The sequence below is a fragment of the Nansenia antarctica genome (assembly GCF_963989245.1).
Source record: "Nansenia antarctica genome assembly, chromosome: 5".
Classification (NCBI taxonomy): domain Eukaryota; kingdom Metazoa; phylum Chordata; class Actinopteri; order Argentiniformes; family Microstomatidae; genus Nansenia; species Nansenia antarctica.
Window position 1 is genome coordinate 23,451,167 of NC_137690.1, and position 106,726 is coordinate 23,557,892.

The 106,726-nt window shown below is 42.9% G+C and overlaps 5 protein-coding genes across 5 annotated transcripts; 2 read left to right on the forward strand and 3 right to left on the reverse strand.

Annotated features, from left to right (window-relative positions):
- Positions 1-30,210: 30,210 nt before the first annotated feature.
- ficd (FIC domain protein adenylyltransferase) lies at positions 30,211-32,683 on the forward strand. The gene is made up of 3 exons (XM_080532713.1): positions 30,211-30,357; positions 30,584-30,915; positions 31,132-32,683. The coding sequence occupies exons 2-3, from the start codon at positions 30,654-30,656 to the stop codon at positions 32,208-32,210; spliced, it is 1,341 nt and encodes a 446-aa protein (XP_080388839.1). The 5' UTR covers positions 30,211-30,357; positions 30,584-30,653; the 3' UTR covers positions 32,211-32,683.
- A 415-nt stretch (positions 32,684-33,098) lies between these two features.
- Positions 33,099-44,099, reverse strand: sart3 (spliceosome associated factor 3, U4/U6 recycling protein; the record flags this gene model as incomplete). The annotated part of the gene is made up of 19 exons (XM_080532705.1): positions 33,099-34,681; positions 34,801-34,988; positions 35,209-35,361; positions 35,505-35,962; positions 36,108-36,276; positions 36,368-36,444; positions 37,564-37,676; positions 37,778-37,887; positions 38,047-38,105; positions 38,186-38,263; positions 38,398-38,505; positions 38,710-38,848; positions 40,209-40,364; positions 40,660-40,784; positions 42,103-42,208; positions 42,459-42,643; positions 42,755-42,859; positions 43,157-43,283; positions 43,896-44,099. The coding sequence occupies 19 exons, from the start codon at positions 44,097-44,099 to the stop codon at positions 34,471-34,473; spliced, it is 2,871 nt and encodes a 956-aa protein (XP_080388831.1). The 3' UTR covers positions 33,099-34,470.
- A 642-nt stretch (positions 44,100-44,741) lies between these two features.
- On the forward strand, positions 44,742-47,647 carry iscua (iron-sulfur cluster assembly enzyme a). The gene is made up of 5 exons (XM_080532722.1): positions 44,742-44,853; positions 45,913-46,026; positions 46,158-46,268; positions 46,394-46,472; positions 47,221-47,647. Exons 1-5 carry the CDS (start codon positions 44,752-44,754, stop codon positions 47,310-47,312), a joined length of 498 nt encoding a protein of 165 aa, XP_080388848.1. The 5' UTR covers positions 44,742-44,751; the 3' UTR covers positions 47,313-47,647.
- A 5,361-nt stretch (positions 47,648-53,008) lies between these two features.
- On the reverse strand, positions 53,009-53,746 carry tmem119a (transmembrane protein 119a; the record flags this gene model as incomplete). The annotated part of the gene is made up of 1 exon (XM_080531488.1): positions 53,009-53,746. The coding sequence occupies one exon, from the start codon at positions 53,744-53,746 to the stop codon at positions 53,009-53,011; it is 738 nt and encodes a 245-aa protein (XP_080387614.1).
- Positions 53,747-59,317: 5,571 nt separating this feature from the next.
- On the reverse strand, positions 59,318-93,206 carry coro1ca (coronin, actin binding protein, 1Ca). The gene is made up of 11 exons (XM_080532723.1): positions 93,136-93,206; positions 80,475-80,674; positions 68,871-68,993; positions 66,885-67,014; positions 66,581-66,762; positions 66,315-66,434; positions 66,105-66,209; positions 65,748-65,893; positions 63,776-63,833; positions 63,352-63,594; positions 59,318-62,584 (listed from the first exon to the last, which is right to left on the reverse strand). The coding sequence occupies exons 2-11, from the start codon at positions 80,670-80,672 to the stop codon at positions 62,465-62,467; spliced, it is 1,425 nt and encodes a 474-aa protein (XP_080388849.1). The 5' UTR covers positions 80,673-80,674; positions 93,136-93,206; the 3' UTR covers positions 59,318-62,464.
- Between the last annotated feature and the right edge of the window lie 13,520 nt (positions 93,207-106,726).

Here is a 106,726-nt window from a genome sequence, read left to right on the forward strand (position 1 = left end):
AATTAACTCTCACCCACCCCTGTGGGTGAATGCGTACTTCAGAATGGTCAAGAGATTCCTTTGAAAGAAGTCGATTGTCCACACATAAGATAAAGTTCGAATTAATGTCTTTAGTTAGATATTAAAGCAAATAAGCCAAGCATTAAGTAGTATTACATAATTCTGGATCAGATTGTATCTTGCCCTAGCAACCAACAAGAAGAGGTCAGTCCACAGTCTGACAACCTAACTTTGCCTGACCCAGTATATTTATTCACAACTAGACACAGGATTTCTACATCTTCACTGATTGGTACTGCAGTTGTTGAGTCGTGATATTCTTCTTGCACACATACATCTTGCACACATACATCACATTCAGTTGGCAACGTTAGCAGTTAATGCAGGAAGTGGTCTGGGATATATATATATATATGATATATATATATATATATATATATATATATATATCTATTTGCAAAAGCATTTGCATATATATATATATATATATATATATATATATATATATATATATATGAGAGAAGCATCTGCTTCTTCTCTCAGCAGAACATGCTCTAGTTTCTACCCATCCTGTGACCTCCTGTGACATCCTGTTCATTGAACACACCATGTTCTTTTAAGCACATTGTATTCATCTGCACAATTGAATATAGTTGATTAACAAAAGCATTTGCATGGTTATGCTGATTATTACTTGTCATTAAAAGCATACACGAAGAATATATTATTATATATAAATATATATATTTTCCAACACCTTTCAGATGCAGATGATAGGAAAGATACTGCTATTTAAGATAGACAGGGCAATGACCAAGGGCAGACCGTGTGTAAAGAAGCTGCTATGTTTTCTCACTATGACTTGCAAAACAGAGAGACAGAGGACAGGAGCCCAACACAAGAAATTGACGATGGTCACAGGTCAAATGACCAGTGATATCACCATGTTGTTTCTCCTACTCTGTATGCAGCCGCTGACACCTATCACACCCAGAGGAAGCAGCAGTCCAAAGATGAAACGGGAGAGGACCACCGCCAGCATTCTCTTATTATCCGCCTCCTGATAGTTGTCACGACAGACGTTTCCATCGGCAGTGTACTGAACCTTCCTGGACAGTAAGGAGGGGACACTCAAGATGGCCACAGCAATCCACGACAGCAGAACTGACACAAGGGACACACCAGCGGACATTCCATGGGGTGATCATCATAGGGTGATGGAGAAAACATGTTCATAAACATTATGTAGGACCCCAGCTTGCAGAGAAATGTCCCATAGTCCAAGGAGGAGTAGTTCCAGGCACTGATGGGGTGAGGAGGCAGAAGTTTATGTGGGTGAGAGCCAAGCCAAGGATCTGTATCCATTGACTCAGTTTCTTCTTGAGAGCATGAGTATGACAAAATTAAGTGGTTGACCCAGGAGAAGGGTTGTAGAGTACACACATACACCCACACACAAACACAAACACACATACAGTACATTCATTCAATCCAAGTCCGATCTGATGCATCCCATCAATGTCTGGAGACTGTGATGGTAGGTCTATCTTGTTATACTCATAGTCAGTTGTGTTGAATAAGGAAACCATTGTTTACCCTGAAGAATAAAGATAAGCAATGATTAGTATTATTATTCTAAAAATGGATACAGCTTGATTGCTTCTAATGACTTTGATAAACACAGTACATTTACAGTAGAACATTGTGAGATACCACCCAGTCTGCAGAGAAATGGCGGCCCAGATCTCACCCATGTCGGTTTTCTACCAGTATCCAGATTTGGCCCAGGAAGTGGGCTAGCTCTGGTCACCAATCCTCAGCCTTATATTTGCCATTAAAAGGCCAAACCATGGCCAGCATGGTGGATGTGGCCCAGGTCCCAACTACACTCAGATCAAAGATGGCCCAGTAGCTATCAGGGCCACATTCCTCATACCAGAACTGGCCCACGTTAAATTATCAACTCTCAGCCAAGGCTGGCCCCCTACATTTGGACCAGGTCTGGCCCATATAACACGTGCTGTTGCCACGACTCAGCCATACGTGCCATCACAAGACCAGATCTGGCCCACAATTGTCTGCTGACTGGTACATTACTGTATATATGATATATATATATATATACATACAAAAGTCAATAGCCTACTGTACCTTATAAGCCAGTCACCGTTGTTGATATGACACTGTCCAGTAATGTTTGTTAACACAGCTTTGTCTGTCACTTACTTGTGATATACCAACATCACACTGCTCTCCAATTTCACACCAGCACCCCAGCACCCACTGATTGTGCAGTTTCCCCAACATGTCCATCCCTTTGACTACTTTCACTACTGTATTTGACCTGATTGCTGGACTCTCCCTGACGTCTCCCCAGCGCTTTTCACACTGCATGCAGGTTAATAGAGCTTTTAGCCTAGGGCTAAGCAGCTGTTCACTCTTGCTCATTCCAGGGCTCTCAAGTCTCACGCATTGGGCGTGAGACCAGTGGCGATTCTAGAGATGTATACATGGGGTGGCAAGCAGATATTTTAGTGTGGCCATAATTTGTGGCAATCTTAATATGTGATTAATATATGTAGATTTATCATCCCTTATTGCCTGTTCTACATATAGAACTAGTGTGTATGTGTACAGGTTTCTCTCTTATCCAGTAAATTATTACAAAGACATAGGTTTGTGGGAGAAAAAAAACATGTTATTATCTCTTTCATTCAGAGACAATAAACAAGGAACATGAACAATGCGCGACGGAGTGTGGGCGCGCTGAACTTGATCGTCAGAACAAACATAATAAGAATTAGTTTAGCCGTAGGGATATTTTTGTGCAAATTTGTGCAAAAGCACCAAATTTGGCCCAGATGTAGCTCAGAGTATGCTCTAATGATTTAGCCAGGGCGCCCGAGCCAACGACCACCGGGGTCGCAACGGCGGCCAAATCAATATGGCCGCCCTCCGAAAAAGGTTTCGGCTTTCAACTACCCGAAAGTGAGTTTTATCATAACTTTGATCTTTTTTTCAGTCTAAGTGAAATGCTATCAATATTGACCAAAGGTGTTTAGAATTGCAACAATATAATTATATCAGAATCAGAATTAGACACATTAATTTCCAGGAAATATTTATATTGTCAAATAAACTATAGGATCCTTATAGGATCGCTCTCTACATGACTTTTGCAGCTGCAGTGGAGGAGAATGGTGCAGGCTTTACTGGCATCTGCAAGATGAGTCCAGTAAGGTTCCCAAGTCTTGGTCGTGGAGTCCCAGTACCAGCCCCAGTACCAGTACCAGTACCAGTACCAGTACCAGTACCAGCCCCATGTACTGAACAGCTGGACAGAGGTTGCCTGGTTCCAGTAGAAGCTGGCCTGCAGCAGTGCCCTTTTGACATGCTCAACCAGTGCAGCTTAGGTGGGAGGCAGGTTCTCAAGGGACTTGGTACTGTTTGAGAAAAGCCGATGTCTGGCTTCATCTACTCGGCTGGAGCCAAAGCTCTTGCTGTACATGATGATGACCATACGCTGTACACTGTGTATCCAGGTAAATTCTGGATATATTATAATAATTGGCCAGATCATTTGGACCATTACTGCGCCATCGAGCACAACTACAGTGCTTGCTGCTGATATGTTTTTTTTCTCCACATTCATGCATTTAAGAATGTCTGCCTTTGTGCCACTGCGTAAAAGTCCTTGGTTGGAAATGCTGGGTGGCTCCCTCTGATTTTCAATCCTGAAGAATTCTGCCATGTCTGCATCAGGCTGTGATTAAAGGGAAAGGAATAGTTAGGTGAGTCATGTTGTGCTTGTGAATGGCATTTTTTTGGGGGGGGCTTTTGGGTCAGATCGATTGGCAAATGTCAATGTCCATGCTGTGACGTATTGCATCGGTCTTGCAGGTGTGATGGGTGCCGCCAAATGCATTGTACTTCTGACATTGACATTCTCGGTTGCAGGTTGGCATCTTCTGTATTAGCTGCACAGGGTTTGAGGAACTCTGGACCATGGAGGACGATATCATTGAACACTCGTAAGGGTTCAGCAACAGAGGAGCCGTCAAATGTGTGGGCTCGTTGTAAGCAGTACTTGTGTAAAACCAAGGCGGCCCTCATCAACAGAATTGCCTCATCCTGAGCCAATTGTTCCTCTTAGCCACTTGTTCCTTGTTTGCGATGTAGGTTTCCCTCCCCTTCTGGTGTTCACTCTATTCAGGCGGATAGCTGAGGAGATGTTGCTTGAATGTTGTTGTGTGGGGTTCATAATCAGACACACACCACACAATAACCCTAACCCTAACCCTAACCTGCGTTCTTTCATAAGGTTCCTGTAGAGTTGCCGTAACAGGAGATTGTGAAGGAGGATCTGAATCCTCAACCAGAGCAACAATTTGTGCAATAGTTAGATGGTCAAAGGTTGTCCCCCACTCACTGGTAGATGCTTCCCCTTCTGACACGCTGGCCTGGCAGTGTCATGAGATGCTTGCCGTTTTGCTGCATATCGCAACATGAGATAACATTTGGCATGTAGTACACACCTGCTGCATGCACATCGGAAGCTTGTGTAACTAATCTATCAAGAAGATTTTTCCACCTCAAGTATCAGCCGTTTCTGCAACAAGCTTCAAGCACCTGTGGTGATTCACAATTCGCAATAGCTGCGACCAGGCACGAGGTATAGAGTAGTTGGCTGGACCCCAGTGGTCGTTGGCTCGGGCGCCCTGGCTAAATCATTAGAGCATACTCTGAGCTACATCTGGGCCAAATTTGGTGCTTTTGCACAAATTTGCACGAACATAGCCTTGCCCTAAGGCCCCCAACTAATTAGAATGCACGCATACGTACGGCACAGTATTGTCAGTGCTTTCGTCAATAGATAACTGTGCTTCTTCAGCCAGCTGTGTCGTCAGATTTCCCACTAGCTCCCCTCCCTCGGTCTGCGATAGTGTTTCTTGACAAGCTGACATTGTTAAAAGCCTGTTTCTGGTCAGGGCACACCTGTTCACATATCTTCAGCTGGCTTTCACTGCTGCATCATTTGTTGCTGTAACTTTTGCAAACATATTCTGTGCCTTTTAATTCTTGGACTTTTTGTTGCTTTTCTTGGTGGCTAAGGTTAGCATACTTGGCTCTGTGTTTGGTGTCGAAGTGCCGCCGTAAATTGTATTCCTTGGGCACTGCCTCGTAGCAAAGACATACCAGCTTGTCTCCAATAAGCACATGTATTCATTTTCCCATCTCTCTTTAAATTGCCTTCCCTCTGCATCAACTTTTCTTTTCTTGGACATTTTAGTACTATTCATATTTTCGGATTCAGATGTTTTCGTTGATGCGGGTAGCAGAGTTTTTTATTGACGGCTGGTAGCTTGAGCTAAATCGACGTCCATTCCCTGGCTGGGAAATGTAGTTTATGGACACCGTACTTCTGAATTGTATTATAAGCTAATTATATCCTTTGCAAGCTGGCGCAGGCCACATAAAATTAGCTGCCGGGCCGCCTTGAGTTTGACACATGTGCCTTGGATAATGAAGCATTGTTCTATTTTATTTGAAGACTTGTTTGATAGAGTGAAACTTAAGTTTTGAATGAATCATGAGCGTACATGGTTTACCATGATACTACTTATGACGTATCAGGGTCTTGAAGGGTTATTCAATTTCATAGGGGAAGATTTTCAACCACTACCCCTTGTAACTCTGTTTTGAGGGGCAAGCCGAAAAGCGAGTGGCACTCCAAAATGAGGGGTAGGGTTGTAAACATTTTAATTGGGATTGGGCCAATAATTCACAAAAACACAGTTTTTGCTCTATACTATTTGTTAACAGTAATTTCATGGCGCCCTCTCTCCTGAGCTTGGCGTGTAACTGTGTAAATATTTAAGTGAGGCAGCAGTGCCCCCCATGTGGCAGGCCTATCTGACCCACTTCGACACTGTTCACCAAAGTCACTTTCTCCTCTGAGTACACATGCTCAGGTGCTCTGCAGATTAGATTTCCTAATGAAGGACGTGCTATAAATAATACAACACTGCACACACACAACAATAGCTTGTCTCCGCATGGAGAGAGGTTTCTAGTTTCTCCCTGGGAAATATTTGATGGGGGATTTTGAAAAGTCTGTCATTTTTCCTGGGTTGGCTTAGACACATTTTGTTCTTTAGGACACTGGGAAACATCAGACAGGAAGAGGACTTAATTTAAAACCCTTGTTTCTTTATTCACTGTACGGTCTTTTACCTCACACTTGCTACTTTCCTTAGGGCACACTGTGGTGTACTGTACTATCTACATCCCCTTCTCAAGTGAAGGAATAGCTGTGATCTATACCATCACAGAGATGCCTGTGTCACAAACAATAATACAAAGCACCTACAAATATATTAACCCCAGTGATTTATTATTTCAAGGCATATACTGGATACATTTTCCTAATTCATAAAACTAATATTTTCTTGAGAGTTGAAAGCAGTTGAGTAAGCAGTGATTTATCAACAAATTAAACCTTAGTAAATTGAGGCGCCAGTGATGGTTTTGTTTTGTCCAAAAGCAATTCTCATTCATGGTTGCTCTGCACAGTTACGGCTCACTGCAAATAATGTCAACATGTTAGGTAATATCTGATGAAAGTCAAGTGAAGGAGTGAAGGCAGATTGCCTCCAAAAATAAACTCCTACATGTTGCTACATGCTACATTATCCTACTGTACATGCATGATCCTGGATAGGGGCAGGAGACGGGACATTGTTTTTTCATAGTCAAATATAGAGAACAGGACAGTTAGAGAATTCACTTAATTTCACTTCACAAAAGTTTATTTCAAGTTCACTGAAATTCACTTAGATGTTCACTTAATAACACTGACTGTCATGAAATACCAACAGCACTAAAAATAGCATACCATACTAGAAGCAGGAAGCAAGACTACAATAGGGTGCACAGGAAACACCCTAAGACAATGAGAGGTGGAACAGGGACACATAAGCAATTTGTTAGCAATCAACAGAGACCGACACAACTGCTCTCCATGTCAAAGCAAATCGTTGTTAATTTGTTCTACATGGTAGAACCCATAAAACTGGGTGATGAATAACGGGTATGACTATGGAATGTGTGAGGTGAGAACCTCCTCTGGATGCAAGAGCAAACAGCAAACCTTCCTTGAACAGCTCCTCTTTCCAGTAAGAATTATAGAAACACTCACAATGGCCTGATTATGAGCTTTGCTGGGCTCTTTCGATGTTGAGGCTCCCATTGCTATCATAGCTTATTATGAAGGCTATCCTCATGCAGAGCACATATTGGTCTTACAATATACAATACAGCTGGATGTAAATCTCTTAACAACTTTCCAACTTATGAATGAATGAATGAATGAATGAATGGTCTTTATTGTCATTGATATAGTACAGGTACCAAACAACGAAATTTGGGAGGGGGGGCTCCCCTGGTGCTAGGAAAGAAAAAAAATGAAAACAAACAAGAAGGGAAAGGAGCTGGTTTACATAAATAAAGGCTATGTACACTATCCACTATACTATACTATACAAATAAAACACTGTGCTGTACTCTATGCTATGCTATACCTATTCTAACATTTCCTATTCTCTGAACCTTATGTACCCTAGGGTTGTCATATTGCACATAGTGTTATTGCACATTCATTTAAAGTGTCGCAGTTTGCAGGCTTGAAATGTACACATTTGTGCCTCAGCACTACACCTGATTTCAATCCAGCAGCTGCCATCAATCCGTCCAGGCTGTCCAGGGCCCAGAACCTAGGTCTTTGCTGTGTTCAGGGCCTGAATGGGCCTGAATGGATATGGTTATGAAACTATATTTTACAATATGAATGGCCTGGGAAGTATGGATCTGCATATTGACACTATTGTTATGTTGACTACTCTCTCAACCAACAGACTTGCCATCCAGAGCTGGCTATGAGAATTATGATCTAAGGCAGTGGACTGTTCGTCAGATGTTGCTGAGTGGTCACTGGTCAGTCAGTTATTTGGCACCTCCAATGAAAGTGGTGGATCCTTAAATGTAATAATCTGTTTCACTGAGCAGAGCCCCCTGAGGAGCTGTCTCATCTGTTTTGACTTGCCCCTGCCAAGTCCTCTTTTCAGCTGTCTCTCTTAGTTTAGATTTGACACAGGAGCCTGAACCTTTCTCATACGAGACGTGGAGCATTCTGAATTACCAAAGATCTCAGAGCGATTCAAGCTAATTATGGAGCACTTCCCCCTCAAGTAATGTCCTTCTTGATATAAGACAGAAAGAAAGCTACGGAAGGGACTGTCAGTACTGTCTAGATTGGTCACAAGTTTTTTTTTTGCAGCCAGCCAGCCACACATACATGCACACATGCACACATGCACACACGCACATGCACACACACACACACACACACACACACACACACACACACACACACACACACACACACACACACACACACAGGCAGAGAGAGGCATCTTTTTCACTGGAGTGCTGCATCCAATCAATGAAAATCAATATGATAAAAAAGCTTTCTCTCAAGTAGAGCCAGTAATAGTCCCATTATCCTCAATGACACAAAGCACAAGTAATGAATCACTGATATAGGTGGAGGCTGAGGTAGAGCCACACAAATCACAGCCTTATACTGATGTGCCTCAATGTGTGGTCTACGTCTTCCTTCTTATTGTAAGATTGGCCAAACCAAGATCTCAGAATTGACTGATTCTTCTGTTGAAACTGTACTGTTCAAGCAGGGCTTCGTGCACAATAGCTGCATGTCTCTCTCACCATGTGTCAATGTACAGTAACACATAACCAAGGCTCTTGACTTATCAACCATACTGTACCATTATACCATTATGTAAATCTCAACTTTCACATTGTATAGAGGAACAAGGGGACACACTTGCTGACTGTTGAGTCTGACATTAAAGAATATACCTGGTCTCTAAATATATACAGTGTATATATCCAATACATTAAACCTATGGTTTTAAATTATATTTTGAGTTGTCAATAGCTGAACGACTGAAAATACAATTTAGCACCATACACTACCACAAAAGCTGTCATATGCACTGGGTAAGGCATTGTGTAATTGACTGTACATGTGAACATCTATACTTTGCAAAACTAATGTAATGTTGCCATTAGAGTGTATAATCTATATCAACCAAATGTAAACCTATATAGGCTATTCCTTTGAAAGCAGTTATAAGGTCTATTACCTCTCTGGAGTTGAAGTATTAGGCTGTTTGGGAGAAGGTGTGAATCCGAAATAACATGCCCAGTGCTGAGTGTAACCTATAACCTATAGGTAAACCACAGGGAACAACAGACAACACATCTCTTCTGGTGAGTGTGAAGCCTCAGGTTGCAGTTGCAACTAGGTATTACACTACATTGCTAGCTTGTGTCCTGAGTGGTAACCATATTGTTATTGTTTGTGTGTTTGTGTGTGTGAGAAAGAGAGAGAGAGAGAGAGAGAGAGAGAGAGAGTGTTTAATTTATCACTTGGCTGCAAGCCAAGTCAGATTAAATGGGCAGCTTCCACACGATATTAATAACTAACAGTAGCAACAACAGCAGCTGACAAACAGTGATAACCTAGCTATAGCACCGTGGGAAGACTGCCACAGACTCACAGTTATATTTGTATCTCTTTCATGTAGGCCTATTGAGAGAGGAAACCACTGCTAGCATCCACCTCCAACTATAGTTCATGCAGCTCACAGGCGGCAGTTGTCATAGAAACATACAGTATTAGTTAGCCAACAGCAGGTACTGTCGTAGATAGATTAGACAATTTATTTGGTCCCATTTATTACCATTGAAAATGTTCCCATTGACATAACATGTTACGGTGAAATTGCAAAAGATGGATTTTTATGAAAATTGCCACATATTTAGGGCTGTTTTCACAGACAAGGCTTGAGACTAGTCCTGGACTAAATCACACTTTCAATGTAAAATCCCCAATTGAAGATGTTTTTTAGTCTAGGATTAGGCTCAAGCCTAGACTGTGAAACCGGCCCTTAATCTTCTAGACATAATATGGCTGCTTCATGTTAGTACCACCTTTTTTTCTAGTGGGTTCTCGCTGTAACCAGAGTTGTATTCTGGGGGGTATTTACTAGCAGAAAATGTTTACATTTTCACACAATCTGTTTGGATGAAAACAGCCTATATTTGGCCTATATAAAGTCTGTCATTACTCAAGTAGAATTTTTGTAACGGTGGAGAAATTATGATTGGCAAAACAGCGTCTTTAAATGCAATGTCCAAGCAGCTCAACATATACAGTAGAGGCATGTCTCAATGTATTAATGTATGATTAATAATAGTAATAATAATAGGCCTAAAAAATACTTCCACTTCCAGATCTGTTATATTCAGGCAACATTATCAATCTATCTGAGGACTAAACAACACAATGCAACAATCTTATACAGAACTGTATAATTTATTTGACACCTAACTTGATTTGCCTATTGACCGATGTACTCTGCATGACAAACTTCCCTCAGTATCGCTACTCTGCAGGATAAGAGATATTTTAAATGTAAATGTGTTTTTCAATGACAGGAAGTGTGAAAACAATGAGCTGATGGGTAGCCAGCCATCTAATCTAATGTGTAGCCAGGGACGTAACAGAGCTAACCCAGTGTGGAGACCAGGTTTGAAGAACTCTCTGTATTGCTGTATTCACCCAGGTGTGACCTAATTTCCCCTAGCATTAACTCCTCAGCTGCCTCCTTACCCATCATCAGCCACTCTGCCTGCATGCTGTACTTCTTATGCTCTCAAGCCTCGCATTACACAGCCAGACAAGATTCATGAATATAATCGCAGAGCACAATCAGGGCTCGTTTCTCTCCCCTGGCTTGGTTGAGTGTGCTCTGCCCTCGTCTTCTTTTCCTCTCTGCCCTGAAATCCGCATCAGGTTCCGGTCCTGTCAATTAGAATGCCATTTCGATTGCATTTTATAGTAACTTGAGTATTCTCTTTGCATCGAAGCATTCTTGAAAATGCATTAGCTCAGACCCATTATATAGATTAGAAGGAGCATAAATGCATTAGACTATTATGCTCCCCAACAGAAATCTCCTTACCTGATATCCAGCTCAACAATGCAGATTAAATGAAAGGATATTTGAAATATGGGATCATGAGTGGGTGATAATCATGTGTAGTGGTAACCTTGTGCAGCAATGGCATTAATCTTAAAAGGCAATGATGTATCTCTGTAGTTTCACTCTATTGTCTTTGCTACTTCATTCATTCATTCATTCATTCATTCATTCATTCATTCATTCATACTGTTATTGTTAGACCCTTAGCCAGTGGACAATGTTGTTTCAGGACTAGTCTGATGAGGGGCATCTCTCTAGCCTTACTGTATATTGGCCTAAGCTTGTTAAACTTCCAGCACCAATTAAACATCTATTGAAGAAATCGATCGATGATGAAATCGATCAGTTCCATATCTAATGACTTATCCACTGCCTTATTTGTCAACTGTGCCAGAAGCACAAACTGGCATTATATGCAGATGACGTGGTTGTTTATTTAACATCACCAGCCCAATCCTTACCAAGCCTAATGGAAGCAATTACAGAATATAGTAAACACTCTGGTTATAAACTAAATGAAAGTAAGTGTGAAGTATTAACAATTGGAGAACAGATAGATTCGGAAATTAAGGAAAAATACAAGTTGAAATGGGATGCAAAGAAAATCTAATATTTAGGAATCTACCTCACTGGAGATATAACAACATTATACACCGACAATTATCAAGCCCTTGAAAATAAAATACGAGAAGATCTTAATAGATGGAAGATAACACCTGAATCCTAAATGAGTAGAGTAGAAAGTGTCAAAATGATGATCCTCCCACAGTTTCTGTTTTTATTTCAAACATTACCAGTTCCCATTCCACAGCGTAGCTTCAAAAAATGGAATACAATGCTCTCAAATTTCATTTGGAACTACAAAAGTAAACGGAAAAAACTTAGTATACTAACTCAAACCAGAGAAAAAGGAGGGTTTAATTTCCCTGATCTAAAGTCCTATTTCCATGCAACTCAAATAGATACAATAATGAAATGGATGAATAACTCGGTTCAAACCAAATGGAAAGACATAGAAAAACAAGCAATATCAATATCAATAGGAACACTACCTTTTCTGAGTCTAAAGGATATTCAAAAACATAGTGGAAATAACAGATGCATAGAAAATACCCTCAAAAATTGGAAAACTATTCGTAAAATGTATAAATGTGATGACAAATGTATTTATTTGAGAGAGATAGCCAGTGACCCAGACTTTTTACCTAATAAAACAGACAAAATATTAGAAGAATGGGCTAGGAAGGGACTACAGGTGTACTCACAGATGTTTACAAATGACATGATAGAGTCATTTGAAACCTTAGTTAATCAATTTAATATAAGTAATAGCCATTTTTTTAAGTACTTACAAATTAGAAGCTACCTTATAACACAGCAGAGGAGACAGGAACAAAGATCACATATACTAATGGAATATCTGATCAAAAATAGAAACAGTGAAAAGACAAAAATCTCAAAAATTTACAAAATCATGCAAGAAATCAAGATACAAGAAGATAACACTAAAGAAAAATGGGAAAACGAATTAGCAATAACAATTACGGATGACGAGTGGAAAGAAGCATGCAAAAGAATATTTAAGACAACACAATCAAAATTCTGGAAAGAATTTGCTTGGAAAATAAATATGAAGATCTTCCTAACACCGAAAATGTTGTCAAAATATAGGCCAACAGGCAATGCAGAATGCTGGAGGAAATGTACGGAACGAGAAGCCAATCACACACACATTTTCTATACATGCCCTAAATTGAAAAGGTTTTGGGAGGCAGTTCAAGTAAAAATAAAAAATACATTTACTTTACAAAATCCTATACATCCAGTCAATATTATACTCGGTCTTATTCCATTAGATATATACAGAGAGGGAGATAAATATTTGTACACCATACTACGTATCGCGGCTTTAAAGCAAATCACACGTAAATGGTTGGACTTAAACCCACCATCCGTTAATAATTGGAAAAAAACTGTTGAAGACATAAAAGAAATGGAAAGAATTACTTGCAAAGTGGGAGGCCGTGAAGAGCAATTCACTATGAACTGGAGTAAATGGACCGAATGAATGAGTAGGAAGGAAGCCCCCCCCCCCCCCCCCCAACCCTCCCCGATCCCACCCCTCCCACCCCCCTCCCTTTGTCTCTTACTTTTCTATTTCTATCCCTATAATTTCTCTCTTCTTTTTTAAAATATTTTCTCTCTAGTCTCTATTCTTTATTTTCTTTATTTCTTGTTCTCTCTATAAAAAATAAAAAAAACAAACAAAAATGATGCAGGATGAACTTAAACAAGTGAAGAACTTGTAAAGTGTGTGAAATGAACATGTGAAATGTAATGTAAAGTCCTGCAATAAAGTATAAAAAAAAAAAAAAAAAAACTGTGCCAGAAATATTTGCAAAGCATCACAGATTTTAGGCCCACTACTTTTAGGCCCACTACTGTTTTTTGCAAATATTGGCTTGACCTCCTTTGCACAACAAGCATAATTTAAAAAAATGTAAATGCAAAAATGTAAAATGTAAACTACAGATAAAACTATTTGCACCATCTCTCTGTATTGACTGACAGCGTCATTCATTAGAGAAGATAATTAGCCTGTTATCCAAATAGCTGCAAGTTGTTTACAGGGCCTCCATCTAGCACAATGTGCATGCTATTTGCTGTTCCCAGAACTATTGTTCTTGTTCTTTAAACAGTGACACTCACTATGACTCTGTGACCCTCTAGTGGAAAAAAACACTGTTGATTTACATGTACAACATCAACTCTCCTCATGTGGTGTTAGTCTCGTTCTTGCCCCCAGAGTGTTGAAGCCATGTGGTGTGCCCCAAATGCGTGCAGCCTCCAAAGCCCTGGCAATGCTGGCAAGCTTTCACTGGACTAAAGGGATGGAGTCTTTGCCAAAGGGTTTTTCCAGTGAGTGAGGGGAATGAATAGTGACACGGTTTGGCCTGGCTGTAAATGTGTGTGTGTCTAAGGCTTGGAAAACTACTGAGGCAGGCTATGAGTAACAGGTGTGGACTGTTAAAAATTAACCAGAACAGAGGATTTTTGATAACATTATTCAAAACAGATCCAACTGCAAAAAGGTGTTTATCACAGGATTTCTGCAAAAATATAACTGTAGAGGGCGAAACACATGGTGATAAAAGAAGAAAACATAATCACAAGGGTGTTTAAAATCTTGATTCCTTTGATCTATCTTATTATGGACATTTAGAGTACTTAAGCCATCAGTTTTTTTATTATGATTATTCTCATTGTTACTTTGGCTTAAGTATAACACTTTTCCTTGCCAAAGTTTTTGTAACTTTATGGCTTTTGTAATGAATCCCTCTGCTAAGCAAATATTTATTTAGCACAGAAATGTCTGAATAATCAGTGACAAATGTTTGCATGATTTGACCTTAGTTTTACCTGTGAATAATTGTCACACACACACACACACACACACACATACACACGCACGCGCACACACGCGCGCGCACACACACACACACGCACACACACGCGCGCACGCACGCACGCGCACACACACACACACACACACACACACACACACACACACACACACACAGATACACGCTATTTCCCTGTTAACAACCTGGAGGACTAGTACTGGCAGTGTGCCAGCAGTCATCAGCACAGATGGGCCAACATGGCTCTGTGTTAAATCTTTACATTAACAAGCTTTATGAACCCAGGCGGGAGGGAAGGGAAAACCCTCACAATACTCTTGGATTTCTTGCATTATAATGCCTGTCTTGCTATGCTGTCATTTTATTCAAGTAAAAACAAAGAAATGTGCTGTTTCCTAGCTACATCTGTGAGAAATATTTAGCTGTCTTATATCCACGCACAGAACACTTTATTAGGAACACCTGTACAGTCCAAGCTGGTGGAGTGTGGTATAATGGTGTGGGCAATGTTTTCTTGGCACACTTTGGGCCTGTTACTGTAATACCAATCAATCATCACTTGAATGCCACAACCTGTTTGAGTATTGTTGCTGACCATGTGCATCCCTTCATCGCCACAACGTACCCATCTTCTAATGCTACTTCCAGCATGGTAATGCACCATGTCACAAAGAAAAGTCGTTTCAAACTGGTTTCATGAACATGACAATGAGTTCAGTGTTCTTCAGTGGCCTTCCCGGTCACCAGATCTGATCCAGAATCTCAAAGGAATGTTTCCAACATGTTGTGTAATCAATGCCACGAAGAATTTAGGCTGATTTGAGAGTAAAGGGAGGCCCTACCCAGTATTATTATAGTGTTACTTATAAAATGTTCAGTGAGCGTATGTCAGATTGTCAGTGTCAGATGGGAAACTGCCAAAACATACAATATTACAGAGCTACAATGCTGTCACTGTCACGGGGCAGACAAGCAGAGGCCTAACTACCTGCATTAATGCAGCAATCCTAGTAGTTCTTTTGGAAAACGTGTTTATTTTAGAATATTTATCATACAAATAAATATAAATAATACTCATTACATTGACTTTTTTTTTTAAATAAAATAATGGTTGTGGTAATGTATTATTAGCGACCCCCACAGATGTATGATTTTACTGCTTTCATGGGAGCTCAGACCTTCCATATGGGAGCTCAGTTCCCATTGGCTCCCACATACAATGTATCAGGGGCGGCGCTAGGGGGTGGCTACTGGGGCTCAAGCCCCGGATGTTTTCTGAAAAGCCCCGAATGTTTTACTTAAAAATAAAAAAAAATAACAAAAAAAATCTCGTGAGTAACGTGCAGTACCGTACCGGAGTCCAACAGAGAGGCAGCAGCTGCGCGACATTAGCCTGCATACTGCGTAGCCTACCCTGCCCTGAAGAAGAAGTGATCTCAATCAGTGCCTGACTTGCAAAAGTGTAAGGATGGATATCCCAAAGTTGTTTTCAACAAAACAAGCGCCAAGAACTGTTGCAGCAGCCGTATCAGCAGCTGACAACAATGACATCACCAGCAGTGATGACATAGATGATGTTTCAGGTTTGTGAATCTTATTAGAAAGGTGACTGACTCACTGACACTACTTTTCCGGTTTGCTAATGCTAGCTGGCTATCATAACATAACGTTATGTTATAATGAAAATGAAACATAGCAAGGTACTGTTACGGTACATGGTAAGAAATCAAACAAAGGATAATACTTATGGAATGGAATGGAATGGAATGGAATGGAATGGACTTTATTTGAAAAACAGATGGAATGAAGTGGTTATTCACTTTATACAAATAAAGTGAATAACAGGCTGATAGTCTTTGATATCTGCACTCTGGTTGACTGAGTAACAAGTGAAAAAGAATGATGTAACGTTAATGTTACAGCTAGTAAACATGGAGTAACCACATTAAGTATGCCCTTATGGTAGTATGTATGTATACAGAACATGACTCAAATCTATCCTAAGATGTAACGCTAACTAACTAAGTTTGTTTAATGTCCCAGGGGGGATTTGATTTCACAGTACTATACACAGGCCAACAATACATGTAATATATCATCATATAACACAGGATAAGACTCTAAATACAATATAAGTGGTGAGCACAGAGTCTGCCCTGATATACATACTGTAACATAACTAGCCTCAGCCCATCAATTATGTAATTCTATACAAATATAAATGATGGTGACTGGCAGGGGGAGCTACGTGTGCTGACCTCCCTCTGTGCCCAGAACCACCACAATTAGTTTGCTTCATTAAAGGGTGTGAATGTATATGTGTTCTCCAGTGCCTTTTGTCCGCTTTAAGGTGGTGGTAAGTTGAAGGTTGAAGGCAAAATTTTCCCGCACATTATATTCTCCCTCTGGGCTAAGCCCCGGATCTCCTACGATCCTAAATCCGCCCCTGCAATGTATCAACTGAAAACTAGAGATTGTTCTCTTGTAAAAAGCTTGAGTTCTAACAATTCACACAATGTTATGTAACAGTGATTTGAGGCTGCTTCCCCTTAATATGTAATAAATAAACTATTAGAAATGAAAATGTTCCCATATGCTCTAATATGACCAGATTCATGAGATGGCTGTAAACCAGATTATGGGTGTTTGAGTGGAAATTCACAGTTCATTTTACAGGAGCAGAACATTTAGCGAAACATTTGAAATTCCCCTTTCCCTGCAGCCTTTCCCTGCAGTCTGGGGAATTCAAAGCTGAGGAAATAAAAACGATTTTGCGCATCTTGGCACATCCTTTGCCCACCAATGGAATACAAATAGCAAAACAGCAGATACAACGGTCTTTGCCATAATAAGTCTCACTTATCTTGTTTACCACACTTGCAGGCTGTCTGCCGCAGCAACCCAGCAACAGAGTTTAATCAAGTGATCCAAGTGCCGATTTAGGACGCTGCTACCTGCATTCCCAATGACAAGGTACATCAGAGCTTGAAGTCAGATGCTGCCTGGCAGACACACCTTGGTTGCTCTCATTATCATACAGTAGATTCAGACAGAATGTCTGTTAAATGCACTCTCACGTATAAAAAAGCTAATTGGACAGTCTGCCTTGAAACTTGGAACGCAAAGCAGGTTGGCATTTGGAGTAAAATAAAACAATAATAAATAAATAAAACAATAAACCATGACACAGACTTAAATTCTATAAATCATGCAGCTACAGTAGGCCTATGACAATCCAATATGGCTCTGCTGGCCCTGTGATCTTATGTGATCATCTTGATGGCTTTTCCCATCTTAATCCTGTTATTGCAATCAAACATACTGTATCTGCTGACACAGAAGTTAATTAGTGACACAGTTCCTGAGAGAGATCTGGGCTCATGGGGGATTTTTGCATGTAATCAGAGAGTGTATGGTTGTATGATGTTCAGATATAAAATATTTCTGAGTATGCGTCGTGAGGATACTATTCACACTCAACTTCCCCAAAATGCATTCAGTCTCGTCAAACTGCGTCATACAAACTCATCATACAGCTGTTGTTTACATGGTCCGATAGATTTGAGTGTGCAGATGCTACTTTTTTGCACTCTATTTGATTTCTTAGATTTGCATTCTTAGATTTGCATTCTTAGACATGTCTATGTCATCATGATTACAAAGATACCACTTGAAATGCATAAAATCCAAATGTATTTGTGTCCTATGCACACACACACACACACACACACACACACACACACACACACACACACACACACACATTCACCTAGTATTTGATTTCCTGTAGCCCAGTCACGAATGGTCCCAGTATTGTAGCTTCAGACGAACAAGTTGGTTTCAATTGTGCTTGCTGCAGGGGCAGAATTTTTCAGCACAACTGATGTCAAAACACGCCACTTGTACTGCTATTCCACCCATCTCAGTGCAGGCAGTGGTAATTTCACCTGTTACCACCGACACAAATGATCAATACACCTGCGTTTCAACTTGCATCCATTTTGCGCTAGTATCCCATTGGTTGGTTATACCTTTTTTGTAGTTTTTGTGTGAGAAGGGAGAAAACAGCTCAAGAAATAAAGGCGATATGCTGCATAGTTGCAAACTTCCCTCTTAACAGTGTTTTCCACACCTCCCACAATCTGACAACATTCTCCATAACAGACTCAGAAGAGACATGAAATGTGGAATTCAGGAAAGCAGCGTATCACCTTTTTTACATATTCACTTTTAATCTTGGGCTTAGTTCTTCAGTGACATGTAATGATGTGTTTTTGCTCTATAAAGTTATTGTTGACCTACTAAAGTTCATAATTGGATTCATTCATTCAGTTATTCTAGTCTCCCTTTCATCTGTAAATAATACATATAATCCTTTTAGTAACTTAATGTTGTCCTTGATTGACTTCCAGCACTCTGAGATTCGATTCCCAGTGGTCCAGATCAATACCCACACTCCTCCTCTCCTCCGGCTCTTCTGTGGTGGTGCTGATCTGACATCAATTATCTACTATCCCATGCATAGAAAACGGGATATGAATTATAATTGTGAATATGCTTCGAATAATAAGCAAGAGGCCGCAAACTTCTCAAAGAGGAAAGGAAACTCCTCTGGTCATATTTCAAGTCACGCAAGGCAGCTGGGTCGAGGCCAATGTCCTCTGAAGCATAGAGAACTTCAGAGTGGATGTGCTGGAGCTCTGGCACACTGGCTCTAGGGATTAGACATGCTAGATATTCACAGGCCTTGCAGATGTGCCGCTTGAGGGACTGTAGTGTGCCACTGGCTATTTGTTGTTTTGGTTCTCACTGGCGATGTTACGAGGAGCCACTTGCCAGATGGGAGCTACACGCTTAAGCGCCATATGGGCCTGCAATGATTAGTCAGATCTCAATGTCATTGGATGCCCCCAGCCCCCTACTCCCCACCTGCTGTCAGTTTATTCAGATCATTTGACATCCACTAATGTTTTCATTTAAGGAAAACTCAAAATCTGATGCACACATGTAATAACACAGCCTGATACACCTGCCTGATCCGTCATAGATAGAACATAGTGAAATTGAACTTTTAAGGACTAAAGATACCGAACAGGACAGAAGTGTGCAGGTGCCTTCAAGGTGCATATAATGAAATATAAGTTGAACAGACTCAAGACAAGGAGTATTTTTCTGTTACAATATTTCAACCCTAACAGCCACAATAGGATAAATTGTCTCGGATGTTTTTCTATTTAAATCTATATTACCTCATGCTCTTTCTAACCCTAACTGTCAGGATTCGACATGTACACATAATTTATTTATGTTTTACCATCAGAGACTAGTGTCCAAATGGACTAATGGAATCGATGCCAGGCCAGCAATAAGTATTCAGGAAACTGGAAACCATCCAGTAGCAGGATGTTTGAACTCTTACTGTTAATGTTCATGTAGCTAGTATAGAATATTTTTCTGAAAAGAAAGAACTGTCTTTCAAATATGATGTCAAAACCAATCGAGTCAACCCACCAGTCAGCACATTCCATAACCCCTGTCTGTATGACAAGATAATGATTTCCTGCCGCCCACAGTAGCTGAGTCATCGCTGTATGCTGTGAGATGTCCCTGTTGGTGTTTGACTTGGTTCGTGTGACTGATACCAGTGTTTTGTCCACCCACTTCCCCTGTACTGCACAAGGGGAATGTGGATGTTCAGTGATAAGTGAAACTTGAGGCCCAGGAGGTCGTCGGTAATGGCTGCCCACCTGAGGCTTCAGGGCTAATTCTATCTCCGGTCTCTCTGCTAGCCCACACACCAGATTATTTGTTCACCTGACGGCACTGCTGAAACCCAATAGCACCTAATTAGCTTGGAGGAAAATCTACAGACCAAAGGAGACTATTGATTAAGACTATGGGTGATGTGATATTATGATGTCATGTCATATTTTAAATAGGTCTGTTAATGTTAACGCGTTAACGCACGTGATTAATCTGGAAACCGTAACGCGTAATTCATTTTTAAAATGTTATCATATTACCAAGTTCTACTGACATGCATGGCAAAAGCAGATAACACTGTAGAGGGGTTTCAAGACAGACTGATTTGTATACTGGGTTGTAATAATGATGACAGTCGTTGGTTATATTACATGACGACTATGATATTTATATATGCAAATCACTCTATGCTTGGGAGTCAAAGGAATTGCCTGACCCATCTGATACCACTTTACAAGTCTTCTGGGTCCTTTGTGTCACAGATGAATGAGCGCTGGTTGGTGGAGGAGTCAGAGAGACTGCTGCCCAGGTGCCATAAAAGGGGATGAGTATCAGGACGACTACGTCCTGTTCGCCCGCCATGCCCGATTGCCGGTGGACCTGATACACAATGTCTCGCCCCCGCAGAGGAGGACCACTCTGGAAGGGTGGGTCCAGTGCCATCACCGGTCACTGACAGCGGCCTACGAGCAAGTATGGGCGAACACTGCCTGGCATCAGGCTTGGGGCCATGCTCGCTACAACCAGGGGGCTCGGGCCCTACCACTGTTGCCAGGAGAGCAGGTCCTGGTGAATAATTTATGGGTTCGGGCGCATGGGAAGTTTGCTCCACGGAGGGTGCCGCAACCTCACATGGTGGTTGGGCAGCCAAGCCCCGATCAACCGGTGTACCTCATCCGCCCCGAAGGACAGGAAGGTCCTGGTACTCCACTGTAACAATCTCCGCCCCTGCCCGGTAGGAGTGCTGCCCCCTCAAGATGATCCGATGGAGTTGCCCCCAGTGAACGACCCCCGATAGGACCCCATGCCCCAAGCTTCCCCTTCTTCCCCTTGCCTGCCCCGGAGCCGGCTGTGCTCAATGAATACGCCCCTTCGTCTATCAAACTCTTTCGCTGTCGCTCTAGAGCGGGTCAGGGTTCTCGGCCCTGACTTGGGCCAAGTGGAACCAGGAAACGTAACCCCAAGCCCAGAGAGGTTGGACAGGATTTTCCTTTACATTCACTTTTTAGCAGACCCTACTTTGTAACTGTTCTATATCTGGTTGTGGACATTGTGGGCAAAGTCAAGCACAACAATACTTTTTTACTCTGCAAATTAAGAGATCTTATTCACAAATCATCAAAACTAAGCTGAGATGTTATAATAACGTTTTTTTGTTGTTGTTGTTGTTTTTTTACTCTGATTCCTCTAACCAGTTTGTCATGCATTTCTTTATTCCAACACCACACATGTTTTTGTTTTATCTCCCCCCAAAATACAAGTAAATATAGTGTAATAGTATAATATATATATATATATATATATATATATATATATATATATATATATATATATATATATATATATATATATATATATATAGTATAATAGTATCATAATATATAATCATTTTAAACCTTATACTAATCATGATTAATCACAGCCTATTATTGTGATTAACTTAATAAAACATGTTAATCAATTGAAGGCACTAATTTTAACACAATGCAGAGATATATAAATGGTGGAAAAGTACTGGCGAGGTTGTTATTGTACATTTTGGTCTGTTTCATGGGGAAGTGGCTACCAGCAGATAAAGCAGAAGCTGCACCCCAGGGTCAACTGACAGTCAGATAACAAAGCTGAGACCTGTGTGTACATCCACGTCTTTAACGTACGGACATCTGTCATTGCCTTAGAAGGAAATAAAGACATTAGCCTATGACATGATGTCTGGTTCTGATTTAGATTCTGATGAGTTGGATGTTACCCGTGGTTGTTTACATTCTTGTGATATAAGGAACAGTGGTCAAAACAGGCTTAGAAAAGCCGAGCTGCAGAGCTAGTGAGGATATACATGTCGACAGTACTTGTTGATTCTGATATAAGCTGTTAAGACCCCAAAGGAGGAGTCCATTCCTGAGGAATGTGGCTATCAATGCAGGAGATATGATATGATAAGGGGGGTGTCTAATCACCAATTATTTAAAAAACATTACCAAGTTTAATTGAATGCTTTGCTCACGATCACACAGACACACAGACACCCACATACACACACACACGCACATACACACACACACACACACACACACACACACACACACAGAATTATGACTACACAGAAAGAGAGAGAGAGAATATCCTCTGTGTTCAGTCATTCATAAAGGAGGCCTCAATGTGAAATACCTCCCCTCGGGGGGCAGTGTCAATGAGGTAAAGAGGAAGGACAGATAAGAGCATGAAGGGAATTAATCATGTCCACTCTGTCCACACCATAGGCAGGAAGTCATGTAGAAAAAGCCCCCCTCCCTCAGGCCTAATTGTATTCCTCTGGAATTTTAGAAGGGCATCGTATTAAGAGTGATTCTCCTCTCAAACCATACCAGGCTATTGGTGTATGGCATAACCTTTGAGGAGAATGAAATACCCATGATGCTGATGTCTGAAATAGTCCTTACTAAACTTCCCTGTGCCTAACATCAGCAGGTTAGGGTCACTAGGTTCAAGGACATACTGAGAGAGGGTTCAGAGTAAGGTTAGAGGTCAGAAATTATTTGAAGAGGTCATAAAATGTGTATACAAAAGCATTCTGCAACCAGACAATTTGTTGTATGTTCCACTGAGGTTGTAGTGCAATATATATACTTTAACCTGCTTGACCTGAAAATAATTTATTGTACCAATGGAAACCATATTGACCTTGACATGGCCACTACTTAACATTTTAAGCGAGAGAAGAGGTTGAGCATTGAAAAGACCTACCTTTACTTTTCAACAAACTAAATAGGTAAAAATAAATTGTATATTTTCCCGATTTTGTAATAATCCAGACTATCTGGGAGGCCCTCTCTCTCTTCTATACCTTTCCCCTCTACTCTGTCATCCATATCCCCCCCCCCCCCCCCCCATGAGCCATCCATACTCACAGAGTGGAAAGCGAGTGGCCATCCTTCTCTCTCTGACTGTCTAACGAGATCCCTCTATCTCTGACACCCAGCTCTGTCACCCAGAACAAAGCCTCTCCTCAGACAGGCAGCATGGCTGCTTTAAAGACCAGCCAGAGAGAGAGAATCTGAGGAGAGAGACAAAAGAAAAGAGAGAGAGAGAGGGGGGGGGGGGGGGGGGGGGGCTGTGCCTTGCCAGAAAGATTTGTCTATTTTTTCTTTCCAGGTGGGCAGATGGATGTTCTACCTCTTGAAGCAAGTGACCCTGAGACAGGTCTGTTTTTTAATTGTCTGTGATGGAGCACTGTATCTGTCTCAATCTGGAGGAGGCTGTCTTGCCTTCTGAGCCTCTGTGCGTAGGTGTGTATTGGCACACATGACTCATAACGTAATCTGTTACACATGTGCAGATTACATAAACCCTTACCCCTAAATTATTATTAAAAATGTCCAAGTGAAAGTAGAAATGTACATTATGCCTATCATCACCTCTGGCTTGTTATTCATGTACAGTACCATGAATTGCTATCATCTGGCACGACTGATCTGGGTGATAAAAGAATATGAACGTGTCCCAGATTACAGGCACGTAACCTGTTTTGTAAGACTGCTCCATTTAGAATAATAATGCCAAAGTGACATGAGGCATTTAATTGCATCTGCACAAAGCACTGGGAATTAGCATTCATCACTGATTTCATCCTCTCACCCACACAGTTTTATCCATTCCTGCAGCCGAAAGGTTTCAGCTTGTATGAGCATATGCCAGATGGAGGCAGAATTAGCCCACATCATGACCTGAGGGTCATCCATCTCATAACTTTGTTTCTCCCTCAACCATGGCTCATTCTGCCTCATAGACACTTCCCTTTCAATTATGCTCTATTCTCAACTGAAGTGTTGTTGTGAATTCTCACCCAGAGGGTTAGCTACGGTATGTCGTCACTGTTGCAGATCAGACGCCTTCTGAGTTTTATGTGTATGTATGTGATGCTCTGTCTGTGTGTTTGAAGTTGAGAATAGCTGCTCATTATTTAATGTGTGGAATGGTTTTACAAAATGGTACCAAAGCAAAACATGTGCCACCTACACAATGATGCAACAAACTGTGCTTAATACTCGAAATAAGCGCAAAACACTGAAAATCAACATCATCATCATCACATAGCTGTAAGACTAATTTTATTCAAATGTAGGACATTCATAATGACGTAATATTTGTAAAACAATGATTAAAAGAAGAGGAATAAGTATGTACTGTGCAGGTCACCTCTACATGTGTCCAGGCATAAAAAAGCAAAACAAGAACTAAGCGACCCCATTCTTCATTTCACAGCCCTCCCACTTTTGTTTCCTTGGCAACCCGATTCCACTGTTGTTCTCAATGACATAAAATATTCGATTTGTAAAAAATTAAGAAACAAACCACGCAGGAGAGAGTGAATCATAATTCACCCACAGGTGGATGAGTGTAGAAAACAGCACCATATATCTATTCACCCAATTAATATAACACCCCCCGATATAATCAATGTAAAGGCATAATACCATAACGCAACAAGCTAACTCCAGGTCCCTCTATTTGTCTAGGGTTCAGTATTGCCTTTGAACAAGCTGCACTACCTCTGGTAGAGTCATTAGAAGAAGATTATTAAAATCATTAGATCATTAGATCATTAGATTAATTAATCATAAGGTCATTAAAAAGTGATTTAGACAGGTAGTATTTTTTGTCAGGAAGTCATGGCATCCTCAATACACTGCAATAACCATCTTTTAAAAACATTTTACATCATGCTAATTTAATAGGGATTGATCTCCTGTGGTTGAAAAGGTGTGGGTTGTGTAGCCTTTTTAGGCCTTTGCTATTCAGTTCCAGAACTAGAGGTATCTCCTACAGAGGAATCTCCTATATACACAACGAGGGTTGAACCCCAATCTCCCATGTGGAAGACATAAGCATCTGCCATTAGGCCAAGAGAACATCCTCAAGGTCAGAGGGCAAAGTCCTGTAATATGCCTCAATAGCAGCACTAATGGAGTAATGGACTGGGATCTTACACTGAGAATCAGTTGGTTACTCAGGGATGCTGACTGTCCCCCTACTGTAGAGCTGATTCGGACTGGTGGGTGGCAGTGCTATAACGGTGGTGCTCCAATGCTTCTCTTCTCTGCTTTTAATGAGACTTAATATTATGCTAAATCTCAGTTTATTCCTTGCAGTGGCCATGCTGCATGCAAACTAACTTTATTGGCCTTCTATTTGATGGGCTCTTTAGATAACCCTTAACGCTAAGGCGTTGCAGAGGCTTTAGTCAAGCATGCCAGTATCACTGCTAAATGTCTGGTGGGGGCACATAGGGTGAGTGGTCCTCCACTCTACGCAATCAAGTATTAATCATGCTTGTCCTCAGATGAGCTATCACAATTGGAAAACCTTAAACTGACTCATACCATTCATTTATAGTATATTACACCTGGTTCTGCTTGACTAGTATATCTTTCACTGTATTGGCAAAGAAAACAAGACTCTGACATTGCACCATAATAGTAGTAATAATAGTATGTATCTTGCGTTTTTCTACTGACAATTTTCTATGACCTGTAGGGTTAATATATTGAACTCTTTGGCACATTTCAGATTTCTCCAGAAATGTACTTGGCAACACCATAGCTGATTGAGGGTTTGGCCTCATTACAATGCCTTGAAGCAATACAAACAAGCTGGTACACATCCTGTATTAAACAGGAGAAATGTGATACTTATCAGAGTGGCAGTCAAAAGCAGAGGATCTTATTAGTGGTGCAAAAAAGAATAGCCTGCAGATCGAGATGCTGCATAGTTTCGATACATTCAAAAACGTAATTAAATTACGCAATAATAAAAATGACTTTAATAATCTCATCAGCACATAATCAATAATAGCTGGATACTAACTACCTCTCTACTATTAAGAGTTACAGGCTCCGCTTTGCCTTTGCTTCAGTGGTCATAGGAAGACATACAGCTGAACAATATGAAGCAGAATGTGCTGTAGAACAGAGTGCTAGAGGCACTGATTTATTCCCATTCTGAAGAAGCGCCGACAAACAGCCCTGGTAAAAATAGCCCTGAACATGCAGTTTGGTGCATATGGGATGGCATTGCGCACCTAGATGGCATACTAAGTAGACTGTCTGTGGGAAATGAGGCGCAGAGACACCCCTGTTCTCCCTCTGTTCTCCCTCTGACATTTCTTAAGATGAAGGAATAATAGCTTTGAATCTTCAGATAAAAGGATGAGCCTTTGAGGGTTTGGTATCTCTGTTCACCGTGGCTAGCAATAAGGCCTTGTTTCATTCATTATGGAGGGTAGTGTCCTCCAAGGCTTACAGTACCTGTAATAATATATGTGGTCTGGTGCAGTGAGAATTGCATAAGTACTGTGGCTGATTCTAGCATCAAATCCACAGTATCTGGAAGAGCATTATTTCCCCAGAGCAGTTAATCATTTGCAACATTTTGATTACGGTTATTCCTAAGGTTACTCTCTCTCTCTTCTCTCTCTCTCTCTCTCTCTCTCTCTCTCTCTCTCTCTCTCTCTCTCTCTCTCTCTCTCACATGTACACCTCCACTCCACCTAAGTCCAGGTGGGGGTGGAGGAGAGAGCTGGAGCCTTTACATTAAATACACTTGGCTGCTATAACTGCTTGAGGTTGCAGGGGAGAGCTCTCATGCAATAAATCACAGTGTCTCCTTGGTACCACAGAGGATGCAGACAGCTTTAGCAGGCCTCAGCCTGTTGGGAAGGGTGTGTATATGTGGGTTACACATGCAGATAGTTAGCTAGCACTGTATATCTGACGCTCTACAAAAGCCCTTGTTCTACACTCCCAAAGGATTTCAATATGATTATATGTATCCTGCCTGATGACATTAACAACATTCTTATTTCTCTGGACTGCTGAGCATCTGCTCTTAGAAATGTGTGTGTGTGTGTGTGTGTGTGTGTGTGTGTGTGTGTGTGTGTGTGTGTGTGCGTGTGCGTGTGCGTGTGCGTGTGCGTGTGTGTGTGTGTGTGTGTGTGTGTGTGTGTGTGTGTGTGTGGATAGACACTATGATAGGGAAGCAGGAAAGCCAGAGAATGGCTAACAAGCTTATTTGGGACATTAATTGTTAGCAGAACATGAAGCATATTTTAGACACAGATGATGTTGATCTATCAGCAGTGGCTCTGGAATTCAGCAGGGGTAGTTTCACATCTCAGCATGTTTACAGTAAACAAAGGATAGTGAATCCACCGGCACTCAGGTAGTCATACAGCAGGACTTCTCAATGTACATCTTACCTGAATTCATAAAAGGCAAATGGGGAGATGCAGAAATACTACGATGAACCAATTGAACAGTTTTGGTGTAATCACAACAACTATTCAATCAGCAATGTGGAGAAAAACAATTCATGATGATGATGATGATGATGATGATGATGAGTAGTCATGATATTAATGGTAGTAGTCACTGTTCTTATGAAATTTAGAGCGGCATAAGATGGAAATTATTTTGTGCAAAATATAAAGTATGGCAATACTGCCCTCTAATGTTTGTAAGTGGAACCTGGTGCAGAGAAATCCTCTGCTGATGAATAAAACTGATTTCTGTTATACTGTATCTATCTGGATCACTGACCAAAATGTTTTCCTTAAAAATGTAAGCATCCATATCCAACAGTACAGAGCCCCCCTGGGGTCACATGGTAGAACTTTTTATTTTATTCGTTCCCTCGGTTTAGTAATCCGTTCCCTCTGTTTAGTCATTCGTTCCCTCGGTTTGGTCATTCGTTAGGGTTATGGTTATGGTTATGGTTATGGTTAGGGTTAGGGTTAGGGTTAGGGTTAGGGTTAGGCCCCACGAGCCAGAACGATTGCAAGGATTAGGGTTAGAATCCTTGCGATCGTTCTGGCTCGTAGGGCCTAACCCTAACCCTAACCCTAACCCTAATGAATTACTAAACCGAGGGAACGAATTACTAAACCGAGGGAACTAATTACTAAACCGAGGGAACGGATTACTAAACCGAGGGAACAGATTTACTGAATCGAGGGAACGGATTCACACATCAAATATTTTTTTGCTACCATGTGACGCCAGGGGGTCCTCAGTACTACAGAAAGAAATGAGGACAGAATTATAAAAAAAAAATTGTGGGGCAGCTGGCCATTTCCTAGCACTGACCGTGATCAACCAATGTGAGGACATACAGAATTTCATAGCATACAGGTGCCTCACAACAATTTGAATATCATGGAAAAGTTCATTATTTTAATTCAAAAAGTGAAACTTTCATATTCTAGATTCATTACACATAAAGTGAAATATTTCAAGCCTTTTTTGTTTGAATGTTGATGATTATGGCTTACAGCTCATAAAAATAAAAATAAATCAGTATCTTACAGATATATTACAGAAGACCAATCAAAAAAAGGATTTATAATACAGAAATGTCGACCTTCTGAAAAGTATGTTCATTTATGCACTCAATACTGGGTTGGGAATCCTTTTGCACAAATTACTGCATCAATGCAGCGTGGCATGGAGGCAATCGGCCTGTGGCACTGCTGAGGTGTTATGGAAGCCCAGGTTGCTTTGATAGTGGCCTTCAGCTCGTCTGCATTGTTGGGTCTGGTGTCTCTCATCTTCCTCTTGACAGATTCTCTATGGGGTTCAGGTCAGGCGAGTTGGCTGGCCAATCAAGCACAGTAATGCCATGGTAATTAAACCAGTTACTATTAGTTTTGGCACTGTGGACAGGTGCCAAGTCGGAAGCATGAAGTGCTCTAAAATCTCCTGGTAGACTCTGGGCTTGATAAAACACAGTGGACCAACACCAGCAGATGACATGGCACCCCGAATCATCACTGACTGTGGAAACTTTACACTGGACTTAAAGCTACTTGAATTCTGTGCCTCTCCACTCTTCCTCCAGACTCTGGGATGTTGATTTCCAAATGATATGCAACATTTGCCACAGGCTGATTGCCTCCATGCCACACCACACATTGATGCAGTAATTCATGCAAAAGGAGCCCCAACCAAGTATTGAGTGCATAAATGAACATACTTTATGTAAGGTCAACATTTCTGTAGTATAAATCCTTTTTTTGATTGGTCTTATGTAATATTCTTGAGATACTGGATTTTTGATTTTCATGAGCTGTAAGCCGTAATCATCAACATTCAAACAAAAGAGGCTTGAAAGATTTCACTTTATGTGTAATGAATCTAGAGAATATAAAAGTTTCACTTTTTGAATTAAATTACGAAAAATATTGAACTTTTCCACGATATTTACATTTTTGGAGATGCACCTGTATATTAGAAGAGATATGCAAAACTCTCATTAATCAATCAAACCCATCAAATGAGTAGGATCAAGTGTTCCTCGAGGGGTTTGGCTTGTGGCAGTCAGTTATCTGTACACTGCCCATTCCCTGAGACTCAATAACCTAAAGCTTCACTGCAAAAGGTATCTCAGAACATGGAAGGTTGATCGCAAAGTGTTGGGCCCAAAAGGTTCTCTGCTACAGCCCACATTAAGCCTCCTGTGTCAATCAGGCATTTCGGGAAAAGGTTTTATAAAATAAAAAGAGAGCGATGACTTCGAACGCATAGCCCTCTCTCTGAGCCAATCAATAGCAACAACAAGTCCATTTTGACCAATCATATCCCAGTATCTTGGCAAGCCCTTCATTCGCGATAAAGGAAGTTGATGAGGTGCCTGTAAATCCTAAGCGTTTGCCATTAGTTCGCAAATTAGAGGATTTAAGAGGTAAAGATCACAAGAACGTGCAATTCTTCACCTTGCATTAACTAGTTGTTGTTGTTTTTTCGTTAGAATTGGGTGGCTATAATACCATGGTGAGTATGCGGAGATGTGGCTAGTGTCTATTAACGTACCTAGGTAACAGCTCCACCGCAACTGAGACTGACAGCTGCTATTTTAGCTAGTCGTTGAGCTTTATAACGCCGATATTGGGTTTGGCTAATACCTAGCTATATCGTGTATATCTACCACTGTACGATTTGTTGATCATTATATGTTAACCACATTTGGTAAAAACGTGATTGTTTCCCGGCTCCACAGCTGTTCCTCGGCTAGCCCAGATGGAATAGATGGGTGACGTGTCACATGAGAATGGAGAATACAATCGGTGATGATGGCTGTAATATCGGTGTGGCGATCCACCCGTGTGCTTGGTGGATGGGGACCGCTGCTGTGCCTGCTCTTGGGCTCTCTCGTGGCTCTGTTGATGCCCCTGGTTGGGGTGGAGGACCAGTGTTGTGCCACACTGAAGGGTATTGCCATGTTGCGCTGCCAGCTGTGGGGGACCAATCAGCGTGCAGTGGGGTCCACCAGCCTCACTGTGCCCTTCACAGCCCTTGATCTCCTGCCCTTTAGGGCCAAGCCAAGTATAGGTAAGTGTGTGAAGTTATCTTCACCCTATGGACACACAGGATAAAAACATGTTCAGCTAGTAGTGTTGTAACTGCAGTTACCAGAGGAAATCATGGGTTTGTTTCAGTGCACATTGTTTGGTTCATGACTCACATTATGAAACTTCTGAGAGATGTTCAATATATTTGTTCTTGGCAAGCACAACGATTATGTAATGTGTTATATGCTGATTGCAGAGACAGAGTTGGAGGCCAAGGCAGCACTGCAACAGGCTGTGGAGATGAAGAAGCAGGGAAAGAGAGAGAAGGCCCACAAGTTGCTAGTGCACGCACTCAACATGAACCCAGACTTTGTGGACGCCCTGACTGAGCTAGGGACCATCCTGGAAGAGAAGGACGTTGTCCAGGCAGACCACCTCTACACCAAGGCCTTGGCCATCTCGCCATGCAATGAGAGGGCCTTGGTGAGCCGTGACCGCACCCTCCCCCTGGTGGAGGAGATCGACCAACGCCACTTTGGTGTTATTGACAGCAAAGTACGTCGGCTGATGTCCATCCCTAAAGGCAACTCTGCCCTCAGAAGGGTGATGGAGGAGACCTACTACCACCATATATATCACACAGTGGCCATCGAGGGCAACACCCTCACACTCTCTGAGATCCGCCACATACTCGAGACTCGTTACGCTGTGCCTGGCAAGAGCCTGCAGGAGCAGAACGAGGCCATCGGTGTGGACGCAGCCATGAAGTACATCAACACCACGCTGCTGTCCCGCACCGGGGCAATGACTGTCAGTGACATCCTGGAGATCCACCGGCGGGTGTTGGGCTACGCAGACCCTGTGGAAGGAGGGCGCCTGCGTACTAGCCAGGTGTTTGTGGGCCACCACATCCCACCCCACCCTCAGGACCTGGAGCGCCACATGCAGGAGCTGGTGCAGTGGCTCAATTCAGAGGAGTCCCTCCAGCTGCACCCTGTGGAGTACGCAGCCCTCGCCCACTATAAGCTTGTCTACGTACACCCCTTTGTAGACGGGAACGGACGCACGTCGCGGCTTCTAATGAACCTGGTGCTCATGCAAGCACGATACCCACCCATTACCATCCGTAAAGAACAACGGGCAGAGTACTACACTGCCCTGGACACAGCCAACGAAGGGGACGTCCGCCCCTTCATCCGCTTCATAGCCAAGTGCACAGAGATCACCCTGGATACACTGCTGATTGCCACCACTGAGCACGCTGTGGGGCTGCCTGGCTCCAGCCACCACCAGGCCTGCCCCGACTGCAAACAAACCATCACCTTACACAATTGAAGCGGAGCTGGAGGGGTTTGATCAATTTGGGTTTGCCTTGTACTTTTAAATTGGTTTAGAAATTCTCATCTTTATTTAATGGGGTTAATGTTGTTGATTGAATAAGGTCAGATGTTTCTAATATGATGTGACACATAGGTCCTGTCTGAATTTGCAAACCACACTCAAATGGTTTTATAGTCTTTCTAATGCTTACTTACTGTTTTTAGAGTACGGTAGGCTCTTAAGATCAACATTCTAGTTCCATTACATCGATTATCAATAATGTTTCTGACTGTGAAGAGAATAATTCATGCTATTTATTCACTACAAGGTTTAGCAAATTATTATATGGAATGTGTACATGTCTGAGATTGATTCAGCTTCGATTTGTCTCTATTAGATAAACAAATTGGTACTTGTCTAATTAAACAGAGAAGTACTTTCATATCTATTTAACTGTTTATTTATTTTGCTACAAAATAAAATATTTTATTACCCTCTAGTGTATCAACATCTGTGATAAGTTGTTGGATGCAAGAATCACACACGTATTCATCTTATATTGCTTTAATAAACAACTTTAGGCCAGAAACAGCTAAGAAACCACAGGATGACATTTTAAACACCAAAATGACAACTGTAGGACAAGCAGGAAAAGAAAAAAAAATCACTGAACAAAAATAGACAAGTACAATCTCATCAGAGAAAGTTGCAACAGTGATAAATTCGTTAAGAAAAAGTAAGTTTTTTCTAGTTAAACTGCGTCCATATAATTAATAGCAAAATGCAAACACATTGACAACATAAAAATGATTCAAAAGTTACTACACAATGTGTATACACCATATTTTTGTATTGGACATAGAACAGAAAGCATCTTCTAGATAACACATTTGTATTCCCTTTAACTAGATTAGGCCACTGTGGTGATAGAACAATAGATATAGCTAATAATCCTCCTGTTTTGAAAACATACAAATGCATTACAAAACTGGCCAACCACTGGGGGTGTGAACACTGAATATAGTACATAACCCTCCAACCAAACAACCAGTAAGAACACCAAGATCATTGATATCTATATTTACCTTTGCCAGGCAAAAGGGATATTTTGTAATAAAGGGACATGTGGAAAAACATCTGAATATTGTTGTCTCCTTCATATTGTGGGCAGATATGTACAGTGGAGGTTCTTGTAATTCAACAGCTGCATAGACCTCCCCCACCCCAACACAGACACCAGGAATGACCTACCAGTCAAATGTGAAATTGGAACTACACTTCTCAGAGGAACTTGATACAGAGACCACAATGTTAGTGTCCTCCCATCCTCTCAAGATAGACAGCCTAAGATGGTGCACAACAAGTCTCTGAGCCTGGGGAATTGCGCCATGCACACATTAATTACCTGCTAAATAATAGCACTAGACATGGACCTGCTCTGTAAGGGATTTGAACTGATCGTACATGCCTTTTTATTTACTTTATCTCAGTAGAACAGCCTTCTAGTTCTTTTGAGAACTACAGAGCAAATGCAAGCACAGGACAGGTGAGTGAGTTTTATGGGTAGCACTTCTGCAAATAAATTATTTGTACAAATGCAGTTCATAGTTTTATGTAAAGCACGGTGCTGCCTGGAAACAATTATCATTGCATGTTACCTGCCATGTGGGGCATGCAAAAGATGACTTCTTACACTGCCTGAACAATATGAAACAAATGTATTTTCATTGTATTAATACATACAGTTTATGTACACACACTATCTAGAATAAACCTCACAATAAATGTCAAGCTCTTGCATATACCTTTTAAAACAACAAGAAACATGACTCACAAGTGTGGTTGGGGTTGTTTAAACATTTAAAAAAATACTCTCACCCCAAGAATTCCAACACCTTTCCCAATCCATAACAACAAAAAATACACCTAGCGACATGAGGTGTTCGATTTGTATATATTTACACACAAATATATAATGACGTCTTCTATAAAATATCTTTGCCAATCAAAAAAAAGCTGACTGAAATTGGTCATAAAACAGACATTCTATCATACTTGTTCAAAAGGAATATCAATCATTGTTCAAAAGGGTCCAGGTTGAACAGGGGAGGAGCCAGGATGATTAAGGCTTTCACACAGGAAGTGACTTGAGGGTTGGGGTGGATTAAAGGGGGGAAGTCACACACTTATAGGACAATTACAACCATCTTTTCGCTTTCAATACAAGATGGCTTTCCATATCAAAGCAGTTATTTTATGAACTCACACCCTAGTTTCACTTTTTGAAAAGCATTCTGGCAAAGTCTGAATTGGACAGGGGCTTGGCTTGTGCTTCAAATCCTGTGCTTCCAGTTGCATTCAGCCCCCCACTGCCTGCATCCCCCATGGATTTGGCTGCTGTCCCATTCGCTGCTTTTCTTTCAGATCCACTTTGTCGATTCAGAGAACGTGGGAGTAGTGATAGCTGGGTGCGTCCTTTTCCCCTCCTGAAAAACAAAACAAAAGGAATCAGGCTGCTTTTAAATTTGGTTGATTTACATCTGTCTTACTTATGCAAGTAATGTGGCTGAAAAGAGAAGAATTGCTTGAGCAGCAGCTAACTTACGATCCATAGACCTGGCCGGGCGGCATGGCTCCCAGGGGCCGGCTGGAGCCAGGCTTATCTGCTGTGTTTCTACGAGGTGGGTTGCTGATGGCAACAGAGAGCGTGTGATCCTCTAGCACCAAGCCATCCATCTTCAGCACTGCCTGTGAGGCCTGGGCCTCATCCGCAAACTCCACATATGCCAGACCCTGCAGTGACACGAGACAGCAGGACATTAAAGCAGCAAGCCTCCCATGGGTACCACACCATTTTATGTCACCATTTGTGATTAAAATGATCTATTTGGCAATTAACACAGATGGATATATTACAACAAATGTGACTAAATAATAGAGAAGTCTAGAGTAGTGCTCCGACTGGGTAGTGTTCTTTATACATTTAGCAAAAACCTGCAGCTTTATGTCTCACCTTGGGTTTGCCTGAGCGATTGGTGACCATGCGGATCTCTTTGACAGTGCCATGCTCCTTGGACAGGCCCTCGAGCTGTTCCTTGGTGCAGGAGTAGGGTAAGCCCGAGATGAAGATTTTGTGTCTCTCCAGAGCTGTGCTGTACTTAAACACCTAGAAGTGATGAAATACACACAAAGACAAGTAAAGAGGTCTTGTACCTTATCCTCACCAAGCCACATAGCCAGCTTGTGTTCTGGGTGAAACAATTTGTCCATACCCAACACCAACACTCTTAAACATGCGGTTTAATTTACCTTGAATTCAGGGTTCTTGTTTTTATCCACACAGGGTGATACGAACATGGGTCTGCCCTCCACCTCTTGCCGGTCGAGTTTCAGGGCTTCTGTCACGGAGGCCTGACCCTCAAACTGTACGTAACAGTAACCCCTGAATGTGCCTCCGACAGAGAAGACGGGGCGCACCTGCTGGATCCGGCCGCAGGCATCAAACAGCTCCTTGAGCTTCTCCTCTGGCTCCTTCAGAGTGAAGGCGAGGTTACTGACGAACACACTGCTGTTGTCGTTGCGCTGCTCTAGGTTGTCATCCTGGGTCGTCCGTAACACCTCTGCTGACCCCTGCTGGCCCTTTTTAGCAGCAGGGGTTTCCTGCCTGCGGCCAGGTGGGGCTCTCCGGCCACTCTCCGTCTCCATCATCTCCTCACGGCCTCTCTTGCCTGGCTCACCCTCTCCGCGGTGCCTCTTTGGAGGTTGTTCTGTCACACAGGGTGGGGAGACGGCACATAGTTCAACTTCTGATTCATGCCATCAAGACGTTTGTTCGCCATCAGTCCTACTCATAAGCAGGCACCAAGCAATAACATAAATATGGGAAAATAAATCCTTGTTGTCTCTCCTTACCTGACTCATCACCCCACTCATCCTGGTAATCCTCCTCTACCTTCCTCTTTCCCCCAGCTCTGTTGACTTTCTGGCCCTTCTTCTGGGCCTTCTTGTCTGACTTGACCTTCCTCCTCTGTTCAGTCTTCTCGTCCTCCTGCTGGGCCTGATGGGCCTCTTTCCCTGCCACCTGAGAGAGAAGAGGAAGGGTGGCATTAGGACATGACCGCACAATAACAGAGCTGTTAACAGAGCTGCACAATACACGTATTGAGTCTTACTTTGGCTCTCTGCTCATTGACCCTGTTCAGCTTTGTCTCAGTCTTCTGTACTGCTGCATCCCAATCCTCCAGAGAACCTGAGGGTGACACACACAACACTCACATCACGCTAACAAACATTTTATGTCTTTTACAATTCACCTGATCAACTTGAACAGAATTCGGTGTCAACCATAGGGGTGTAACGGTACACGTATTCGAACCAAAGCTTTCGGTACGGGTCCTTCGGTTCAGTACACGTGTGTATCGAATGAATGCAGAACTTTTTTTTGTGTTGAATAATCTCAGCCAGTACACATGCGCACACACGCCACAGAGAAATTGTCAGTCATTTAGTTTAAACCAGTGCTTGAAGTTCTTCCAGCATCCATTAAGTCTCCTGTTTGGGAAAATTACGGTTTCTCGGTTACCTATAACGACGATGGACAAAGACAGGTGAATCAGACAAAAGCTATATGCCGGCATTGGTTTGGTACCTGTACTGTAGCAATGACAATAAAGACCATTCATTCATTCATTCATTCATTCATTCATTCAACTGCGATCGGGTATATGGCTGGCTGTACGTTGAACTTGCTCACTCATTTGAGATGGCATCACCCGAATGTGAACATCACAGGAACAAGAAAAAAAAAAGTGCAAACTCAGCTCCGCATGGCATTTAAGCAGTCTCTCGCTAACAATTCAGACCGGCCAAACAAACGCCATAGGTGTTTTTATAGCAGCGGACCATACTCCGTTTCAAGAACACAGGTTTTAAACATGTTGTCAGTAATATGGTGAAAGAATATAATAAGTATATGAAAATATAAACATATGTTGAAAGTAATTGAACCTTGTTACGTAGTTCTCTCTCGTCAGCATTTCAACCAGCAAATCATACCAGCTCTTTATAAACAAGTGCAAACTACAGTCGTCCACAACTTATCCAAGGCACCTGCTTTCTTAATTAAGAATGACCCACTCATTCATTCATTCATTCAGTAAACCACTTTTCAGTAATCCACGTTTAATATTAATGGGGAAATAGTGTTTTTTTACCCTGCTGTACCGAAAACGTACCGAACCATGACTTCAAAACCGCGGTACATACCAAACTGACATTTTTGTGTACCGTTACACCACTAGTCAACCACTATCTGACACTCCTGCCACCAAATCACTTATTCAGGTCTTTTGCATCCTCTGTAGCTTACCCTCGACCCTCTCAAAGGTGAGCAAGACCTCACACACATGCTCCGGGTAGTCTGACGTGCACTGGACCGCCCTGTGAAGAGCTTTCCTGCAGTGGAGAGTGTCTCCGTAAGACCTGAAAAGATCCAGCCCATCAGAAAACACTCCCAAAAACAATTTGCTCTCAATATCCATTAAACCAGCAGTTGACAGGTGGCCATAGACAAGTGCACTCACCGTTCAAGGTTATAGTATTCCAGCCACATATTGGCGTATTTAGCGTTGCCTTTAGTCATGATACTGTCCCACAGTTCTCTGGCCTTTTGCATGTTCTTACAATGTAGCGCCTGATCAAATAGAGGGAAACTGTGATTTCACTGGTGAACATAGAATTCATTAGTGCAACAAAATCATAAATCATTACTTCATAAATTAAACTAGCACTTTGATTGGTGAGATCTTTCCTGATATTTATGACTTGATTTTCTCACAATCTTAGGCCTTACCTCTACCCTTGCCCAGGTCTGCATAATAGTACAGGAGGGGTCTCCACTTTCACTAAACCCTAAAGAGAAGCAAGACACAGCAGTGAGTCTCCGGCACACAAAGACATACATACAGTCTATAGATGGGAGATTTACATACTCTCTTCCACGTCTTGTTTCAGGTAGTCCAGAGACCGGGAGAAGGCTGCTCGCAACGCCTCCAGCTCTCTGCTTGACTCTGTACAAATAAAAACTATAATCATTTTACTTTTACACAGAGAAATCTTTTAATTATGTTTTTTTTCTGTTTTTTTTTCCATCATTGATTAATTATGGGTTATAATGCATTACCCAATGGAAAGGTGTTGTCACCTTTACTGAAATCCACACGTCTCCTCAGGTAGTCAAGGTACACTTGCCAGATATCCACGTAATCTGTAGCTTGTATGAAGCCAGCATTCAAGGCCTTTTCAAATATATCTGTGGGGAATGAAAGAGGTCGAAGTTGAACTCCTTAGTAACACAGTACCTATGCCCACGAAGGAGGCAAAAAAGCTACAGAGTAAGAAATCAATGTCCAACACCTCTTCATCCAAATAATATACAGTGCTTAATCTGGAAATATCCTTTGCATCCAATCCAAATATAGCTGCATGCACGACCACCACTATGATGAGTGTTTACCTGAAACAGTGTTGTGGTCTGCTCCATGCCTCTCCAGGGCTAGCACGTAGCTCTTCCACAGGCCCATGGTCCAGGGACAGTTCCTGACTGCCCGGTCGTGAGAGGAAAGGACCATGTCTTTGATCTTCAGTTGACGATCCTAAGACACCATGATAGTTGTTGGTTTAAAATCCAAACAATTAAAATCCACATTGACAAGACATTCAGAGAGAGTAAGGTCCAATCCCAATTCACCCCTTGGCCCTACAATTTAGCCCCTCCATTTCACACGTTCACGTGTAGGGGTAGGTGTGTCCCAATTCCCCAATTGTGTTGGGGTAGGGCTAAGTGGGATGGCTACATGCACACTCCAAACAGAATGTTATGAAATCCCAGAATACCGTGCGAATCCGTTGTCTAGCTGTGTCTAACGTTAGCTATCTAACATGTTTTAAGGCAGATGTGTGCATGACAGTCCTCCATTTTGACATATTTCCATGTGACATTTCCCCTTTGACAGCATATGACGCCCGAAATGTAACTAAAGTTCAGCCGCGAAGTTGTTTCTGTCCTCTAATATCAGTGCAGACTGGCAGGGTATGAGCACAAGTTGCTAGCCTACAGAGCACCACTATTCTGTCAGGAAGTGGCCTGATAATAAAACATTGTTCTTTTTTATTTGATGACTTGTTTGATTGATTGAACTTAAGCGTGAAACTTAAGTTGTGAACGAATCACGAGCATCCATGCTTTTAGATACTACTGATGACGTATCACAGGGTCTTGAAGGGTTATCCCATTTCATAGGGGAATATTTCCAACCACTACCCCTTGTAACTCTGCTCCGAGGGGCAAGCAGAAAAGCGAATGGCACTCCAAAACGAGGGGTAGGGGTAAACATGAGAAATGGGATTGGGCCTTAATCTACACGTAAATTGACAATAATGTGTGAAAATGGCCTTTATAGCAGCTATTGGTGTTCCAGGTTCACCTTGGCTGTGTAGACTGCTTGCGTAGGTGATGTACAATAGATACTGCCCAAACCCATTAGGCAATGTCATAATTTGATTAATGTGTTAAAATACATCATTCAGTTAAATTGCTCCTCCATAAATGTAATGACTTCCCTGAGTATTAGTAGGAGAGACACTTTTATAACACATGGCTACAATGATGGCCTCATGAATCCTATGGCAGTAAAGGCCTATATTGCTATGTAAAACACAGGAAGGTCCAAAAAGGCACCGCTGAAACAGAGCCTAATGGATTATAGGTTAGGAACGTTATGATTTTTATTTGTTTTATCCCTGGTAAAATGCCCAGGTTCTGATGAACTACTGGATGTTGTCCGTGTTTAGTGTTTGCAATCTCAGCATCTCATTATCATCCCATTAAAGCAATTAAAATGCCCATGAATAAATTTCAGGAGCTGCTGGAGAGATGGGCTGTGAGTAATTAAAATGAGCATAGTGCAGCACGTCACCCGGTGTGCAGTGTGGTGGGGGGTGGAGGATACTCACCAGGTACTTGGTGTACTTGGCCCACATGTCCGGGACCAGGCAGTTCTCTGCCAGTGCTCGCTCAAAGATTATCTGGACCCGTGCCGGATCGCCCTCCTTCAGCTCATAGTCAATGTAGGCCTGATACTCTGCCAACTTCGGTGGCTCTGCCACCAGCTGCAAGGCAAATGTTGGCATAATAAAAGCATTGTAGAGCTCATGCGTACCATAAAAACTCCCACAATGATTTGCGATACATAAAGGAAAGCAATCAACTTATTGAAGCATTTGATGCTTAAAAATCAATGCCTAATCTTCCTGCTTATCCACAATAATTAAATAACATAGCCACCTAAATAGGTAGTAAAGTTATGTGCTATGCTTTTGAGGTGTAAACGTATATCACACTACAATCTCAACAACTCTTCATATTGGCCACATCAAAGAGCAGGCATGTAGAAACCAGAAGTACCAATGTCGTTTCATAGGGTTTGCTTTTCTCCATCTGGTTTAGGGCTCTCTTGTACTGCTGAGAGACAGTATCAGGCACTCCCTTGTCAGTCCACTCCTCATACTCTGCATAGGTAGCTCCCATGTCTGCAAAACAACAGTAGGAGTCAACCTCAGCACTGCATAGTACTATACCATACCAAGTTATATGTGTTGCTAGAATGAAGGTGATGGGTTCTTACAGCAAAATAAAGGGTCGACAAGCCAGGGTAGAAAACCACACAAAGGATAGAATCCCTGCCCCCCCCCCCAACATTTGTGACAACATCCTGCTGCTGCTGCCTCCTCCAGTTGACTGCTGCACATCTCATTCACACTTCTCACGACTTTCAAACAAACCTCTGAATCTATGAGCTTTCTTAGTTACAACGTCTATATTGGATCATCGGCTGCCCCCTGCCTCCCATCACAGAACTCCATAGCTTTAGATTATTGAAGAGTGTACGAGAGATTGTGGCTGACCCTTCACATCCAGCTCACAGCTTGTTTGAATTACTCCCTTCTGGACAGCGGTACAGGGCCATCAGGTCAAAAACATGACACAACTTGAACAGTTTCTTCCCCAAAGCCATAGCCCTCCTCAATAACTCCTGATCATTGCACCTTGCACTTTACATGTTGTTACATATTCACTCATATTGGTACTGTATATATTGTCTTGAGTATTGTTGTGTTGTCCTCTTGTTGTTGTATGTACTTTAGCTTGTTCAGCATGGAGAATACCAAGTCATGTTCCTAGTGCACTGCACATGGCAAATTAAGTTCAATTGAATTTAGTTTTTTTTTTTTTTTTTTATGTGGCTGGTAGAAACACCAAAGAGTTAACATTTCAATAAGAGGAATAAAGGCTTTAGTGTCTGTCCTTTATTTTAGCAATCCTGTATTTGCATGTTAGCAGCCCGTTAAAATTTTTCTTTGTGCCATTGTCTTGTAAAGATACACACCAATGACTGACAGGCCCAGATAAAGAGGGATTATATTCTCAACGCTGGCACAGGTTATTGATGAGATGGGCTTAGCCGTTCCAGAAATGCCTCCGGTGGCCGTTCAGCCAGACCAGGAAAAAAACAGCAGACAATGTCAGACCATCTGGCTATCTCTTGGCCAGTCCTGCATTTGGATGAATTGCTGGTCAGGGACCACATTACTGGGCCTGGTAAGGATTAGTACTCTCTGTAAACCTGTCTAGCCTTTAAAACGGCAAATGATATGAGAAAGCAACTGATTTCATTGATGTCGCAGTAGATAGCTCCACATGTCCTTGGCCTGAGTCTTTTCAGTGGGGACTTTTCAGTGGGGACCAAGTGAGCCATGGTGGACTCCCAAACACATGACATTTCAACCAGCAAAATACCCCTCCCCATTTCACAGCACCCGCTCCAGAGAAAAGCTAGGAGAGCCATACCCATTAAGGGGATGGCCAGCTGGCGGCGGAACAGTATGTGCATGCGCTCGAGCTGAACGTCAAGCCGCCCCTGCTGCTCACGGGTGGGAACGCTGCCAGGTGGAGGCTGGGGATGAAGGAGGGAAAGAAAAGTGTGTTCAAATTCAGCAAAACGCCTGGCTTGTATCAGCTTCAGATCAATCATGCAATTTGTTGTTAGAATTTTCACATTTCTGCTCAACACTAAACGGAGAAAATCCCTTATTGAGCACAAACACACCTTCAGATATGTAGAAATGGGCAGAATGTTAACGTATTCAATTAGCATGCATGTTGCAGCTACATGAAACCATAATCATCATTCAGGGGGCTCAAACCTGCACTGTGGCCAGTATGGCATTCTCAAACTCTCTGTAGGCCTCCCATACTGTCGCTCCCTTGGTCATGTGCAGCCCTACAGCTGTCAGGGCTCTCTCGAAGATGCACCTCACTTTTTCCATCCCGCCAGGCAATCCCATGCCACCAATAGAGTACTGGGCATACTCAAGCCAGATTTCTGGGCCTACAAGCAAGACAAAAAACACAAAGATTCACAATAATACTGCATGGAATCATACAACTATCTATTGAACCTGCCTCAGAATGTAACCTTAAGTGGGGACAAATAACTCACAGATATAATCTTTCGCAGCCTTCTCAAAGAGCTCGTAAACTTTCTCACGGTTAGGCTCCTCCTCTGACAGGCGGATCTCATCCTTGAGCCAATCCAGCCAGATCTCTGCAGGAAAGGACAGGTCAGTTTCATACACATCTAGTTTGTTTAAAAGACTGAAACCATCACATGGCTAATGGGGAAGTACACCTTATTCATGATTTGCGAGTCTCAACATACATTGAATTAGGCAACAATAAATAAGGCTACTTCATAATAATCCAAAAAAAGAACAGAAACAACAGGTATATCTGAAACAATGGCTTCATTCTGGCTGAACTCATAAGCATCTTTGCTCAACTACACAAGTTGCTACGCATAAAGACAACTTGCATCCCAAGCAGACGGCAGAGAGACACCAACCTTCAGTGAGGGGGAACAGCTCACTCATCTTCTGCCTTGCCTTGCGCAGCCGGAGCAACTCCCCCTCCTGCCGCAGGAGTTTGATGAGGTCCACATGGCAATTGTAGTCAAACGCATTGATGGACAACTGAAAGTCACATAAAATAAAGCATTAAACAGACAACCAGACTTACAACCAACAACATGTCGTGGCTGTACTAGGTGTCTATGAACATTCAAAGCTAAAGCTACCGAGTTCAACTTCAGTTGCCACTTTGCAAAGATCGATGTCGACAAAGTGAGGTGAAGAATAGCACGATCGATACAGATCAAACACCACCTTGTGTTTGATCAAATGCAGCGTTATCTTACATTCGAAGGAACCTAATGGTTCAAGCTCGAAACCTAGCTAGCTAACTCTCTCACCGAAAAGGCGCGTGTTTACCGTGTTTACCGCCCCGCAACACACGCTGTGTCGGCGGGTCAACTTCGCAGTGTGTAGCGTGTAGCTAGCAGGCTAAATGTAAACATGAAGCCAGAGTATTTGGAATTGACTTTAAATGTGAGTGACAAACAGCTATATGGGACATAACATATATCATTGTAATAATAGCCTAGTCGTGAGCGAACCCAGAACCCACACAGTTTGGGTTTGTTGATGAGTATGGCTAACCGACTGCCTGGCTAGCCAGCTGGCTGTCTCTCTGGCTCTCGGCGGTCTCACTCCATTCATTTAGCTAGCTAAGAACGCGTTAGCTACCTGCTCCTCCAAACGCTGGATTTCGGCTTCGTTCTCTTTTTCGTCCTCTGATGAATCGTCTTCTTCTTCGTCGTCTGACTGTTCTATCCCCATGCCCTCCTCCTCCTCCTCCTCGTCTGACTCCATGTCTCTCTCCATCCCTCCTGCCTCTTCCTCCATATCTTGCAACTGCGTCTCCTCTGCGTTCCCCTGCGTCGCTGCCATGTTGGAAGTCTATCTGCCTGGTAACAACGGCACGAGCGCGTCCAAGGGAGAGCCTGACGATTACCTATCCAACCCTGGAATGGTTCGATGAATGATCCTTGATTCAAATTGAGTGTAGCCTACTAATAAATAATATACTAATACAACTAATGTCACTGAACTAGCAGGTACATATGGAAAGAACATAACGAATATACCGTATAATTATCATTATTTGACAAATAATGTAATCTTCTACATAACAACAACAAGTGTTTTTGCTTCGCAGGCAAGAAGGAGCTGTTTCATTAGCTACTCATTTGAATGTTCTTATGTACAGGACTGTTTACGAGTACAATCTCCCTAGTGTGATGCGCTTTACATTCCACTGTAAACCATTAATATTCATTCGTTTCAGCTGAAAATGGTTTCATTACTTTTATTCCATTGCACACTTTACGTTTACGGTAATTATACTGATGCCCTTTAACTATAACAATATTGGTGGTACTCTCTGAAATGTTGTTTAGTTCAAAATCAAAACTCAACGTAATCCCCCCAAACTGTTTGACACAGACGTCTATTATTACGGCGTTTGACAGCGCTCATTTTCCTCCTCGATTTCAATCGACTGCTTCTGTCTGTGTCAGTCATCGTATTCGACACTTCAAACATGGCGGTGATCTCGATGCGGAGGTGTGCGTCCCCGTTCATTTGGCTCAGTAGAAGGTTGTTCACGCCGGAGATAACGTCTATATGTCCCTATCACAAAACGGTACTGGACCTGATAATATTTCAGTATTATATCAATGAATTAATGTTGAACAGATATTTGAAGTTCTGGTGTTTGGTAATAGAGTTAGTAATATCGGTTGTTAAGTCGTGACGTGTTTCCGGGTCCAAAGTTGGCTGAGGCGCTGTCTTCGAAATGCCGAAATAATAATAATTATTAATTATATTTATATAGCGCTTTTCCGAGGCTCAAATACACTGACAATATGGAGAAAACGGGAAAGTGCTGTGTCCCTTGTTGTATGAATAGATCCGAGTCTAAAAAACGATTAAACTGTCATTCTACCGCTGTAGTTCACTGGTACTCTGGTGCGGGGAATTTCTGGTTTGGACCCGGAAATGGCTAAACGTCACTTTTGACGTCAGACTTAACAACCGTAAAACTTGCCAACCGTCGTCGTAGCTGGGAAGACAACAACACTTACTACATTCAGTACCCAGCTCTAGTCTGCGAAACACTGTCTATGTCTAACCCTGTTAAGTAGGCAAATAACTCTGCTACGGTAAAGTGAGTGTTATTAAACGAGCAGATCACGTGACGGTCTGGGACCAAATGATGCTATGTATCAATTATCAGCAGACGGACACTTTCTAAGAGGATATTTGATTAACCTCGGCGTGTTGGTATTTCATTATTGATGAACTGCTCCTGCTGGGCTTGAGCGGCGGTGAGGCTAACATCCCTCGTGGTAAATAAACTGTAAGGGGAGCTTATGATCCTCCCAGGATGTTAATTGAATTTCACTTCACACAACACTTCACATTATTGCCTTTATATCTGCGTAGTACCCCTCTAATTACTCAATGCAATTTGTTCTATGTACAAACATGTCAATACAATGTCTTCATTAGAGTAATTAGACGTTACAGCTTTAGGGGCAGGTGGGGTTCGACCCTGGAAAGCATCTATCATCAATCCCAGAGGACATCCTCAAGGTCCGAGGGCAATGGCTCTTTCTGAGTGTGGTCTTCAATGTCTTCTCTTTGGTGACTTGTATGCACTCTTTCATAAAGACATTTTCTTTTCTGCGACCCTCTGAAGGTAGTCGACCACTATGAGAACCCAAGAAATGTCGGCTCCCTGGACAAGAAATCCAAGAATGTGGGGACTGGCTTAGTGGGTGCGCCTGCATGTGGTGATGTAATGAAACTCCAGGTATGTCAGTCCATTTTGCTTACATATACACGCCTTTGTCTGCATTATCTGTTATAGTGATATCATTTTTTTGTTTCCTGTGTGCTCTGTAGAATAATATGCAACTATATGCACATCTTGTTTGTCTACAGATCCAAGTGGATGATGAGGGAAAGATTGTGGATGCCAGATTTAAGACTTTTGGCTGTGGCTCAGCCATTGCTTCTAGTTCTCTAGTAACTGAGTGGGTGAAGGGGAAATCAGTAAGTTGGTCAACCAAAAATAAATAGATATTGTGGATGACCATATTGTGATGGATGTAGCTGTTTGTGTGTGTTGGTGGAGTTGTTCCAGACTTTCCCTTTATTCTCCTATGTTCCACATGCAGATTAATGATGCTATGAAGATCAAGAACGCTGAGATTGCCAAAGAACTCTGCCTCCCACCAGTCAAGCTCCATTGCTCAAGTATGTGTACTCAGTTAAACATATAGTACTACAGTAAGGACTGGGTGGAACATCTTTAGCCTGAATTTGTTGGCAGATCAGCATAAATTGATTGAATTCTGCACAGCAGCAATTCCCAACCTATGGGCCGTGGCGAGCCGTGGCGAACCAGGTGAGAAAGTGGACACGTCAAGACCACATAATGGCCCATAGGGCAGGAGCCTATCTCCTGTTTCCGTAGCGTGAGGCGGCTTGATGTACAAGTACACCCCCTAGAAATGACGCTGGTATGTCGCAGGGTCTTACCCCCAATCCAACCTTTAACGCTGAATTATTTAGCCTTGGGATTTTTTGGGACAGGCGAACCGTTACCGCTGTGCGTGGTGTGCTCTGAGGTTTTATCAAATGAAACTCTGAAGCCATGTAAACTACGTCGTCACCTTGAGACAAAGCATCAACAGTATATGTCCATTGTCCAGATTGTATGAAGATGTATATGAAATATCCAATAAGAATAAGAGAATAATGATGAGATACCCCCCAAAAAAATATGCGTGCGTAAAATGCCTGTGTGGGCCACGAATACTTAAGAGATTTTAAAGTGGGCCTTAAGTCCAAAATGGTTGGGAACCGCTGCTGTACAGTAATTTGTATCAAACAAGATGCAGAAATGCCTGTATTTGATGTTATGTGGAAGTTCTTTTTTTCCTAATCAAGGGCTTAAATTGGAAGTCTCCAACTCAACTTCCTGTTCTTTATTTTCATGCAGTGCTTGCAGAGGATGCCATAAAAGCAGCATTGGCAGACTACAGACTCAAACAGGAGATGACTGAGGAGGAGGCAGCAAAATCCAGCAAATAGAGTAATTTAATAGTCAAATATATTTGACCATTGTGTGAAGCTTGAAGTAAAGCTGTGTATATCACATAAATAACTTCTGAAGAACGTTGGCTGTTTTATAGTTTGCAATCATTTCCTTTTAATGTTGAATAAGTATCCTTTATTTCAAGTCCCAAATAATTATTATTATGTTGAACCAGATGGAATAAAATCACATTGTGTATTTACACTTTCTCCAATAATAGATGAATGGTGGACATTATTGAACATTTGTAAATAGTTAATTTGTTATGTAAATGTTGTTTTTGGCAGATCACTTCCCATATGGGTTGGCTTGCTGGTTGTTTATACAGAATGGTCTCTATGAGATTCACTCATAGTCAGACATTTGAGGTACAGTTACATTTTAGTAATTGAACTGCTGATAGAATATACTGACATTGCACTGAATAAAAGTATGGATATAGCTGTAAATGTGTTTTCTTATCACAGCCTTCTGTTGAGATCAAGAAATGTAATTAACTGTATCTAACCAGTAGCTCTCCAGAATAAATAAAAAAATTATGATCAAATTGATGTTAAGATTGCTGAAGTGGGGCCACCCTCTGGTGATGAAGAAGTATCTTTTTCAGTACCAGCAGCACTGCAAGCATGAGGAGACCCACCAGCACACATAACACAGCTAACAGGGCTATGACTGCTGAAGAATCCTGCTGGATCATGGGTCTGGGAGTAGGCAATAAGCCAGTCTTGCTTGTAGGAAGCAAGGAACCTGTTGGCTCTACAGATGTTGAGTTACCAGTAGGGTAACGACCTGTAGAATTGTCCAAGCACCTTGACTCCTCAATGGGTAAAGAAGTGGTGAGTGTTTCTAGGGTTGGAGTGACAGATGGTGTTGAATTCATAGACAAGCACTCTTCATAGCTTAGAGCCTCTAAAGTGTAGTGGTCAGACAGGATGCGAGACCCAGGGACATCTTGGTGAGGGTATGGTGCTTGAGGTTGCCTCTGTTTGTTGAATGTTCCCATTGACATTTGCTTTGATGAACTGGACAGAACTCCAAAAACGCTGATTTTAATAGAAGAGTGTTGAACACCTGGCATTGTGGATTCCACTGTATTTTTCATTGTGGAGGTATCTGGCTCCTTCTCTGGCCTAGTGGTGAAGCCAATGCGAGGAGCTTTATTGTTTGGCCTCAGGGCCCAGGGACAGATAGCCTTAACAGATAGGTGAAGGAGCAGACGTTGAGCAAGATGTATTGGTTCAGCACACACCAGGTCTGTAGCCATCTTCAGCCTTCCACTCAGTAGCCAGCGGTACAAGTACAGGATGTCACACTCGCACACCCACAGGTTGTTTGCCAGCTCCACAGAGCGGAGACGAGGCAGGCTGTCAAAGGCGCTCTCTGGCACTGAGCGCAAGCAGTTGCTGTTAATCTTCAGAACCTGCAGATTGACCAGTGCAGCCAGTGAGGGGAGGTCCAGGGCAGCGATACAGTTAGCAGACAGGTCTAGGTGGGTCATGGAGGGTGGCAGGTTCAGTGGCAGGGTTGTTAGCCGGTTCCCCTTCAGAGTGAGAACCTGCAGCCTGCCCAGGCCCAGCAGTGCTCCTGGCTGGATGGCTCGGATGCGGTTGTCCTCCAGGTCTAGGCGAGTAAGGTTCCCCAGCTGCCACAGGGCTCCAGTGGTGATGTAGGTGATGCGGTTCTCCTGCAGCTGCAGGGTCTCCAGGCTGGGAGGCAGGCCTCTGGGGAAGCGAGCCAGCTGGTTGTGGCTGAGGCTGAGCTCCTGCAGGCCTGCGAATGGCCGGAGCATGTGGTCTACATTGCAGAGCAGGTTCCGGGCTACAGAGAGGACAGAAGTGCTGAGAGGGACGGAGCTAGGCAGAGACCTCAGGCCCAGGGACTCACAGAGGACCAGTAGCCCTGGGCGAGGACAGCAGCAGCCAGGGGGACAGGGAGATGTCACACAGCAGGCCAAAGGAGACACGCACAGAACCAGTAGGAGACCATAGAGGCACCCCGGCATGGCTCACTGTGGGGGGGTTGGGGAAGAGGAGAGAGGACAAGGCAATATGAGACAGAGACATGCACCAGCTGTATCCCATATGCTAATGTTAGTTCAAAAGGAATGCTACAGCATGCACTACTTTCTGCAACATAATGTAGACTACTGTGTGTGTGTGTGTGTGTGTGACAACTATTTACGTTGCTTATTATAGGAGGTAGGAAGAGTTAAAGAATACAGATTCATAGTCATTCTAATCAGGTGAATGTGTTTGAAGGTTGGATGGTTAAATGAGACCTATCGTATTTGATATACATAAGTCATTTAAATAATTACAACTATAAGTCGAAATTAAAGGCAAATCTGAGATAATACAATTGCCAAAAATACTTCTAGAAATAAAATCTGGAACTATTTGGCATACATTTGATACAGAACCTGTGACGAGCACTTACCATTGTCGCGAGGTCCTGTTTTATCCGCTCCTCCCAAGAGTCTGTCAGCCCAATGCAGTTTGGTCTTCACATGATCCACCCTGTCTGTAACTCTCCCCAGAATCCTCCGTCTTTCGGTATTCCAAGCAGCTGCCCATCAAACTTTAATGATACCCTTAAGGTGCTCTATTACCTATTTTGTATCCTCTTCATCATCCAAATTAATTGAGTGCTCCAATTATTTCGTAACGACAGAGAGGATAACCAGACACTGTAGAAAAACTGTAATTAAGCCATTTCATGAGCAGATGTCTCTCAACTGCTGTAGTATCCCCTCTGAGGTTAAGCAGAATAATGCCTCACCCTTTGGTTGACTCTGAGACAAAAGTAGATGAAGGCAGGGATACCCAGAGTTAGATCAAGCCACGATGGGTGGTCCTGTCGCTGTGTACCTCCCTCTCTCCAGGTGGGAAGAGTGAGAGTGGAGGGGTAGTATATTCCAGAATTATTTAGCACCTTAATGACAAAGGAGCGGGAAATCTGACCCTGGCGCGAGGCTCTGGCAGGGCTCACGTTTCAGGTGCAACAAGGCAGCGCTTGCTTTTGGGCTTGTCTTCCCTCGTCTTTGATGTTTGCTCTTTGGTAAATTGATGCTCTCAGTAAACGGCCCTCTGCCACAGGACCAGACTTTCATTTTCATTTTGAAAACAGATTTGTATTCGAGTCATTAATTAATTCCCCCTCCATGAAAAATATAAATGTGATCTTATATGGTTAGCATACAATTATAAACAATGACGATGACGATACACTATAACCGCTATATATCTCTATATCTGATATATACTAGGCCTATATAATATATGCATATATAGTATGTGTCCTTCCTTTAATATTCTGGTCCATAATGACATCATTGCATACGCAATTCCTTTTCCCAAAATATTTTTCAGGTGCACTTTCAAGCTGTGAATCTCCTGTTCTACCACATCTCAAAGGTGTTCTATTGGATTCAGATCCAGTGAATGGAAAGGCCACTGAAGAACACTGAACTCATTTTCATGTTCATGAAACCAGTTTGAGATGACCTTTGCTTTGTGACTTGGTGCATTATCATGCTAGAAGTAGCTATTAGAAGATGGGTACATTGTGGCCATGAAGGGATGCCCATGGTCAGCAACAATACTCAAATAGGCTGTGGCATTCAAGCGATGATTGATTGGTATTAACAGGCCCAAAGTGTGCCAAGAAAACATTCCCCACACCATTACACCACTTCCATGAATGAGAAGGTGTACAGGTCTTCCTAATAAAGTGTTCGGTGAGTGTATATATGCTATTTAATATATTTACAACAAGTAATACACAGTTCCTTTTTAGCTTACAATCCTCAAAACGTTCACAGGGGGGCAGCAGACATCCTTTAGGCAATGTCTGACATTAACAGAAGGGAACCTTTTGATACCCATCTGTACAAAATCTTCAAGTGAGAAATTAAAACCAGAATGTTGAACTGTGCATATGGGAACAAATCAGTGTGGGCTTCAAATATAATCATGCAGGTTTAGAGCAAAGCATTTCATGTGATTGGCTAGATGGCTGATGAAATATTGAGTGGATCTTGTAAGGTAGCCAAGAGCCAAGATAAAGGAGCTCCCTCATCATATCCAGGCTCTGGTGCCTTTGGTTGTCTTTGTGTTTGGGCTTGACATTACGTGGTAGTGTCAACCTCCTTTCCTTTGCCTATTACAAACATGGGAAAATGACAGACTTCCAAATCTCTATCCTCTATTAGTTAGTCTATTAGTGTGTGTGGTTCCCCACAGAAAAAAGACCACACATGGCCCTAAAAATACAATTGGGTGTGCAATACAATTTCAATGCAGGCATAGCAAAAGAAGCAGAGTTCATGTCACTGTAATTTTTGCTTGTTAGAAATTTGAGAACAGACATTACAAACCAGACATTTTCAACTTTTTTTCCAAACATGGTGTAGCCTACTCGTGTTATTTCAAAGTAGAAATAGCTGAATATTATGGGCTACAATGTTATACTTAATATACATTCATGTAGTGTACATGAATTTTAACTTAGGCCTGGGGGACAATCTCATCCCCACACTCAATGCACAGATTATTCAATTGAAATGTCAAGAAAAACAGATGCATCAACAAACCCCCTTTATTTCAAAAAGAAAACAAGATTAGATTAACATACATTATGTAAACAAAATTACCACAAAGTACAGCACAATAGCGTCACTGTAAAATGATTCTCAAAGGGATTTAGGGAAAGTAAAGAAAGTTTAGAGTAAAGACTTCAGAGTAAAGTGAGTACCAGTATTCCAACATGGGTATGGGTATGCTGTTGCCTTTGTATCCACATACGTGTACCCTCAATCACACACATTGTTAGAAAATAGATTACAAAAGAGGTAACATTAAAATCATCAAAAAGCATCTCTACTGTCTATTCCTGATAAAGCGTTAGAAAATTATGTTCAGTACTGATTTATGAAATACCCAGTGTGACATATATTAAAATGCTATTCCAAATGAATAGAATAAAACTATCAAATCATTATTGAAGTTAACCATGAGGAAAATGCTTTTCTTTTTCCACATCTTAACTGAAGTTGGCTGTCTTGAGCGTTCTGCTCAACTTCATAACATTAATATAGCAACATGCAGACACACTATAATAACTTGACTGTTTATGTCTTCCCTGACAACTGTCAATAATTGTTGATAATATTATAATATCAATGTTATTATTTCACAATTAACATAGTATTACATTTGTTTAGAACTATGATGTAGAGGACGAATCAAAGATCAAATATTTCAAAGATTAGGGGCAGTGAGCAATTTTTGTTCTCAAGGCCTTACTTTAAGCTAAGGCCTCATATTGAGAGTGGTGGTCTAGTGGATAGTGAGTTGGACTTGTGATCGGAAGGTTGTGAGTTCAAATCCCGCCTGAAACCACACCACTACTAGTGTGCCCTTGAGTAAGGCACTTAGCCCTCAGTTACTCCAAGGGGAATGTCCCTGTAATTTGTAATTGTAAATCGCTTTGGATTAAAAGCGTCTGCTAAATGGCAAAATTATTATAAATTATTAAATTATAATTGTATGCTAAAGGCACCCACAGAGCCCTATTCCACTGACAAGTTTGGCAAATAGCAGTGAACATACTCAGGAGGAGTTTCCTTTGAGAAAGAAATAGAGCCTGTCTCCTTTTTTTTGCTAGTTTACATGGTTGGAGCCCCAACCTGTACCTATTGGTTTGCCTTCCTCAGATGACAGGTGCAGACCATGGACTGGTTGGAGTTGGAGCTTTGCTGCACCTCCTCTTTCTGCCTTGGTTGTTCTTTTTGCTGGGGCTCTTTTCTCCTCGTCACCTCCTCCTCTGCCTCCCTCACCTTTTGGACCTCCTGATGTTTTGGCTTGAGTTCCTTGCCCTCCTTTTCCCCCACCAGAGCTTTGGAGGGAGTGCGCAGATTCTTGGGGGTCTCGACCTGGATCCTCTTGACATGATCAACCACATAGGGCCTCTCCTGGAGCTCACTGTAGGGTTTGACTCCACTGGTCTTGTTGTCTGTGTACTTCCTGGCTGTGTTAGCAGGGGCTTTGTAGGCCTCCAGCTTGCGCTTATGGCTCATAGCAGAGGCACAGCAGATGATGAAGACCATGACGATGAGGAGGGAGGTGACCACGATTATGATCAGCAAGTTCTCCTGCAGGAAGTCCACCACCCGGCTGAGGACAAAGTCCTTGAGACGGATCATAGTGGTGGTGATGGTGTTGGTGAGGCTGGGGACCTGGGTAGTGGAAGTGACCTGGACAGGTGCCCTCGTGGAGTAGACAGCAGGGAAGAGGAGCTCCAACTCACCCACACCCCCGTCACCACTACCATCCATCGACATGTTAAAGACAAGGGGTGAGGCGAGGCACCCACGGCCCAAGAGTACCAACAGGGACACACATGCCAGGTGAACAGCCATGGGGAACCTCATCTTTCCTGCAGAGTCCTGTAATACAAGATACTTTTAATACAGGTGCATCTCAAACATTTTTAATATCGTGCAAAAGTTCATACTTTTTTGTTTTAATGTTGAAGATTAATGCCTCCATACCACGCCGCATTGATGCAGTAATTCATGCAAAAGGAGCCCCGACCAAGTATTGAGTGCATAAATTAACATACTTTTCAGAAGGTCAACATTTCTATATTATAAATCCTTTTTTTGATTGGTCTTCTGTAATATTCTAATATTTTGAGATACTGGATTTTTGATTTTCATGAGCTGTAAGCCGTAATCATCAACATTCAAACTAAAAAGGCTTGAAAGATTTCACTTTAAGGCTAGGGTTAGGGTTAGGCTTCAAATATCTCACTTTATGTGTAATGAATCACTTTTTGAATTAAATTACAATTAAAATGTTTTAAAATAAATTATATTCACATTTTAGATGCACCTCATCTCTCATAACAACTTTTGTTAAAAATTGCTAATTAAGAATACTGTATTACCCTGAAAGTTGTAAAAACATGTATCAGTGGTATGCTAGTAAGAACTGATAAATGGTTGCTGTAGTTTATCTGGACTAATCACATTGACTAATCCCAGGTGTTGCTAATGCTCTCAAGGACCAAACAAATTCATGTCCACACTACAAAGCAGTAAATCCACAATATTTCTCCCATTGCATGTCTTGTATTAAATCTATTTTAACAGTTGCTAGTCAGTACTTATTTGGGGTGGAGGCAGGCAGTTTGGTAGAGTTTTTAATTTGTATAGTGGAGAGAGGCCACCCATTACCACACCAAAGAGAGGAGGAAGCTATATATGCCCAAGGGAGCGGGGAGCAGCGAGGCGTGGGAGACTTGTGGCTATGGTCTCTATATTTACACTGGTCTGCAGCAGGCTAACAACAGGCTACAGCCCTCATCTGATGGTGTTATTTCTGCACATACTCTAGGGAAGCCTGCATTCAAGGTCCTGGTTCACTTTTGCTCTTCAGAGTAGTATTATCCACTACAGTTACAGCTCAAACTTACACATTTCTTTCTACATAAATACCTCACACCTGATTTTCTCTCGCTCTTTATCAATCTCTCTCTCTCTCCATTTCTCTCTATACAGTACATCTCTCTGCCTCATGAAATAGAAAATAAAACTCTTAAAAACTTAAAAAGAGTGGAGTCAAGATCTTGCTTTTGCAGTGTATAATTGCACCTAACAGTGCTGAACTCAATATGTAACCCATTACCATTTACCAGCATGTGTATTTGTGTAATTATACAGTGTTTATTGCTTACTGCTGGTTGAGGATGGCTTCTAATCAGCCCGTTGTTAGAATCAACCTCTGCTTCCTGCTCTCTCAGCCTTACAGTAAATCTTGTGACCATGTCTACTTGTGTGGTCATGCATGTACTGTATGTAATATAAACTATAGTCATGCTGAAACGCATGGTTAAGCTTGATCTCCACCCTGAATATGCACTCATGGTGGCTACAGACACATATGCCCTCTGACTCCACCATGGTATTAACTAGCTATAATTACATCTTCAGGAATAGTCTCCTCGTTGGTCATTTCTACCGTCCCCATGCCATCCCTAACCCGAAAGACCCTCATGGGGGGATCATCCAGGTCCTTCATCTTCCTTCACAAATATCTCAAATGGCCACAGCATTACTATAACTGTGATATTTTTCCTTAATGTAACTTTTTATACATCATCATCATGTCCTCTTAATACATTCTATCATTCCATTTGAGTGTGGTTTTATCTCTTTTCCTTTGACATAAAAAAGTATACTTTTTTTTATCTTCATCCTGTCTACTGTTCTGAAAACCTTTCTCACTTCTTCATAGGAAGAGAAAAAACTGAATAGTTCCTGCATGCTAGATAAAATGCATGTTAATTCCTAAAAAGGAAATATCTCCTTATCAGTATGTGAATCTGAAGTTGACACATTTTCTATCTGTGCTGACAAAATTGGCAATCAATCAATCTCCTACCCAGAACATTGATGTTGCACATACTCTCATTTTGAAATATATCAATAGTGACGTATTTCTATTCACCAGTCCATTTGACTGGATTTTCACATTTCCACAGTGGATTACATTTTACGAAAATTGAAAACCTTTGTACTTACAGTGTGAGATGTCTTGAGTCTCCTCTGAAGTAAATAGGACAGGAATTGTTAAGCACCGAACGAGAGAGAGAGATGAGGGAGAAGGTATGAGCAGAGAAGGAAGCTGTGGTGGAAAGAGAGAGGGAGCCACCAAGCTGCCGCCCTCTCATGTGAGTGATGAGGTTCTTACACCAGTTAGAAAAAGGCCTGCTGATTACTCAAATATGTCCATCCCTCTACACTCCCATCTCCACCTACTGGACTTCTCTTCCTACCTCCCATTCTCCAACGCCCATCCTCCTTTCAGCAGAGCCATAATGGATGCTCACACAGTATTCAGTACACAGTATTCTCAGTGGACTTTGAGATGGGCCACTGTAGGCTATGGGGCAGTTACTGTAGAGGGCTGCTCTGAACATTTACTTTACCTACTTCTAATCATGCCAATGCATGGCATTTACATACAGGAGAGATAGGGGACGATGACTGTAATTAGTTCAGTGTTACAAATTGAGATGGGAGCTCACAATCACCAGTTTGAGGCGAGGAAGATAACGTTTCGATCCCTGATGACTTCCCCCTCACACAATTGTAACAGGGTCCTATAAGATACAGTAGACATGGCCACTTCACTTTGTACATTATCCTATGGTGAAGGTTAGTGGGTATTTCTGTTCTCGATCCACAGGGCGAGTCCCCTAGTTTCTCTGCCTCCCACTGAGTCCTCTCTAATTTAGTTCTCCAGATTACAGCCCGTCTCCATATGGCTTACAAGACCAAAGTAACAGGGAGAGGATCCGTCTTTCATCATATCACACATGTACAAACTGAACATAATGTCATGTACAAACTGAACATATAAAGTTTACAGTCCGATGCAAACAGATGTCTCAGAACTCACATCACTGGAGCTGCAGGGCTTCTGTTTGGCCTATGGCTGTTTGGAGCAACTACTCATGCCTCAACTTTCCCATGATATCATTTGATATGATAGGTTGACGACTTAGCTTGTTCTTAAGATGACCAATCAGAGCAGCTATGTATCACAGAGCAAATGATAAGAGACAATATTTCATAATCATTATATAGTGCTTGGGAATTTTTATTTAAGATGGAGAAAAGAAGAGAGAGGGAATTCATTCAGTGTAAGGTCAGCTGTGAATATGCATGTCTGTTGTGGCAGTCAGATATGGTCATGTACTGATCACTGTCGTGATCAAACTTTAGACAGAGTGGCCACTCCACCTATTTACCTTACAGTGTATTATAGAGAGCTTCACCACAGATTGTCTATTTGTGTTCTTTAAAGGGAAGCGTTACCAGTCTCCATCAAAGTCTGGGATGAAACTGTTGAGGGTGACGGTGTCCCCCTCACTGTCTTCTGCGCTGACCATGAAGGCTTCATTACTCTTGGGTTGTTTGCTGGATATCCTCTGGTCTCTGCCATCACTGGTACTGGTGTTCAGGCCTGAGATGCACACCATCTCTGTGCCCTGCAGTCTTTGAGCCTGACGTCTGTTTCTGTACCTGCTGCCCCTCAGCTTGACGAAGAGGATGACAGTATTGGCAATGAACACAATCACCATGGCAGCTAGCACAGCTATGATGATCAGGCACTGACCCACTAGACCTGTCTTTACAGGCATCAAAGTTGGGCATGTCTCCTGGTTTGGGATATGGACACTTCTCTCCGGCATAGGGGGTGATTTGGTTGTCGTATCTGGAATTGGTCCACCTGATGTCCTGGCCCCTGTGGAGGGGTTTGGGGCAGTGTTGGTGCTGGTGGGGGAGGAGATGGGGAAGGGGAATGGGGAGGTGGGTGGATGCAAGGCTGAAGCGGCAGGTGTTTGTGTGAGTCTCACAGTGGTGTCGGAGAGCTCAGGCTTAAAGATGCGTCTTAAGGTGTATGTGTCAGCAGCTTTTGACACAACACCCATGGATTTCTGATGGATAAGATTTGAGCCGTCAGTAACAGCCTCTGGGCCATTAGAGATCATTCCCCTGTATTTCCCCGAAGCAAGAGCTGTGTATAGAGACGTTTCAGAACTCACAGGTTTCTTTTTGAATCTAAACATTTCAACTGTCCCCAACAGTTCCTGAGTGTGCACAACCCCCGCGAGGGAGACTGCAGAGTTGTTTTCTAGCAGGTCTTTGGTAAAGGGTACAGATGGGTTTATGGGGTTTGGTACTGCTGACAGATTTAGCTCTTTGGGTGCATGGCTTGCTATCTCCCCATGGCTTAGTAAAGGTCCTGAGACAACCATGCTTGACAGAGTCAGCAATAAGACAAGAGGCAGTTCACTGGACCTGGAAGTAAACATAATGACAAACCTGAAAAGGCAAAAGAAGCTTTATAAGCTTTTGATCTGGCAAGATCATTATGACTGAGGACATACACACATTCTAAGACTTGTGTACAGTATGACTGCTCACTGCTGATACTGAATATCCTTTGTATTCAAACACATCCTCAGCTCTGTATGAGGATAATGTAAGCCTATGTGCTTGTGATATGTGATCCTGAAACTATGTTGTGCATTTTTCTAATGGTTTTCATGGGAAGGGTTAGGGCATATTGTAATATTGTAGATTGAAGAAGAGAATAGATGAATGACACCATACCAACAGTCAGGGACATAGTACATAATACACAGATACACAATATGTATTGTCTTGCTTATTCAAAACAGGAATAAAATGTCCCCACTAACATGACATTGATGTTATTTCTGCTTTTAGTAAACAGAGATAAACAGCCTTTAGAGAAATCAGTAGCTGATTGACACATGATCACAACAATCTCCTTTATCAGATGATGCATCCTTTCTAAAGCATTTCTGACACAAAATATTATCAAATGACAATTTTTTTACTAATCAATAAACATAGATATTTGTTGTACAGCCTAACTCCAACGCTGTGACACTTACCCCAAATGCAGGGGCAGGAGTTCTGCTTTCAGGGCAAGACTGGTTGGATGGCTCCTCAACAAGTTGATTGTTTCTCGTTGAGTAAGTAGTGAGACATGGCCTGGTGTGTGAGGAACACAGGAAGCACACTTCCTTCCCCAGAAGTGATGCTGACGCAAAAAATACTGACAAGCATCAAACCGACTGAGGGACAGAGAATAATGTCTTACGTGGATTTCAGACTGTTGGTCTGTATATTATGACAGCGCTACTGAGAAAGAAAAAGATGCAGCTTCCACTGCTAAATCAGCAAACACCAGAATACAAGCATTTTTCATTTCTTTATTCATTTAACTGATAATAATGACTTTGATACTTGAAGCAGGAAGAATTAACAAAAATGCTGAACAGGGGGGTATTCCATCAACGTCGCTAAAAGAAAACCAAGGCTTATTTTTGACAAGTCACGCGAGACTAATCAAAACAAGCCTGGATTTTGTTTTAGCAATGTTGATGGAATACCCCCCCAGACCTCCACAAGAGGCTGAATCTTAGTTTGTTTTCTTCTGTATTTCATTTCTTTCTTTTTGCAATTATAATACCTGTGATAGAATGGAGGTTCTGTTCTGTCATGACACATTATGGCAAGGAACAAAGACAATAGGAAACATTTAAAACCCACCATACCCAACTCCCAAACAAACACCCTCCTCAGCCAAATAAACAAAACAACAAAAACAGGATGAAAAATAACATTTCCAAAAAAAGAAACAAACAAAAATAAATCATATGGTCAAGTTATTTACAAAGCTTTGAATCAATTTCGAGGCCTTTATTTCAAACATCACATACATCGATCTCTCATCTCCTGCACATTTCGCCAACCTACAGTGTCCCTTTGAATTGCTATTCACTAATATTCCACACATTATAGCACTCATTGCCCTGAGAGATCCGAGGAGGCAAAGGAGTAGCACTCTGATGTACACAGACAGGGCAGTAGATGACACAATTGTCCCAAGACCATCTCCCCCCGTCACATCCTGATCACATCTCTGTAACACACCGAAACACTTTCACCCCCAAAACTAGAGATGTAATGTTAGGTCAAGAGAGGTCAAGACAGATCCATTGATGACAACGTACATTTTGTAAGTACTTTCTTTTTCCAACACCCCACGGTCCAGTTGAACTCGGAAAAGCCCATCCAATCTCTCTCCTGCTAAATAACTCACACCATTCCCAATCACACTTTAATCATCTTTAAGCACTTCTGTGCACACCCCTATGGCACTTTCTGGTCTCTTCAGTGGTAACTAACATTAAAGGCTAACAACAGACTGAACAATACCCTAACCTGCCCTTCCTCTGGAAAACAGGCATAATAAAAACAACATGACAACAGAAATATTATAGCAGTTGGCAACTCCATCAAAACCACCAAATATTTGGACAATCCAAACCTCATTGTTCCTCTAATCCTTAGCTACACTGTTATGAACATATGACTGAGGGTATTAATGAGAACCATTTAAAATGACAGAAGTACATTAGAGGGATATAAGCAACATAACAGCTGGGGAAGGAAGCATAGACAGAAACATACAGTACATAAATTACAAGCATAACCACACCATCCAATTCAGTTAGCTGTATAGGGCTTGGCCTCCATCTCAGCCTATTGTGAATTCATTTTATAGCCAACATCCTGCCTGTGAAAACAAAACAACAAAAATACTCCAGGTGCATCTTCGATGACTCCAACAAGGCCCAAGACATACGAGGCACATATTCGCACCTCCTCTAAGCCTACATCCTTAATGATACATCCATCTAGGAGCAACTTGTGGGCTGTCACCAGGGTCAACAGTGTCAATCTGATGTTGTTTCACGTGTCACTCACCTCCAGGTTGACTGTATGGATAAGTGCCAATGAGGTGGTGAACAGACGGACCAGTGACCACACCACGGAAAGAAGAGAATTGTACCACACGGTCCCTGAATAAAGCATAGTTCAACACTGAGATCTGTGACAGCACAAACTCTCCAAGGTCAGAACACGACAGACGCACTGCTAAGCCTGTGGAAATGTTGACTAGCAACCTAACCTACAATTCTATTGGTTCTTCGATGCATACCACACAGGCAAATACATGTATCTATGTCAGCACTGAGCACCATGGACCACAGTGCAGAGCTTACATACCATCTGTGTCACATGGTGGAGAGGGACATATGGACAATGTTGTGGCAAGCCATGGCTATGTCTTTCTTGCACAGCTTATGTTTTTTAAATAGTTTTTTTATAAGACCTGAAATCTCACCGTCACCTAAATGATTCAAAAGGATTTAAGGAATGGGGCATGTGCACTGTAAACAATTTCATAAAAGAAACCAGTTTAGGAGGAGATCTAAGGCTAGGAGAAGTACAATCATGTGCAGCATGACATCAAAGCTGTCATTTTCACCTGTAAAGCTAAGGGGGAATCCACAATATTCTTTCTTTTCCTGTGACATTTGAATGGAATTTCTGGAAGTTGTTCAAGTGGTGTACTCCAATAAGTAAAAGACGCATACATAACTTATGGCATGTACGGTATTAAACAATATGAAAAGAATGTATCGTTTGCTGATCGCTCATCAAACAACAAGCGAGAGTGTTAAAAAGACAGGGATGGAAAAGCATAGAGAATGTTCACCAAATGTAGAGTGGCAATTGACTGAGTGAAAGTATCGCATGCACTAAATGTTTTCACGGTCAGGAGAAGTTAGCAAGTGTAGACACAGAGTGAGTGGTCCCCATCTAATGTGGTCCACTAGGGGAGGAAAGAGGTCAGTGTTCAGCTGGTCAAAGGCTGCTTGCAGGGCAACCTATCAGAAAACTTACAGCAAGAATGATGTCATGACTTTTATACCTCTGAGCTTTTAGATATCAAACACCACAGCAGTCAAACGTAACTATGGTTGCTGTGATACATGATACTAATCACTGAGTGTTTGATGGCTGTCTGCCTATCGTAATGAGCTTGTTCTCCTTTATTGATGTATTTTACAGTAATTGATTGATTGTTGAAGTCTTTCCCCCTTGCATTACCAGCCTATTGCATTGTCCCTTATAGTTAGCATTTTGAATTTTCCCAGGAAAACGAAAGAAAAAATAAAGTCAAGGAGGTGTGTAAACTAAACTCCTTTACAATTTGGCAACATAAGAAGTTGGGATAGGGGGAGATGAAATACTGATACCTACATATAAAACATTTGGGTATACCATAGTAAATAGGAACTGTTGACATTAGAATTTTCTTGGTCACAATGTTAAAAGAAAAAGGAATATGTAAGACATTTTCATACAACAAACAGACAAAACTGCCACTTATTTAAAGGAATGGTTTTTTTCTTTCTCAATAAAAAGCTAGAATATTTACTGCAAGAGTTTGCCATATTTCTCTTATTCCATCTGTGTTAACTGAGGGTTAGGGGCAGGCTAAGAAAAAAGTTCATCTCGGAATGTTGCTTGGGATTGTAACTAGGGAGGCTTTAGGCGGAACACTGTCATCAAGATTGGCAGTGACGGATCCCACCCACCTCCCAGCCAATGGATCGTCCTGAATTGGGGCAGGGTGTGTGTGTGCATGTGTGTGTGTGTGTGTGTGTGTGTGTGTGTTTTGGGGGGGTCTTAAATGGCGACGTTGGACATTTGCTCCTCGAGTTTGATGATTCGCTTCTCCTGACTGCTGACCAGGTCCTTGAGGGATTTGATTTCTTTCAAGATCTCATCCAGCTTGGCTTCGCTTTTCTGAGGGAGACAGGAGGCAGAGGCAAGCCATACAGTAAGACACCGTTTCTGGAGATATTGTTGTCAATTCTAGCACATTATAAACATAATGCATTAAATACAGCATTGCTTAAAATCCAACATTCTACAGTTATCTAAACATGTCATATACACATCTATCTCTAGCTGCAGGCTGAGAGCCCTGTCCCGTTATGTCGCTGGGCCTGCCCTGGCCTCTGTAGTACCCTGGGGGTTAACACGGCGCGCCTGCAGGCTGCATGGGAGAAGCCCAGTCATCCATGATTACAGGCTAGGGCTGCAGATAGAAGCGGAGGCCTGGGCTGGGTCCCAAGCGGGCGGCTGTGTTGTGGGTGAGGTGGGGCAGGACGCCCAGCAGCAGGGCGCCCAGAGCAGAGGCAGACCCTCAGTTTGTGGGCCAGAGGGGGGTGTGGGGAGGGGGGTAACATCTAGAAATCATCTTAAGTTAGTAAGCCGCTCCCCTTCTAGAACACACTCAGCATAAAACCCTCCCATGTTCCAAGGACTCAACTGCAATGTGCTGAAGCTACATGCCATTAATGACTGAGTTTTAGTGGTGGAAGAGGTAGGCGTGGATCACTGGCCCTGGGAAAGCTCTGTAATCACATCCATGTAGCAACATAGTGTTTTAACACACTAGTAGGACATCACTTATACATGTAGGTGTCTAATGAATGATGCTGTCGTGTGAAAGAAATAAAGACGGAATGTATTTGTGCTCCAATGTAATACAAGACAGTACTACTCACTATGGAGGGAGTGGGCGAGACAGACTTGTTGGCTGGGCTCGTGTTCTCTGTGTTCTTGCTCAGCTTGTTGTCCAGGATGTTCTTCTTGACCACCTTGAGGTCACGATTCTTTCCAGGAACATAGCCGTTTTTGAGGGAGATGAGGATGGGTTCGCCGTTCTTCCCCTCAAACCAGTCCTCTGCCTCAATGGCACAGTCTGGTCCAGATGTGTCTGGGTACAGGTCGTCCTGGAACAGGTCAGACTGCAAGGTGGAGGGCACAGAATGGGCTGTTAGGGAACGCTAAAGACAACACGTACACAACAAGGCAGACATGATAGAAAATATAGAAAACATATCATGCTGAAGCTTCAAGGTATCGACAGTAGCAAGTGTTATTGAACAAACAGTTAGCCCGTCTCTCTATCAGAATGAACAGACTCACCTTTCTGGGCACAGTCATGATGATAGGCTCACACTTCCTTTCATGCAGCTTATAAAACCTGTCAACATACAACCAACATATCATTCACATTAGAAACACTGTAAACGAGGCGCTTGGTGGTGGCGTAACACACTAAGTGTCGACCATGTAACCGCAGGGTCCCGGGTGCGATTCTGTCCACAGACATATCCTGCATGTCATCCCTTCTCTCTCACCCATCCTTCATGTCAAATCTCTGCTGTCTCTATTGCTGAATGCCCCACTCAGAAAAAAATAACTTTAAAAAAAAAAGAAAGGAAAACTGTAAAAAGTCCTTTCACAACTGCAGCTGAGCACAATGTACTTCTACCGCCAGGATTCTGGTAACACTCAGTGCAAGTCAACAGCCTGCTGCATGACATGCTTTGGTTTGGCTGGGCCTACAGTAAACTTGGCCCTGAAGTCCCATCCACCTCACTTGTGGTTCAGTGCTGCCCCCTGGTGGACATGGTTTATCATCAGTCCCTTTTTCTTCTGAGCGCCTCTTTATAAAACACTGTTCTGTTCTCATGGTCCTCCTAACTACCGTATTTTCCGGACTATAAGTCGCACCCGAGTATAAGTCGCAGCAGGCCAAAAATGGGCCATGAAGAGGAAAAAAACACATATAAGTCGCACTGGACTATAAGTCGCATGGTTCAAGGGAACGGGCTTGGCGGAATCAGCGGGGAAAGAAGACCCTGTTGAGCTTGACTCTAGTCTGGCACTGTGAAGAGACATGAGAGGATTTGTAAGCCCAGGAAGGACATAATTCACGTTGAAACTTCTTCTGAAAGGTTAAGGAATACTTGTATTATCGAGTGTAAAGTCCGCTAGCTAGCGCGGGGCTAACAACATGGCGTCGCGGAGGAAAAATGAAAATTTGAACAGCCTCTAAAAGGTAATAAATGACTTTAATATCATTTCTAACGTCCATAACATTGTGTATAAGGTCCATAACATCATGTTTAATGTCCACATTGTCGTGTTTAATGTCCACATTGTCGAGTATAATGGCTATTCTATCGCGTATGAAGCGCTACCGGAAGTAGCAAAATGCTACTCGCGGGTACAACATTGCAACGTTAAACAGCCTCTGGAAGGAATAAATGACTTTAATATCGTTTCTAACGTCCATAACATTGTGTATAAGGTCCATAACATCATGTGTAATGTCCACATTGTCGTGTTTAATGTCCACATTGTCGAGTATAATGGCTATTCTATCGCGTATGAAGCGCTACCGGAAGTAGCAAAATGCTACTCGCGGGTACAACATTGCAACGTTAAACAGCCTCTGGAAGGAATAAATGACTTTAATATCGTTTCTAACGTCCATAACATTGTGTATAAGGTCCATAACATCATGTTTAATGTCCACATTGTCGTGTTTAATGTCCACATTGTCGAGTATAATGGCTATTCTATCGCGTATGAAGCGCTACCGGAAGTAGCAAAATGCTACTCGCGGGTACAACATTGCAACGTTAAACAGCCTCTGGAAGGAATAAATGACTTTAATATCGTTTCTAACGTCCATAACATTGTGTATAAGGTCCATAACATCATGTTTAATGTCCACATTGTCGTGTTTAATGTCCACATTGTCAAGTATAATGGCTATTCTATCGTGTATGAGGCGCTAGCGGAAGTTACTCCTTGGTTCATGTCAGTCAGAGATTACCGTATGTCAGTTCATGTCAGTCAGAGATTATGAATTATTGATATATAAGTCGCACCTGACTATAAGTCGCAGGACCAGCCAAAGTATGAAAAAAACCGCGACTTATAGTCCGGAAAATACGGTACTATGCCCAAAACCTACTTGGTTTTTTCCAGAGCCTGATGAATGCCATTTGTACAGATGGGTTTCTCTAGAAGTGAGAATCTGACTCATCAGATCTGAAAGCTCAAAGCTCAATCAAAACACCATTGTGTTTCCAGTGCTGCGTACCTGGCGATCTCACACTTGTTGACGTCCAGGCCTCTCTTGGGCATGTAGCCCATGCCCCTCTGAGGCTCCTTGGTGGTGAAAGTGTTGAGGTAGTGGACAAACGGCGCCTCGTCTGTAATCTCAAAGTAGCGGATGCTGCTGTCACCCTACAAAAGAGAGGAGGGCCCCAAATGATGTTTGTCAGAATTCGAAAACTTGATTTTGAAAAAATATATCTACAGCTTATTGATAGAAACACATTGCACCCTCCCAAAAACATTATGATGAGTACTCTTCAGAGAGAAATCTGAAAACAAGCATTGGTGATCAAATGAAAGCAATGTTATAATGGGTAATGTGCACCAGCAGTCCACTCACCTTCCCGCACAGGTAAACCACGCTGGTGTCTGGGTCGTAGAAGGGCAGGAGGACTCCGTTGCTGGTGTCCATCTCGTGCACAGAGATGGCCTCATCCATGCTTTGCTGAAAATGACACATCAACATAAGTTGGTCATCTACTCAGGGCAACACTGTGGGAGGTATGGAGGAACTACGGGGTATGTGGTATATATGGAGAGAGCTACCCACCGGATTCCAGAGGGCCAGCTGTCTCTCACTCATGCGACTGAAGCCGGTTGTGAAGACGTTTCCGTCGGCCATGAAGATGGCCCTCATGGGCCGTGCCCCCTCGTGGGCCTTCTCCTTCTCCTGTGACAGAGAGAGTTAGAAGGTCAACAACACAATGTATCTGGAACCCTCATCTTACAATCCATTGTTATTTAAAAATGATAATAATTTAAGTAAATTGCTATGAAAACGTAATGGTTTAAATGTTCCCTGTAAGTGGTGCTCACCCCTATTATCTCCTCCTTGCGGGGGTCGATGACACGGATGGTCTTGTCTTTGCAGGCGGTGCAGATGAGGCTGCCGTTGCGGTTCCAGCAAGCGCTGAAGATAACATCAGGGTGCATGTCCTCCAGTTGGATCATGGCCTCTCCCGTGCCCACATTCCAGATGATGATCAGGTTGTCACAGCCTGAGATGAGAGGGGACGACGACTGTCAACATAAACCAAAATACACTAGGAGAGAGAGAGAGAGAGAAATGTAATGGGATATTATTAAATGGCATAAGGAGAGCAGGGAAGACACTACTCACCAGCACTGAGGAGGACATTACGTGCCGTGGGGTGCCATGTGATGATGCCCACCCTTTTGGAGTGGCCCTCCAGGACCACTACAGGGTCAGCCAGGGCGGTGACCAGCCCATTCTCAGGAATCTGCCACACCTGCAGAAAGGACATGGCCGGGGTCATTATAGGATCATATTGAGGTCAAGTGTGATCCAGCACTAAGTGCAATATTTCAATCTTATCTAAAAGAGTGTACGAGCCAGCTAAAATTCTTTGGTTTTGTAATTTGTGACTTATTTATGGCTTTTTTAGGCTTTTTTATGTGACATAACCAGTCACTTGTACCCCTAAACAAATTGGTGTCTCAACAATTAATAACTGAGAAAGAGATGGTTACAGTCTGAGTATTACTGAGCACTGATTTGGAGAAATCCATTGTTTTTTAGGTAAAAGATATTGCATTCTATTCGTGGCACCGCCGACAATCTTTAAGCAAATCACATAGCTGGCTGTGTTCACAGTTCAGCTAATAAGTTTGCCAGCTTGAGTTTTCCAAAATGCGACATCCTATTTACAATTAAAGAGGGGCAATTGTACAATTTACAATTATAGAGGGGCACTTATTCTGATATAATCCAATCAGTCTAAAAGCCATTGATACTGAATACTGAACATGACTCATCTTATTACAGGTGCCGTCATTGTAGTGCGACATGCATCGCTTGATCTACTGGTCCTGATCTACTGGTCCTGATCAATTGGTCTTGCAAGTTATCAGTCTACTGTGGACGGAGTCACCTTATCTACATATCTAATTTTCTTTAATTGTTATTATTAAAAAGTTAAAACTTCATTTCATAAAACTCTCAAATGTCACTAGAAATTCGCATTTTAAAAAGCAGTTTTTCAAAATGAGCAGGATTTCAAAATGTCATTCAAGTCCTGCAGCAAAGTAATGCTACTATTATTGAGGGTGACAATTTTCCCTGCTTCTTACATTAAGGGGACATATGCCCCTTGTACCCCATGTCCACCCTGTCACCTACGCACTTAATTATCTAATGTACCAAAAGCCCCTCCAGACAGAGATCAGTGAGTCAGACCACTTAGTAGATCACACTTACAACAAAGAGGCTCAAGGGGGCAGCAGAGACCCATGGTTGATAAACCAGTCACCACGGGTTTGATACAATATACTGGCTCTTAGTGACCCATACATACACCCTAGCTATTCTGAACATTGGACAATCAGAACAATGACCTGTTACTTCCCTATGAGCTCAGAAAAGCCTGCATGACAGTTTGGCGGTCTGTGGTTGAGACATACGTTATACTGTAAGAGTTCCACGTCTGTCACAGGCCACTATGGATACAGTGTCTCAAGAGCAAAAACAGTTAATCGGGCCACGTAATCTAAGGCAAACACTACTTCAGAGAACCTATTCACGGTGTGTTTTTACTGGAAATATTAAATGTTGTGCAAAGAGAGGAACCTTTGACGATTCAATTTCTGCAAATATACAGTATATGTATCTACTCTATTTCTTTTAATCTTCAGAGCGCTGAATAGGAAAGTGGAAGCCTACAGGTGGAGAAGTGATAGAGGCATACCTATGTGTACAGCACACACTCAGATCACTGCCTCTCCCAGGCCAAATAAGGATATATGGAGAAAAGTATAGCGCCAGCCTCTAACAAGTCAGTGACCTCAGCCCTATAAAACAGCTAAATCATTCCCCAGAACTGATTCCTACCACACGTCTCCGAGTCTAATCTAGTCCAGAGGGTGAGCCCTGCGTCCATCCCTGTACTATCACAGACTGGCCTTCCTCAACCAAACCATGTCACCTCCTGTCAGAAAGCTAAAACATTGTTAGGCGTGCGTGTGCGTGTGCGTGTGCGTGTGTGTGTGTGTGTGTGTGTGTCTTCTATATAGATATATAACCAAGGCCCTGAACAAACACTTGAGGGAGGGTGTGTGTTTAGAAGGAGAGTGACGAGTGTAACCGTACCATAACTGTGCAGTCCTCAGAGCCGCTGGCGATGACATGGTCGTTATGCGGGCACCAGTCTATGTCCAGCACAGGACCCGTGTGGCCACACACTGTGGGGTAGGCTTTGTCAATGCGGCCCGTCTGTTGAGACACAAACAAAAGGTTAGATACACAGTAATGAGATTAGTCACAGCCTGGTCCTGCTCAGCCACCACAGTCACTTAGGTGTGTCTGACCCGCCTTGAGCTGGAGGAGCAACCTGACCTGTGATGAACTATGACATCATGAGTCACATGACAGCACAACCCACGGTTATTAGACCAACCAGAGTAATGCTCAAAACAAACCAATAACAGAATAGCGCACAGTCAGACACACACAATGAGTGGGGTAGTGGTGGTCTAGTGGATAGTGAGTTGGACTTGTGATCGGAAGGTTGTGAGTTTAAATCCCGCCTGAAACCCGCCTGTAAGGCACTTAGTCCTCAGTTACTCCAGGGGGAATGTCCCTGTAATTCGTAATTGTAAATCGATTTGGATTAAAAGCGTCTGCTAAATGGCAAAATTATTATTAAATTACAATGAAGAATAACATGTATACGTTTGGCCTTAGTTCCCCGTCATTCAATCCAACAACAAAACATTGTCACACAACTGTGGCATAGACTGATGAGAGTGTGGGGAAAGAGGGGGCATTTTCAACATCCACAAAAGAGAATGAGAGATCTGGGGACGAAGGAGACTGTACATGCTGAAGGAGACTGTACATGCTGAAGGAGACTGTACATGCTGAAGGAGACTGTACATGCTGAAGGAGACTGTACATGCCTTCTGATGTGAGGTAGGAAGACCCCTCCAGCAAAGGAGGAGCTCGATCATACAGTTAACACTAAACAAATCAGTATTTTGGTACAGTCCATTAAATCATTAGCCTAAGCCTCCCCAGAGGGGAGCATAGTCACAAACAGGCTCTCAGGCACTAAGATTCACCAGCCAAGCTTGATCATACTGCTATTAATACACAATTGTTATATAAGAACTAAGCCCTGTCAAACACATAAATGAAGGAGTGTATCTGGTGGTGATGACATCGTCATAGACACGTATCCAACAGACGCTTAGTTTTCGATGACATCCCTTTACTTTAAATGAAACCCTGAGCTAACCTAAAAATGGAGCCCTTTATATAACTTCCTTACACAACCCCCTGGGCCAGATGACCAGAAATAACTTCCCCAGTCTTCCCTCCAGACAGACACGCGTCACGCAAACACGTCATGCAAGCGTGAATATACTTGTGCATACTGCACACGTCACGTAAACTTGAACACAAGAATGCACGCATGCACACACACAAAGGAGACAAAGGGAAGGCAAGATGACTTCCTGATTCCAGGCTGATCTGGGAGGGCTTTTTGACCTCTGACCCTGAGTGAGTGGAGCATCACATGTTCTCTAGTGTGATGTCTGGGTAATGTGACTCCCGAGGAGGTGGAGGAGGAGACACACCCTTTTCTTTGCCCCTGCTGTCAAGTCTAGGGACCACTGCAGGGCCAGGGCTGACCGATGATGTCACTGAGACAGATCCCTGTTACAGCCCTATTTAAACTATAATGGCTCCCCTCATAAAAATCACTCACTGCCCACAGCCATTCAAGCATTAGACTGGGCACAGTGACAACAATGGTTTCAGAGGGGCTAAATATAAGAGCTAGGCCTACATGTCAAATCATGGGGGAGTAGAGTTGGTGTTTTTCTTGGTCTATGAAGGATATAGCAGGACCTATAGAGATTACAGCAGCTGTGCTGGACCTCGCATGTAAGACTGATCACTCAAATAATAAGTAAAGGAGAGCTTCCACAGTCAAACACAAGAATAAAGAAACACCTGAAGATAAAGCAGAACAATACATGACAACAGGCATAGCAGTTAAAATGACACAGAGTCTGTATGTCTATAAACAGCAGACAGTGGACTGGGCACTGAGGCCTAGCCAGCCAGGATATGAGTCAGTATGTTGTCTGAGGTCTCCATCTTTCACCATCACTTCCCTGCCTGCGTGCCCACTGGACAAAACAAAGACTGGCCAGTCTGCAACTCTGCTTACAATGTCACAATACACGCCACATTTCAGTTGTTTATATTACTAAGCAACATGACTCAGCTTTTGCAAGGAGTAGATTCCCTGAGACAGTTGGTTAGGATAAGTGGTCTGTATTAGTCAATAAACAAGCCATACATAATTTGAGGCTCAAACATAAAGGAAACCAGAGATGGTTCCAGGGAGGGACAGTCAACCAGTCCATGTAGTTACGGGTTCATACACCACAACTCCTAAATTTCGTTGTTTGGTACCTGTACTGTACTTCATTCATTCATTCATTCATTCATTCATTCAACTCACAACCCAGCAGCTCACAAACATCACCTGACTGAGACAGACTTGGGCCATGATACTTAGACTCCAAGCTCCGTGATCAAAGTCCAGTGTATGGGAGAGTACCATACAAGCGTGTACGTGTACGTGTGTGTGTGCGTAAAACAAAACAAAAAATCACAAGACTTAGTTCAAGCCTCGCCCTGTTCAGAGAACACACCCGGAAACATACTTAATCAGAATCTGCCCTGGGCCTGTGAGTCAGGGATAGGCTCCTCTGCATACTGTGGCTACTGGCTAGAAGTATGATCAGAGGAAGAACAGAGACAGAGAGGATTCTGTAATGGAATGAGAGAGAGAGGGAGAGGGAGAGAGAGAGCTTGGTGTAGCTCCAAGCACACTGGCCCATATTGCAGCAGTGGTATTAGAGTGATTCACAATCTCCCTCAGTCAGGAGGGGGGTGTTCCATCAGTATTAGGAGCAGGATGTGGAACTGAAAGGCCAGAATTCAGCATGTAGATCAGCAAAGGACCAGGTGTGACGGGAACAGAAGCAACATAAAGACATCATACAGAAAACAAGGAAAAGGCTAATGCTGTGGTTACATAATATCTGTGATCTTAGCTCTTAACAGTGTACTACACCCACTCTAGTCTTGTGCTTACGGCCACTTCCTCTGCTTAGGCATGGCTCAGCACTGTATGACCACATACAGCCAGTGTGTTATCAGCAAGGGCGGTCGGTTATGTATTGAATGAGAAAATCAGTTAGCAGAGGGTTTTCCCTGACTTCATGCTGGTTGTGACATTTCAAGCTGCAGGTTCATAGTAGGCTTTATGGTTTATTTACAGAGGCAATAAGGGTGTGGTGGAGACAACAGACTATGACCTGGGCGTGTGTACGTGTGTGCGTTCTCAAACAAAATACTGCCGTACTAACCCAAAAAGCAGGCTTTTACACACTCCCAGATAGACACAGAGAGCAGTGTTGCTTCCTGTCTCTGTGGTATTTCCCGTTGACATCAGTGCTCTCCTCCGTGCTGCCTGGTTCACAGAGCCCAGACAGATTAGGACCATGTGCACCGACAAGCCCTGGACCCAGGCAGGACCTCAGGCCTCTGCTGGAGAGACTCACATTCCTCACCAACACTTCACATGGAAACACACGCACGGCACAGGGATCCCAGATTTCACACATGTTCAGAACTGTTTTGTTGTCAACACTTTTATGTTGCTATTTACAAAAAAACACGACCGTAACACCCCACATGCTTGAAACACGACCGTAACGCCCCACATGCCGTAACGCCCCACATGCTTGGCTTGTGGAGAGGAGCAATGAGGCAGCAGCAGCAGCAGCAGCAGCGAGGGTGGTAGGCCATGTTCCCCGTGCTGTGCTGCAGCCCAAGACAGCCATGCCTGGGCCTTCTAGGCCTGTTCGCACAGAGTTCACAGGGCTGCCGGCCAATCCACCCCAGAGGCCAGTCGTTCCACACATTCCACACCTCGGCCCCAGGCAGCTCTGGTATGGCTGTGACTAATGAGAGTGAGGGGGCTGCTGCCAGGGTGTCAAATCCAACACTCTTTGAGGTGTTAATCGTGTTTGTGTCTGCTATACACAATTAGGAATTCCGGGGTCCGAAAGAAGTACACCAGAGGATCTCGCGTCTGCTTGAGTCAACATTATTGGATAGCGTGATTATCTACATAAGACAGGCATGCTTAGCGCATAGTGAGGTAACTGTGATGGTTAGCTCTGCCAATAAACAGAGATCAGAGCCAGTGTAAAAAACATCTCAGGGCATGCTGCTGTTTATCATAATGCAGTACATATTGTATGCATGTATGAACCCTACACTTTTGAACCAAGACTGTCCAATACACACAATCAGGCTTAAAGCTGCACTGCTATAAAATCTATCTGGTGTCTTGATTCAGAGAACACTTTGGGGTGGTTGTGTCTCCCCCTCTATTAGCACACAAAGCAACAAACATAGGTGGAGAGAGAGAGAGCAGGGTGGACTGACTGGCTTGTGGCAACCTGCCTGTGACATCTGCTCCTCCCACTAAGAGGGTGAGAGCCTTAGGGAAGTAACAAAGCTAAGGCCTTTGTTCTTACTATACTGTCATAATATTTACCTGCCCATCATTTAGTAACAGGAACAATGTAGGTACTGGGAGAGCCCTTGCCAACGTTGATGAAGGTCAAGAGAAGATGAGGGGATGAGAGATCAGAGAAGTGAATAACTTATGATCCTGAATCGTCGTCGAGCAGGAGGCCAGAGCATTGGAGCACACAGAGTAACTTGGAACAGTCCTTTACACGGGCCTGCCTGTAGAGTAACATCACACCTTCAGAACACAGGAGCACAAAGGGCTCTAAAGCAGCAGAGCAAGAAATGGCAGACCAGTGATCATCTCCATGGCAACCAACCCAGGGGGAGCATGGTTGGACAGACAGGAGACGGGGTAGGAGTGAACATCATGTAGACCAGGAGGTGGGAGTTGAGACACTTGACAGCTCCTCAGCAAAACATTGACATGAGTAGCTAAATGAACAGCAGACTAATCCCTAAATGTGAAAATGCAATAAGCCCCCGTCAACAATTGTAAGGATAATCTATAAAGTCTTCAGTACACTACTGTACAAATAACCAGGATAGCCATAATGACCTTGAATACATACAGTACCTAGTGGCCTATTCCTCTAAGAAGAATGTCGGAGTGAAATGTACAGACCTGTTGCATAGCAACAAGTGAAGATACGTGTGCACAAAATCAGAATGAATCACACAGCAAGAGACAAATGAGCCCTCTGAGCCAAATGTGTAATTGATTTTACCCATAAATCTTCTTTTGCTTGCAGTTAAAAATGAGTCTTCAATGCCTGCTGCCCCTCTGCGCTGCATGGAAAGGTTTGATCCTTTCCCACTTCACTCTTTGTGTGTATGGCCTTGAGTACCCAGCTGAGGCAGCAGCAGAAAGACCTCAGGCTTCATGATTTACTGAACAGAACAGAAACGGGAGGTACAGTCTACAGATGGACGTAGATATTTTAATAGATCAAATGTACAAGGGGCGGCTGTGGCGCAGGAGGTAGAGCCGGCGTCTAATGATTGCAAGGTTGGCAGATCGGTGGTTCAAACCCCGGCTGGCCACATGTCAAGGTGTCCTCGGGCAAGACACTGAACCCCAAATTGCTCCCAATGAGCGGGCCGGGGCCTTGCATGGTAGCTTGCCGCCATTGATGTGTGAATGTGTGTGTGAATAAGGCGCTATATAAGTCAGTCCATTGACAAGCACTCTGTTAAACTACCATGCACCTCAGACGGGCCTCAGCCATACAGTCACAGAGCCCCTCCAGGGGAGGTGCGTCTGAGGAGCATGGTAGTTTAACAGAGTCCACCGGGGATTCTGTGGTGAGAAGCCACACCTACTTGATCAAACATATAAACTGAGCTGAAATACACATTTTGCACATCAACAACTACAACGTGAATACTATATAGGTGCTTCCTTTGTGCTGAGAGATGCCACTTCACCCTATGAAGTGAATGAATGAATGGTCTTTATTGTCATTGATATAGTACAGGTACCAAACAACGAAATTTGGGAGGGGGGGCTCCCCTGGTGCTAGGGAAAAAAGAAAAAAAAAAAAAAAAGAAGGGAAAAGAGCTGGTTTACATAAATAAAGGCTATGTACACTATCCACTATACTATACTATACAAATAAAACACTGTGCTGTACTCTATGCTATGCTATACCTATTCTAACATTTCCTATTCTCTGAACCTTATGTACCCTAGGGTTGTCATATTGCACATAGTGTTATTGCACATTCATTTAAAGTGTCGCAGTTTGCAGGTTTGAAATGTACACAGTTGTGTTTCAGTATCATTCACTGACAGGCACAATTACTTGCTGTTAAAAAAAGTATGTTTTCGGTCTGGAGAATTGTAGATTAGCCTATCTGGCTTGGATTAATCTGGATGGAGCGATGGGAGAATATGCCCGAAATGTCATTGGATGTTACATTGTAAGGACCCTCCCCCACAAGAGAATGGTTACTTGTTGTTATGTGCGTCATCTTTTCTGACCAGGTAGGCCTATATTGCAGAGAGTTGTTCCCTATGCTAGCTTGGAACATTTAAGGAAATAGACAAAAACCTGAAGGAAAAACTGGAACAGGAATTATTATTTTATTTTTTTGCTCCACCCAAGCAAGGTATTTGATTGGTTTGACGTGTTGCGAGGAGTCACTGATTTCAAATGGTTTTTCAACCCCTTTTTAGCTACTTTCCGAACTAGGAAAATCAAATTCCCAAATAAAAGAAAAGGAACTGAACGGTGCATTGAGGGACTATAAAGAGTGTCTGACAGACAGCACTTGACCCCAAAAAAAATCACTTCTCATCCAGGCCCCTCACCCCTTTTCAGCCTATCCCAGAATTCACTGTGTACCGGCACTGCGAGCAGCCAATGGCGAGGCAGAGAGGAAATGGTCCTGGAAGGCTGTCAGGCGGGGAACAGTGAATGGCCATATATGGTAAAATCTGCAGTCAGCAGGACTCAGCGGCAGCAGCAGTGGCAGCGGCAGTAGCAGAGGCAGTATCGGGCTCCTGGAATACAGATTGAGCAGAGTGTGGGAGAAGAGACCCCTTCTAATACTCTCTCCTGTGTATGTGGCTTGTTGTTGTTTTTTTCTAATATTGAAGGTTGAGCACTGGATGAATGGGGGATTGAGGATCGGGTCCAAACAAAGCATGAACAAATCTTCCTCTCTGTAAGGATTGTTTGGCCTAGAACATGCCTTCCTTATTACTGTAGGTGCTCTTGCTGTACTTGTATGACTCAAGAGCACTACAGTACAGGAGAGAGATCAAGAATGTGAATACAGTAACTCATACACTCAGCCATTCACACATTGGCCAATAGATGCACCTTATATGGAAAATAAAGATAGAGACTGGACAGGCCAGTCACCAACAAGAAGTCAGCAATTACACACTTGACTGAATTAATTAGGGATTTTAAGGCATGGGAAAATAAATCATAACTGTGGCTCATTGAGACGTGTTCCCCTCTCCCTCTGTCTTGGGCCAGATTGAGAGGAATTAACAGGAATGTCTTACTGCACAGTGGCTACAGCATTCAGCCTCCCACTGCTTCCTTCATATGGAAATTAGGGAATAAATTATAGTGTCCAGCAAAGACAGAGAAAGGAGGAGATTGAAAGCATGAGGGTTGGAGATGACATGTGTTGAGTAAGACACCTGACACCCTCTACACACATCCCCCTCTGTCCTGACAGGACGGAGCAACAATAGGCCGTTGGCCGCATAGCTGAGTCATCCTGGCCCGCCACAGAAACCACCTCCTCCTACACACAAACACACACACACACACACACACACACACACACACACACACACACACACACACACGCCCGCCAGGGCCTGCAAGCTGACCAATGCCACAGGCCCCAACCCAGGTCACATGCCAAGACCCAACCTCTGGCCATACCAGACTCTCCCAGTCCACAAGCTCAAGCGAAGCCTCACATGACCCAGCAGTGCTAGCAATCAAGATAAGATTGTCTTAACAATCTCAAGATAAACCGACAAACAGACAGACATACAGACAGACAGAGATTCAAAGCCTGACCCAAAACTGAACCCTACATTTTTGTGGAGGGTTTCACCCAAACAATGGAAACAATATCCGAGCACAGCACAATATGAACAAGACCCATATTTCGGGGGGTTGGGCCCAAGGACCAGCACCCTCCAGGTCTTCACCTCCCCCAGTGTGGTGGTGACAAAGAGCCAGGCTGGGAGTGAGCGTGGGACAAAGGCCCAGAGCAGCTGGCTGCCCACTAGGCTGGGAACAGCACAGCATGAGCAGGTGGGCCAGATGCACCCTCACATGGCGTGTGTGTGTGTGTGCGTGTGCTTGGGTGCGTGCGTGCGTTTGTGTTACCCAGCAGGAAAGTAGGCAAGTGGGATATATCCAGCCACAGATTAATCTGAGCCTCAAGTGCCTTACTACGAGCCTGATGGAAATACACTTCTAAAGGTTGTTTGGGAGTCACAGAGAGTCCACCACACTGCTGGTGTTGCTTTATGACACCTAGAACGCACTCGGCAGCCTGTTCAAAATGGAATAACTTGGGCTTGGATTCATTGACATACAATCAAACTGATGTGTAATCAAGAAGTCTTCTCAAAATACTTAGTACACTGCAAAGTCATCGTTTTAAAAGACTGCAGTTGCAAAGAGCAACCCTGAGAGCACTGACAGTGCACAGTCTTGCATTTCTGTGTGCAGAGTAATAATATCTCTATAGTGATCTGTGCTCTCAGTTCATATAGAGGAGCTGGCCAGATGGACCTGCCTTTTCTCTCAGAGATTAGAGTGGTTTCATTTAGACATTACATGACAAACAAGCAAAAAGCCAAATCTTTCATGACACGAATGGCCATTTGCAACGATATTAACTCTTACTTAGCGTTGTTTGAATTTAATATCCTGCTGAGAGGCAGAGAAATCACACACGATTTCTAGGCGATTAGTCCATGCTACCAACTAGTGTGTAGGCAGATCTGAAAACAAGGGAGCTTTTTTACACCAGGCTTGCGGAAATTGCCCTTTGCTCTGCACATAAAGACATCACTCTGTCCACTTTTAATACAGCAGTGAAGGCAGACTTTGTTCTGTGAACACACCCTTACTGTACCATGCCAAGCAGAGAGCAGATCACTCACAAGACAGTCTGAAGCTGATCTACTGTAGTTCACACACTAGCACCGAGGTCTGGTGGTGGGACGGACACTGTATTGAATGAAGTGTTGAGAGGGCTAAGCTGTCTGATGACATACCAGAGGATCTGGTCCCCAGTGACTGAGCAGACTCGGATGACGCATACCAGCCTCTTCTAATTACAGGCCCAGGTTGGACCTGTCAACACCACAGCACCACTCACGTTATCAGGCCCTGACTGACACTGGGCCCCGTCTGCCTGTAGGGGCCAAACAGCAACACCACCACTGACTGACCACTATAGCAACACCTGATTGATTTCTCTGGAACATTCCAGAGCCCCTGGTGGTTCCAATGGCTGTCTGACCTTCCCTGCACTTTAATTAAACTAATTATGAGAAGGACTTGGGGTGTGTGTGGTGTGTGTGGGGTGTGTGTGTGTGTGTGTGTGTGGAGCGGGGATAGTATGCATCCAACTAACTTGTTTATAGCCAAACACTCTCGAAATGCTGAGGGCAAAATAAAGTGGTCCGAGGACTTTAGGCCCATATATGGAGGTGAGCAGCACTGAGACGTTTCCCCTAAGGGCTGAGGGTTGGTTTGTATACATGCATTCTGTGAGGAGTGAGACAGACGTGAGGGTGAGGGTTAGAACCACACCCCCTCAGTGTTCACCATCCGCCTTGTAGTGAAATCTGAAAAGCAAATGTATGTATTTATGCAAAACAAAAATCACTGAAAAAACATCCCTGCTACATTTGACCTTTAAGCCAGTTAGCAGACGCTTTTAACCAATGCGACTTACAATAAGTACATTTATCTAAGTAAGTGAATCGACTCTAAAAGTCTCTAAAAGACTCACCTAAAAATGACAGAGTTGAAACAAGCAATCTGAACCTCCCCCCACCCCATCCTGATTGTTTGCATTGACGCTGTGTCCAAGTTGACGCTGGCTTTTTTCCTAAAAAAAATATGATAATATGATCCACTTACATCATCAGTAACTACAATCACACATGTCACCCCACTGAGGATGTACTACAGAGCCAAGAGACACACAGAACAAAAAGGTCAGTGCTACGGTTTTCAATGCTATTGTCCAACCTGGAGTGAAGAAGACAAATTACATTATGTAGAATAAACTAGCCTATAAATCTTGTAGGACAGCTAGGGCAATTTAAATCATTAAAGGGGCGATCTGGGGTAAATCAATTTGAAAATGTATTAGCCTATATATAGGCCTAGCCATTTATTCTTGAAGAATATATCTTAGAAATGTTATTTAAAAAGCTTAGTTTAACAGTCTTCCGCCATCAGAACCCAAAATATAAGATTGTTTTACTCCATTGTTTGTCAGTCCTTGCACCTGTAGCTCTGTCTATGAATTTGAGAGCGGTTACATTTCTCCAGCTCCATTCCTCAGCTGTGTACCAAAACTAGTGGCGGGTCACCTCGCTGTTGTTTGATTCCCAGATTGCCCCTTTAAAATGAGCTGTCCCTGGGCAGACACTAGATAGGGCTTCTGTTCAAAATACAGAGATAGAGAAGAGGTGAAGCAGCGTTGGATAGCACTTATAATGACCAGTACTCAGAAATGTCTGTGAGACGTGAAAAAGCAGACTACAGCTCACAGGAGCTCACAGGATTTTAATGGAGTGGACTCTTACCACCACCACCACTACCACCACCACCACCACTGAGAGTGGCTCCTCAGCTCTCATAGTAGACACCCCAGCCCCTCTATACCACCCCACAGCACATACTGTAGCAAGCTGCTGTGTCTCTCACATCTGGGCCAGTCAGTCTGCCGTCTCCACTGACCACCAGTGTGTGCTGTGCTGCTGAGCTAACCAGGCTGTCAAAATCCATCTCAATCTCGCCCGCTCAGCCAGGCCACCATAGACCACAGTCACACAACTAGAAATCCCCCTCTCCTCAACCACACTTTGAGAAATGGCCCTATGATCTTATGACAGGGAATGTGCTTACTGCTTGTGAACGCAGCCTCTCAAAACACACAAAACAGTTTGCATTCAACACAAACTGTGGGTTTGAGATTTGTATGTGGCCAATGTGTGATGAGTGTGTGTGTGGGTCTATCTGAGCAGTAAATTGTGCAGTGTGTCTGACGTGCCTCGTTGTTCCCTGCAGACAGGATGTGCTGGAACACACTAGGGGAGGAGGAGGGCCTGGCCCAGGCTAAAGCCACGCAGACAGACTGCCACTCTGTCACGTCCCCAGGGCGACGGAGGAGTTGAAGGCCTACTGTTAATGGAGGGACTTCTGTAAATGGGCCAAAGCTACACTGTACTAAGAGTGGGTCAAAGTGACAAAACTAAGCTAAAAAAGTGATAAGGTAGGTAGCAAGTAGATACCCTCCTCAGAGTGATAAGAAAAAGGTCAGCGATGAAGGTTTTCTATCTCCAGTCACAGACCTGATAGATCCACACAGCTCCATCAACAGCACAACACAATAACCACTCACCTTGTGAAGAGGAAGAACCAGGAAGGCTCCGCCCCCGCTGGCCTCAATGATTAGGGCGACGAATTTGGGGTTGACGGCGCAGAAAGAGCTGTCCCATGTGACCCGCGACACCCGGATGTCATCATAGCACTGGTCATTCTTCACTGCCTGGCCAAAGACATGACGAAACTTACTCGCTCGCACAACCCGTCTGAACATATCTGGGACATAGAGGAAGAGAGAAGAAGTGGATTGAAAACAAATCTGAGGGGAAAGAAACAGACAAATGATCGACAAACATAACCATGGATTTAACGAGTTGATCTTATCGCCAATTATTTCGATTGGTTGCCAAACAGGCCAAATACTTAGAGCCTACTCCTAACCAGAAAGAGTGCTGCTTGGCTGAGCTGTGGAGAGCCTACAGCTCACCCATGTAGCTTATGTGATTACAGCCTGGGAGATACGGGTGCCTTGAGCGTCCCCATGTTGCAGTGTGCTCTGCAGGACAGATTAAGTGCATGTGTGAGCCGTACACATTCCCCACCCAGATGTGTGAGGCTCTGAGTGCACTATAGCCATGTGGCAAACAAATCCTCCCTCATCCCTCTGACACACCGCTGACATTCAGCAGACATGTGCAGACATAAGCTAGCCTAATATGGGTGTCAATTAGCAAGAGTTGAGCAACGAACATAGATGTTTCATCACATTGAGCTAGAATTACAAAAGCTACATTGAGGTGAGTTATACGATGAGCTCCATACATACACAATGAGGAGCGAGAGAGATATTCAGAGCGGACGCATCACGACTTTGAATACACATGGGGAACAAGACAGAAAGGCAAGCAAACGCAGGGCCAGAGTGAATGACCGGACAATAATAACAGAGCATCATATGGCACATAAATGTGATTTAAGGGAGGTGAGATATCATCCTCAAACAAACCCACCTGGATACATGAATATGTCCTTGATCTAAATCCTAACACATGAACGTGTTTGAGTCAACATTCCAAACTTGGCTCAACGCCTCTCCTCATAGTTTTTTTGTTTTATCTTGCATTGTGCCAAATGCCAGAAATACAAGAACCATCATTCATCCATGCACTACAATGAAAGTGTGATTTCCCAATACAAATAAAATATGTCCAATGTAAATAAGAACAGGGAGGGACTTACTGGGTTCAACTAAAATTCTCACCCAGTAATAAAATCTGTTAGCAGATGGAGAAAACACCTTTTCAACAGATACAGTCATCTCCAATAACATGTCGTCTCCAAAGAGAACCAATTACCAGAAAGAAATAGGCAACTGTGCAACTTTTAACATTCCCTGTAATCTTAAGACATATCACCTGTCCCTCCACATCTGAAAAAGCAGATTTGGCAGCTCCCTCCTCCATAGATTTACTTCCACAGATCAATTACAGTGCAGAGGTAAGTTAAGGTAAAGCAGTTAAGAAAGTAAAGAAGTTAAGGAAAAACTAGGCCTTTCAGGAAAGACCCACACATCACTACAGCATTCATGGCAGCTACTAGGAGGTAGAGTCTCTTTGCCCAACACTCTGACCTCCTTTCACTACTGTATCTGAGAGCTAGGAGGCTCTATCTTAATATTTCATAAGAACATGGATGCTTTTAATACACCACTTTAGTTTTCACAAAGCCTGTTTACACAACGAAAGTGTGTGTGTGTGTGTGTGTGTGTGTGTGTGTGTGTGTGTGTGTGTGTATGTGTGTGTGTGTGTGTGTGTGTGTGTGTAAGAAAGAGAGAGTGTACGCACAATTGCACACAGGAGGCATCAGATGACAGGCAGGAAGTTCTTCCTGTGGAAGTGTGTGGCCCTGTGTCAGACAGCCTCTGTCGCATGATAAGCCTTCTGTAACACAAGCCCACATCCTGGAGTAGGCTAGCCTGATCCTCCAATCCCCCTGCATCCTCACTATGCTACAGCAGGTCCACAGCCCAAGGCTGGCTCCCAGACTGGAAGCTTTTGGCAGAGGGAGGTCAATGCGTATTATCCATTCACCAATGGGTGTTTCACCAGCACATTTTCCTTATTTGTTCCTCCCCACGTTGGCAGGGGAGTCAAGCGGCATTGCCACTGGTGACTTACATCTCACCTTTTCACCTATGACCTTCACGCTCAAATTTGCTTGTTTTCTTAACCAGCACAAATGGGAAATAGTTCTTCCTCACTATGAAGGCGGTCCTGGAAAAGATCTCAACAAGGGTGACTTTGTTAAAGGGTCTAGGAGTCCTTGAGATCCTATGCAATGGGTCTATGCCTACCTTCCATTCACTATGGATCTACCACAGTGCTTCTCTATTGCTAACAGTCCCCTAATTCAACCACATCAGGGAGGCCTAACAGCAAAGAGTCAAAACTAACCCAGACCTTGTCATCACCTCTGTTCTCACAGCTCAGTCTCAGCAGATGGTGTTGAGTAACACACAAAATAAAACCTATAAAAGAGAGTGTGAGTCCTGAATGACTAACAATTGAGTAAGTACTACATGCATGCAATAGTGCACTAATGAGGGTTCTCTTGTCTGACCAACAAGTTCATACTGCGTTTTCACACAAAGCTCCCTGTTAGAAATGATGAGGAATGTCATCACAGCTGTAGAACGATATGGCCACAAGTTTGTTCTTAAACACATCCTATACTGTGAATGTTTCACACAATACATTTTTATTGTGCTGGTATATAAACTGATGGAGATCGAGAGATCGAGAGAGATCGAGAGATCGAGAAAACCCAGGTCACGTGAACAATCTAGCAATTGTTCTGCCAAAAGCAGAAACCTACTGAGTGAAACCGGACAGATTAGGACTTTGGCCAGCTGGGAACTTCAAGCTTCTCCACAGTATTTAAATATAGAGATGATAAATAATGTATTTTTTGTGACATTTGATGTTTTGGATGGCCAGTGCACCTGACCCCACTTGATCCTGACCTTTCGATGCTGTCTGAAGATTGTTTAGAAGCAGAGTGGGATCAGTTTAGAAGCAGAGTGGGCTATGCCCCGAGTCTAGTCCCCACCACAGCCGTGCCATCAGAATGCCAAGGCTGAAAGAATACAGACAGGAACAGCGGACACACAGTTGCCTACCGCAGAACAACAACAACAATATTCACCTCACAACCTAAACCTGCAGATTCCATATTGACAGCTTGTGATCCAATGCAGATCATGTGCTACAATTCTAGAAACACATCTTTAAAAAGGGATGATGAACAGTAGGTAGACAAGGGGTGCAAAGTGCAAGGGACTTCAATTTGCACTTCCTGCAATGCAGAAATGTAGGGTAATCAAGGTGCAGTGGCTGTGTGGAAAATGCCTTGTGATGCATAAAACAACGTTAGTCATGGAGCAGACACGGTGTCCATGTTAAATTGTAAGAAACTGATGTGTGCATAAAGTGTATGACAGACTAATTGAGGGCCACGCCAAGTGTTCAATTAAAGCCGGTCCCTACTGGGCACCGTATGTTCTCTTGGCTCGTGTGAGCCAACTTTACAGAACCTGAGGGGTGGGGGACACACTCGTTGACTGGTGGAGCCAGTGTACAGCAGCGTGCTCTAGCTTCAGACTTTAGGCACAGCTGAGTGTAAGAATTTGATTAGTCCCCAGAGAACAGGAGGGACCTGGGCTAATTAGCACAGTAAGCTAATCAGTCTCTTGTTGGAATGCCTAGTTGCACACACAGTATGTGCAAGATTTGATAGTTCCACTTGATAGTTCCATTATGGTTAAAGTGATGGAATAAACCGCTGCCGTGTCCCTGTCTGGTAAAAGGAAGAACGTATGGCCTAGGCTATACTTTACTTGACACATTATGGATAAAAGGTAGATGAATAGGACGGTATGATGAAGCATCTATGTAGTGACAAGACCTCGATAAGCAGACCTCACCAGACGCTCAGCATGGCCTCTGGCCCACCCAGTGAACCCTGGGAGACCCTCAAACACACATCCTGCTGCTCCGGTTGGGTCTCCATGCCAGTCTGCATGACCGCAATGCATGACGACGACGTCCACTCTTCCTGGCGGGGGAACACTAAATGCTGGGACATTCTGCTCAGCGTTATGGCCCCTGCATTGGTGGTCATCACAGGGACACACACGACTACCCTTGGCAGACATGCTGCAAACAAGGTGAGGCTGAAACATCTTTTACTGAGGCAGCGGGAGAGAACAGACAGGCAGAGACATAGGGAGAGTAGGTGGAAGAGCTATTTCTCCTCAGTGAAGACTCGCCTCACTAGGTCTGTGTGGGCAAATGCATCAGTGGTCGACCGGCTGTAATCCATGAGTCACCCATGCCTGAAGTTGAGACTTGGGCTAGACGCAGAGAGGTCTCCGGGCCATGTTTACAAACACAGAGACGCTGCTTAGCAACATCAGTAAAATAGCAGAGGAGGAATGCAAAAAAGCCTAATGCATTTATGAGAAAAGGTGTAGCCATAGAATACAGCACAACGAATTATGCATCATAAAAGTTTATAATACCAGACAGCAAGCAGCTGTCAGGCTAGTTTGGATGAACAGATATCAGACCCCATTGTGTGGAATGCCCAATTTCATACCATGAATTATACAGATATCAAGTTTCTATAAATAATAAGACATGCCTTTCCAAAATGACATGCCATTTCTTACATAGGGTTATGGTTAGGTTTAAGCTTCAGAACATAGCCTATGATGAGATTGTGATAAGGTAAATCAGACCACGGTAAAATGAAGAAGGCTAGTATTGTATGCTGCTTTCTGTTAGATGACAAACAAACATGGCAAGAGGTATCCTTCTAAATATAAATTAACACATTGGCTTTATGGTCATTATTAGTGGTTGAAAAAGTCATTGTGTTAGCCAACGTAAACCCCTCGGTTGCTGGAGTAGGCTATTAGCTCAAATTGATTTGCAATAATACTAAGCACTAGGCCTACATTGTCTTCCACAATATTGGCTATATATATGTTGTTTAACAGAGCTAGGTCAGTGAGTCTACTGTGCTGTAGCCTGACAATTCTCTTCAGGAGGATATCACATAGCCTACTTCCTGTTTCCCGCCGTTTCCTCACCACTGGTGCATAGATTCACCAACCAGTTCCCAGACTCAACAGCTGCCTTTGAACGTCCCACGGGACCATCATCTGAATAGACCCACCGACAAAGGACCAGCTTTCCAATGTAATACAACATCAAAATGGATCTACAGTGCTTCTCCATAGCGGATGAGGTGGATGTACCAGTCTCAGGATCTGATCTTACTCGCCCCACTAGCACCGAGGCAGTGGGGAGTCCTAGCCATACATCAGACTCCTCGGGGCATGCTGTACCCTGGAATACCCTCTCCTGGGTCATGCGGTTCACTGGCCCACCCCTAATCCAAGCAGACAGGCCTCCAAAACAGACCCAATCAGATGACAGGGGAGGGGCCGAGGGAGGGGTCCACCTGCCTGTCTTGACACAACCCTGAGCAAAGCTGAGGCTGATGTGGTGAGACAGAAAGAGGACCACGAGGATCACCCCATGGTTTTGGCAGGCACTGATAGGCCAAGGCTCTCACCCTTAGGAAATGATTAACAGGAAACAGGACCAGCATCCTTCTTTGCATATAGAGTTCCCAAGACACAGACATCAGACAGTTTTGAGAGACATTTGATTTAGATTGCTGTAACTCAATATTGCAGGTCTTTCTGTGTAGTAAAACATTAAGGGCTTAGTGCGGAATACATCCAATCAAGGCCAACTCCAGCTATTTCCTGAAGTCCTCCTGATGGCCTCAAGGCTGGTCACGTACTGCGATCCTGCCCTGTGTCAGTACCACACCAAGCCTCTCTCATTGTAGGACAACCAGAGAGGACACTCTGAGAGACGCACTGTGAAGTAATGAGTGCTAACTGCTAAGGGGAGAATTCAACCCACTGCCCCTTGCGTTGGAGAATAGGAAGCAGAGCCCTCCTCTCTACACTAACAGACAGTCAAAGCAGAGTGCTGGGGACTGCTGCCTTCTATTAAACCAAGGCACATTGTTATGCTCTGACATAAGGCTGGGAAGCAAGCAGACAGAAAAGAGAAAAGGGAAGAGAATGAAAAAGAGTAGAGCAAGAGCCTGTAGTTGCCCAGAGAGCCAGAATGAGCCTTCTTTTATTTCCCTTTCAGCTCAGACAGTCGAACACCATACATGGTTATGTTCATGCATCCCAATTACTACAACAGCAAGAGCCATCCCATTCTGTCCACAGCTATCAGTGCTCAAACTGGTTTGTCAACGAGAAGGCTGCAACACTGGAAAACTGCCCCACCCTGACAATGAGCCACATCGGTGACAGTTAAACAACATAATAGATACAAGGAAGTAAACACACGTCACACGCGCACACAGACAGACTCACACACACACACACACAGACAGACTCACACACACACACACACACACACACACACACACACACACAGTATCAAACTAGAGGAAAGGTTAGTTTACTGATCAATCAAGATCCTATGTTAAGGAGAATCGTGGGCCTAAGCCCACACAATGGGCCTAACCCCACATCCCAATGATCCATACACCCACAGATCTGGTCAGTATTGCCACTTCTCCATTGACCAGACCGGGACGGTGCAAGACGGCACGCATTTGTATCTTACCCGTACCGTATTTTCAGAAACGCGTCTCCATTATACACAACAGACCTGCCTCCCAGAATGCATTTCACACCGGCCGGCAGCGGGGATTTTAAATCCTCCATTTTAAACCTCCATTGGCTAAAAGCTGTAATTTTGGCTCTACAAGTGTTAACATGTCATTTTATGAAGTTTTTATATGTTTTTATATGTTTTTATATGTTTTCAGGCAAGAAAGTAACAATATTCCCAAAATGTACCATTGTAAACAACAGCTTGTATGATACGTCACATAGTAGCACGGATAGTACTTTTCGCTCCGACTCAGGAGCAGTAGCTAAAATCAGTACAGGTACTACGGCCCAGTACGGGCCAGTTGGCAGTGGAGAAAGCTAAACAAAGTATGAGCACGGGTTCCGGTACGGGACGGTAGTGGAGAAGTGCCATATGTGTGTCCATGTGTCCCACTGTGCTTCTGGGTCTCCGTGAAAGACAATGGTAAGGGCTAGGCCTAGATGGAGTATGTTTCTGGGTCTCTGTGAAAGACAATGGTAAGGGCTAGGCCTAGATGGAGTATGTTTCTGCCTGGGTCTCTGTGAAAGACAATGGTAAGGGCTAGGCCTAGATGGAGTATGGGCCAGCAGCCGGTCGATCAGAGCCAAGGTGAACAGTGTCACTGCAAATTGAAAAGGCAAGCGGACAGATGTTGATGTTATCAACCACTCAATTTCATACCTCATTTCAGGGAACCCAGTGAAATGTGACTAGCAATTCCCACATCAAATAGGCTAGGCTAGGAGTAGGAGAGGGGAGGGGGTTAAGTCAGTGAAAAGAGATAACAGAATGAAAATGAATCTAATCATGATGGCAAACAGTGCAATTAATCCAGATTCAGATTCAGCATACATCTCTAAGCCAGGCTTGTATTTTTCCACTGATTATGAACATTGCAATCCTTAAACATCAAATGTCAGAATTTAAACAGCGCTGCTTTACAAGTGGAAGAAACACGTCCAATTTGGTAATTTCTGAAATTGTTACACTGAAGACGATTGTCCTGAGGGGACTGGTGCAGAGATTCTATTGTTGACAGAGAATAGGCCCTGCTTCCTCATCTGACAGGATGAGGTTTGCTAGCTGGCAAGACGCAACGGGCCGCCCCCTGCCCTAAGGCAACTTTAGGCTATGACCCTGAGGAATGTCACATGCCTGAAAGAGACTTTCCTTTCAAATGTTTTAGCTACTCATACTTTGGAATAATAATTAGACTTAATAAATACCAAATCCACACATAATTGCCATCTGTTAGTTGACTAGCAGAGTTGACTACCAGAGTGCACATAAAATATCAACCTCTCTAATCAGTTTACTGTCAAATGTACGAGATAGTCAGCCTCCCGTTCACCACAGCCCAACACAAACAACCACTCTGGAGGTCCCTCTGTTCCCACAGAGTGTCTACCATCCATGTTGTCCCAAGGTTTTTTTTTTTGTACTGTCGCCTCAATGCTCTCCATGCACTGGCAGCCTTTGCCTTTTGTCACCAAGAACGCATAGAGAGACGCCACCTAAATCCCCTTCCTGTAACCAAGGCCACAGTGCACCATTGTAATCAAATTCCAGCTGCATTCCACCGCTTTTCTCAACAATGAGATAAGGTACTGTTTTTTCACCCCTCTCTGCCCCTGGGTGACCATGTGGTCTGTGCCCCGCTCATTGTAAAACATCATGAGGGCACAATGTCCACAGTAGTGTTCCATGGAATTTTGTTGTATTCTTTTACAAAATGGGGAGGACAGAAGAGAGACTATGGGCTCAAGGGCTAACACCACATGCTTGAAATCCATGTCTGTGAGACTAGTGTGATATTGAGTTGATAGACTATATTGTATTCACCCACGTAAACACCACAGTGCCTGAAATGATAGGTTTCAATGCCTTTTGTTTTAGACGCTTAAACATATATTCACTCTGCTTCATGATATGATAAACAGAAATAATATTTAGTCCTGGTTTAGATTTGGAGGTAGACAACAAACAATGATCTATCAAACTGCCAAATTAAGCGCTGTTTGTCAATTCATAATGTCTAACAGTGCCAACATGGTCAAAGAAAGAATTAGGCCTACAATATTTCACCTTCTGGAGTGTAACTTTTGGGGTGTTGCACTTTACGTCTTCCACCTAAGGCTAGAGAAGGAGGGGAAAAAAGAGATGCCTAGAACGAATGACTTGGTCCCTAAAAAACATGCCACTGCTGCTATATGACAGCATTTTGGGTTCCGAGTCCGACCTGATGATAAAGGAGAGCTTGTAGATTTGGAGGAGGTTATTTGCAGGATTTGCATGAAAAGGAAGACGGCCAGGGATGAGAACACTAATGGACACCCATTAACAGCTGCATGGAAGGGTTTATCTGTCTCCATCAAAGTATCAAGACAGATAGCTATTCAGACAGCTTTTAGCTGACAACTAATATTCACCTAAACCCTCCAATAATATCACCAGACATTTCAAAAACAACCACAGCCAATTCAAATGAGGATGAGGAAGCATTAGCTAAATATTTAATTAGCTTCCTGTCCACCATGACAATAAAAACCTCATTGGTGAAAGAGCCAAGTGAGTATAGATCTTATTAAAGGTTAACAGTCTGACCAGAGGAATCCCATTGATAACTGTTAAATGGTGTACTGATGAGAAAAGCTGATTAGTTAATTATCCTAACCAGTGGTCTGTCACAACCTCACCCTGGCTCTGAAACATGGTCAGTCAGGTGGGTCCCCCTCCCCCACTGAGCAATCCTCAAGCCATGGCCCTTTTCACCAGATGTTGTCAGCCGTGGGTGGGAAAGAATGAGGGGAAGATATCACATTGGTTTGTAGCCTAACTTCTGGAACTTCAGAGTTTGGCATTATAAAGCTCATAGAGCAAGTTTGGCAGCGCACAGAGCACCAAAAAAGCAGCTGGCCAAGAAGACCATTCTACCTGGCTTTCCCAGAGAGAAGAATTATAGTGGTGAAGCCTGTTGGCAAGAGGTGGACACCTTGTTATATTAGGCCATGTTAACAGCACTGTGGGTAGTGACTTATCAAACAGAGAGAGCTGAGACACTATGACCACAATCCTATTTTCAGCATGTAATATTCCTAGGCTCTGTCGTTAATCACTGTGGATGGGATTAATATTTAAATTTTAAATCATAATGCCTTTGCCATATGCCTATGTTTTAGAGTGTGAGTGTGAGTGTGCGTGCGTGCGTGTGTGTGTGTGTGTGTGTGTGTGTGTGTCCTAATTCCTTCACCTCCTCAAGGCAAACATATAGACCGGACAGATCATTATGTATAGGCCTAGCCTAATCAATGAATGCTCCAAGTCCTTTTAGAAAATGAATTCAAAGTTGCAACATTTCACTTCTGAAGAAGCAGAGTTTTTAAGACAACACACAAACGCTTCGTCTTGGAGATGTTGACTTAGATAACATCTACACCTTGCTCAGACAGGACCGGACACAAACTTAAGAATGTGAAATGTGAAAGGAGGTATGCAATCTGGTTTACCATCAGACAAGTTACCTGAAAATGTTCTTGTTCTGTTCCATTGGAATTTCTACGATACAGTCCCCCAAACATGGAACCCACTCTCATACAAACCCTGTGTTTACTGTCTCAGTCTTGCAGACCCCCACTATTTCTGCTGCTCCTGTATCCTCTGTGGCCTAACCAACACTTCCTCACATCTCAAGATGAATTTCCCCTCTGCATTCTGACCCACTTCCTCTCCAGCCAAGCCATAGACAGGAGTACTTGATGATGATGAGGAAAATGTGTTGCAACATGATGGGCTAGCCTGCCAGGAGAGGTTGACCCAGCCAAAACATGGTGGAGTTAACATGCCCGGCGTTAGGTCTGACAGTCTTGACCAGTCCTGCTTCCACAAAGACACCGTTCCAATGGAAGGGATCTCTCAGAAGAACCAGCAAGTTGATTATGCAAACACCAACATTGGCAACATTCTACAAGCCTGGTGTCCAACATGTTATATCATGTTATTGTCATTATTTTTAATAGGGAGATAAATATTTGGATTAATATCTGATCTGCTACACACTTTTTATTTCCCATAAATGTACAGCTACATAACTGTGTAAGTGTGACTATTCCGTTATGACTACTTAGCATTTATTTTATTAGTATTTTTATTTATCTTTGGTCAAAGACTTAGCTTCGGGCTAGCGAGCTAGCCTCATTTCCATCCCTGTATGCAAGTCATTTTGGGCAAACTATAACCATAATTGTGATAACGCATACATTGTTCAAATCATACTCTAGTCATGGCTTCAAAGCGTGTTCAATATATTGACACGTGACAGATACGACGAAATAATGTTATGGTATTATTATCATAATAATTATGGCTCCATGATGATCCTCTCTCCGCCTGCCGCGGTTAGCCATGGTGGGATGTTTATGGGATGTTTATGGGCGATGTCAAATACAAAAGGGGCACTTCACGTCTTCAGTAAATATGTCTTTATACACTTCATTTGATCCAACTGATTTCCAAAATATTGCTTGCATCAGCCAGCACTGTGCGCACACCGTTCAGCTGAAGAGGCGGCAACGTTGAACGTTTCTATCTTTTTCCCAATCAATATGACAACCCTCGGGTACATAAGGTTCAGAGATATGAAATGTTAGGATATTTATAGCATAGCATAGAGTACAGCACAGTGTTTTTTGTATAGTATAGTGGATAGTGGATATAGCCTTTATTTATGTAAACCAGCTCTTTTTCCTTTCTTGTTTTTAGTATTATTATTTTTTTCCTAGCACCAGGGGAGCCCCCTCCTCCCAAATTTCGTTGTATGGTACCTGTACTATATCAATGACAATAAAGACCATTCATTCATTCATTCATTCATTCAATCTTTTTCCCAATCAAGTGACCCGCCACAGCTCACACACGCTCCCCTCGGCTCCGTGTCAAGACAAGCGACGTCATACTTACAAGTATGTACACATGCCTGATGCGTTCCCTCGAAAACATTTAGGGCCGGTTTCACAGACAATGTTTAAGCTTATTAGTGCTGAGAGTACATCACACGTTCGATGTAAAATCTCCATTGAAGATGCTTTTTTAGTCTAGGATTAGGCTTATTAAACCCACTGAGTCTAATCACCAGGCATCACATTGCTCATTACCAACACGCATGGGTCCACCTATAAGCAAGCAAACACGAATCAATCTCTAGTCATTGGGGAAGCTCGAATTTAATGATTGGAATGGTTGATTTTTAGATGATTCTGATTCTTGATTATAATAACAGTATGGGTTTTGTTGAGTAATTCTCATTTACATTTTTAATTACAATGTCCAAGTTGTATTCTCTGCTCTAGGGGAACATTGGTAGGGTTCACTGAAAGCAAAGGTACAGTGAGGGGAAGGGGGTGGGTTGCAGCCGCCAGCATTTGTATGTATTATATAAATTATAATACATACTCAAATCAAACTGATTTATAGTGGTTAGCAAGCGAGCCAGCTCCATCAGCCCATTGATTCTCATTTTAAGAAAATGTTCAAACCGCGCGGACCTGCTGACAGAGCTCGGTTTACCAGATACGACCGGTGTCGTTGTCACCTTAGGCCAGCTACCCCACCCAACGCACACCACATCACAGGTGGAATGTACTCACATCATGTCACATGGTGGCAGTTTACACACAGCTGCTAATGGCTATCCTAATGATCATTTATATAGGAAAGAGCTGTAGGCTAACTGGATACACCATGACGTTATCGTTGAGACAAGCAACGCTCTCGGTATCCCCGTTTAGCGCAACGTGATACACGCCATGGCAAGCTTAGCTCTCCTCACTCATGTCTCCACAAGTCAAGTGCCTGTACAGTAGTAGCGAGAGCAGAGATCACTTAGTGCACACAGGGCAGTTGCATACTTGCATTACAAGACCCCCAATTCGCAAAATGTTGCTAAACTAATGTGCTTACAGAAAAAGATTAATGATCAAGCCTTACCTTCCAGATCAAAGTAAAGTTATATCCCTGATTACTGAATGATCTAAAATAGGATTGCCCGACGTTTATCCAATTGTGTCCACCCTTGCCGAAGTCCTGACAACTCGCTGGTGCTCTCTCTCTTTCCACTGTCACCGCCGCTGCTGCACCGGATGCAACGCCCTCCGGTGGGCGGGGCCTATGTTGGCTCGGCGAGCGGCAGCCGAGGCCGCCAATCACTGGGAGCGCAGGGTCGGTCAGCTAGAGCCAGACAGCTACTACAGCCCAGGCGTCTGATTTGACTCTCTGCATGTCGTGACGTTAGAATTATAAGGTTCTATCTCCATTTTTGTCAAAATTTAGTTTTTAGGTGTTCATTAATGCCAGTGTGGTGTTATTTTTAAAATGTTGACATTTTTGAGTTAGTAATTCATAAAATACAAAGGTTCCATCTCACAAAACATAATTGGAATGTAAAAACGTTGACGCTCAATATCTCTGAAGTGCCCTAAACGGAGATAGAACCTTATAATTCTAAGCTCACGATATGCTACGGAAATATGGTACATACACTAGTGTACACTGTGTTTATTAAATACAAATAATTTATAAGTATAGTTCTTGAATATAACAACAGAGGGGTACGGCTATGCTAACCTGATACATTGGCATAGTTTCTTTTTTTTGAAAAACCATAGGAGTGGAAGGCTGAAAATATCACTTATAAAAGGTCATGTGGAAAAACAACATATGACAAAACATGAATTGAGAACAGAAATATACCTACGGCATGATACTTTTTTTTTTTTTTTTTACTACAAGATACTTTTTTACCACAAGATGGCATCATTTTACAAATAGAACACAGTGGAGTAAGCCACTACCTCTAGCTAGCCAATATCCCATCAGACCACTACATTATCTTCCGTGGTCTAGATAAGGCCCACAAAATTAAGGGGATTTAATAAATCACTTAACTTAACTAAGAAATTCTAGTACCAAATACCTTGTGTCTCTGAATTCTTTTCAGAGATTATGATTTATGCACATGGTACCTGGCTGTTAACCCCCAGTGAATCAACCACTTAAAGTATGTCACAAAAAACACATATCAGAAGGCAGCTTACATGGTCTTACCTTTTCTCACAGATGGTTTCCTCTCGAGGGCCTTGTCTGGTGATTTCTTGGGGGAATCAAACGCGGCCTTCATTTGTGCCATTTTCAGAGACTGGCCATGCTCTGTAACCCCATCAGGCTTTGCTTCCAATGGCTTTGTCCAATCCGGTTGCCTCAACTTTTCTTGAAGTTGAATTGTCTCCTTGATGAGCTCAGAGACGGGCCTAGATTTTGGAGGACCTTTTTCCCTTTGTGAGAAAATGTCTTCCCCATCCTGGCCAGACTGTTGGTCCGGTTGGCTGGCAGTAGTATTGCCAGTGACGTTCTGTGACACAGACCCAGTGTTCAAAGTCACATCTTGAGATGGATGATTGTCATGTTTCTTCAGATTATCCATACACTGCTGGCTTTCCTCAGGCTTTTCCCTCCCAGTTCCTACCGAGACCGGGCCAGCCCCCACCACAATTTTACTGTCAGTTCTTTGATGAGGGTCCTTCATTGTCACAGACTCACCACCTGAGATCCCAAGGCTGTCTTTGCAATTTGATGTAGGAATTCCAGTCATGCTGACAACACTCAGTGCCTCTCCTATTTGTAAAAGGAGGGGCTCTGCAGTTTGATCATCTTCTTTGTTGCATGATTGAGGCTCAGCATCCATGATGACCTCAGACACAGAGGAAAATGCAGGTTTTTCTTTGATTGCTCTCCCAGTGTAGGGCCTGCTCACATTAGGCGTGCTTGGCTGTGGGATCTCTGGTGAAAGGAGCTCAGGTGGAATTGTATTTGTCATCTTTTTCCCTCCCTCTTGGGATGGAGCACCTGTTGTGGAGGCCTCCTTTTTTATTCTTCCCAGTAGCTTCTGCAAAATAGGACCAGGCTCCACTATAGGCACCCTAGGAACACCCTCCATTACTAATGAACATGATGCATTCTTTTTTTCATTCTGTGGGTCTTCTTTCGTTCCAATGTTTTCAGAAGATGCCATTTGTTGCCCAGAACTGATGTCCCACATTGCTTCCTTCAATACTTTATTCTCATTCTCAAGGTAGCCCCTGCTGTTTGTCGAGATGGCAACAGCAGGATGTGGTTTTCCTAAATCATCATCTGTCGAAGTAGGTTTGTTGGAGTTTTCAACGGGCTTCACCTCAATTGCATGATTCTTGTCCTGATCATTTGCATGGGTGTTTGCTTGGGATAGCTTATTCCCAGATAGAATGACAGAGGTCTTGGCATCTGGGCATAAAACCTGCTCTGCTCTCACTTTTGGGGGGTCATAGAGCAAGGCACCACATTTTGCTGACTGCTGACTCTCTTCCTCTTGAGTAATTTTCAACGGTGGCTTGAGTTTAGTCTCAGTCAAACAGCCCACAGCTTCATCATAGCACTTGGTGTCTTCATCCTCATCTGTTTCTAAGATCTCATTAATAGACAATAACTTCTCGCTTCCTCTCATCTGGGTTAGATAATCAGTAGTTTCAGTCCTACCCTTGTTTCCCTTACCCCCAGAACCCCCCTCCTTGTATTTCTCACCCACTGAATCAATGCCTTCACTTTCCACAACAGCTGGACTGTACTTTTCTCCAGTAACTCCTTCCATAGCAGAGGAGAGATTTTCTTCTAAGTCATTTTGGAATGGAACTGTTCTCTCAACTTGATGATCCATCGTGTTGTTAAAAGCAGTGTTACTCTCCTTAGTCTTCTTCTCTGGCACCATTTGGGTGTGTTTTCGGTTTGTTCTGGCCTTCGTTTCACTCTGTGCGTTACTCTTTGGGTTCTGGCTATTGTCCGGCTCCTGTGGAGCCAGTGGAACAGTCCTGCGTCCCGCCTCTCCTCCTCCCTCCTCTCCGGCCCCTCCCTCTCTTACCTCCCCTTTGATGGAAGGACTCACCCCTTTCTGAGCGCTTACGTTTTTCTCTACAGAAGGTGTTGTTGGCTCCATGCCTGGGACCTCATCCAAATTCTCAGCGGCTGTTTGCCCTGGATCCTCCCTGGCGTTACTGGCCTCCTCACACAGGCTTCCTCTCTCTGTGGTACCACCCGTATCCCCACCTTCATCCCTGAGGTCAGGGGAATATTCCCTCTCCTTCGCTCCTCCACTGCTGACTTGCTCACCCCCCTGCTCCTTGTCTTGATTCTGCCCCATGCTAGTCTGTGGAGAGAGACATGCTGTTACCCTCACACTGAAAGATCAGCCCTCCTTAATGATGCCATGGCTTTGGCATGCCAGTCCAGCAGTGTTTATCTTTATTAACTGTAGACCCTGCTCTCCACTCTCTCCCTCGCTCTATTTCCTTCTTTCACAGCAGAGTATATGATTAAATACATGTCTCACTAAGAACAATGTCAGAGGTGGACAAATTAGCTGGAAACGGGAGAGGTAGAACCAAAAAATTACCAATGTAACAGGATATCAGACGCAAAGAGGATTAACACAGTTACTGTGATATAGCACAAATATGATAGGGTCTATTACTGCTAATTACAAAGACTGAATGGGAAATTATCATGGACTGTTTTCGCTATGTGTCTTATGACCACAGCAACTATAGACCTCATTGATTGTTCATGCCCTTGCAATGTCAATCCTAATGGGTCAGCTTCTTTAAGAAATAAATTGGAGTCACAAGATTTCGCTGGAACCCTGACTTCCTCATTCCTCCTCTGGGAATGATTATGTCAGCACTTCAAACCTAATCCATGAAACATTCAGATTTATGCAAAAGGAGAGATATGACATGGGTCAGTGAATGAAACAACAATGTTAATAAAAAAGGAGACAGAAACTCCACCATGTGAAACATGGTCCTTGACTGATTCTGGCTCTGTGATGCTGAGAGTGAAGCCTGAAGGCACATGAGGCCAATCTCCCAACAGCCACATTGATGATAATCCCTCTCCTACTCTTTAGGTGTTTATGAGGTTTTATGAAGCTATTTTCCTCACATTATTTCTTTTCCAGGCTTTGGACTGAGAGAACATTTTAATAAACTATTTTATTCTGTAGCAATTCAAGTTTTTTTTATATATATATATATATATATATATACAATATATGTATATAGTAATAATCTGTTGACCTAGTCTAAAAATAAATGGGTAACACTTAAATGTCCCTTGTACCTGTGTATTAATGCTGTATAATATAAATATAATATAATATAATATAAATATAATGTAAAATATCCAATATTTTCCACTGTTACATACCTTAAGTTGAGAAATGATCATGTCACCCTTTACAGTATATTTAATGCATCTCTACATATACCACATTTGTTAATGGTTCAGCTAATATCTTAAAGTAGGTATGAAACCTAGACCTAACTAAATATCTAGATATTTCAGAAGCTAGGAGATACCTGAATGGCATACCTATAGGGATGTCAATAAACTGGTACAGTATCTGTTTTTGGTTGATTTGTGTTGACCACTGCATTTTAAGTTATCTAAGCTTTCACTTGCTTATGAGTATGTAATTTTGTTTGTCCACCATGTAACTGACTGTAACTCAATCTCACTCTTTGAACTGCAGTAATAAGCAGAGATAAACGAAGCACAATGAACAAAGCACTGGAGCAGGAATCTGTTTCCTGTCAATTTCCTAACTCTCCCTCTTTATTACAGCAGTGGGTCCTTCCTTATTATATGACAGCACCGAACATTCACCAGAGACAAGGTTGGGCACGTTACCTAACACATTCCCAAAGCTATGTATACCATGTTGAAATCTAAGTGTGTGTGTGAGAGAGAGATTTGTTTTGATTAAATGTACAATATATACAGTCCAGTTTAGTATTGTATCTTAAATTGAGCTGATTCTCATACTATGATGAGTAAAATCTTTTGAGAAAGGCTATGCTCGAGAATTGAGTATTTCTTCAGCATCCTTAAATCAAGCATTTACAGACATGAGCCCTTGTGTGGATAACTGTCCCTTTCCTCACACACAGATCATGTGAACATTGATTACATCCAAGGCACTGTTCACTCCAATATCATCGTCAACCCCTTAAGGGTCCTGCAGGCCCATCAGCACCACAGTTGACGTGAGGAGAATCTCCTGCCCTTATGGCTTCCCATCCCAAGCCACAAGCACACCATTGTGCTACACCGTCCTCACGTACTGCCTAAGGCAAATCACTTGATCGTCTTGTGCTCCACTGCAGCAATACACCCAGACCGAAGGGGAACCCAGACCAAGAAAAGTTGGAAAAAAACTTCTTCTAGTCTCAGTGTCTTGTATGAAATGGCTCACCCATTCACAATGCCATATTATGCTGATTTGAAAGGCAGAGTAAGCTAGGCCTAAGTTACTGTAGTGGTGTGGTGGATGTGGTATTGATTTGTCTTGTGTGTATTTGTATGTATGTAAGAGCGGACGCTTACCGGTTAGCTGTCACTGAGCCGATTGCTCTCCCAGGACTGACACAGTACTCTTTGTTGGATAGTTGGTTGGATGGTTATGTTGAGTCCTCCCTCAAATGCACGGGCAATGGGAGGCTTATATTCCAGCCATGTGATGTCACCACATTTGACTAATACAATAAGTGACTCCTCAGCTTGTAGGTTGATCAATTAAGGCCGAGATCCTAGCTTTTTATTCTCATACGGTGGTGAGATACCCACTGCACATTGACATGTGACCTCTTTTAATCAATGAATTTTCTATTATAGCTAAATTGATCAATCCATTGATGATTATTTATCCATAATGTATCCCCTTTATGATTAATCTCTTGAGAACCTCTGATTGAACACATTAATTACTGGATACAGTAGGTCTGATATCGCCTGATTATGGCCAGGTTAATCTCGGAACTCACAATCTTGTTTCTCCAGGTAAGTTAATGGATCAGTTAGAATGAAACCAGTACACACAATACTTCACAAAGACCTTGATTTGGAACATCTTAAGATACATAGTAGATAGGTAATAGGGCACAGACAAAGATGGCTTTGAGTATAATTTCCTGCTGATATTCCTCAAAGCAATGAGTGGCGGTTTCTTGCCAGTTTCCAAGGAAACAAAGTGAGAGGTTTGGCTCTGCAGACTATGAGGAGGGATGCAGGTCCTCCTGACACCATGAGCTCTAGAACTCCTTAACCTCGACAGTGTGTTAAGATGAGGAATGTCCTCTTCTTTGCCCAATTCTGTGTAAAAAAAAAAAAAGAGTCTTACAATGTGAGTGTGTTTCCGTCAGAGGGTTTATATTCATCTCATCTGTAGTGTGAGGCTATAGTAATGGCAAACCAAGGCCCCAGACTAACCAGGAGGGAGGCGAACGAAACGAACAATGGCTGAGAAATGTCTCTGTTTTTCCACCAGTCTCCATAGAAACATCCAAAACAGGATACTTACTCAGATAATAAAACAAAGGGGGAGGTATGGCAGCCAAGAATTCACCAGCAACATGCTGAAAAGAGGGGGAAGAGGGGCAGGCCAACATCCAGCCAGAGTTGAGTCTGAGAGGGCTGCTGTGCAGACAGCCCACAGTCCCCCCAAAACCCACCATTGGCAACCGATGCCTGTTTGTGTTTGAACAGCATGATATGACACTCCAGGGAGGTTGCGTCATCGCAATATAATGCCAAGGCCTCATCCTTACAACAGCCTCCCCCATTCTAAAATCAGTGTGCATGGCAGTTGGCCCGGCTGCATTGTTGATCCTATTAAAAGCTAAATAAGTCAGACTGCCTGTTTGGTGACCAAAGATTACCCTGTCTCTCATTTTACTTTCTCATCTCTCCCATCAAAATCATAACACGTGGTTTTTCTGAACCCCTTACTCAGTACACCCAAACTGCAATTTTGTCATGGAGCTCAGGTCAAAATTGTTCAAAGGACAATATGCGGTTACCTGACAGCCTTATCCCATCTCAGTTTATTAAGTACATCGCTTAATACACTGTGTGCACAATTATTTGGCAAGTGAGTTTTCTGATCATTATTTCTATGGACATTTTCCAACTCCAAACCATATAAACTTGAATGCTTATTGGATTTAATCATTCTCAGGTGATATGTATTTGTGTAATAACTAATAATAAGGGACGGTATGGCCTAAAGTGATTAACACCTTATATCAAGGTGTGCATAATTATTAGGCATCTTTATTACCTCAGGTAAAATGGGCCAAAAAATACATTTAACTGATACTGCCAAGTCAAAAATTGTAAAATGCCTTTCAGACGGACTCTTGATGGACCAGATGGATGGGCCCGGGGCTGGATCCCTAATGGACACACGGCACTCGAGGTGAGTGGAGGAGGGGTACCGGTATGGGCTGCTATCATTGGGCTGGTACTGGTATGGGCTGCATCATTAAGGATGAGCTAGTTGGACCTTTTTGGGTTGATGGACTGAAAATCAACTCCCAAACCTACTGCCAGTTTCTGGAAGTTACTTTCTTCAAGCAGTGGTACAGGAAGAAGTCCACAGCATTCAAGAAGGCCATGATCTTTTTGCAGGACAATGCTCTGTCAAATGCATACTGCATAATGCAAGTACTCAACTGCCTGGCTAGCCAGCAAAGGTCTCAAAGATTCAGATTCAGATTAAATTTAATTGTCATTGGCATAGTACAAGTACAGTGACAACTAAATGCATTTGGCATCCAGCCAGTGCAACCAGTGCAACCGTGCATATTGCAAGCCATAGGTGTGTACAGATATACAGTATGTATAGACAGAGGCAAGGTATGTACAGTAGGTTGTGCAACAGTGCATAGTGCAAGCCATAGGTATGTACAGATATATGTTAAGGCAGGGGCGAGGTAAGCTGGGCACCGGTGATGTACGGGGCAGTTTTTTATCACCCGTTGCAGGGCCTTCCAGTCAGAGACAGAGCAGCTGCCATATCACACTGTTATGCAGTTGGTCAGGATGCTCTCAATGTTTAGTTTTTTTTACCAGAATGGAGGAGTTGAGGGTCCAGGAGAGGTGATCTCTGAGATGTGGACACTCAGGAATTTGAAACTGGAAACCCGCTCCACCTCCATTCCATCGATGTAGATTGGGGTAAGATCACAACGTTTGCTTTTCCTGTAATCCACCATGAGTTCCATGGTCTTCTTAGTGTTGAGGGCTAGGTTGTTGGCGGCACACCGCCCCCACCAGGTGCTGAACCTTCTCTCTGTAGGCCGACTGGTCTTTGTTGTTTATCAGGCCTACCACCGTGGTGTCGTCTAAGAACATGATGATGGTGTTGGAGCCATGCACAGGTAAGCAGTCGTGGGTGAAGAGGGAGTAGAGGAGAGGACTCAGCACACAGCCCTGGGGAACGCCGGTGTTCAGGGTCAGGGTGGAGGTGGTGTGGTTGTTGTTGAGCTTGACAAATTGGGGTCTGTTGGTCAGGAAGTCCAGGATCCAGTTACAGAGGGAGGTGCTGATGCCAAGGTCTTTGAGCTTGGTGACCAGCTTGGACGGGATGATAGTGTTGAATGCTGAGCTGAAGTCGATGAACAGCATCCTTACATACGTGTTGTTTTTATCCAGGTGTGTCAGGGCAGAGTGCAGTGCCGCGGACATGGCATCCTCCGTCGATCTGTTCTTACGGTAGGCAAATTGGTGGGGATCCAGTGTGGGGGGGTATGTGGTGACGATCAAAAGAAAGATCAAAGATGACCGAATAATAATGACCTGGCCCCCTTCCTCACCTGATTTAAATCCTATTGAGAACTTGTGGGCCTTTCTCAAACATCATATTTACAGTGAGGGAAGACAATATACCTCTTTGAATAGCATTTGGGAGGCTGTGGTTGCTGCTTCAGCGAAAGTTGATCGTGAACAGCTCAAGAAACTGACAGACTCCATAGATGGAAGGTTCATGGCAGTTATTGAAAAGAAGGATGGCTATATTGGTCACTGAAAAGGCCAAACATTTTATTTAATTGTCCTTTTGCTAGTTATTTGTTAGACTTACTCTAGAAATTTAGTTAGTTAGTTAGTTAGTATTTAGTTAGTTTAGTTAGTTAGTTTAATTTAACAAGTGATTTAGACAACTAAATGAGTTGTCATTTAGTTGACTAATAATTCTGCACAATAATTCTGTGCAGAACAGTATACAAAAAAAGTATAATGTTTTCACACAGTATTCTATGGAGAATGTAAAGGTTGTGATTGCTATTAATCTTCCTTGCTGTGGCATATCCTTACACAGCTTAAGAAGTAGCATGTCATAACTTAACAAAAGGCTTTCAGTGTTGCAATGTAAGAATGACTACCCCCAACACACATGCCATTTTATGAAGAACGGTCCATCATTAATCAAACATACAGGCCAGGAGGAACCAGTGCCTGCAGCTAAAGTGCTTCATTGATGTCATGCAAACTGGGAGTGCCAGCCAAACGTTACATAATCTGGCTGTTAGAACGCCACACTCCTGCCAAGGTATACAGATGGGGGCATTATGATGTCATTCCATTTCAGGATGCAGGCCACCACAGTCAATCGTCTTGGCAGTCTTGACCCATGCACTTTAGTGATATTTATCTGTTAAAAGTATTGAAATATGTATCATATACAATCAGAGCACCGTCTTCTCAGTGTCACAGATAGAGTATTCATCATTACCCAATCTCCCTTTGTGACTATGTTCAATGTCAATAGAAATGAAATATTATGGCAAGGCACTGATTAATTATGAAACCACATGCCTCTTCAATGCAGTGTAATTGTGTGTGTCTGTAAATCAGAGGATCAAAAGAGATGATGTAGCTCTAATTTGTATAAAAAGCCACCACTAATAGTTTGGACTTACAGTATGACACGAAATTCAAAAGCCACATGTTTTTGCCTTATAAAAAACGAGTGGAACCCATAATTGCATGAAAAAAAACGTTTATTTCCATAATAAACACATACAGTACATTATTTTAACAAACGTAAAAAAGTGCAATATGCATTCAAACTACAGCAAATGTACAGTACAAAAAGTTACTGCATAATTAAATATAAAAAAATAAAATGGTAACAAAAACAGTGGAGCAACCTATCGCTGTGATCTTTGTCACAGATTGACTTAATGCTTATGAGAAGCTTCAGAAATCCATGGGTGATATGAGCTCATCCTGATATGACCACTACATATCTCTTTCTTTTCTCCCAAAGGTGCAATACAAAGATAAAACAGAGAACACCGACTTACATAAATGATTGACATGACATTCTCATATCCTATCCTAAACAGCTTCAACGGTGTCTCTAATTAGTCAATACACCCAGAACTTTGGTCTTCTCCCACAATTCAAAGAGCACGGATAATTTTGGAATTAAATATCCCATCTTGGCAACCCTGATGGACATGTGAATGTGATAAGGTACAGGAGAGGGAACTCTTTACATCTAAGAATGTTCACAAAGGCTAAAACAGGAACACTAGGAACACTAGGCTCACGTTCCTGTTATCCCTTTATCTACCAGAAAAAACAAATACAACATTAAAATAAGACAAAAAAAACAAAAAACAGACCATTACTGAAAAGGAGCGCCATCCCATGACTGTCCCTTACCCTTCAATTCAAATGCTACGCAAAGCTGGCAGTGCCACACCACAACCCTATGCCTCTGGTCTCATGGGTAAGGCACTAATGTGTCCATGAATGAAATGGTGGTGGCCTTATGGTTCACATACTGACGCATTAAGCACTATGGATCCACAGCACTGTGAGCAGCAACATCAAACCCACAGTGGTGCAGACCGGGAGGGGGTAGACACACACCACACAGGTTGGCATTCGTTTTGACAGGCTCCAATTAGATTGGCACGCACAGTTCACAAAGTGTGGGTATACCAGCAAGCACACACATCATACAACAGCCTGGCTGTCTGGTGATGCTAGCCTTGCACCTGGGAAGCACCTTCATCAGTCTGTTCACTAGATCTACTTTACAGCAAGCATGAAACACAACTAAACCCTCATCTTGTAATGGAAGCAGTAAGGATGTAAACTCAGGAGCTATCTCATGGGCACTCTGCATATCATGGGTGATACACCAAGTAACACTCTAATAAAGCATATATTCCTTGATATAGTATCACCAATGTGATATGATTCAAGGCATCCTTTAGAGCAAAATAAAAGCCAAAAGTGCCAGATTATATAAACTTTCTTTGATTTGAGTATTGGGTGACTGTTTGGGTGTGCCAAATGTAACCCAAATCAAAGCAAATTTTAAACAAAAGTAAAAGTTGTTGGCATCTCTGACACATCATTTCAATCAAATCTCCCTCACACACACAGAAAGAAAAGGACACTGCTTGCAGTAACAGTGTGTGTCCACGCAAGAACTGGAGTGAATTGGTAGAACAAAGTCTGTGCTCTCCATTACCAGACACATACAGTAATATACAGCAGTATCTTCTGTCATGTCATCTACTGTACAAACATATTTACATACAGAAAATGTGTGCTTGCATACATGTGGCAGAAATGCATGTGCAATATGAACCTATTCATGTGTTTAAAGTACATTTTCACTTCTCTCAAATAGTTCACAGTAACTATGTAACCACTCACGCACACGCACAACAAAAAATTGGCAAAAAAAAAGGCTATTCTTTACATTAACACAGGCTGAGTGGAATGAACTGGTCGACCACTAACATAATTTACAACATATGGGATGGAAGACGTATGACACAGAACAGCTCTTCATGGTCAGGGTGTGACCCCTCGGGGAGTCACCAAGTGAAGATCAGAGGGAAACGGTCTCTGTGACCAAAACCCCAATGCATGCTCACCAATTCGATTCTGCAGAGTAACTCAGTTCAAAGAAAGTCTTAGATGCAATAAAGGGGCATATGACAGCGGCCGTGTGGATCAAAAAGTTGAGTCCTGTGAATAAGAGTAGTCCTGTGAACCCTTCCTCTCAGCTTATACAACCAGCCAAGTGCAGTCTAAATAAGGTTAGCATTTGCAGTGTAGCCAGCAGTTACCCACGGAGTAAAAGCAAAATCACGAGAAAGGGCTTTAACCCTGCTGTCTGTAAACACAGCTACATCTACAGTACAGTCTAATGGCTGAGTCGGTGTTAGGAGACTGGGACAGAACCGGACAAGAGCATCCTACCCTTGTACATCAGCTGGTCAGGATAGAACAGCAAGAGGGTTGGTAATGGGATTGGCTCTCTGATACATTTGGCTGTACGGTCTCGTACACATTGTACTGTTGCTCAATCTCAGTCAAGTTTTGGCTGTGTCCATGCATGGAGTCTGAAGTTTGAATTAACCCCCATTTGAGTTCAGACTATGAACCAAAATATGACGGGCAACCCTGTATGCAATATACAGTATGAACCTTAAACCTGATAGGGTGTAGAAATACTTACTGCACAAAATAAAATGCACCACAGCACTGTAGTGTCACAGAGGTAGAATGGTCCCATAAAAATGGAATGATATCCGGAAGTGTCGCCACAGGGAAAGGTTGAAAGCTTTAAGGGCCGTAGAGTAGCATGGAAGCATCACTAATGGATTATGCATTGTGACAATAAGGCTCATCCAAAAAGTTACTTCTGTTGCAGAACAGGCTCAGAAGCAGGGGACTGCTGGACTCTATGCAATGTTGATAACTGATAGTCAGTAACACTGACGTGAGGTCAGAAAGGAAGAATGTTATCATGCGTGCGATATCAAAGCATACTAAAAACATGGTACAGTGATTTCTCTCCAATTTTTGCAGTCTGCAAACTAATGGTGCAGTGTGTGATGACAAGATTTCCAAAGGATCAATGCGTAAAAAAGATCTACAACATCCCAGGAGTGAAGGATGGTCTGTGTACTGCATGTCTCTACAATCAAACAACAAGTTTGTCAATGCGAAACAATGAGAATGATTATTGCTTACTGTACAGGTTTAAGGCTACCGAACTACAGCTCTCCCACTGATGATCGTTTCTGGAACCCAAACATTCAGCAGACTTTCCTCAACAGACAAATATAATATGTAACAGGATGTTCCATCTGTTGTGTCACACAAGAGAAAGAGACTCTCACAGACCGACGTCGTACCCCTACAGACGAGACAGTCTAAACATGTCATCATTGCTTAGTCAGATGGATGAAAAGTGGCAAACTGCACCAATAACCCTCTTCTCCTCTTCTCCTCTTCTCCTCAGCATGTGGTGTAAATGTCTAACTAAATGTCCACCTACACAGCATTATCCCTACCAATATACTGTAGCAGAACGAATGTCAAATACGAGAATAATGACAGCAATAAAAGCATCACAATTCGTACCAGAAAGAAAACGGGAAAGTAAACTGAATTGTCATGTCTTTCAGTCCTGTTATTTTCATTATTTTAATCCAGATATAGAGGTGCTTTTGAGAGGCTGAGAATATGATGATGATGAATAAGCGGTGACTCTTCCATTGATCTCTGGACAGCGAGAATGGGCAGATGAACAGGAATGAACACAGTTTCTGCTGGAGACCAGTTCTTTTGTATGAGGTTAATGTTTTCACACACATTCATAGAGCTCCATGCAAGAACA

What these genes read in the sequence shown, in the direction of transcription:
- coro1ca (XM_080532723.1), bottom strand. Translation starts at nt 80,672, where the DNA reads ATGTTCAGACGGGTTGTGCGAGCGAGTAAGTTTCGTCATGTCTTTGGC. An exon ending in GCAAGGAGGAGATAATAGGG is followed by an intron (nt 66,435 to 66,580) that starts GTGAGCACCACT and finishes TCTCTGTCACAG; the next exon opens with GAGAAGGAGAAGGCCCACGA. An exon ending in TGGTTTACCTGTGCGGGAAG is followed by an intron (nt 65,894 to 66,104) that starts GTGAGTGGACTG and finishes TCTCTTTTGTAG; the next exon opens with GGTGACAGCAGCATCCGCTA.
- iscua (XM_080532722.1), top strand. Translation starts at nt 44,752, where the DNA reads ATGGCGGTGATCTCGATGCGGAGGTGTGCGTCCCCGTTCATTTGGCTC. An exon ending in TATGTCCCTATCACAAAACG is followed by an intron (nt 44,854 to 45,912) that starts GTACTGGACCTG and finishes GACCCTCTGAAG; the next exon opens with GTAGTCGACCACTATGAGAA. An exon ending in AGTGGGTGAAGGGGAAATCA is followed by an intron (nt 46,269 to 46,393) that starts GTAAGTTGGTCA and finishes TTCCACATGCAG; the next exon opens with ATTAATGATGCTATGAAGAT.
- ficd (XM_080532713.1), top strand. Translation starts at nt 30,654, where the DNA reads ATGATGGCTGTAATATCGGTGTGGCGATCCACCCGTGTGCTTGGTGGA. An exon ending in TAGGGCCAAGCCAAGTATAG is followed by an intron (nt 30,916 to 31,131) that starts GTAAGTGTGTGA and finishes TGCTGATTGCAG; the next exon opens with AGACAGAGTTGGAGGCCAAG.